This window comes from Phyllobates terribilis, unplaced genomic scaffold (genome assembly GCF_046119375.1).
Source record: "Phyllobates terribilis strain yellow unplaced genomic scaffold, ASM4611937v1 Scaffold_1__5_contigs__length_1240528914, whole genome shotgun sequence".
In the NCBI taxonomy this organism is placed as follows: domain Eukaryota; kingdom Metazoa; phylum Chordata; class Amphibia; order Anura; family Dendrobatidae; genus Phyllobates; species Phyllobates terribilis.
Window position 1 is genome coordinate 475,942,688 of NW_027362761.1, and position 144,179 is coordinate 476,086,866.

A 144,179-nucleotide genomic window follows, 5' to 3' on the forward strand; every position below is an offset into this window, starting at 1 on the left:
CTCGTTGCTGGCATCAGTGTACAGCAGGAAAGGTTGGCTGTAGTCAGGGTAGGCTGTAGTCAGGGTAGGCCAGGATTTCTTCGCCAGTCAGGATCTCTTTCATCACTGCAAAGGACTCAGCCTGCTCTTTACCCCACTGGAAGGGGGAGTTCTTGCCTCCGTTGAACTGTCCTACCAGGAGATTTTCCAAAGGCGCTGCCTTCTTGGTGTAGTCCTTTACAAATCTCCGGTAATACCCGACCAGTCCCAGGAACTGACGTACCTCCTTGAGATTCTTCGGTTCCGGCCACTTCTGGATGGCTGTGACCTTCTCCGGGTCTGGTGCTACTCCTTCCGGACTGACGATGTGCCCCAGGTACTGAACTTTCTGTTTGAGCAGGTGGCACTTGGAAGGCTTCATTTTCATCCCGTAACGGGACAATGCTTCAAATACCTCCGCCAGGTGCTTCAAATGGTCCTCATACGTCTTGGAGTACACCATCACGTCATCCAGGTATAGTAGCACGGTCTCGAATTTATGGTGTCCCAAACAGCACTCGATCAATCTCTGGAACGTTCCAGCGGCGTTGCAGAGTCCGAACGGCATGCTGTTGAACTCGCAGAGTCCCATCGGGGTAGTGAAGGCCGTCTTCTCCCAGTCCTCCTCAGCAACTGCTACTTGCCAGTACCCACTAGTGAGGTCAAGGGTAGAGAAGTAATTTGCAGACTTTAGTGCAGCCAGGGATTCCTCTATACGGGGCAAAGGGTATGCATCTTTATGTGTTATGCGATTTACCTGTCTGTAATCTACACACATCCTCATGCTTCCATCCTTTTTCCTGACCAGGACCAGGGGAGCTGCCCAGGGACTACAGCTATCTCTTATTACCCCTGCTTTCTTCATGTCATGCAACAATTCCTTCGCTTTCTGGTAGTGTGCTGGTGGTATGGGCCTGTAACGTTCTTTGATGGGTGTATGGTCACCTGTGGGTATATGGTGTTGTACCCCTTTAATCCTACAAAAGCAAGTGGGTGTTTGCTGAATACCTGTTCATATTCCTGGATCACCCTGTTGTCACGCTGTCTCTGTATACTGGAGGTAGGGGGCCTAAGCTGACCCTAAGCTGGGGCCCTGACTAATCCCTCAACCTGGAGGTACTGTTAAAGGTACAGAGGTCCAGGCCGCCAGCGTAACCCCTACCTCCTGAGGATCCCTGCACCTAAGTAATCTAGTCCTGAGAAGGACCCCGATCACAACAAAAGGGGACAAGTAATAATATGCCCACACACAGTACTTAGACGAACGAGACAGTACAAGGGAAAAACCAAAACCACCTTGCATACAAAAACTACACAACTACAACAGAGGGAACACCAACGGGAAAGGAGATAAATGATAAAGCGAGGAAGGGAAAAAACTCTCCGAATACACTTATCTCTGAAACTCCAAATACCACGATCCGCTCTGTTAGTCTGCATGAAATGCTTTCACCGACACTTCCCTAACAGACCAGCAGGCATTTGAAGGAGTCTCACTACAGCAGCATTGATTGCAGCTGGGCGAGGCTGGACCTCGTCTAGCACAGAGAGAGAGAATTAACTCCCTCACTGCCGAAAAACACAAAGCACCAAAAAGTCAGCTGCGAGAAGTCAGGCTGTGTAATCGTGACGATCTTCGTGGCGACACACCCGTGACACCTGTGTACCCCTTGTTTTTGATGGACAGGAGTGGCATCAGTCCCAACATGGAGCTGTTGACACCAATCCCCCACCTGGGTTTCTGAGTCATTACTAGAGATGAGCGTTGTTCTACTCGAACTGTTCGCCAATCTCAAATTCGAGCTGTTTTGGGCGGTGTTCGAGCCGTTCGGCGAACACGAACAATTTGAGAAAAATTCGGCTGTTCGAGGTTATGTTCGATAACTGTTCGTGCACCAAAATCATAACTGGATTTTTTCTCAGTAATGATGAAAATTAATGTTAATACGCAGTTTGAGTGTACAGCGGGGTGGGGGGAGGGGCAGGGGATGGATCTCTGCAGGAACAATGAAGATCTCCATTTTTTTTTCTCTTTCCCGCATTTGCAGTGGGGAGGTGCAATCTGTCAGCCTATCAGCAGCGCACACACGGAGCGAAGTGCTTTTTTTCACACAAGCAAGGGCATGTGTCATTGGCAGTGTATGTCACATGTCCTTGCCCGATAAGACCAAGCCATTTTCCCCGTCGCCACCATTTTCTCACTGTTGCAGCTGCGTGTTAGACGGCACCGCTGTTGCTGTGTGCGCTATACCTTGTTAATTTCAAGCCAATTTTCGCACAAATATACAGATAGCTTGGGAGTAGGGAATAGTTGTGATTGCAGTCCTTTTAAGGACTAGGTTACAGCATTTCCTACGACTTTTATCAGGGAGGTCTGTGCTCTTAAATAGATAGATTGTGGGAGTAAAGACTAATTGTAATTGGAGTCCTTTTCAGGACTAGGTTACATCAGTTCCTATCAGTTTTTGCCAGGCAGGTCTGTGCCAGTGCTGTGCAAGTTTTTTTCACAGCATTTGGCTGAATCTAGCAAAACTAATCTTTTTTGGCCTATTGCAGAGTGTGTTAGTCAGTGGAGTAGCCTATCTGTGTTGCAAGATATACCACCTGTGTATAGAATACCAATTTTTTTACTGCACCTAGTGAAGTAAAATCTTTTGGGCATAGCATCATTCTATTAGTCCATCTATACTGACCTCCATCAGGTTGCAAACTGAATATAATTTTTTTCTGCATCTAGCTCTGAAAAAATATTTGGCCTTCTAGCAGTGTGTCGGACTTTCTCTATTAGTCCATCTATACTGACCTCCATCAGGTTGCAAATTAAAAATAATTTTTATCTGCATCTACAGTACCTCTGAAAAAATATTTGGGCTTCTAGCTGTGTGTGGGACTTGTTGTATTAGTCCATCTATACTGACCTCCATCAGGTTGCAAACTGAATATATTTTTTTCTGCATCTACCTCTGAAAAAATATTGGGCTTCTAGCTGTGTGTGGGACTTGTTGTATTAGTCCATCTATACTGACCTCCATCAGGTTGCAAACTGAATATATTTTTTTCTGCATCTACCTCTGAAAAAATATTGGGCTTCTAGCTGTGTGTGGGACTTGTTGTATTAGTCCATCTATACTGACCTCCATCAGGTTGCAAATTGAATATAATTTTTTTCTGCATCTAACCCAGCCAATAGTTTTGGCCCAATACCACAGTTTGGCCACTCAGCTCTGCTCGGTTACCATCCATTGTTTTTTTGTGCAAACAACTCCAGAGTTGTGAATTAGTTAACCACCAAAATGAGTGGAAAAAGGCCTGCTGCTGGTGGAAAGGGGAATAGGCGTGTTGGGAAGGGGAAAAAAGGTTGTGTCCGTGGGGTAGGTGTTAAAGCAACAGTAACATCTGCAGAAGAAAGACCATCTTCCAGCCAAACTAAAATGTCTACTTCTTTTAGCGGACAATGTGATAAGATCCCTTTCTTACGGCCACGCCAATCGCTACAAATTCCAGATGAGGCACAAAAACAGCAGGTGCTTCAACGGATATCAAGTGCTCCTTTAAGTGGGCTCTCCTCCACATCAACTTCAACATCACAAATACTCCAGTCCTCAAAGGTGTCACCCCAATCGCACTTGCTTCCTCACAGCTCCCAAATCTCCAGCTGCCCGTCTGAGTATGAGGTAGAACAGATGGTTGAGTCTGCAGAGCTGTTTACTCATACTATAGCCTGGGAATCAGAGGTCGACTCCAGAGTTTCTGTGAATCCAGACGAGGAAATGATCTGCACTGATGCCCAGAATCTTTATGAGTCGGATCCAGGACCAGACGCAGAAGGTTCTGACCATAATGTAGACCCTCATTCCCAAACTGTAACTCCTGTTGGTGGAGACAATGAGGAAGACGATGATAAGACTCAAATACCTGATTGGAGCGACAACTTTAGTTTTTTGTCAGGGCAGGAACAGGTTGGCTCTGAGGACGACGGGTGTGATAACGCACAGGGTGATGATGATGAGGTTGGAGATCCCACTTACTGTCAACCCACAGTCAGCCAAGAGATGAGGTCAGCAGAGGAGGTGGAGGAAGATGCTAGTGACGACGAGGTCAGGTTGTGCCTTCCTGGACAGAGACGTAGTACTGGAAGCACGTCAACAACTGCATCCTCAAACACAACTCTGCCTCTCACCACAAGTCGTGGTGGCTCTTCAGGTCGCATGGGTGCTAAGCCTTGCATAGCCTGGGCATTTTTTCAGATCGATAAAGATGACCCAACTCGTGTTATCTGTAACATTTGTCAGCAAAAGCTAAGTAGAGGCCAAAAAATACATAGTTTGAGTACTTCATGCATAAACCGGCACATGGACATGAAGCATAAGTTGCAGTGGGAAGCTCAGTGTGCTACAATGCGGCCTAGCCGGCAGGGCCAACCACCGTCTGCCATATCTTGTGCATCCGCGGCCTCTTCATCCTCTGTAACTGGGGGGACAGCAGTCACACCTGTTTTGGGGCGCAGACCTGCCACCTCTTTACCCGCAACAGCCAGCATGATTGGCAGGTCATCATTTTCTTTGGAGGTGGGAACACCAGCTGGTGTTGAGCGCTGTCCGACATCGATAGCACCACCTTTGGATCAAGGCAACCTAACATGTCCGCTTGCATCTTCCTCACAGACCGGCAGTTTGCCGGGGACACCCTTATCAACCCCGTCTAAGCACAATAGCCAGCCCTCGGTCCCTCAGATGTGGACAAGTAAAAGACCATTTCCTCCTAGCCATGAGAAAGCTAAGAGGTTGAATTTCACCATCTGCAAGCTCTTGGCTACAGAAATGCTGCCTTTCCGCCTGGTGGACACAGAGGATTTTCGAGACCTTATGTCCGTCGCAGTGCCCCAGTACCAGATGCCCAGTCGGCACTACTTCTCAAAGAAAGGTGTGCCTGCGCTCCACCAGCATGTCGCACACAACATCACCGCTTCTTTGAGAAACTCTGTGTGTGACAGGGTGCATTTCACCACAGACACTTGGACGAGTAGGCATGGACAGGGGCGTTACATGTCGCTGACTGGGCACTGGGTAACTATGGTGACAGCAGGACAAGGGGCTGCTGTCCAAGTCTTGCCGTCCCCACGAGTTGTGCGTCAATCCTCTTTATGTCAAAGTTCCTCCACTGCTTCTGCCTCCTCAACCTCCTCTCGGTCTTCCACCTGCACCCAAAGCCTGTCTGGTCATGCCACAAGCTTTCTAACTGCGCAGAAGGGATCCTGCACACCTCCCTACTATGCTGGCAGTAGGGCTCAACGTCATCAGGCGGTTTTTACATTGAAATGTCTTGGAAATGTGAGTCACACAGCTGAGGAGTTGTGGTCAGCTCTGGAGAACCAATTTCATGAATGGTTGTCTCCACTGGACCTGAAACCAGGGAAGGCCGTGTGCGACAATGCTGCAAACCTGGGTGCGGCCCTTCGCCGGGGCAATGTCACACACGTGCCTTGTATGGCTCACGTGTTGAACCTGGTTGTCCAGCAATTTTTAGCCCACTATCCCAGACTAGATGGCCTTCTGCAGAGGGCACGGTCGCTGTGTGCTCACTTCCGCCGTTCGCATCCCGCAGCTCAGCGACTTACATCTCTACAGAAGTCGTTGGGCCTGCCACTTCACCGGCTAAAATGCGATGTGCCTACCCGGTGGAATTCAACTCTGCACATGTTGCAGCGACTGTGGCAGCACCGACAAGCCCTGGTGCAATACGTTCTGACGTATAGCCTGGGCCAACGAGATTCAGAGGTGGGGCAAATCACGCTGGAGGAGTGGTCTCAGATCAGGGACCTATGCACCCTTCTGCACAGTTTTGAAATGGCGACGAAGATGTTTAGTGCTGACGATGCCATTATCAGCATGACTATTCCGGTGATTTACATGCTGGAGCACATGTTAAACAGAATTCGGAGTCAGGTGGTGGCACAAGAGGAGGTGGAGGAAGTAGAGGAGGAGGAGTTGTATGCGGAAGGGCTAACATCTGCAAGGTCCAGACGGTCGGCAGCACCAAGGCGGCAGGCATGTGAGGGTGGGGGAGATGGTTTTACCAGGGCGCATGGTAGCAGCCAAACTAGTGAGGAAGGTGCAGGAGCCCAGGAAGAAGTGGAGGACGAACTGATGGAAGACTCATCAGATGAGGGAGACCTTGATCACATTTCTGTTGTGCGAGGTTGGGGGGAGAGGACAGAGGAAGGAAGCATGATTGTTACCTCGCCACCAACACAACAGGGACTTGGTGCTCCTGGATGCGCAACACACATGAGTGCCTTCTTGCTGCACTACCTGCAACATGACCCTCGAATTGTGAGAATTAGAAATAATCCTGACTACTGGGTTGCCACACTGTTAGATCCCCGGTACAAAAGTAAATTTGCAGAAATTATTCCTGCCATAGAAAGGGATGCACGCATGCAGGAGTATCAGCAGAGACTGTTGCAGAATCTTACATGTGCTTTTCCACAAAATACCAGTGGTGCACGTAGTGAATCTCACAGTTCCAACTTGCCAACCGTGGGACCGTCAAGTGTTCAGCACTCAAACCGTAACAGAACCACAGTATCTGCTGGTAACATCAATTTTGCGGAATCATTTCACCACTTTTTTAGCCCATCCTTTGCAAGGCCACAGGAGACAAGAAGTCTGACACATAGTCAACGCCTAGAGACGATGGTACAGGAGTATCTCCAAGTAAACATTGAAGCCACGACTGTGTCACTGGACCCTTGCTCTTTTTGGGCTTCCAATCTGGATAAATGGCCGGAGCTAGCCACTTACGCCTTGGAGATCTTGTCATGCCCCGCAGCCAGCGTTCTGTCTGAACGTGTGTTCAGCGCTGCTGGTGGTGTGCTGACAGATAAGCGCACGCGGCTCTCCACTGATAATGTAGACAGACTCACGTTCATAAAGATGAACAAATCATGGATCCGAAACGACTTTTCTACCCCTGTGTCATCCTGGGGAGAGTAAAAGCTTGATGATTGGTTAAAATCACCCTACCAACCGTTTTAAGCTTTCAAATTACTAATCATGTTTATCTGTATCTTGACTGGAAAATAATTTGGGCTTTGTAGCAGTGTGCAGCACTGATCCTATTAGGCCATCTATACTAAAGCTTCACCAGATTTAAAATTAAAAATAATTTTTAGCTGCATCTAGCCCGGAAAATAATTTTGGGGCTCCGAGATGCGCAAGACACATAAGTGCCTTCTTGCTGCACTACCTGCAGCATGACCCTCATATTGTCAGAATTCGAAGTAATCATGACTACTGGGTTGCCACACTCTTAGATCCCCCAAACTTTTCGATCAACCTTTTCATTTTAATAAAGACCAAAAAAATGGTCATTTTTGAAATTATAAGCATTAGCAGGTTGTTAGAAACTGAAATCAAACAGTTTTCAACTCAAAACTTTATTCTAGGTGATGTTACATTTTCACATAGGACCCCTTGTTCGAAAGGAGCTTCTGAACTCTCTCGTCCATTGAATTTGTCAGGTTTTGGATGGTTTCTGCTTCAATTGTTTTGCATGAGGACAGAATACCCTCCCAGAGCTGTTGCTTAGATGTGAACTGCCTCCCGCCATCATAGACACTCCTTTTAATGATGCTCCAAAGGTTCTGAATGGGGTAGAGGTCAGGGGAGCATGGGGGTCACACCATAAGTTTGTCCCCTTTTATGCCCATATCAGCCAGAGATGCAGATGTTTTATGTGCAGCATGAGATGGTGCATTATCATGCAGAAAAATGATCTTGCTGTGAAATACACGGTTCTTCTTCTTGAACCATGGCAGGAAGTGCTGTTTGAGAAAATCCACATACATTATGGAGTTCATCTTTAGCGCCTTCAGGGATCCTAAAGGGGCCGACAATCTCTCTCCCAATGATTCCAGCCCAAAACATTACTCCACCTCCTCCTTGTTGGCGCTGTAGCCGTGTTTGCGTGGGGTGTCCATCAACCAGCCATCCTCCACTCCATCCATCTGGACCATCGAGCGCTGCACGGCACTCATCCGTGAACAAAACTGTTTTGAAATCAGTCTTCATGTAATGTTTGGCCCACTGGAGCCGTTTCTGCTTGTGTGAAGTGGATAGAGGAGGTCGACAGGATGGCGTATGCACAGCTGCAAACCTCTGAAGGACCCTGCATCTTGTTGTTCGGGGGACGTTGGAGGCACAAGCAGCTTCAAAAACTTGTCTGCTGCTATGACAAGGCTTTTTTGCCGCTGCTCTTTCAACCTGACGTAATTGCCTGTAGGAAAGAGTCCTCAATTTGCCCTTATCAGCACGCACACGTGTGTACTGTGAATCAGCTACATACTTCTTGATTGCCAAGACACTTCATCCTGATCATCGCACAATGTTGATTGTAGTCATGCCTTGACCTAAACACTCCACAATTTGTTGCTTCTCAGCAGCCGACACATCCTTTTTCTTTCCCATTTTGGCAGAAAATGTAGGCTGCTTAATAATGTGAGAGAGCCTTCTTAAGTAGTCTTGCCTTTCATTGGACACACCTGCCAAACTAATTAGCACAGGTGTCTGCAATTGCTTACAGTGATATAAAGAGCCCTGACACACATCACCATCAATGAGTTTAACTGACAAACAAACAAATTCTTCCCTTATCACTCCTAAACACTTTTTGCATAATAATTTGGAACGCAGTGTACATGTGCTTTTCCACAAAACACCAGCGGTTCACGTAGTGAATCTTACAGTTCTAACTTGCCAACCGTGGTCTGTATGGAGTTGTTCAATAAAGGGCCCAAAATTAAGATAACATAGATGGGAGAGGTCTCTATGAATAGGAATTCCTAAGTATTTGATACCCTGTGAGGGCCAGGCAAAGGGAAAGTTGGACTGGATGGAATCCTATATGGATTTGGGGAGGGAGACATCGAGGGCCTCAGACTTCGCTGCATTGATTTTAAAATATGACCATGTAACAAAGTGATCTATTTCAGCCATAACAGCATGGATGGATATATGTGATTGAGTGATATATACTAGGACATCATCAGCAAATAGAGAGCACTTGTACTCGGTGCCTCCCACCTCAATCCACCTAATATTGGGGTTATGGCGAATTGATGAGAGCAGGTGCTCCGTCACTAGGATGTATAAGAGAGGGGTCAGAGGACATCCCTGCCTTGTCCCATTGGTGATTGTGAAAGGTGATGAAAATGTTCTGACGCACCCCCTGGGCCTTGGGACACTCGGAGCCGGACCCTTTTTGGTGGATGCTGGTGGTTGTAGTCTTCGTGGCGGCGACCCGGTTCCGTGGCTCAGGGCGGTCAAACCAGTGGCGGAACTATTTATGTGGTTTTGATGTTTAAATGTACGACTACGCCACCCGTGGATTGCGGTCAGAGTGAACCGCCGCTACAGGGCAGACCGCTGAGGCTGGTGTTGTGGGTGCAGCAGAGCGTAGCATAACTCCCCACGGGAGGAGTATAGCCTCAGGGCAGTGTATGCGGAGGATGGGGGTGATGGTGCAGGGCAGCAGCAGTAACGACACGGAGTCAGTGATGCAGTTCAGGGCCTTTACTCACAGTTCTTATTATCCAGACCACGTCTGCAGGTAACGGCTGCCCACGTCGTACTGTGCTCACCAGGTGAGGGGCTCAGACAACTCCCAGATAACTTTGGAGCACTTCACAGGACCCCCTTTGTGTGTCCTTTGTCTGGCCTTTCTTACCAACACTTCTGTCCGGCTGCCTCGGGCCTCCTCTTGGTAAACTTGGCGCCAGTTTCCCTGACCCTATGTGGTGCCTTCCTAGCGGGTGTAGCAAGGGGCTGCGCCACATAAAATGTCAGAGCCTCCGGTTTCTAGCTGAGGGTCGTTTCCTGCCTCCACTAGTTCGGGGACCGGTCTCCCCCTTTGGCCTGACCCCTCCACGCAGGTGGATTCGGGCGTGCGGTGGCGACTCGCCCGTCCGCACCCCTGGGATCCCTTCATTCCTCGTTCCTGGAGCCTTCTCCGCTCCTCTTCCTTCCTTCTCCCTCTTCCAGGCCTGGGCCTCTGTTACTAGGCCCGCCTCCGGAGCAGAGCTCATGCAGAGCCCCTGCTCCTTGCCACTTCTGCCCAGACTTCTCTGCACTGAACTAAGATGGTGCCCACCTTTTATACTCCCTTCTCAATGCACCCAGGAACTGCTTCCTCCCTGCTCCTGCACTACAGGGTTCCCCTTACTCAGTGTTCCCTCCCCCCACTCCAGCCAGGGACAGGGACTGTCGTGCCCATCTCAGGGGCATATTGGTCGCCCTGCCCCACGGCAATGTGGTGTAATGCATGCAGGTGTCGGGTACTGATCCACACTCCATCCTTACCTGAGAGTGAGATATCACACCTCTGGGTGAGGTGCAATACGTCTGTAGCAACCGAGCCCTCAGGGTGCTACAGTTCCATTTATCTTCAGCCTAGGTGACGTATTGTGATACAGGGCCGTGATTTTGGCTATAAAAGGGTCCCCTAGACCCCTACCCCAAGCTTTTTAAGAGAATCATATATGGCGTGCCAGGAGACTCTATGGAATGCTTTCTCAGCATCCAACGAGAGTATCTAATTACAAATTTTTAACTGCATCTAGCCCAGGAAATACTTTGTGCCTTGTAGCAGTGTCTGCTAGTCAGCGGATTATCCTGGCTGTTAAGCAAGCTACACCACCTGTAGTTTAGACACTTAATTTTTTCAAAGGAAATGCTTCGGGACCATGGGATACTTAGTGAAGAGCATCAGGAGGCACCCCAAGGCATAGGGGCTGGGACTGGCAGTAGGATGCCTTGCGGTGGACAGCCGAGCTCGATCCTTATAAAAGCTTTTTAACTGCAGCAGCTTTAGTGGACGCTACTGGAGCTGGAATTACGCGGCTGCTGGCATGAGACTTGCCCTCCAATAGATCCTTGTAAATGGATTTAAAGTGTATTCATTCAAATTAGAGAGACAATTTAAATTAAAAAGCTTAGAGCTGCCTCCACCACAGGGGGGCTCGCTCGACCCACCAGCGGACAGGCACCAGTATTGGGAGAGGGGGGCTGGCCATCAGGGTTCACCGCGGCTCTGGCACAAACCCGGCGACACGGAGGTGGCACGGGCAGGAGCGGACTGGCCGTGTCGGCTTCTCACTTTTTGGATTTTAGAAGGGCATGACATGCCTATATCTGTGTCTCCCCCTCCTTTTACTCCTCCACCTCTTTTATTTTCGCATGACTATATGTACTTGTCACTTTTCCATGTGTTAGTTATGTCTTCTGAGCAGTTTGTCAGCTTTTGGACACCTTTGAAGGTGTTTTCTATGTGTTTCTATGTGTTTTTGTTTGCCTGCCATTGGTTTTAACGGTGTTCGAAGGTGTTCGACGAACAGTTCGACGAACAGTTCGGCGAACACACGGGTGTTCGACGAACCGAACCGAACTCGAACACTACGGGGGTGGCTCAACACTAGTCATTACCCTCCACTGTGTCTGATGAGGTTAAAGACTCTACTGTGTGTATGGCGTCATCATTCACAGTATACAATCTGGCAACAGTGGCGTATCTTGGTAATTTAACTTCCTCCTCCCCACAATTTAGGAGACGTATGGGTACCCTCCAATTGCGTACATCAACTACCTCTCTAGCAGTTAAGAGTGTAGGTCTGTGCTCTGAGCTAATGGGCTCCACTACCGCCTGGTAGTTCTGTCCCTTGAGACCTAATGCTGCCCTACACCAAATCAGCATCTCACACATTGGGGGAATCACAATGGGTATCGGGTCTGTCACCCCTTCATTACCAATCTCACCACCTGTTAGCTTTACCTGTTGCTGGTACAGGAGGGCTCGAATCTCTCTCTGGAGTACCTTCCTCTGCCCTGGTTTGGCAGTGTCAGCAATCTGTTAGAGTAAAAACAACACTTCTACCAAACAGTTACCAACAATATTTGTACAAAGTATCATATAACCCTGTATCACCAGGGTTAGATTCCACTACAATCAGTCCTTGGTCCTTTAGTTCCGCTCTCCTGACCTTCACTGTCACGTCCTTAACCCCTACTAGGTTAAGAGGAAGGCCGTTAGAGGCATACACAGAGAGGTTCGGGGCTGGCGACTGGAGTTCATCTACGGACCAGTACCTTTTGTAGAGGACACCAGGTATGATGGTTACCTGTGAGCCGGTGTCCAGTAATGCAGGTGTGGCTAAACCGTCCAGCACGATGGACAGGAAAGGCCTTCCTCCCACAAACCGATGGTACCAGCTTGATGGGCCTAGTTGATTTACTCCTGGGTGTCGGCCCTCAGCCCCAGGGTTTGCCCGTTTAAAGGACAGTTCCGCGCTGTGTGGCCTGCCTTGTTGCAGCGGTAGCAGATGAAGTCTCCTGGAGGGCGACGTTGGTCGTTGGTCCTCCCACGGGGTGGCGTTGTCTTCCTCCGGGGTGGCGTTGTCCTCCTACGGGGTGGCGTTGTCCTCCTTCTTCTCCTCATCCAGGGGACATCCTCAGGGCTATCGGCGAGTAGGATCCTTCCTCCCGGCTCGGGATCCGTCTGCAGCTGCAGGGTGCTCAGGACAGTGGCCAGGGTTTTACTTAGCTGGCGCACTTCAGAGCGCAGGCTGTCCAGCTCGCTAGGGGGCACTGTTTGCGTCTTTGTTTCAGGCGTCAATGAAGGAGCAGTGGGTGCTGCGGCCACTGGGGTGGCCCCACCCTGGTAACGCTGGATAGCAGTCCCTGTTGTTTCCAAGGGCTGTAGACCCTTAAAAGCCATGTCCTTCAGGGTGTCAAAGGTGGCGTCTGGATGATCTAAAGCCCACCACCGTACAGTTCTGCTCTCCTCCTGGGACCTCAACCCCCGGATAAACTGTTCAGTCAGCATTTTATTCTCATCTTGTATGCTGGCTGGACTAACCTGTTTCAAGGCCCGCAGGGCTTCCTGCAAGCGCCAGGCGTAGTCCCGGATACTGTCCTCAGGTTTCTGGATGCAGTGGTAGAACCTCATCCGGAGATCTGTCTCAGTGCGGTTTTCAAACACAGTTTGCAGTCTCTTAAAGATAGTGGATACTGATTCCTGGTCTGCAGCTGGCCAGGTTTCAACTTCCCGCTCTGCGGCACCAGTCAATTGTCCCAGCACAACAGCGGCTCTCTGCTTACCAGTCATAGAATACATGTCCAGTACACCGCATATTTTCCTTTTGAATCCAGACAGGGTGTCTGGTTTGCCATCATACTGGGGAAGCCATTTCGCTCCAGGGATATACGGCAGGGCCATGGGTATCAACGGAGTCACGACCCCTGCTGGTGGGGCGGCCGCTCTGGCCTGTGCAGCGCCGGGCGCAAGTTGGGCATCAGGAGCGTTAACCGGTGCTCCGGCGGCTTGCTGGTCGTCGGCCATGGTTGCGCCCCCCTAGTAAACCGTAGCCTACCTTCTTCACTTTTTATCAGGTAGGCCGCAGCTCCGCAGGCGGCGGTTTTCTTCCAGGACCTTGCGTCGCTCGCGTCTGACGTCAGAGCGTCCACTGGACCCCTTCCAGGACCTGACGCTTCCTGGTTCGACGTCAAGGGTGGGGCATGTCCTGGGCTTTGCGCGCTTTCACAATCACGCCTCTCGGGTTCCCACAGTTACGCCCCTCTTCTTTCCACGTGGCGACAGGAAAATGGCGGATAATGGCGGGAAACCTCGGAAATGGCGGGAAATCTTCACCACAGTAAGTGTTACAGTCTTTTAAGGCGCACAGTACCCGGTGGCAACGGGCATGGAATCTTGTTCGTTGCAACGGGCACGCAATCCTGTTCGTGATGCCAGAAGTTGACGCGCCCCCGGGGCAGTGGGGTACTCGGCAGCCGGGCCAGTGGATGCTGGTGGGGGATATCACGGTGGCTGGCCCGGTCCGTGGCCCAGGGCGGTCAACAAAAAGGAAGGGGTTTGGGTTTATATGGGGTTTTGGAATAGTTTGTGACGCCACCTGTGGTGCCTGGTAAGGTCTACCAGCGCTGCGACAGTCCTCTGAGGCAGATGTTAGGGCAGCTTATGATGGAACGGCTCCCCACAGGTGGAGCGGGCGTCAGGGCAGCGTGGGGAAATGGATGGTGGTACAGGTGAGAGACAGCCAGGACAGTTCAGGGAGAAATGACAGACACTCACACGGGGGTTCGCTGCAGTACCTTTACTGTTGTAGATGCAGGTATGGTCCAGGGTACTCGGTACGAAGGGTGCACTTCTGGACTCTCCCCAGTGAGTGAGTATAGGGCCTCCTGATCCATTGCTTTCACTTGCTAAGCTTCTGACCTGCCTGGAGCTAGGCCTGGCTTAATTACTGTCTCTCTCTCTCTTGCACCTGCTGACCTGGTGGTAGGGCCTTCTCTTGGAGATCACTCTCCCTGGTCGCTGGGGCCTCCGTGACTTCTAGCCCTGGTACGGTAGTCAGCGTTGGTCGACCTGGGACTTGTAGTCCTCCAGGTATCCGGTTGTCCCTACTGGGTATAAAGGGACCCTGTAGGCGCAGACCTGGTGTCCGGTGTATAGTTCGGGGTGAGCCTGGTACGCTCCTCTGCCCCCTCAACTCCTCTCTCCTCTCCTCCTTGCCGTTGGCCACACTCGGGGCCCTCAGAACACAACACGTGCTGTAGGCCTTGGCTCGCCTAAGCACAGCAGCTAGCGTGCTGCGACTTCACTGGTCTAAGTGCCAGCACACTCTCTCCTCACATACTCACTGAACTAACTGAGCTGCCTGGCTCCACCCTCACTATATATATCCCTAACGGGCTCCCTCTGGTGGTCAGAGGTGGTAGGGTGGAGGTGTGTGAATGTGTGAGGGCCTCTTGTGGAGAAGTCCATCCATGCACCCTACTGGGTTCTGTGGCACCTGCGCGCAGCAGGGCGCCACACCCTCAGTTCCCCATATTTCCTTTCACACTCCACAGACATAGCTAAAACAGAACTAAATCGACCACAATCACTGACGCCACTGGATTATAAGGGTATTCGCATGGGTTCTGATAAGGGCCCTAAGATATGGTAGGTCATGAATATTAGATCGGTTGGTATCAGACATCTGGTAGCACCACCAACCAGCCACTTTAGCACTGATGACGGCTGGATTTAAACAATGGAGAGGCGTTACTATGCACAACTACGGAGTGCAGCTCTGTCCAATGTTGACATCCAGCCAATGCTGGAGCTAATAGCAGCTGATCAACGAGGGTGCCAGGTGTTGGACCCCCACATGTCCAATATTGGTGACCTATACCAAGGACATGCCATTAATATCAAATGCTCAAAGAACTTGATTTTTTTTCTACTCTTGCTACTTTTGTTAATGAATATATTCACAGCAATATTATCCAGGAATTTTCATTGCATGGATCTACGTAAGGTAATGTGTTGTTTTTCTAACCTGGATTCGCATCAGTAAAGCAGTGTGAAATTTGTGCTGACATAGTTGAGTTCAACCACAAGGGAATTCCATTTCCTGACACACCCTTCATATTCTGTGTTTTCACATCGACTGACCAACAGCTGGATACATCTAAAAGAGCATGAAAATGGGCATGTTTTCATCAAGATTGATAAACATGTTTTTCTTGGAAGTTTAAAGCTTGTCCAGTGGAAAGAACCTATATTCTCCATGTTATCCCTGCACACTTGTTGTTAATGTTACATGGGGGCTACAGGCAGCTTGCTGGACAAAATAAATCAGCCACATAAAAATTAAGCTTATTTTGAAGGAATTCTGTAACATTCTACCATTAATTAAAAAAAATACTTATTAAAAAGTCAATGAAAATGGTGAATAATATTGCCAAACAGTCATATTTGTTGCTTTTGTTATAGCCTTGTCCTAAGAATTAGTACTGAGATGAAGTGCCGTCTGCCTTGGCATGATTGCTGAGGCCAGCGAGAGCTACAGTCCTGATAATAAAGAATTCAGAGGGGCAGCGGAGAGGCAATGTTGGAGCAGCGGGGGCAGCAAGGTAAAAAGAACACCGTATTTTTCGGACCATAAGACGCACTTTTTTTCCCCAATATTTGGGAGGAAAATGGGGGGTGCGTCTTATGGTCCAAACGTTACCTGTGACTAGCCCAGGAGGATGGGGATGACTCGGTACCCAGGCCTTTAGCCTGGCCTTTAGGGACGTCGCGGTGGTCGGCTCCCGGGCCCGTACCCTGGGCCGCTCCTTTAAAAGGGTTGGCGCTTTGGTTAAGTTTATAAAAGAGTTCGTGACGCCACCTGTGGCTTCTGGTGAGAATCACCAGCGCTGCGCAGTCCACTGAGGCTGGTGATAAGGTACCTGGATGGTATAGCTCCCCACAGGTGGAGCTAGGCCTCAGGGCAGTGTATGAACGGGGAAAGCAGGACGAAGAGACCCCGCCAGGTCAGAGCAAGAACAGGGACAGACACGATAGTCACTTCAGTACCTTTTACTGATGGAAATTCAGGCACTCCCCGGAGCATTGTAGGGTGAAGGGTGTATGTCCGGATCCTCCCCAATGAGCGGGTTTTGGGCCTCCTGTTTCTTGACTCTGCGTAGTAAGTTTCTGACCTGCCTGGAGCTAGGCCTAACTTTGTCTCTGTCCTGCGCTGGCTGACCTTGTGGTAGGGCCTTCTCTTGGAGTGCAAGCTCCCGACCTACGGGGCCTATGTGTCTCCTGGCTCTGGTACGTATCAGCACTTTAGCGATCCTGGGACTTGTAGTTCTCCAGGGATTCCGGTTTATCTTACTGGGTCATGGAGATCGCGGTAAGCTTTGGACCCGGTGTCCGGTAACTGCTTCTTCGGGGTGAGCTAGTTAAGCTCCTCTGCCCCCTATGAACTAACTCTCTCTACTCGCCTTCGACCTACTCGGGCCCTCAATAGGCTACTCACACTAACGGCAGCTTGCCGCGCTTCACCGATCTTATGGCGCCGGCACACCTAAAGCTCACCTCTCTGAGCTACAACTGAGTCTCGACTGTGCTCCACCGCAGACTAACCTCTCTCAGGCTTCTACTGCAGGGACTCTCTCAACAGGTTTGCTCTCTGTCGACTCCAGTCTAGACTAACGACTGCCTGGCTCCACCTTCCCTTTTATATCCCTAACGGGCTCCCTCTGGTGGTCTGAGGTGGAAGGTAGAAATGTGTGAATGGTTATGGGGGCCTCTTGTGGAGGAATCCGTCAATACACCCTTCTAGGATCTGTGATACCAAGAACAGCTGGGCTTCACATTCCCCCCTAGTTAAACTCAGCACTCCCGGGCTGAAGTACATTTTATAAAACAGTAACAATAGGAACATAAGCAATACAAGAACAATAAGGACTATCTTCCCTTTATGGGAGGCACGAATCTTAAACGTTACATAACAATAACAAATGCAAAGCGTCCTCAGAATCCAAGTCTCCTGTGGTGAGGTTCCCATACAGGATGTCCATCTCACAAGGTAGAGTACTTTGGTGGTTTTGAGGGACCTGTCCAAAACCCTCTACGTAAGCCCTGGGGTGGCTGCAGGGCATGAAGATCCCGATTTGGACCTCCAAGAGAGCCACTCCAGACAAGTTTTCCTTCCAAGGTCACCTAAAGGGCACTCCAGGGAGCGCAATTATATACAATAAAAGTTTTTGGGCTGCACACAGTCCTCAGCCACGCAGTTCATTATGTGGGCATAAAGAATTAATAGGAAAAAGCACAAATTGATTAGCATGCATGAAAATAGACAATTAATTCAGTAGATTTCAAGTTAATATAATTAAATTTAATACCCAAGGGGTAACTATCTACACTTTCAGCAATTTTGATCATCTACTGTGTGTACCTAGCAGGAGGTTTACCTCTTGTGCTGCGTACTGATCTGCGTAGTGCTGTGGTTGGTGGAGTGTCAGTGTCTGTATCCTCAGTTACTCTACCAGTTCTACGGGTGACCATGTTATAAAACTGCCTTAACCTCTCTCTTGGACTGGCAAGTCTACCATTGGCTGGGCCCTCTTGCTCTGCTCTTGCCGCTGATCTTTCATCCGGGGATACTTCTTGAGCTGGCTCTTCTGCAGCACTTACAGGTACAACGTGCTGTGGAGGGTTTTCTGGCTGTTTATAGAATTGGAGTACTGGAATGATTACTGCACCTCCTATCTGAGGCCAATCAGCTGGGAAGTCTCCAAGGTCAGTGTGTATCACCGCTTCTTTAGGTTCTTCTGGGATTGTGAGAGGCACTTTTTCTTGGGGTTTCAGTAATTCTGGACACAACTTTAGGTGGTCCCTGGACACTGTAGCAGATGTTTTTCCTCCATCACGACTGATTATGCATGTCTTTTTGTTGTCAAATCTTGACGGTAACACAGTGTAGGGGTCTTTTTCCCACTGGTCATCAAGTTTGTGGTTGCGTCTTTTTCTTTTTAGTACTGTTTCACCTGGTGTAAAAGGTTCTGGGGGTGCGTTTTTGTTGTAGTGCATTTCCTGCTTTTCTCTCACCCGAGTAAGACTGTCCTTGACACAAGCTTGTACCCTTCTGTACTGCTCTTGTCTGGTCTTGTCCCAGTCTTCAGTGGTCATATCAGCTTCAGGTTCAACAACACCAAGCTCCAAATCCATGGGCAGCTTTCCTGGCCTTGCCCGCATGAGATATGCCGGAGTGCAATTGGTGGAACTCACTGGTATAGGATTATACAGATCCACTAGGTCTGGTAGTAAGTCTGGCCACTGGTTTCTTTCCTCAAGTGGTATGGTCTTTAGCAGGTCGATGATGATGTTGTTCATCTTTTCGCAGAAACCGTTGGTTTGTGGATGGTATGGTGTAGTTCTAATCTTCTTACACCCGTAGAGATGGCAGAACTCCTTGAACAACTCAGCCACAAAGGCCGGGCCTTGGTCCGTCAGCACCTGCTCAGGGTAGCCATGGGGTCTGCAGAAATACGCTTGGAACGTTTTTTTCTGCTGTCTCTGCCGTCAGGTCTTTGACGGGGGCGACCACCAGGAAACGTGAGTAGTGATCCACCATGTTGAGAGCATAGGAGTACCCTGACCTGCTGGGGGAGAGCTTGACATGGTCCAGGGCCACGATCTCCAGGGGCCGAGTCATCTTGATGGGTTGCAGGGGTGCCTTCTGGCTGCTGAAGTCTTTCCTTCTTAGGCCGCAGGGTCCACAGTCCCGACACCACCTTTCAATGGAGCTGCGCATTCCTACCCAGTAGAATCGACATTTCAGCAGGGTCTCTAGCTTTTTCCAGCCAAAGAGCCCCGCCTGATCGTGGTAAGCTTCCAATACCATTTGGATGTCTGTCTTCGGGACCACTATCTGCCTTACCATCTCATGAGTTTTTGGATTAACGTACCTCCGGCACAGCTTCTCACGATAAATAAACAGCCGGCTTCTCTCGTTCCACAGCTGCTTTGCTTGCAGAGACGCTTCCTTCTCCAGGGAGGCACCTTCTTGGGTTATCAGCTGTTTGATGCGGCTGACAACCGGGTCACTGTCCTGGGTCTCTTTCCAGCTGTGGTGAGGCAGGGGGTTTAACATCTTTCCACGCTGCTTCCTGGAAGCTCTCTGCTCGTGGATCATCCCACTCCGATGAAAGGCAGGTAGCTCTATCTCCTCCAGGTCTCCACTTCTTCTTCTGTGTCTGACTGGTGAGGCATCCTAGACAGGGCATCGGCGTTGGCGTTCTTGCGGCCCGCCCGGTATTTGATTGTAAATTGGTAGTTTGACAGCCGAGCCATCCATCGTTGTTCCAGTGCCCCCAACTTAGCTGTTTCAAGATGGGTCAAGGGGTTGTTATCAGTAAAGGCAGTGAACTTGCTGGAGGCCAGATAGTGCTTGAACCGTTCAGTGATGGCCCAGACCAAGGCCAGGAACTCCAACTTGAAGCTGCTATAGTTCCCTGGGTTCCTCTCAGTCGGGCGGAGCTTCCTGCTTGCGTATGCGATCACCTTCTCTTGGCCATTCTGCTTCTGACTTAGGACAGCGCCCAGCCCATCGTTGCTGGCATCTCTATACAGCAGGAACGGTTGGCTGTAGTCAGGGTAGACTAGGATCTCATCACCTGTCAGGATCTCCTTCATCTCCTGAAACGACTCGGCTTGCTCCTTACCCCAGTGGAATGGAGGGTTTTTGCCTTTGGGGGACTGCCCTACCAGGAGGTCTTGCAGAGGAGCTGCTTTCTTAGTATAGTCCTTTACGAACCTCTGGTAGTATTCGACTAGTCCCAAAAACTGACGCACCTCATTGAGGTTCTTCGGCTCCGGCCACTTCTGGATGGCTGTGACTTTCTCCGGGTCTGGTGCTACCCCTTCTGGACTGACAATGTGCCCCAGGCACTGTACCTTTTTCTTGAGCAGGTGGCACTTTGAGGGCTTCAACTTCATCCCATACCGGGACAGTGACTCAAATACCTCTGCCAGGTGTTTCAAGTGGTCCTCGTACGTTCTGGAGTACACAATTAATTCATCAAGGTAAAGTAACACAGTCTCGAAGTTGCGGTGTCCCAGGCAGCACTCCATCAATCTCTGAAACGTTCCGGGGGCATTGCAGAGTCCAAACGGCATACTGTTGAACTCGCAGAGTCCCATCGGGGTGGTGAAGGCCGTCTTCTCCCGATCCTCCTCAGCCACAGCGACTTGCCAGTACTCACTAGTGAGGTCAAGGGTGGAAAAGTAATTTGCAGACTTTAAGGCAGCTAGGGACTCCTCTATTCATGGTAAAGGGTATGCATCTTTATGTGTAATGCGATTTACTTGACGGTAATCTACACACATTCTCATGCTCCCGTCCTTTTTCCTAACCAGCATTAGGGGAGCCGCCCAGGGACTACAACTATCCCTTATCACTCCCGCCTTCCTCATGTCATGCAGCATTTCTTTTGCCTTCTGGTAGTGAGCTGGGGGTATAGGCCTATAAAGTTCTTTGATTGGGGAATGGTTGCCTGTGGGGATATGATGTTGAACCCCCTTAACCCTCCCGAAGTCTAGTGGATGTTTACTGAACACCAACGAGTACTCTTGAACCACCCGGTGTACACCCTGTTTTTGATGGGCAGGAGTGGTGTCTGTCCCAACATGGAGCTGTTGACACCAATCCTCCACCTGGGTTGCAGGGTCATTATCCTCTACTTCATCTGGTGAGGTTAAGGACTCCACCTCATGGATGCAGTAATTATTGACAGCATGTAATTTGGCAACAGTGGCATAACGTGGCAGTTTGACCTCATCTTCCCCTAAGTTGAGAAGACGGACAGGCACCCTCCCATTATGTACATCTACCACTCCCCTGGCAGTTAAGAGCGTGGGTCTATGCTCGGAGCAAAGGGGTTCTACTACCGCCTGATAGCTCTGTCCTCTAAGACCTATGGCAGCTCTACACCAGATGAGCATCTCACTCATTGGGGGGGATGACAATGGGTATGGGGTCTGTTACCCTCACGTTACCGATTTCACCGTCTGTTAGCCTTACTTGCTGTTGATACATCAGGACTCGGATCTCCCTTTGCAGTGCCCTTCTCTGTCTCGGTCTGGCAGTGTCGGCGATCTGTTGGAGCAAGAACACAACCTCTCCCAAACAGTTACCAACAATGTTAGTGCCTAACACCATATACGGGTTGCTGTCATCAGGATTAGTCTCCACTACAATTAGTCCCTGGTCCTTCAGCTCCACTCTCCCCACCTTTACAGTCACGTTCTTAACCCCAAGTAGGTTAAGGGGGAGTCCATTTGAAGAATATACAGACAAATTTGGAGCTGGCGGACGTAGATCGTCCATGGACCAGAACCTCTTGTAGAGGACTTCAGGCATGATGGTTACCTGAGATCCTGTGTCCAGCAGGGCATGCGTCGGGATCCCGTCCAGTACAATGCACAGGAAAGGTCTTCCTCCGACGAACCTGTTGTACCAGTCTGATGGGCCTGGTGAGTCTACTCCTGGGTGTCGGCCCTCGGACCCAGGGTTTTCTCGTTTAAAGGACAATTCTGGGCAATGTGTCCGGTCTTGCGGCAGCGGTAGCAGGCTGGGTCCTTCGGTGGACGGCGCTGGTCACTGGTCCTCGGCGAGGGTGGTGTTGGCCTCCTCCTCCTCCTCATCCAGGAGACATCCTCAGGGCTATCGGCTAGCAGGATCTTCCCTCCTTCCTCAGGCTCCGTCCGCAGCTGCAGAGCACTCAGCACAGTGGTCAGGGTTTTGCTCAACTGACGCACCTCAGAGCGCAGACTGTCCAGTTCTTTAGGGGACGTTGCTGGAACCTTAGCTTCAGCAGTCACTGGGGAAAAGGTGGATGTAGCAGGCACTGGGGTAGCCCCACCCTGGTAACATTGGATGGTATTTGTTTCCAGGGGCTGCAGTCCTTTTATAGCCATAGAATCATAGAATCATAGAATGGTAGAGTTGGAAGGGACCTCCTGGGTCATCTGGTCCAACCCCCTGCTCAAAGCAGGATTCACTAAATCATCTCAGACAGATGTCTGTCCAGCCTCTGTTTGAAGACGTCCATTGAAGGGGAACTCACCACCTCTCGTGGCAGCCTGTTCCACTCATTAATCACCCTAACTGTCAAAAAGTTTTTTCTAATATCTAATCTGTGTCTCCTCCCATTTAGTTTCATCCCATTGCTTCTAGTCTTTCCTTGTGCAAATGAGAATAAAGATGATCCTTCTACAATGTGACAGCCCTTGACATATTTGTAGACAGCTATTAAGTCTCCTCTCAGTCTTCTTTTTTGCAAGCTAAACATTCCCAAATCCTGCAACCGTTCCTCATAGGACATGGTTTGCAGACCAGTCACCATTCTGGTCGCTCTTCTCTGAACTTGCTCCAGTTTGTCTATGTCTTTTTTAAAATGTGGTGCCCAAAACTGTACACAGTATTCCAGATGAGGTCTGACCAAAGAGGAGTAAAGACCAATAATGACTTCACGTGATCTAGACTGTATGCTTCTGTTAATACATCCCAGAATTGTATTTGCCTTTTTTGCTGCTGCATCACACTGTTGACTCATGTTCAGTCTATGATCTATTAGTATACCTAAGTCTTTTTCACATGTACTGTTGCTTAGCTCTATTCCTCCCATTCTGTATATGCTTTTTTCATTTTTATTGCCCAGATGTAGTACTTTGCATTTTTCCCTGTTAAAAACCATTCTGTTGGTTGCTGCCCACTGCTCCAGTTTATTTAGGTCTTTTTGAATCCTCTCTCTCTCTTCTCTAGTATTAGCTATCCCTCCTAGCTTTGTGTCATCAGCAAATTTAATCATGTCCTTAAGATTGTCAAAGGTGGCATCCGGATGATCCAGGGACCACCAACGCACAGTCCTGCTCTCCTCTGAAGACCTCAGTCCCCGGACAAACTGTTCCTTCAACATCTTGTTCTCATTCTCAACGCTGGTTGGACTAACCTGGTTCAGAGCCCGCAGGGCCCCTTGAAGATGCCAGGCGTAGTCCTGAACATTGTCCTCTGGTTGTTGGGAACAGCTGTAAAACCTCATCCGGAGGTCCGCCTCAGTAAGGTCCTCAAAGACAGTTTGTAATTTTTGGAATATTGCGGACACTGACTCCTGGTCTGCGGCCGACCATGTTTCTACTTCCCATTCCGCAGCACCGGTCAGTTGTCCTAGTACAACGGCTGCTCTTTGTTTACTGGTCATGGAGTACATATCTAAGATACCACATATCTTCCGTTTGAATCCAGACAGGGTATCTGGTTTGCCGTTGTACTGGGGGAACCACTTTGCTCCAGGAATGTACGGTAAAGTCATAGGGATAACGGGTGTTATAGGCGCTGCTGGTGGAGCGGCGGCCTCGGCCTGCTCATCATCGGGCGCGGGTTGGATATCAGGGACGTTGACCGGCAGGTCGGCATTCTGCTGCTCGTCGGACATCTTGGCGCCCCCCTAGTTAACCGTGGCCTACCTTCTGGTTCTTCTTCCGGTAGGCCGCAGCTCCGCAGGTGATGGTCGTCTTCAGGACCTTGCGTCGCTTGCGTCCTACATCAGCACGTTCAGCGACGTTCCTTACAGGACCTGGCGCTTCTCGCTTTGACGTCGAGGCGTGGGGCGTGTCCAAGACTTTGCGCTCTTTTGCAGATATGCCCCTTATTTTCCTGCGGTTACACCCTTCTTCTCGCTCAATGGCCCAACAATGGCGGCAACCTTCACCACAACTTTATGTACACAGTTCAGAATAAAGGCGCACAGTACCCGGTGGCAACGGGCACGTGCAATCCTGTTCAAGACACCAAGTCGGAGATGACTAGCCCAGGGGGATGGAGATGACTAGCCCAGGGGGATGGGGATGACTCGGTACCCGGGCCTTTAGCCTGGCCTTTAGGGACGTCGCGGTGGTCGGCTCCCGGGCCCATACCCTGGGCCGCTCCTTTAAAAGGGTTGGCGCTTTGGTTAAGTTTATAAAAGAGTCTGTGACGCCACCTGTGGCTTCTGGTGAGAATCACCAGCGCTGCGCAGTACACTGAGGCTGGTGATAAGGCAGCTGGATGGTATAGCTCCCCACAGGTGGAGCTAGGCCTCAGGGCAGTGTATGAATGGGGAAAGCAGGACGAAGAGACCCCGCCGGGTCAGAGCAAGAACAGGGACAGACATGATAGTCACTTCAGTACCTTTTACTGATGGAAATTCAGGCACTCCCCGGAGCACTGTAGGGTGAAGGGTGTATGTCCGGATCCTCCCCAATGAACGGGTTTTGGGCCTCCTGTTTCTTGACTCTGCGTAGTAAGTTTCTGACCTGCCTGGAGCTAGGCCTAACTTTGTCTCTGTCCTGCGCTGGCTGACCTTGTGGTAGGGCCTTCTCTTGGAGTGCACGCTCCCAACCTACGGGGCCTATGTGTCTCCTGGCTCTGGTACGTATAAGCACTTTAGCGATCCTGGGACTTGTAGTTCTCCAGGGATTCCGGTTTATCTTACTGGGTCATGGAGATCCCGGTAAGCTTCGGACTCCGTGTCCGGTAACTGCTTCTTCGGTGTAAGCTAGTTAAGCTCCTCTGCCCCCTATGAACTAACTCTCTCTACTCGCCTTCGACCTACTCGGGCCCGCAATAGGGTACTCACACTAACGGCAGCTTGCCGCGCTTCACCGATCTTATGGCGCCGGCACACCTAAAGCTCACCTCTCTGAGCTACAACTGAGTCTCGACTGTGCTCCACCGCAGACTGACCTCTCTCAGGCTTCTACTGCAGGGACTCTCTCAACAGGTTTGCTCTCTGTCGACTCCAGTCTAGACTAACGACTGCCTGGCTCCACCTTCCCTTTTATATCCCTTACGGGCTCCCTCTGGTGGTCTGAGTTGGAAGGTGGAGATGTGTGAATGGTTATGGGGGCCTCTTGTGGAGGAATCCGTCAATACACCTTTCTAGGATCTGTGATACCAAGCACAGCTGGGCTTCACACCTGCAGTGGTCGTAAAGTGGGATTACAGGGCCCTGCAGGAACGCGGCGGCGGTAGCGTCGGCAGCGTCAGCGGCAGCAGAGGTGAGCGGCTGGGACCGGCACCTGTGCCTGGCCGGTACTGTGGCTGGGGCCGGTGTCGAGCTGTGAGTGGCGTGCGGCCTGCGCAGGTTTCCAGTGTACGCGGCCATCTTCCTAGAGCTGTGATCTACAGGAAAATGGCCGCCCGAGCCAGCGCATCCGCGGACCGGTAGCTCCGGCGGCCATTTTCCTGTAGATCACAGCTCTAGGAAGATGGCCGCGCACACCGGAAACCTGCGCAGGCCGCACGGCTTCGCCGCTCACAGCCCGGCACCGACCGCAGTCCGGTACATCCCCCAGCCCCAGCCAGAGGCCCCGGCCTTGGCCCCAGCCAGAGTCCCCGGCCTCAACCCCAGCCTCGGCCCCAGCCCCAACCAGAGGCCTCGGCCCCAGCCAGAGACCCCGGCCTCAGCCCCAGCCACAGGCCCCGGCCTCGGCCCCAGCCAGAGGCCCCAGCCCCAGCCAGAGGCCTCGGCCCCAGCCCCAGCCAGAGGCCTCTGCACAGGAACCGGCCAGACACAAGGCCTGGCCCAGCACAGGCTCCACAGCATCTGACCTCTTCTGCTGCAGCCGCCGACTTCCTGAGGGACCCTGCCTCTTGTGACCCTCGCTTCACTGCCCCCTAGGTAACATACCGTACCTATTCAGACTATAAGATGGACCCCCATCTTATAAAAAATATTTTTTTTCTATTTTCCACCCCAAAATTTGGGGTGCGTCTTATGGTCCGGTGCGTCTTATAGTCCGAAAAATACGGTACATCTCATTCTCAAGCATTACCTACCTTTACATCATTACAACCTTTCAGCTGCATTAACAACTCTAAATCACCCCAAACACATTATGCAGCTCTTCCAACCTCTGATACCATCCTTGTGGTTATTCTATCTGATCAGATATAAAATGTGCATGTCTTGGTGCCTGCAAGCGAGTGTTGTGTGCTCACTGCGACTGGTCGGCATTGGGCCTCTATAGTGACGCTACCTTGGGCATTGTCTGCTCCCAGCCCATCCTTGTGATGTGCTAAGGTTGAGGCTGGGGTGACAATGTTGGACACCGACTCCTTGATTTCTAGTATGCGGCTTGGTTGCTGAGAACGCCATTTTCTGCCACGGTCATACTCAATGCATGAGTAACCCTCCTGCCACCCTACATGTAGGCTTACTAGAGGAAGCTAAGGCAAATTAGCGTTTGGGTTGATCTGATCCTACCTGGTTTCCTTGTAAGATTTTTCCCCTATTACTTACACCTTCACTTGCGTATTTACTAAATCTTCATCTACTTACCTAATTTGTGTTGTCAAGCCACTGGGCCCTATGTTCATTATATGGATGTAGTTCTACAGCCTTATCTATTGCTGACTGTTTGGGGATATCATGTTGTTGTTCAGATTGCCTTCTTGTACTCCATTCCTTTTTTAAACGGTGATTTTATTATGCATGTTGATTAATTACTAATAATATATAATTCTATTGGGTTCATGCTTCCATGGTTTATAGGTTTTTTCTGATAAGATATAGTGTAGATTGGTAGCTTTTACTTATGCGGGCACTATACTTTAGTGGCCAAGCAGTATTCATCTGGGTTCCAGCTAAAATCTTGCCCAGTTTCTGTAGATTAATATTTGACACTTTAATTATAATACAGTCCCCATATTATTAAAGTAGTTGTCTAGGTTTAAGATATTGATTATTTATCTTAAGAGAGAGTATCAATAGCAGATTAGTGGGGTCTCACACGAGACCCCGTCCCCAAACAGCTATTTTCAGGTCTGATAGCATTTGGATTTAACAAGAGAACGAAGTTGGAATAGCAGAGCTCTGTACACTGTGCAATGGCTATTCACTTCTATAGGAGCTGAGCTGCAGCACCCGAAAATGGCCACTACACAGATAATGGACCTATACTGTACACTATTAACATCCGTGTGTTGGAATCTGATACAGCTGATTGATGGCAGTGCCAGAGTCATACCATATTGATCTGATATTCATAACCTATCCTAAGGATAATTTATCAATATCCTCAGCCCAGAAATCCCTTTAAAGAAGCTCTCCTTCTCCCATCAGAGTTTTTATTTTCTTAATATATTGCAATCATCATATTATATAGCACTGTGCACTTACAACTGCTCATTTTGTCCTTCTACCCAGTTATTTCTTCTGTTTTCCATTAGGTCTATGACATCACGTGATTAGAAACTGACTAACTGAATCCTTCTAAGCTCTATGTAGAAACAGGAGGTAAATTTTCCCTGTATGAGTCATAAGTCACTGCAAAAGTCCCTGGCGGGGGGGGGGGGGGGAAGCAGCTGGGTCTAGAGACTTCCTGTTTCTACTAAGAGCAGAAAAAAGAGAAGAATTTACTGGGAAGAAAGGCAAAATGAGCAATTGCATATAATATGATTGCAATATATTAAGAGGATAGGAGTGCTTCTTTAAGTTATTTGGTAAGTATGGTAGTAAAAAGCTGCATAACATGTTACAGGCAGTTGAGTCGATAATCCAGATGACAGATTCCCTTTAATATTAAAGTTTTTAGACATAAACTATGGGGATCACTCGAAAAAAAGACCTACTGCCCCATTGAAGGAGTTGTTCAGGTTTTTCACAGAAGTCTGCAGTCACTTTTTGTGACTGCAGACTTGTGAATCCTCACATCGCGCGCACTGCGCACTGTGAGGATTCTCCTGTCCCAGCAGAGAGACCGAGTGGTCGTGTGACAGCAAAGAAGTGATATGCATATGTAGCACCCTGAGGATTCGGCTGCTACAGGAGTATTGCACCTCAACCCAGAGGTGTGATATTCCACTCCCGGGTAAGGAAGGAGTGTGGATCTGAGCTCGGTAGGCTGCATGCACTACACACATCCCATTTCCGGGGAACAGGCCGACGGTACTCCCACTTAGAAATGTGCAGGTACGACCGAGTCTGTTCCTGGCTGGAGTGGGAGGGGGGTGGTACATCCCATGTAGTGTAGGGGCAGATAGGGGGAGCAGCCTGGGTAAAGTTAGGAGCTCATTGGGTGCTGGTCACCTGAGCTCACACATAGAGGGTGTATATAAGGTGGGCACCAACTAAGATCAGGATCAGATGCAGAGAGTCAGTCAGATGCAGAGAACAAGTCAGGAGCAGAGGAGAAGGAAAGACCCAGAGTGAGAGAGGAGAGAGAGAGACCCAGAGGCACAGAAGAACAGGACTCTAAGATCCCAAATTAAAACCCCGGGTGAAGAGTCGGCACAGGGTACCGGAACCCAAGCTGGTGGGGGTAAAAACACTCCCCAGCCAGAGACCGGAGACCGTGGGCAGCGTTTGCCACGGTCACCCACCACATCCACCCCGAAGGCACACCACATGAAGGGTCAGGGAACCCAAGGCCAAGGGTGTCCCAACAGAAGGCCCGAGGGAGCTGGACCTAGGTGGATCACTGGTGGGGACGGCCAGTGAACGGGACAGAAGGAGAGCTCAGGGCCACGCTCCGGACTTGTTTGGGGGTTGGCTGGATCCAGGACCTGGTGGACGCAGCACGGCTCGGGTGGTCACTCGAAGCTGGAGTGACCAGTACAACATCTGCAGTAAGTAAACACCCTTAACTGCACAACCCGACTCTGTCTTCACTGCCGTCTGCACTGCACCACCACAACCCCCATCCTCTGCACCTGTCCCCCCTGAGGCTATACCCCACCCGTTGGGGGTTATACCATCTCAAGCTGCACCTGCACCATCAGCCTCAGCGGACCCTGCTGCAGCGGCGGCCACAGTGACCGCATCACAACGGGTGGCGTAGTCGACACAAAAGAACTCTTAATAACATCTGTAGGACTGCCACATAACACTGAGCTTGACGCCCTGGGCACGGGGCCGGGTCACAGCCGCTCGGAGACTACAACCCCCCATCTGATCCGGTGCCGGGTATTCCCCTCAAAAAGGAATATGTCCCAGGGGGCGCGTCAACTTTGGCGTAGTCGGCAGGATTACGTGCCCACAACAACCGGGTACTGCGTGCCTGAAGAAAAGTGCAAGTTTACCTCAGAAAGAAGTCTCCCGCCGGTTCCGGAGGGTCCAAGCCATCGGACCCCATCACAGGTCGTTTCCCGCCGATTGTCCGCCATTTCCAGCTTGTTCCCGCCATCTGCAGAGTTTCCCGCCACTGGGCGACGCTTCCCGCCAAATCCGAAGATTTCCCGCCTTGGAAGAGCAGCGGACGCCATTATGGGCGTGCCAAAGGAGGGCGAGAGGCCGCCTCCCATCGTGGGCCGGGACAGAAAATGGCGCCAAAAGTGGAAACCGCCCCCACCAACAGAGACTGTGATGCTAGAGGTGTCTGTCAGCGTGAAAGAACAGCCCCTGGAGCTGACAGTCACCGAGTTGCCCCGGGACCGCCCTCGAAGTGGGAGGAGACGAGAGAAAAGAACGAAGATGGGTGCCGCCTGGAGCAGTCTGGAGCGAGCGCACCCGGAGGCAGGAAGCCTGGAGAGGAGCAGCAGAAAAGCTCACCCGGAGATGTCCAGAGAGCAGAGCAGCACCGGCCCGCTGGCCAGGAGCCTGCTGGAAGAAGAGCAGAGCAGCACCGACCCGTTGGTCAGGAGCCTGCTGGACACCACGACCCCACTAGGCCTAGTGGAGGTCCTTGCACAGCTCCCCCGAGACCGGGAGTGTGCACAGACTGCCCTGGAGGGCCTCGCACGGAGGATGGCCCGGGTACAGCGCGAGATATTGGCGGAATGGAGCCGGGAGATGGCCCAGCAAGCTGAAACCAAGACCCGGAGCACGCCAGCCAAGATGAGGAGACAGACCGCCTCTGAGGATGGCGCGGGAGGACCAAAGGCCGGAGACGGCGCCGAGAAGGGAGCCGAACGCATGGAGGCAGGTAAAGGGGACGTCTACACCCCAAGCCGGGACACCGCTTACCTGCCCCAGCTCCCCGTCGCAGAGCCCGAAAGTCCCCCTGCTGTGCCCGAAAACGCCATGTCACCGACGCAGACTAGGCCCCAACCGGAAGCCGCCGCCGCGACCCCTGTGACGTCACACGCCTCGACCCCGAGCGTGACCAAGCAGGAAGTACCACCAGCCTGGTCGCAAGGCCTAGTACCCCCGGGCGCCGCATCACCAACAGCGCCCCCTACCTCCGCGGAGCCTCCGGCCTGGCCGCAAGGCCAGGTAGCCCAGGGTGCCGCCGTCCTAACGGTGCCCTTCACCTTCCAGGTGCCCCAGGCCTGGCCGCAAGGCCTGGGCAACCCGGGCGCCACCACCACCGCGCCCGCACCCGTAAAACCAAGGGTGCCGCGTCTGGGAGAGGACTTGTTTGCCCAGCACACGTGGCCGGACGGGCAGCCTTTCATCTGGCCCCAGAAATATTACGAACTGGAGCACCAGAGGAGGGTTGGGGTCATGTGTGCACCCCTGATTCCGGCTCCGAAGCCCGTGATAAGGATCTCGCCTCCTCTGGAAGAAGCCCAATTTGAGTGGGACCCCACCGGAGAAGACCTGATGGGGTTCACTCAGGAAACCAGGGCAGCTGCAGCAGAGCGTGCTGAGTGTTGCCGACAGCAGCTCGAAGAGTTTGCGAGGGAGCGGAGAGAGAGGCGGGTCCGGGAACAACAGGCCCAAGTACGGAGCGCCGAGCAGAAGAGCCGGACCAGGAGGGACCCCCGTGCAGCGCATTGTCCCCGCACCATCGGGACAGTGATCAAGTTCAACCAGCAGCATGGGTGGGGCTTCATCAGAGACCACAACACCCCCGGCGACGTTTTTGTAACGCGCAGAGACGTTGAGTCCCATCTGCCGGAGGGGCATAGAGGTCGTGACCTCTACATCGGAGACGAGGTCACCTTCACCCGGCACAAGTGTGCCAAAGGACCTTACGCCCTCCACGTACACCGCCTGACGGAGGAGGAGTTGCGGTGCGAGGAGGAGGAGCAAGAGGACCCGGACGGGTCTGAAGTTACCACCAGCTATAAGCAAAGAGCAGGAGGAAGACGCCGTTGAGTGCGGCAGAGCAGGTGCTGTAAATAGTTACCCGATCGGGGTATAAAGAAACTGAAACTGTTGTTGCTAATATAGTCCCCGTTGGGACCAGCTGAGTGAACTGTTTACCCGTTAACCCCTTAATCCCACAGGCTGAGGACTGTGAGCAGCCATTCCCTTTCCCCTCCTTACCTGGCCGAGGACTGAGAGCGGCCAACTTCCCCTGTATATAGTTGCGCGTCCTAAAGCGCCCCTACCGGTTTTATAGGAAAACCAGTTTTTCTAAGAGACTGTCGCACTTTTCCCGGACACACGTTGCACAGTGTCCGGAGGAGGAACCTGAAACAAGAGACGACGAGAATGTTTATATGAAAAGTTTTATATATATATAATGTTTTATATGTTTTATATGTTTATATGAAAATTTTGTATGTTTTGGTGTTGTTTTATGTCTTACAGCCCGAGGACGTGCTGTGGTTTACCGGGGGGGAATGTAGCACCCTGAGGATTCGGCTGCTACAGGAGTATTGCACCTCAACCCAGAGGTGTGATATTCCACTCCCGGGTAAGGAAGGAGTGTGGATCTGAGCTCGGTAGGCTGCATGCACTACACACATCCCATTTCCGGGGAACAGGCCGACGGTACTCCCACTTAGAAATGTGCAGGTACGACCGAGTCTGTTCCTGGCTGGAGTGGGAGGGGGGTGGTACATCCCATGTAGTGTAGGGGCAGATAGGGGGAGCAGCCTGGGTAAAGTTAGGAGCTCATTGGGTGCTGGTCACCTGAGCTCACACATAGAGGGTGTATATAAGGTGGGCACCAACTAAGATCAGGATCAGATGCAGAGAGTCAGTCAGATGCAGAGAACAAGTCAGGAGCAGAGGAGAAGGAAAGACCCAGAGTGAGAGAGGAGAGAGAGAGACCCAGAGGCACAGAAGAACAGGACTCTAAGATCCCAAATTAAAACCCCGGGTGAAGAGTCGGCACAGGGTACCGGAACCCAAGCTGGTGGGGGTAAAAACACTCCCCAGCCAGAGACCGGAGACCGTGGGCAGCGTTTGCCACGGTCACCCACCACATCCACCCCGAAGGCACACCACATGAAGGGTCAGGGAACCCAAGGCCAAGGGTGTCCCAACAGAAGGCCCGAGGGAGCTGGACCTAGGTGGATCACTGGTGGGGACGGCCAGTGAACGGGACAGAAGGAGAGCTCAGGGCCACGCTCCGGACTTGTTTGGGGGTTGGCTGGATCCAGGACCTGGTGGACGCAGCACGGCTCGGGTGGTCACTCGAAGCTGGAGTGACCAGTACAACATCTGCAGTAAGTAAACACCCTTAACTGCACAACCCGACTCTGTCTTCACTGCCGTCTGCACTGCACCACCACAACCCCCATCCTCTGCACCTGTCCCCCCTGAGGCTATACCCCACCCGTTGGGGGTTATACCATCTCAAGCTGCACCTGCACCATCAGCCTCAGCGGACCCTGCTGCAGCGGCGGCCACAGTGACCGCATCACAACGGGTGGCGTAGTCGACACAAAAGAACTCTTAATAACATCTGTAGGACTGCCACATAACACTGAGCTTGACGCCCTGGGCACGGGGCCGGGTCACAGCCGCTCGGAGACTACAACCCCCCATCTGATCCGGTGCCGGGTATTCCCCTCAAAAAGGAATATGTCCCAGGGGGCGCGTCACATACTCTCGGCCACATAGAGTGACTGCAGACTTTTGTAATAAACCCGGACAACCCCTTTAACAGTGGTACTTTTGTGGCGCCCCTGAGGGTTCGATCGCCACAGGGATACTGCACCTCTTTAATGGGGTGTGGTTTCTCTCCTTCGAGGTAAGGATGGTGCAACTGTCAGGACCACACCTCTGCATCCAACACTACACTTCTCCCACCTGTAGGGGGGGGCTAATAGGCACTACCGTGCTGCCCCTTCCAGGATAAGTGGAGATGGGGGAACCAAAAGATAGGGGGAACCATGTAGTGGGTGAGGGTGGAGGATGCACATGTAGGTTACACTTAATATTTCATATTTAATAAACAGCCATCTTGGGCTTATGGTCTTTTGATTGTGATCTTCATCACTGAACGTGGCTTTCTGTGTGAACCTGCAGTTGATGGGGACACGGTCCTCGTACTCTGGCCTTGAGTCGTGGAGCGGGCAAGAGTTAACGGTTGTCTCTACCCGGTCAAGGTCCCTACCCAAGAAGGCCTGAAGCAGAGGAGTCTAGCTCCACCGCAAAAGGATCCCAGGAGGATGCAGACGGAGCGGTATACGCCACCTGTCCTCGCTACTCTGGCCTAGTCAGAGGGATTCCTGCTGCAAGAGGGGTACTGGCCCCCGATATCTGACTTTGTTACTCTATGTCTCAGTCGGAGAAGCCCGGAGGCTCAGTGGATCCCACCGAGTAACGGAGCGGAGTCGCCACCCGTACCCTTGTTCTGTGCATAGTCCTGAGAGAGACCCGGCCTTTCTACACACACGGATAGGAGAGGACTTAATTTGAAGTCTAGGAACACTTTGGGGTCCTGATTAAAGCACCTGAATTACTCTGAGGTTGTCGGACCCCCGGTCCTGGTGGCCGCAGAGCCCCGCGAGGAGCAGGGAGAAGCCTTGCAGCTGCATGCTCTACCGTGAGTAAAAACCCTGGAAGTCTACCCCTATGGCCTCCGGTCTCTTTATTTCTGCACCGCACAGTACAGCACCAGAACTCCTCCACTACAACTCCCTCCATCCGTCTCTCTGCCCTGAGGCCCTGCTCCCCCTGTGGGGAGTAGCACCATCTCCTGCTGCCACTACCTCCCGCCTCAGAGGACTGCCGCAGCGCTGGTGGCCATCACGAGACACCACAGGTGGCGTAGTCAATTTCTCCACTCGATGAACACTAACCCTGTCAGCCCATTACACCCTTTTAATGTGACGGCCCTGGGCACGGAACGGGTCCAGGCCATGGCTTCAACCCACCAAACATCAGACCCGGCTCCGAGTATCCCCATCTCCGAGGGTAGGGTTGTGAGCGTCACACTTTGGTTTTCTTTTCCTGTGCTAAGTGTCAATGCTGAGAACCAGGCAGAACTTGGATTTAATGTAACACAAGGATACATTCTCAAAACTTTCTCACTTCTACTTTCTTGCCAAGTGGGTCAACATTCCTAAATATAGCACATCAGAACAAACATCTACAAACTGGAGGAAGGGAATAAAGCTGAAATTCTCTCTGGTTGTGCCTGTTTACATTTAACCTTTTCATTACACAATTTTTATGCTTATTTGTCTTTCAGATTTCAGATTGAACTGCTGCTTTATTATTTCTTTCTTTTTTTACTCTGAATATTAACAGTAATTAAAATAAATATAAAAGAAAAAAGTCCCACGATGACATACACAGTATATTGGATTCTAACATAGAAATTAAATGTGGCAGAGTCGCTGTAAAATTTTCTCATTGTACTCAGATTTTTTTATCTTAACTTAGTCTTGATGAAGTGGGCGCCTCTTAATGAATTTGGCAGATTTTTCAGCAGCCATGCACCACCGAAGTCAAGGACTGGAGTATGTTTCTGTTGTAATTTACACCACATTTGTGTGCCTAAATTAGTTTGTCGGCCGTTCTTGTCTACATTCCCTCCAAGCTAAGCTTTGTCCACTCTTCAAAAGGCTGTTGAAGCTGTCCTGAACCGGCATAGAAATGCAAAAATATGCACAATTGTTGCGCTACTATGAGTTGCTCAATCTGGGGACATTTCATACAGTTTAATGCCAGAATTCTGGCAAAAACAGTTTAATACGTTAGCCCCTATGTCTATGGAGGTTTATATACGTTTACCCATTGCGGATTTGTTTCAGATAGGTGTTCGATAGATCCGCAGTGCAATACAGAACCAGCTAAGTAAATGAGATTTTAGAAATCTCATCTACACATTGCAGATATTTTGTTGAGTGTAAGTTGACCTGTTGTGTGGATTTTAAATTTTGGAGCATGTCAACTTTTTCTTTGCGGATTTCACACTTTGTAAGGCTAAAGGTTAAATCCAATACAAAATCCACAGTAGAATCTGTATGTAACTCAAGGATTTTGGTAAGCTTTTTGGAGGAATGGCTTTTAGTATTTGGTGAGTTCAGTGGATTTTCTTTTCTCATGTTATTATAAATATGAAGTATTAAAATGCTCAGTTGTTCTTTAGTTATATGGTTTTGTGGGAATGTTGAATGACAACATACAGGTACATACAAGCTGTAAATCTCACATATTAGTTGTCTCCAATTTTTTAGAAAATCTGGAGAGACCAATATAAGTATTTCTGCTATCATATACACTGAATGGTCACTTTATTGGAGACACCTGTCCTTTTTTTACGATTGGAGCCAAGTTGTATTGAAAGTACACATGAGACCTCAGAGTACAGAAAAAATGGCAAATAGGAAATTGACCTACTTCAAAGGCATGGTCAATAGCGCTAGACTTGCTAGGGCCAGAGAGTATATCGAGTGTGGGGTAACTGAGGAAAAATGTCCAACGAAGGGAATCCTGTGGATTTATAAAACTCATCCGTGGATCAGAGGAGGATGTCAATAATCACTATGAAGAACAGGTAATGAACAGACAAGCAAAGTGCAATTGAATTCAATACTGGTGCTCCAAGTGACATTTCGCAACATACTATCAGTTCTTCATCAGCATAGGTAGTCTTTTTTGTACAATGTTTCATACACTTGGCATCTGAAGATATTACTTTTCTATCTAGAAATGTTACTTCACTATTCACTATGTCATCCTCTAACTAGACTGAGTTTGCTGCTTTTTAAAATATCTCAATTGACAAATGACGAAAAAACAAGACATTCCAATAAAAAAAAAGCCCTTTTTGTTCAGATGATAAATATAAAACGGAGGAAAGTGTGCAACCCAAAAAAAGGTAAAAATCAATAATAAATGTGACAGAAAAGGAAAAAAAGAAAGCTACAAAACTTGTAAAACGCTTCAATAAAAAAATTCAGTGATAAATTGTTTTAGTTTAAGAATTAGACATTATTGATATATATGGCTCTTTACGCATTGACCATATGAGCATGATTTTATTAAAATCGTCATTTTAACAATAAATACATCAATAAATACAAGAAAGGTTATGTTATCTTTTCAGCAATAGTCAGACAAAAGGTGATTAACAACAAGTAACTGTGAAATATGATGTACTGTGATGTTTACTTCTTAGGATATGTTCTCACAAAATTATTTTCAGGCGAATTCCTGGAGCCCATCTGGAAAAGCGCTAATAAGAGGTGACAAAAACTTCCTGGAAGGTGCCAAACAAGTTGCTGCTATTATGGACCACAAAAATCTGACTTATTTAAAATTAGCTAAAAGACTCAACCTTATACAAGCTACAGTAGATTTGATTTTGGGTACTAAAAATAAAGCCAACATAATCCCCATCAGCTATTGTCTGTCTCAGTTTGAGGACTCAGAAGACACAACTGTACCATCGAGAATAGGAACTGTTTCAGTCTATCTAGATCTTGTAGAGGAGATCCATAGATCCCAAAAGTTATCCCCTGATGCTACCCTTACCCAAAAATGATTTCTCCCTCCCCAGCTTCGTCTAAAGTATGTATTATTCAGGAATCTCATGATTTTGTGCTTGTAGGTAACCTTGGAATTAACAATACCATTTGACTGGTAACCAGACATTTTTGGTGGCCACCTAGTATTAGGGACTGCAGGGAATATGCGCTTGCTTGTGAAATTTATGCCCCAGTCGTGACACCCTGTAATCTCACCCCTCCCCCGTTTTTTTTAAGTGATTACTCACCCCAAAGAGGCCTTGATTCCACCTGTCCTTGAACTTCATCACTGGATTTCACTCTTAGAATGAAACACTGTTATCTGGGTGGTAGTTGTGAGGTTCACTAAACAGTGTTATTATGTCCATCTGTTTGGGTTGCCTGACTCTCAAATTTCAAGTTATTCATAAAACATATTATGTGTTTCCATATGCAAATTGCCTCTCCAGAGAGGAGGACTAGAACTCTATAGCGCCACCTGTTGGAAGCAGCAATCCTACAAGTCCCTATCGACCCTTTAACAAGCCTTGCAATATGACTTAGGATAAAAGCCATGTGAGTTTCCATGGTATTTAGCCTAGGAGTCCCCATGCAAGACCAAATTCCTCAGTAATGATCAAAGGGTTAAGGCCAGGGCAACCCCTGAGGTCCAGTAAACAGAGTGGCTAACACCAAGCCATTGGTAGCCATTTTTAGAGCTGCCATGTATCTATGAACAGTACCCCTCGTTATAATTGATCAAACAGCCATTTCTCCATAGTGTCCTAGGAGCCATATTTCAATATGACAACCCCAGGCTGCATTTTGCTTTCACTACTGTAAGCAGTAAGCTTAAATGTGCTTCCTTAGCCTTCAGGATATCTGGATTTGTTTCACATCGAGCACATCTGTGACGTCATTGGTCAACAATTGCAAAGTGAGCAGCCAGCAGTGGATCTTGATGATTTGTGTGTTCAAGTGCATTCAGGATGGCATAATATTCCTCAGACAACCATTAAGAACCTCATAGATAGCAGTCAAGACATGTAAGTACATCTATTTCTATGCGAGGCACTCATACTCAATGCTGAAAAACCAAGATGTTCTGAAAATGTTGTTTCCGTTTAATCATCATTTGCATATCATTAACATGTCAATCGAACCTCTGATATCCATAATTCCACAACTTTTTCTTTTTGGTATTTCAGTTTCAATGTTGAGAAATATACAGTGCTCAACATAAATGATAAAACCCCAACAGATTTGTTAGAAAACCTTTTGTTTCCTTTCAGAATCAATATTTTCTATGGGATTCCATACTACAAAATACTCCCACAATGGGCTATTGATTGCAATCAAGGTTTACTATTTTGCAACCGCCCCCCCAAAAAAAAACTAATTTTCAAAATAAATTTATTCCAGACCATGTTGCAACAATGAGTACACCCCAATGAAAGTACCAGGAGCAAAGCTAATGTTTATACTACAAAATTCTAATTAACAAGAATTCAACAACATGAGTCTAATTATTCATTAAACAAGCATCCAGCAGACAGGTGACCATAAAAGGATGTTACTTAACAAAGAAAACCCCTTACCATGTCATGCTGTCAGCAATGGCACCACAAGGAAGAGAAATCTCACAAGACCTAAGGAAGAAAATAAATTCTTTACATAAGAAAGGTGAAGGCTACAAGAAGGTCAGCAAACTTATTAGTCAGAATATTTATTGAAAAAATTCCCAAAAACATATTGGCTGAGGCATATCAACACACATGAGCAAGAATGTGCCCACACAACTCTATAAAACACAAGAAAAACTGGAGAAACTAGGAGTTTTTTTGAAAATAGAAATATACAAAATCTTTATTAAATACATGTAAGTACATAGACAAGACATACAGATATATAAAACCAGTGTGCAAAAAACTAGTGCAAATGCCCCCTAAGAAGTAACCAGCCAATGATTCAAAATGGGGTGACCTATATAGAAAAATCAGGGATCACTGTCCTAGTGGCAGGATGGCTGGCCTAAAAATGGTATATAGACCCTGTGGTCATAAAATAGGCACAGAAAATACTGCAATAGTGCAAATATGAGTGGCCAGCAACCATGAGTCAATGCATGCCATGTTAGCAGACAGACAAATAATAATTGGCTGAAAATCCAAAACCACTTACCCACAGGCTGATGACCCTCAAACACCGCGGCCGGAGGGGGGGGGTGATCTCCTGGACACAAATGGGCCGGTTTCAGCAGTGTCACTGGTAAACTCCCGATCATATGGTTATCCATGGAGGGGCAATACCTTCACTTCCCTTGAGAAAGATACACACAGGCAACGTGAAATGCGCGTTAGAAAGCAACAAATCAGCCACTTATTATTTGTCTGTCTGCTAACATGGCATGCATTGACTCTTGGTTGCTGGCCACTCATATTTTCACTATTGCAGTATTTTCTGTGCCTATATTATGACCACAGGGTCTATATACCATTTTTATGCCAGCCACCTGCCACTAGGACAGTGATCCCTGATTTTCCTATATAGGTCACCCAATTTTGAATCTTTGGCTAGTTACTTCATGGGGGGCATTTGCACTATTTTTTTGCACATTGGTTTTATATATCTGTATGTTTTGTCTATGTACTTACATGTATTTAATAAAGATTTTGTATATTTCTACTTTCAAAAAAACTCCTATTTTCTCCAGTTTTTCTTAGAATATTGTAGCGAATTGTATTGAAGTGATCCAAAAATTTAACAAAGATGGAACTCCAACTATCTTACAGAGATGTTCAGGCCGACCACAAAAGTTAACACCTAAACAGGAGCATCTTCTGATGAGAAGGGTTGAAGGAAACTGATGTGCAAGTTCACTGCAGGTAGCTAAAGAAATAGAAAGCCAAACCAACGTGAGTGTTTCCCGTGACACAATATTGTATACACTGCAGAGGAATCGCATGCATGTGTGTCATCCACTAAAAAAGCCTCTCCTAAAGCCCATGCACAAAAAAAGTCTGCCTACAATATGCCAGGGACCATGTTGAAAAATATGGAAACTACTCTGGAGTGATGAGCCAAAGATAAATGTTTTTTGAACTGATGGCTTCAAAACTGTATAGAGTTGCAAAGGTGAGGAGTACAAAGAAAAATGCATGGTGGCTACAGTGAAGCATGGTGGTGGCAGTGTCCTTATGTGGGGCTGCCTGAGTGCTGCTGGTGTCAGGAGCTACATTTCATTGATGGTATCATGAATTCACAGGTGTCCTGCTCTGTTTTGGAAGAGAAGATACTGCAATCACTCCGTGCCTAGAAGATTTGGTGCTGTCCTTAAAAATCATGGAGGCCACACAGAATACAAGATGAAGTAGTTTTTGATGTGGGGTGTTTTTTTTCGCATTAACTAATTTGAGTAAAACTGAAGATTTTGAAATGAAAGTTATATTATGAATCTTACTTTTTATGTTATCGGTTAAAAAAATATTCTATAAAATTCAATCTTGTCAAAATATTGGAAATTGTTCTTGTGCTTAGCGAGACATTGATTAAAATCTTACTTTACAAAGAGGTGTACTTATTTATGCTGAACACTGTATATAGATATATATGTCTATACATAGACAGGTAGATATATAAAGATAGATTTATATCTATATATACAGTCAGGGGTGGATTAAGAGTAGCAAGGGCCCCAGGCAGTTTAGAAGGTGCGCCCCCCCCCCCACACACACACACCTGATGTATCACATGTCACATGATCCCCTGTGATAGATCATGTGATAGTTCACGTGAAATTAATTTGGCACAATATTAATTGTAATAATTTTTTTTAGGCTGTGTGCCCACTATGCGTTTTTTAAGCATTTCCGCAGCGGCAATGCCGCTGCAGAAATGCTTAAGAAACGCTTGGTAGAAGGTCTGCCATGTTCCCCAATGATAATCCGCATGTGCTGTGCACATGCTGCGGAAATTTCCGCTGCGGATTATCATTGCGGAAAAATCCGCAGCATTACCAATTATTTTGCAGAAGCGCGGCGTTTTCGCCGCCATTGACTTGCATTGGAATGCATGGAATCTGCATCACTGCATCTGCACATGCGGATTCCATGCATTTCAATGTGCGGATGGTACCCGGGTTTGGAGAAGAGGAGGCTCTCCTCCGGACCCGGGTAACATAGAACCTGTAAAAAAAGAATAAAATAAAAAATAAATATTATACAGTACTTACCTTCTGATGGCCCCCGGTGTCTTTATCCGATGCGTCCTGGCTTGCCGGCAGCTCGCGATGGTTTGAAAAGGACCTGCCGTGACGTCATTTAGTTATGTGATGGGTCACGCGACCGCTAACGTCGGCAGGCCATCAGAAGGTAATTATATATTTATTTTTTATTTTTTACCATTCTTTTACGGTCACACAATATAAATCCATGCTGGTTGCATGGATTTATATCGTGTGACCAAGTTGTCAAGCACTTTCCAAGTGATGCTAAAATCGCTTGGAAAGCGCTTGTCAACCCGCATGCGGAAATGCATGTGAAGAACGCTTCACTTCCGCTTGTCCCTGGCAGGAAAAACGCATATACAATCTGCATGCGTTTTTTCTGCCAGGGAGATAGCCTTACATTAATTGTATGACTCAATTTTGAGCACACGTAGCCATCTATACACGGCGGGAGGCCGCACGGCGCCATCTATACACAGCAGGAGGCCGCATGTAGCCATCTATATACAGCGGGAGGCCGCACGTAGCCATCTATAGACAGCAGGAGGCAGCACAGAGCCATCTATACACAGCAGGAGGCTGCACAGCGCCATCTATAGACAGCAGGAGGCCGCATGTAGCCATCTATGCACAGCGGGAGGCAGCACGGTGCCATCAATACACAGCAGGAGGCCGCATGTAGCCATCTATAGACAGCAGGAGGCCGCACGTAGCCATCTATACACAGCGGGAGGCCACATGTAGCCATCTATACACAGCAGGAGGCCGCATGTAGCCATCTATATACAGCGAGAGACAGCACGGTACCCCCCCCAGAGACAACGGGAGCCCGCACGTAGCCATCTACAGTATACACAGCAGGAGGCCGCACAGAGCCATCTATACACAGCAGGAGGCCGCACAGAGCCATCTAGATACAGCGGGAGGCCGCACGTAGCCATCTATACACAGCAAGAGGTCGCACGGTGCCATCTATACACAGCGGGAGGCCGCACGGTACCCCCCCAGAGACAACGGGAGCCCGCACGTAGCCATCTACAGTATACACAGCAGGAGGCCGCACAGAGCCATCTATACACAGCAGGAGGCCGCACAGAGCCATCTATACACAGCAGGAGGCCGCACGTAGCCATCTATACACAGCAGGAGGTCGCACGGTGCCATCTATACACAGCGGGAGGCCGCACGGAGCCCCCCCAGAGACAGCGGGAGGCCGCACGCAGTCACGCACACACAAACATATACAGACATATACATACACGCATAAACACATTTGAAACACAAAAATACATATAAACAGACATCAAACAATGATATCTGCCTGCACACACACACATATACACACACTCACTCAATCACACACACACTCACACACACACACTCTCACACACACACTCTCACACACACTCACCATCCCCCGGCTCCAGTCCTCCTGCTCCTCTCCGGTGCAGCAGTGCAGGCCGGGCGCGCACTGCGTGATGTAACAGCTAGGAGACACGGCCGCGCACAGGGCTGTGTCTCCTAGCAGTGACGTGGCCGGACAAGCACAGGGAGGTTAACAGCTGCAGTGCTTGCCAGGCCGAAGAAGAAGTAGCGGCCGTGCGCCGCTGCTGGGTTTAGCGGTCCGGGGGCCCCCCCGCCACTGTCTGCCGGTATGTGCCGCGGCGCCGCACATATAATGAGGGCAATCTGGCCATAGACACCCCGGGCCCCCTGGAGGCCCGGGGCCCCGGGCGGTAGCCCAGATTGCCCTCATTATAATCCGCCTATGTATACAGTGCATTGTGAAAGTATTTGGCCCCCTTGAACTTTTCTACCTTTTGCCACATTTCTGGCTTCAAACATAACGATATAAAATTCGAATTTTTTTGGGAAGAATCAACAACAAGTGGGACACAATCGTGAAGTGGAACGAAATTTATTGGATATTTTAAACTTTTTTAACAAATTAAAAACTGAAAAGTGGGGCGTGCAATATTATTCGGCCCCTTGAGTTAATACTTTGTAGCGCCACCTTTTGCTGCGATTAAAGCTGCAAGTCGCTTGGGGTATGTCTCTATCAGTTTTGCACATCGAGAGGCTGAAATTCTTGCACATTCTTCCTTGCAAAACAGCTCGAGCTCAGTGAGATTGGATGGAGAGCGTTTGTGAACAGCAGTTTTCAGCTCTTTCCACAGTTTCTCGATTGGATTCAGGTCTGGACTTTGACTTGGCCATTCTAACACCTGGATACGTTTATTTTTGAACCATTCCATTGTAGATTTTGCTTTATGTTTGGGATCATTGTCTTGTTGGAAGATAAATCTCCATCCCAGTCTCAGGTCTTTTGCAGACTCCTAAAGGTTTTCTTCCAGAATGGTCCTGTATTTCGCTCCGTCCATTTTCCTATCAATTTTAACCATCTTCCCTGTCCCTGCTGAAGAAAAGCAGGCCCAAACCATGATGCTGCCACCACCATGTTTGACACGGGGGAAGGTGTTTTGAGGGTGATGAGCTGTGTTGCTTTTACGCCAAACATATCGTTTTGCATTGTGGCCAAAAAGTTCGATTTTGGTTTCATCTGACTAGAGCACCTTATTCCACATGTTTGGTGTGTCTCCCAGGTGGCTTGTGGCAAACTTCAAATGAGACTTTTTATGGATATCTTTGAGAAATGGCTTTCTTCTTGCCACTCTTCCATAAAGGCCAGATTTGTGCAGTGTACGACTGATTGTTGTCCTATGGACAGACTCTCCCACCTCAGCTGTAGATCTCTGCAGTTCATCAGAGTGATCATGGACCTTTTGGCTGCATCTCTGATCAGTCTTCTCCTTGTTCAAGATGAAAGTTTAGAGGGACGAACGGGTCTTGGTAGATTTGCAGTGGTCTGATACTCCTTCCATTTCAATATGATCACTTGCACAGTGCTCCTTGAGATGGTTAAAACTTGGGAAATCTTTTTGTATCCAAATCCGGCTTTAAACTTCACCACAACAGTATCTCGGACCTACCTTTTGTGATCCTGGGTCTTCATGATGCTCTTTGCACTTGAAACAGAACCCTGAGACTATCACAGAGCAGGTGCATTTATACGGAGACTTGATTACATACAGGTGGATTCTATTTATCATTACTAGTGTTGAGCGAGCATTAAAATGCTCGGGTGCTCGACCCGAGCAACGAGCCCAATGTTAGTCTTTTGGAGACCCGAGCATTTTTGCGGAGGCACCCCCGGCAGTCTGTAGAAAGCCTAAAAAGTGCCCAAAACGATAGTAACAGTGCTCAAAAGACATGGGGACAGCATGGGCATCACCCCAGGAAGCATTTCTGACCCCCAGGTCACTGCTGTCAACAACGTGGTCAGAGGTATTAAGCCACTTTTATGGCCTCACAATAAAACGTTCTAAAACGAACCTGAAACGGTTTTCCTGTGAAATATGTTAAGGAACTTCCTTTCCAGGTAAAATAAGGTAAAATAAAGTAAAGGTAAAATAAGGTAAAATAAATAACCACAAACAAAAATACTCCTCCACACCTTGGGCTATGTTCACAAGTAGCATTTTTTATGCGTTTTTGCACTTTTGTATTGCTTTCAACCGTGACAAATGCATTCACCGGGAAATGTCATTTTAACATTTTACAATCTTATCTGGCCATGTGCTGTGTGACACATGCATACAGTGCTGAAAAGACATGGGAACAGCATGGGGAAGACCCCTGGAAGCATCTCTAACACCCAGGTCACTGCCTAAAAGTGTGCCCATCAGAAGTTATCCTTTCCGCATCCGAAGATGCAGACTTGCAACTATCCCCGTACAAGTCCTTGTCCCAGGGCAGTGTTCAATTGAATCTCCCCCATTCCTTGCAATGCAAGCGCAAGTATGCAGCCTGCCACCCACCCACCCCCAGACTGCAATACCATACTGCTAGCTTGCTTGCACTTGAAATTGGGCCTTTTAGTTTGGAGGAGGCCGAAGCTGGCCACTACCTCATGGCTGCTTCGGCAGCGAGGTATCCATACTCAGTCCCCAGCCGCCCAGCAGCCGGGTGTCCACGCTCGGTCCCCAGCCGCCAGGGGGCAGCCGGGTGTCCATACTCGGTCCCCAGCCGCACTGTGGCCGGGTGTCCACAGACGGTCCCCAGCCGCCACTATTTCTCCTTGGAACATCCCCCCACACACTTTTCTTAGCCCGGCCTGCTTTAGGGCAGCATTGGACGAGCCCACCAGAGAAACAGACTCCTCCGGTGGGTCCTGGCTTCTCCATCAGGGATTTTGAGAGTGCCAAGGTGAGGAGCATGATGATGATGATAGAAGTTAGCATCTGCTTTGTTTTCTTGGAATGCAAGCGCATGTATGTAGTAGCGGCTAGGCCTGAGGTGGTCAGCGTTTTGGCCTACCAAAAATTTCGAGGCACTCCAATGCCCCTTGGAAGTGACATGGATTTCAGAGGGCCTTAACTAAACCGTTTTTTCCATTTATAGCAACTGGGTCTCCTGTGTACTGTTGGCCTAAGCAGTGGATGGAAGGCTTTCCAAAAATTGTGAGGAAATGCAATGCCCCTTGAAACAGACGTGGATTACAGCATACTAAAAACCTTCTACCCATTATTGGGGAGAGGGTCTCCCTTAGTGTTCGCCTATGCATTGAAAAGCAAAAGCTGACTAAAATTAGGAGGAAATGCAATGCCCGTTGGAAGAAAGGTGGAGTTCGCAGTGGAATAAAAAGACAATATCAATGCCCCTGGGAAAAGTGGTGGAGGTCGCAGTAGCTTAACAAGACGGTTTTAATGCCCCTTGGAAGAGACGTGGAGGTCGCAGTAGCTTAACAAGACGGTTTTAATGCCGCTTGGAAGAGTGGTGGAGGTCGCATTAGCTTAACAAGACGGTTTTAATGCCCCTTGGAAGAGACGTGGAGGTCGCAGTGGAATAAAAAGACAATATCAATGCCCCTGGGAAAAGTGGTGGAGGTCGCAGTAGCTTAACAAGACAGCTTTAATGCCCCTTGGAAAAGTGGTGGAGGTCGCAGTAGCTTAACAAGACGGTTTTAATGCCCCTTGGAAGAGGCGTGGAGGTTGCAGTAGCTTAACAAGACGGTTATAATGTCCCTTGGAAGAGTGGTGGAGGTTGCATTAGCTTAACAAGACGGTTTTAATGCCCCTTGGAAGAGACGTGGAGGTCGTAGAGGAATAAAAAGACAATATCAATGCCCCTGGGAAAAGTGGTGGAGGTCGCATTAGCTTAACAAGACGGTTTTAATGCCCCTTGGAAGAGACGTGGAGTTCGCAGTGGAATAAAAAGACAATATCAATGCCTCTGGGAAAAGTGGTGGAGGTTGCAGTAGCTTAACAAGACAGCTTTAATGCCCCTTGGAAAAGTGGTGGAGGTCGCAGTAGCTTAACAAGACGGTTTTAATGTCCCTTGGAAGAGACGTGGAGGTTGCAGTAGCTTAACAAGACGGTTTTAATGCCCCTTGGAAGAGTGGGGGAGGTCGCATTAGCTTAACAAGACGGTTTTAATGCCCCTTGGAAGAGACGTGGAGGTCGCAGTGGAATAAAAAGACAATATCAATGCCCCTGGGAAAAGTGGTGGAAGTCGCATTAGCTTAACAAGACGGTTTAAATGCCCCTTGGAAGAGATGTGGAGGTCGCAGTAGCTTAACAAGATGGTTTTAATGCTACTTGGAAGAGTGGTGGAGGTCGCATTAGCTTAACAAGACGGTTTTAATGCCCCTTGGAAGAGACGTGGAGGTTGCAGTAGCTTAACAAGACGGTTTAAATGCCCATTACAAGAGCCATGCAGTACAGCATATTAAAAACATTAATCCCATTATTGGGGAGTGGGTCTCCCATAGTCTTTGCCTATGCTTTCCAAGCAAAAGCTGCCAAAAATTAGGACGGAGGAACTTGCAATGCTGGCAACACAGACCACGGTCACCCTGGTGGTATAGTGGTGGTGGAGGCTGAGGATAAGGAGAAGAGCAAAAAAAGCCGAATTGAGGAAGCATATACCCATGTGTGGGTGTGAAGCGGTGCATGGGAATACACCTCCCAAAATAACACAGTGGATTTGACTTTATGTTACTCTGCTGTCATTTGGTGGTGATGAGAAGTCTGGCCCAATCCCGCCCTTGTTCATTTTGATAAGGGTCAGCTTGTCAGCATTGTCAGTTGACAGGTGAGTGCGCTTATCAGTTATAATTCCCCCAGCGGCACTAAAAACACGCTCCGATAACACGCTAGTGGCAGGGCAGGCCAGGACCTCCAAGGCGTACAGAGCGAGTTCATTCCAAGTGTCCAGCTTGGATACCCAATAATTAAAAGGCACAGAGGAATCACGGAGGACGCTGGTACGGTCGGCAAGGTACTCCCTCACCATCTTTTGAAACTTTCCACTCCTTGTGAGAGTACCCCGCGCCTCAGGGTCTGTAAGCTGGGCAGGTCTCAGAAAACTGTCCCAGAATGTTGACAGTGTTCCCCTGCCTCTGCTGGATTGGAGTTGCGTCTCTCTCGCCTGTACGCCTTGGTTGGTCAACGAACTGTGACCTCTGCCGCTAGCGTGTTTAGATGGGAATTTTTTTAACAGTTCTGCAGCAAGGGCCTTCTGGTACTGCCCCATTTTTGTAGACCTCTCCACCTCAGGAATAAGAGAGTGAAAGTTCTCCTTGTAGCGGGGGTCTAAAAGTGTCACCAACCAGTAATGACTGTCACCCAACATTTTGGCAACGCGAGGGTCACGGTTAAGGCAGCGTAACATAAAGTCAGCCATGCGTGCCAGACTGGTAACGGGCAAGACTTCCATGGCCTCACCAAGATGATGACTGACCATGCTCTCCTCCTCCTTCTACAGGAGCTGTACACTGTGGGGGCAACTCTGACTGACATAGGGACCGCAATCCTCGGTGTGGGGAGGATGTGTTCCGTCCCAAGGTCTGACTGGGTCCCGGCTTCCACTATGTTTACCCAGTGTGCTGTCAGGGAGATGTACCGTCCCTGGCCACAAGCACTTGTCCACGTGTCCGTTGTCATGTGGACTCTCCCAGTAACTGCGTTGTTGAGGGCACGGCAGATGTTTTGGGACACGTGCTTGTGTAGTGCGAGGATGGCACACCGGGCAAAATAGTGTCGGCTGGGGCCCGAGTACCGAGGTACGGCCACCGCCATAAGGTTGTGGAAGGATTCCGTCTCCACCAGCCTAAAAGGCAGCATTTCCAACGCAAGCAGTCGTGAAATGTGCGAATTTAGGACTGTGGCCTGTGGGGCGTTGGCTGCGAATTTGCGCTTTCATTCAAAGGTCTGGGATATGGACAATTGAACGCTGCGGTGGGACGTGGATGTGGACGTTGATGCTGTTTCTTGAGAAACTGCCATAACAAGTGAAGACTGAGAGGAGGGGGCATCTTTGCATGCAGTATGGACAGGGAATTGCCTTGCACGCGCAACAGGCGGTTCTATTACATGAACAACAGCGGTAGAAGCAGTGGTGACACCCGCTGACACTGGTCGTGGACCCTGGGGTTCGCCCCACAAAGTCGGGTGCTTTGCTGCCATGTGTCTGATCATGCTGGTGGTGGTCAGGCTGGTAGTTTTGTCACCCCTGCTGATGCTGGTATGGCAGGTGGTACAAATGGCCTTTTTGGGGTTATCAGCAGAGTCTTTAAAAAATTTCCAGGCTCTGGAAGACCTACCGGTTGTACTGGCAACGTCCCTCATGTTGGTGTTACGGGGAACTGTTGCCCGCCTTCTGGGTGCGGCCACCACACTGCTTCTTCCTGCCTGTTGGGGTACTCTGCCTCCCTCCCCCTGTGTGCTGCTGGCCTCGCTCTGCGTGTCCTCCTGCCACGTTGGGTCAGTTACTAGATCATCCACAACCTCCTCCTCTTCCACTTGTGCACCACGATCCTCCTCCTCACTTCCTGGCAATTGTGTCTCGTCATCGTCCACCTCTTGTGACAAATTGCCAGCGTCGACTTCCTGTGGCCGTGGCTGTTCAAATATTTGGGCATCGCTACCTGGGATCTTCTCTTCCACCACTTCAAGCGGAGCAGGCGAGGGGCCCAAATATGGAAATGTACCAGTGAACAGCTCTTCAGAGTGTCCAAGTGTGGGATCAGTTGCTGCCTGACGACACATGGCATGGTGGGAGGAAGGAGCATCAGGGTGAGGAGGAGTATGCGGTCGAGACTCATGGCTACTAAAACTTGACCGTGTGGAAGACAGACCGGAGGTGGTGGTGTCCAGGTAACTGGAAGTATTATCTGCTATTCAATCAATAACCTGTTCACACTGATCAGTTCGCAATACTGGTGTTGTAGTGTGCTTACCTAGTAATTCGGTCAAGAAGTGGGAGCGAGAAAGATGTGGCTGTTGGTTGTGGCACATTTTCACCTTGGCCACGGCCCCATCCTCTACACGCACCATCACCAGAACGTCCAGTTCCACGTCCCTTGCCACGCGCCTTGCCCATTGTAAATGAAGTAAAATAGCTTGCACTCGCACTATCAATGGAAAAAGGGTAATAAAAAGGAGATTAGAACCGTGGAAGAGGAAAACCACAGTTCTATTTCTCTGGCCTACACCAGAATCTTTTAAACAGATATATTTGTGACTGAACAGACAGGGAGACACTATTACTGTTTTTTTTACGTAAAACAGGCCAAAAGCTGGATAATACAGAGATTTGAAACGTGGAACTGAAAAACCACAGTTCTAATTTACTGGCGTATACCAGACTTTTTTAAATAGATATATTTGGGGCTGAACAGTCAGCGACACACTCAAACTTTTTTTTTATGTAAAAAGGCCCAAAAGTGGATAATACAGAGATTTGACCCGTGGAACTGCAAAGCCACAGTTATAGTTATGTGGCGTACACCAGAATCTTTCAAACAGATATATTGGTGTCTGACCAGTCAGGGAGACACTATTACAGTTTTTTTTACGGCAAAAAATGCCAAAAACAGGATAATACAGAGATTTGACCCGTGGAACTGCAAAACCACAGTTATATTTTTCTGGCCTACACCAGACTCTTTTAAACAGATATTGTTATCTGACCAGTCAGGGAGACACTATTACAGTTTTTTTTACGGCAAAAAATGCCAAAAACAGGATAATACAGAGATTTGACCCGTGGAACTGCAAAACCACACTTATATTTTTCTGGCCTACACCAGACTCTTTTAAACAGATATATTGGTGTCTGACCAGTCAGGGAGACACTATTACTGTTTTTTTTTCCGGCAAAAAATGCCAAAAGCAGGATAATACAGAGATTTGACCCATGGAACTGCAAAACCACAGTTATAGTTATGTGCCGTACACCAGACTCTTTTAAACAGATAGATTGGTGTCTGACCAATCAGGGAGACACTATTACAGTTTTTTTTTTACAGCAAAAAATGCCAAAAGCAGGATAATACAGAGATTTGACCCGTCGAACTGCAAAACCACAGTTATATTTTTCTGGCCTACACCAGACTCTTTTAAACAGATATATTGGTGTCTGACCTGTCAGGGAGACACTATTACAGGTTTTTTTACAGCAAAAAATGCCAAAAACAGGATAATACAGAGATTTGACCCGTGGAACTGCAAAACCACAGTTATATTTTTCTGGCCTACACTAGACTTTTTTAAACAGATATATTGTTATCTGACCAGTCAGGGAGACACTATTACAGTTTTTTTTACGGCAAAAAATGCCAAAAACAGGATAATACAGAGATTTGACCCGTGGAACTGCAAAACCACACTTATATTTTTCTGGCCTACACCAGACTCTTTTAAACAGATATATTGGTGTCTGACCAGTCAGGGAGACACTATTACTGTTTTTTTTTCCGGCAAAAAATGCCAAAAGCAGGATAATACAGAGATTTGACCCATGGAACTGCAAAACCACAGTTATAGTTATGTGCCGTACACCAGACTCTTTTAAACAGATAGATTGGTGTCTGACCAGTCAGGGAGACACTATTACAGGTTTTTTTTTTACGGCAAAAAATGCCAAAAGCAGGATAATACAGTGATTTGACCCGTCGAACTGCAAAACCACAGTTATATTTTTCTGGCCTACACCAGACTCTTTTAAACAGATATATTGGTGTCTGACCAGTCAGGGAGACACTATTACTGTTTTTTTTTCCGGCAAAAAATGCCAAAAGCAGGATAATACAGAGATTTGACCCATGGAACTGCAAAACCACAGTTATAGTTATGTGCCGTACACCAGACTCTTTTAAACAGATAGATTGGTGTCTGACCAGTCAGGGAGACACTATTACAGTTTTTTTTTTACGGCAAAAAATGCCAAAAGCAGGATAATACAGAGATTTGACCCGTGGAACTGCAAAACCACAGTTATATTTTTCTGGCCTACACCAGACTCTTTTAAACAGATATATTGGTGTCTGACCTGTCAGGGAGACACTATTACAGTTTTTTTTTACGGCAAAAAATGCCAAAAACAGGATAATACAGAGATTTGACCCGTGGAACTGCAAAACCACAGTTCTATTTTTCTGGCCTACACCAGACTCTTTTAAACAGATATATTGGTGTCTGACCAGTCAGGGAGACACTATTACTGTTTTTTTTTCCGGCAAAAAATGCCAAAAGCAGGATAATACAGAGATTTGACCCATGGAACTGCAAAACCACAGTTATAGTTATGTGCCGTACACCAGACTCTTTTAAACAGATAGATTGGTGTCTGACCAGTCAGGGAGACACTATTACAGGTTTTTTTTTACGGCAAAAAATGCCAAAAGCAGGATAATACAGAGATTTGACCCGTCGAACTGCAAAACCACAGTTATATTTTTCTGGCCTACACCAGACTCTTTTAAACAGATATATTGGTGTCTGACCTGTCAGGGAGACACTATTACAGTTTTTTTTTACGGCAAAAAATGCCAAAAACAGGATAATACAGAGATTTGACCCGTGGAACTGCAAAACCACAGTTCTATTTTTCTGGCCTACACCAGACTCTTTTAATCAGATATATTGGTGTCTGACCAGTCAGGGAGACACTATTACTGTTTTTTTTTACGGCAAAAAATGCCAAAAGCAGGGTAATACAGAGATTTGACCCATGGAACTGCAATACCACAGTTATAGCTATGTGGCGTACACCAGACTCTTTTAAACAGATATATTGGTATCTGACCAGTCAGGGAGACACTATTACAGGTTTTTTTTAAGGCAAAAAATGCCAAAAACAGGATAATACAGAGATTTCACCCATGGAACTGCAAAACCACAGTTATATTTTTCTGGCCTACACCAGACTCTTTTAAACAGATATATTGCTGTCTGACCAATCAGGGAGACACTATTACAGAGATTTGACCCGTGGAACTGCAAAACCACAGTTATTTTTTTCTGGCCTACACCAGACTCTTTTAAACAGATATATTGGTGTCTGACCAGTCAGGGAGACACTATTACTGTTTTTTTTTTACAGCAAAAAATGCCAAAAGCAGGATAATACAGAGATTTGACCCGTGGAACTGCAAAACCACAGTTATATTTTTCTGGCATACATCAGACTTTTTTAAACAGATATATTGGTGTCTGACCAGTCAGGGAGACATTATTACAGTTTTTTTATGGCAAAAAATGGCAAAAACAGGATAATACAGAGATTTGACACGTGGAACTGCAAAACCACAGTTCTATTTTTCTGGCCTACACCAGACTCTTTTAAACAGATATATTGGTGTCTGACCAGTCAGGGAGACACTATTACAGTTTTTTTTTACGGCAAAAAATGGCAAAAACAGGATAATACAGAGATTTGACCCGTGGAACTGCAAAACTACAGTTCTATTTTTCTGGCCTACACCAGACTCTTTTAAACAGATATATTGGTGTCTGACCAGTCAGGGAGACACTATTACAGTTTTTTTTATGGCAAAAAATGCCAAAAACAGGATAATACAGAGATTTCACCCGTGGAACTGCAAAACCACAATTATTTTTTTCTGGCCTACACCAGACTCTTTTAAACAGATATATTGGTGTCTGACCAGTCAGGGAGACACTATTACTGTTTTTTTTACGGCAAAAAATGCCAAATGCAGGAAAATACAGAGATTTGACCCATGGAACTGCAAAACCACAGTTATAGTTATGTGGCGTACACCAGACTCTTTTAAACAGATATATTGGTGTCTGACCAGTCAGGGAGACACTATTACAGTTTTTTTACTGCAAAAATGCCAAAAACAGGATAATACAGAGATTTGACCCGTAGAAGTGCAAAACCACAGTTCTATTTTTCTGGCCTACACCAATCTATTTTAAACAGATTTATTGGTGTCTGACCTGTCAGGGAGACACTATTGCAGGTTTTTTTTACGGCAAAAAATGCCAAAAACAGGATAATACAGAGATTTCACCCCTGGCCTACACCAGACTTTTTTAAACAGATATATTGGTGTCTGTACAGTCACAGACACACTCAATTTTTTTTTTTGGAGGGGAGGGATACCAAAAGGTTAATAAGACGCGTATTTGGACAGTCTGACTGAGGGAAAAAAAAATACAGCATTTAGATGAAAAAAAAAAAAATTTCCTGGCCCCTGAGACCGGGGTGATAAGTCTAGCAATTTGACCAACAGGAGCACACAGGACTGTAATGCAGCGTTTGCTGGTATTACCACTGCGTCTTCTATACAGCCTGCCTGCCTGCCTGATATCTGGGATGGATATTAGTCCTGAGAAGGACTGTTTGTTTGATTCGGCAGGCTTTAGAGACCCTACAATACCTATTTCGCACTATATATCTCTCCCTAACTCAGCAGCACTGACCCTACACTGGCTGATCCAGAGCGACTGTGCACAAGATGGCGGCGCCCGGTTTTAAATACTCGAGGTGACGCTGTGCGGCCAGTCAATCACTGTAATGCTCACAAACAACATGGCTGCGGCATTCCAGTGACTGGCTGGCAATCCCTGCATGTTCATTGGCTCTGTAAAGAGCGCCAAACATGCAGGGCGGAGACCCGAGCTCCCGCCCGAGTAACCCGGAAATGCTCGGTGCTCGCCAAACATCCTGAGTAGCGTGATGCTCGGGCGAGTATCGAGCAGTGTCGAGCATGCTCGCTCAACACTAATCCTCACTGATCTTCTGAAGTGAATTTGCTGTACTGAAAATAAAGGGGCCGAATAATATTGCACGCCCCACTTTTCAGTTTTTAATTTTTTAAAAAAGTTTCAAATATCCAATAAATTTTGTTCCACTTCACGATTGTGTCCCATTTGTTGTTGATTCTTCCCAAAAAAATTAGAATTTTATATCTTTATGTTTGAAGCCAGAAATGTGGCAAAAGGTAGAAAAGTTCAAGGGGGGCAAATACTTTCACAATGCACTGTATATAGATCTACATAGATAGATACATCCATCTATATATTTATATGTAAATATGTATATATACCGTGAGAGAGTCATATTTTTACGAGTGGATGGCTCACTTGATCAATGCCGCTGACCTCAGCAGCATACGCCACACTGATGCCCAGAAGCACAGGGGCATGTTTAATCTGTGCACAAGAAAAGCAAAGTAGGACAGTGGAGATTATGAGAGGTTGAACAAATTAGCCTAATTTTTTTCATACTCATGCAATTTTGACCTTGATGATATTAGGTTATATAACCATTTACAGCAAAGCAGTTAGCTGAAATAAAAACAACATTACATTTACAAGGTCAAGAAGAAAATATTTAATGAACTAAATGTGTATCTGTGCATTATACTATGATAAACGTATTCAGTTCTGAAAGCAATAAATCACACTTGCTGTATTGGTAATGGATATTACAATTAGTGTTTATCTGCTAATGATTTTTATAGAAGATAATACTTTTAGGGAGCATCACCGGAGTACAAATGCTCTGCAAGCAAAAATGGATGATCCCTTTAACCTGTTTACCTCTAGTTATACGAAAGAACTGGGAATAGGGCAGGTGTGAATATGTAGGGTGCCGCGCTAACATAACCATATGGAGCACCCCTGCATATCACTGATCAAAAAACAGTTCATAGATGGTCATGCCATGAATGATTGATTTTCAACTTTTTGAAAAGTTGGAAATTTGTCGCAAATGTACTCTAGTTTCCCTTCCCCTGACTGATTTGATGCACCCCAGGGAATTTTTTGCAGAATTTTTGCAACATTTTGTGAAACATGTGACCTTGTGAGCTAAAAACTCACAGAAAAAAATAAAGACAATTTCTTACTTTGCACAAAATTCATGCCCCGTTTTGGAGAATTTGGGCTAAAAAGGGAATGGATACTACAAGACAAAAAAAAGGAAAGTGACTCTCTTGTGATGTATAGAATGGTACAGTTTAATTAATCATTATTTAGAAGTGCTTACCAAAAATGCATATTTGTGGTGCTGTCTTATTGATTATGTTCTTTCTGTGTGTCCCACAGATGATTCATGAGTAGGGCTTACAGGAGAGATGACTATGATATTGAAATTAATATCGATGACTGTCTAACCATCATTGAAGTAGATATGACACCAGATTCCACAATACAAACTGCATACATTAGATAGATATCTTATACCTGACAAGGCTGATGTACTTACTTTGAAAATTCATGTCATAATGATTGTGTAATCCCTTTTAAAATTTTCTCCACTTGATATTAAAATGGGCTGGACTCATAAAATGATGATCTTAATATCAAGATCATTCAGCCATTCTGAATTTTCAAAGTAAGTACACCAGCCTTTTCAGGTCTAATAGAGCTATATAATAATGCATGGAGTTTGTATTGTGAACTCTGGTGACAAATCGACTTTAAATGTTGCACAGCGATGAACAATACAAAAAAAGGTACATATCATCAAAAGTAAAATATGGTAGTATATTAACCCCTTCACCACCGAGCCTGTTTTCACCTTCATGATCAGGCCAAATTTTAAATTTATGATCAGTGTCACTTTATGAGGTAATAACTCTGGAACGCTTCAACGGATCCCACTGATTTGTGAAAACTTTGGTGAAAATTTTTATTAACCCTTCAGGTGCTTAACATGAATTTTTGGAATGTGGAAGAAAACAATGAAAATGTAACTTTTTTTCACAAAAAAATTAACTTTAGACCCAATTTTTTTTTTTTTTTGCAAGGATAGCAGGAAAAAATGGACACCAAACTTTGTTGTGCCATTTATCCTAAGAATGCGGATACCCCATGTGTGGGGGAAAACCACTGTTTGGGCACACTGCATGGCTCGGAAGGGAAGGAGTGCCATTTGACTTTTGGAATGTAAAATTTGCTGGAATAATTAGCGGATGCCATATCGCGTTTGGAAAGCCCCTGATGTACCTAAACAGTGGAAACCCCCACATTTGACCCCATTTGGAAATTAGACCCCTCAGGGAACTTATCTAGATGTGTGGTAAGCACCTTGAACCCCCAGGTCCTTCCCAGGAGTTTATAATATTGAGCCATAAAAATAAAATTTTCACATTTCTCCCACAAAAATGTTTTTCAGCCCCCAATTTTGCATTTTCATAAGGGTAACAGAAGAAATTGCACCATAAAATTTGTTGGGAAATTTCTCCTGAGTAAGCCGATACCCCATAAGTGGGGGAAAACCGCTGTTTGGATGCACAGCACGGCCCAGAAGGGAAGGAGCGCCATTTGACTTTTTGAATGTAAAATTTGCTGAAATAATTAGCGGCCGCCATGTTGTGTATAGAGAGCCCCTGATGTGCCAAAACAGTGGAAACTCCCCACAAGTGACCTTATTTTGGAAACTAGACCCCTCAGGGAACTTATCTATATGTGTGGTGAGCACCTTGAACCCCCAAGTGCTTCACAGAAGTTTATAATGTAGAGCCGTGAAAATAAAAAAAATCTAATTTTTCCCACAAAAAATTATTTTTAGCTTCATTTTTTTATTTTCGAAGGGTAACAGGAGAAAATGGACCCCAAAATTTGTTGTAACATTTTTCCTGTGTACACTGATACCCTACATGTGGTCGAAAACTAATTTTGATGCACAGTGCAAAGTTCAGAATGGAAGAAGCACCATATTGGAATTGAGATTTTGCTGGACTGGTTTGAGGGTGCCATGTCATATTGGCAGAGCCCCTGAGGTGCCAGAACAGCAGATCCTTCATAAGAGACCCCATTTTACAAACTACGCCTCTCAATAAGTTTATCTAGGGGTGCAGTGATCATATTGACACCACAGGGGGGTCACAGAATTTTATACCATTGGGCAGTGAAGATAAATAATTACATTTTTACCAGCAAAAGTTTCTTTTAGCCCAAGATTTTACATTTTTACACTGGTAAATGGGTAAAAATGGCACCAAAATTTGTCACACAATTTCTTCTGAATGTTGAAATACCCAATATGTGGTACTGCTTAGCCACTCTGCAAAACTCGTGAGTAACAGAGCACTATTTGCCTCCTGGAGTGCAGATTTTTCTAGAATAGTATTCCAACCCCATATACAGAGCTCCTCAGTGGTAGAATAGTAGAATCTCCCCTCAAGCAACCACATTTTGGAAATTATAACCCTTTGGGAATTTATCTACAGGTATAGTGACGATTTTGACTCCATGAGTGTTCTCCAGAAACAAGCAGCAGCAGATGTTGCTGAGTGAAAATTGCAAACTGCCGTTGTAGTGACCAGTACACTGTAGTGCCCAGTACGTTGTAGTGACCAGTACGTTGTGCCCAGCTCATGCTTCTGGAGACTGGCACCTGTAAACTAGGTGGGCTGTTATTGCTCCAGAAATGCCAAACATGTGGACGCTAACTGCAGTTTAGGCACACTGTGGAGCGCAGAAGGGAGGGACCGCATTTGGATTTGGAAATGCAGAATGTGCTTGAGTTGAAGCTTTTGTTAGAAACAGTTTACATAACATTTTGAATCACATTAATACGGTCCTGTACACTGAGCACTTATATCGGGGTTTCCATCTAAATCTCCGAATGATGTGATTTAGATGATGATAATGAGGCAGAGTTACTCTGGACTTCATCTGGCCTTTGTTCAGCAGTGTCCTTTTTAAAAGTGCACAAAACTGCGGCCGACGGCATTTAAAGCACGCCTTATAAAAAGACAGACATCGCCGGATCACAGGTCCTGCGGCGTCCACAGTGCCTACATTTGCCTCATTATAGGGAATTTTCCGCCAGGGGTTCCAATTGAATCACGTATTTTAGAGATTTACATGGAAACCCCAGTGTAAGCGCTCAGCGCAGAGGCAGGATAAATGTGAGCCGAGCCTTACTGCAATCTTTGGGAGGCAGAATAAATAAATCAACAGCAGGAGAATAATTCATTTTATTTATTTTTTACGCCGTTCCTCGTGCGGTATAAGTGATTAGACAACTATTTTCTTCGGGTCGGTGTGATTACAGCAATACCAGATTTATATCGGGTTTTTATGATTGCCAGCTGTCACACACTAAAAAACACTTTTTGCATCGCCATATTTTGAGTGCTATAATTTTTCCATATTTCGGCCAACAGAGTCATGTGAGGACTTGTTGTTTTTTTTTTGCGACACGATTTGACATTTATATTAGTACCATTTTTTGATCGCGTTCTATTCTGATTTTTGGGAGGCAGAATGATCAAAAACCAGCAATTCATGAACTGTGTTTTTGTTTTGTTTTTATGCCGCTCCGCGTATGGTAAAATTGAGAAGGCAGCTTTATTCTTCTGATCAGTACGATTACAGCGATAGCACATTTATATAGTTTTTTTTATGTTTTGGCGCTTTTACACAATAAAAACTATTTTATAGAAAAAATAATTATTTTTGCATGGCTTTATTCTGAAAGCTATAACTTTTTAATTTTTCCGCTGATGGCTTGTTTTTTTGCGAGACAAGATGACATTTTCAGTGATACCATTTTTATTTAAATTCGTCTTTTTGATCGTGTTTTATTCCACTTTTTGTTTGGCGGTATCATGATAAAGCATCGTTTTTTGCCTTGTTCTTTTTTCATTTTTTTTATGGTGTTCGCTGAAAGGGTTAACTAGTAGGCAGTTTGATAGGACAGGTCTTTTCAGACGCGGCGATACCAAATATGTGTTTTTTTTCCATATTTATTCATGGGTACAATAGATGTGTGTGTGTATATATATAAATATATGTACAGTGCCTTGTGAAAGTATTTGGCCCCCTTGAACTTTTCTACCTTTGGCCACATTTCTGGCTTCAAACAAAAAGATATAAAATTCTAATCTTTTTGGGAAGAATCAACAACAAGTGGGACACAATCGTGAAGTGGAACGAAATTTATTGGATATTTTAAACTTTTTTTAAAAATTCAAAACTGAAAAGTGGGGTGTGCAATATTATTCGGCCCCTTTTTTTCAGTGCAGCAAACTCACTCCAGAAGTTCAGTGAGGATCTCTGAACGATCCAATGTTGTCCTAAATGACTGGTAATGATAAATAGAATCCACCTGTGTGTAATCAAGTCTCCGTATAAATGCACCTGCTCTGTGATAGTCTCAGGGTTCTGTTTCAAGTGTAGAGAGCATCATGAAGACCAAGGAACACACCAGGCAGGTCCGAGATACTGTTGTGGTGAAGTTTAAAGCTGGATTTGGATACAAAAAGATTTCCCAAGTTTTAACCATCTCAAGGAGCACTGTGCAAGCGATCATATTGAAATGGAAGGAGTGTCAGACCACTGCAAATCTACCAAGACCCGGCCGTCCCTCTAAACTTTCATCTCGAACAAGGAGAAGACTGATCAGAGATGCAGCCAAAAGGCCCATGATCACTCTGGATGAACTGCAGAGATCTACAGCTGAGGTGGGAGAGTCTGTCCATAGGACAACAATCAGTCATACACTGCACAAATCTGGACTTTATGGAAGAGTGGCAAGAAGAAAGCCATTTCTCAAAGATATCCATAAAAAGTCTCATTTGAAGTTTGCCACAAGCCACCTGGGAGACACACCAAACATGTGGAATAAGGTGCTCTGGTCAGATGAAACCAAAATAGAACTTTTTGGCCACAATGCAAAACGATATGTTTGGTGTAAAAGCAACACAGCTCATCACACTTATAACACCATCCCCACTGTCAAACATGGTGGTAGCAGCATCATGGTTTCGGCCTGCTTTTCTACAGCAGGGACAGGGAAGATGGTTAAAATTGATGGGAAGATGGACTGAGCCAAATACAGGACCATTCTGGAAGAAAACCTTTTGGAGTCTGCAAAAGACCTGAGACTGGGATGGAGATTTATCTTCCAACAAGACAATGATCCCAAACATAAAGCAAAATCTACAATGGAATGGTTCAAAAATAAACGTATCCAGGTGTTAGAAAGGCCAAGTCAAAGTCCAGACCTGAATCCAATCGAGAATCTGTGGAAAGAGCTGAAAACTGCTATTCACAAACGCTCTCCATCCAACATCAATGAGCTCGAGCTGTTTTGCAAGGAAGAATGGGCAAGAATTTCAGCCTCTCGATGTGCAAAACTGATAGAGACATACCCCAAGCGACTTGCAGCCATAATCTCAGCAAAAGGTAGCGCTACAAAGTATTAACTCAAGGGGGCCAAATAATATTGCACGCCCCACTTTTCAGTTTTTAATTTTTTAAAAAAGTTTAAAATATCCAATAAATTTTGTTCCACTTCACGATTGTGTCCCACTTGTTGTTGATTCTTCCCCCAAAAATTAGAATTTTATATCTTTATGTTTGAAGCCAGAGTTGTGGCTAAAGGTAGAAAAGTTCAAGGGGGCCAAATAGTTCACAAGGCACTGTATATATACACTGCTCAAAAAAATAAAGGGAACACTCAAATAACACATCCTAGATCTGAATGAATGAAATATTCTCATTGAATACTTTGTTATGTACAAAGTTGAATGTGCTGACAACAAAATCACACAAAAATCATCAATGGAAATCAAATTTATTATCCAATGGAGGCCTGGATTTGGAGTCACCCCCAAAATTAAAGTGGAAAAACACACTACAGGCTGATCCAACTTTGATGTAATGTCCTTAAAACAAGTCAAAATGAGGCTCAGTATTGTGTGTGGCCTCCACGTGCCTGTATGACCTCCCTACAATGCCTGGGCATGCTTCTGATGAGGTTGCGGATGGTCTCCTATGGGATCTCCTCCCAGACCTGGACTAAAGCATTCGCCAACTCCTGGACAGTCTGTGGTTGGTGGATGGAGTGAGACATGATGTCCCAGATGTGGTCAATCGGATTCAGATCTGGGGAACAGGCAGGCCAGTCCAGCTTCAATGCCTTCATCTTGCAGGAACTGCTAACACACTCCAGCCACATGAGGTCTGGAATTGTCCTGCATTAGGAGGAACCCAGGGCCAACTGCACCAGCATATGGTCTCACAAGGGGTCTGAGGATCTCATCTTGGTAACTGTAACGGGTCTGGGAGGCGGAACCTCTGAGCAACTTATACAAGGGGGCGGTCCTTGTAAGGAAGCGGGTGGCGACCAGGGAAGACAGGCAGCCAGTCACAGCAGGTGACCGGGACAGTCTCTGGGTAAACGGGCAGGAGGTCACGGCAAGTGACCGGGACAGTCTCTGGGTAAACGGGCAGGAGATCACAGCAAGTGACCGGGACAGTCTCTGGGTAAACGGGCAGGAGGTCACGGCAAGTGACCGGGACAGTCTCTGGGTAAACGGGCAGGAGGTCACAGCAAGTGACCGGGACAGTCTCTGGGTAAACGGGCAGGTACGACCTGTGACGGCTGAGCCTCCAGGTAGGCTAGCAGGCAGATGGCAGATGAGTGCTCCCAGGTGAGCAGGCGAGAGTCTCTGGATAAGCAGGTGGTCACAGCATGTGACGGCGGAGCCTCCAGGTAGGCTAACAGGCAGGTAGCAGATGAGCGCTCCCAGGTGTGCGGGCAAGAGTCTCTGGACTGGCAGGTGGTCACGGCACGTGACGGTGGAGCCTCCAGGTAGGCTAACAGGCAGGTAGCAGGTGAGCGCTCCCAGGTGAGCGGGCAAGCTGGTCCATAGACAGACTGACAGGTGTCGGAAGGCAGACCGTCGGACCTCAGGCTAGCAAGCAGGAAAGCGGATGACAGGCAGGAATCAGGCAGCAAACTGGCAGGAGACTGGCAGGTAACTGGCAGGTAACAGGCAGGTAACAGGCAGGTAACAGGCAACGGGACCTGAGGGCTGAAGCAGAGTAGTGAACAGTGCAACAACATTGCTCGGGCACCTCCATTTTGGAGGAGATGCCTTATATATGGAGGGATCCTCCGGCCATTGGCCGGGGACTCCTTAGGGCGACGCGCGCGGCCCCTTTAAGAGAGGGGGAGTGCGCGCGCGCGCGCCCTAAGCACAGTGACCGGGGGAGAGCGGGCGCTGCAAGCAGAGCGGGAGGAAGCCGCCGGGCACGGAGCAGAGAGGTGAGGGGAACAGCGTCCCTGCCTAGCAGGAGGCAGGGACCCCGACGCTACAGTACCCCCCCCTTTAGGCCCCCCCTTTTTTAGGCCAGACAGAAATTTAGCAAGGATGAGAGGGGCATGGATGTTCTCCCGGGGCTCCCATGTTCTCTCCTCAGGACCAAACCCCTTCCAATCCACTAGAAAAAAGGTCTTTCCTCTTACCCTTTTGGTGGCCAGAATGTTCTCTACCTCAAACTCATCTTCAGCAGAAACCGAAGCAGGAGGCGTACCTGTAGACTTGGAAAAGGAGTCAAGTACCACGGGTTTGAGAAGAGATACATGGAAGGAGTTAGGGATCCGTAAGTTGGCCGGGAGTTTCAATTTATAGGCCACCAGGTTGATCTGTTTGATAACCTCCAGTGGGCCGATGAACCGAGGCCCTAACTTATAGGAAGGAATCTTGAGCCGGACATATTTGGATGAGAGCCAGACTTTATCTCCGCGATGAAATTGTGGGGAATCCAGGCGTTTTTTGTCTGCGTGTCTCTTCATCCGCTCGGACGACTGAAGGAGTGCGGATCGGGTACTCTCCCAAATGGAGGAAAATTTGCTAACGAGAGATTCCGCAGCCGGGTTGTCCACAGAGGTGGAGACAGGAAAAGGGATCCGAGGATGCTGACCGAAGACTACAAAAAACGGGGATTTAGAAGAAGATTCGCTCTCGTGATTGTTGTAAGAGAACTCGGCCCATGGTAGGAGATCCACCCAGTCTGAATGGTGGGCATTAACGAAGTGCCGGAGGTAACTGGTCAAATTCTGATTGATCCGCTCCACTTGACCATTGGACTGTGGGTGGTAAGCGGAGGAGAAGTCCAGGGTGACGTCGAGCAGTTTACATGTGGCTCTCCAGAAGCGTGAGGTGAACTGAACCCCACGATCCGACATGATGTGGAGAGGCAGACCATGGAGACGGAAGATGTGGCGGATAAAGTCTTTAGCTAGCTCGGGAGCAGACGGGAGGCCTGGCAGGGGAATAAAATGAGCCATTTTGGAAAAGCGGTCAGCGACCACCCAAATGACCGTACAACCGGCAGAGACGGGGAGAACTGTTATGAAGTCCATAGCTATATGTTGCCACGGGGCAGCAGGCACAGGCAGAGGAAGAAGGCGGCCGGCAGGCAGGCGTCTCGGAACTTTGTTGCGGGCACAGGACACACAGGCAGAAACAAAGTCAATTACATCCTTGTGCAGGGTAGGCCACCAGTAGTGCCGGGTAATAAGCTGGAGGGTCTTTTTCTGACCGGCGTGCCCAGCTAGCTTAGACGAGTGACCCCAGTGTAGAATCTTCTCCCGATCGGACTCCGTTACGAACGTCTTACCGGGAGGGAGACGATTTAGGCCCACGGGGGCTACCTGCATTACTCTGGCGGGATCGATGATGTGTTTAGGCTCCTCCTCAAGATCAGACACCAGAAAGGATCGGGACAGGGCGTCAGCTTTGATGTTTTTGTCAGCCGGACGAAAATGAAGAATGAAATCAAAGCGGGCAAAAAACAAAGACCACCGGGCTTGGCGCGGGTTAAGTCTCTGGGCGCTCTGGAGATATGCCAAGTTCTTGTGGTCAGTGTAAATTATTACCGGGTGGAGAGCCCCCTCGAGCAGGTAACGCCACTCCTCCAGTGCCATCTTAATGGCCAACAATTCTCGGTCTCCTATAGAATAATTGCGCTCAGAAGAGGAGAAAAGTTTGGAGAAAAAGCCGCAGGTTACCTTTCTTCCGGAAGAAGATTTTTGGGTAAGTACCGCCCCAGCTCCGGAGAAGGAGGCGTCAACTTCTAGGAAGAATTGTTTGTTGCCGTCCGGACGATGCAGCACCGAGGCGGAGAGGAAGGCCTGTTTTAAGGAAAGAAATGCCTCCTCTGCTTCGGGCAGCCATTCTCTGGGGTTCGTACCTTTACGGGTGAGAGCAGAGATAGGGGCGGTCCGGGAAGAGAAGTGCGGTATGAACAGGCGGTAATAGTTGGCGAAGCCCAGGAACCGCTGAATAGCCTTCAACCCCTCTGGTCGGGGCCACTTCTGGATGGCAGACAGTTTCTCAGGATCCATTTGTAGACCTGTCTGAGAGATTATGTAGCCCAGAAATGGAAGAGAGGTCTGCTCAAAGATGCACTTCTCATATTTAGCGTAGAGGTGGTTCTGCCTGAGCCTGAGCAAGACCTGACGAACGTCCCTCCGGTGAGTAGGAAGATCCGGAGAGAAGACCAAGATATCGTCCAGGTACACCACCACGCAGGAGTAGAGAAGATCACGTAAGATGTCATTGACCAACTCTTGAAAGACGGCAGGAGCGTTACAGAGACCGAAGGGCATCACAAGGTACTCATAGTGGCCGTCCCGGGTATTGAATGCCGTCTTCCACTCATCCCCCTGACGGATACGGACCAGGTTATACGCCCCACGGAGATCCAGTTTGGTGAAGATTCTAGCCCCCCTCAGACGGTCAAATAATTCAGGAATAAGCGGAAGGGGGTATTTATTCTTCACAGTAATCTGGTTTAGGCCTCTATAGTCTATACATGGACGGAGTGAGCCGTCCTTCTTTTTGACAAAGAAGAAGCCTGCTCCCGCCGGGGAGGTAGATTTCCGGATAAATCCCCGGGCCAGGTTCTCCTCAATATATTCAGACATGGACCGGGTTTCAGCAGCGGACAAAGGGTAGATTCGCCCACGGGGAGGAGTAGAGCCGGGCATCAGGTCGATTGGGCAGTCGTATGGTCTATGAGGAGGTAAAGTCTCTGCCTCTTTTTTATTGAAGACATCCGCATAAGACCAATAGGGAACCGGAAGACCGGGCAGATTGGCTGGGGTAGGAGAAGGACGGGCAGGACGAACGGGAACTAGACAAGTCTTATGGCAGTCCTGTCCCCAGAGAAGGACCTCTCCGGTCTGCCAGTCAAGCACGGGTGCATGTTTCTGGAGCCAAGGCAGGCCAAGCAATAGTGCGTGAGAGAGTCCAGGCAGAACATGAAAGGAGATGCTCTCAGAATGCAGCATTCCCACCTGTAGAGTCAGAGGTTCGGTGATGAGTTGGATGGGATGTGGTAAGAGACCCCCATCCACGGCGGCGACAGATAAAGGTACGGCCAGAGATTTGGTGGGAATGTGGTATTTTTCTACCAGGGATTGAGAGATGAGATTTCCAGCAGCTCCAGAGTCAAGTTGAGCCAGTTCAAAATAGCGGTTCTCTCCGCAGAAGATAGAAACAGACAGCATCAGGGATGGAGAGGGTTTACTTTTGTCTAGGGCGACCTCTCTGACCGATCCTAGACACAGGCGTTTCCCGACCTCACAGGGCAGGAACGGATCCGGTGCTCCTTACTGCCACAGTAGAAACAGCTCCCCTCGGCACGACGTAAGTCTTGACGGGTCTTGACCATCTTGGTCTGGTCGACCTGCATAGGCTCAGGTGAGTGTGCCTGGGGAGTAACGGGTCTCTGGAAGGTAGGGACTAGACGTGGAATCCTCCTCTCACGGGTGACCTCCCTAGCGCGCTCCTGGAACCGGATGTCAATCCGGGTGGCAAGTGTAATCAAGTCGTCGAGAGTGGTAGGAATGTCCCGACCGGCGAGTTCATCTTTAATACGGCCGGACAGACCCTCCCAGAAGACGGACACCAGGGCGTCGTTATCCCAGGCCAGCTCCGAAGCAAGGGTACGCAACCGTATGGCATATTGGCCCACGGTGAGACTCCCTTGACGGAGGCGTAGCAGAGATGAGGCGGATGAGGTCTTCCGTCCGGGTTCGTCGAAGACCTTCCGGAAAGCCGTGAGAAAGGCTGGCAGGTCGGACACCAGAGGGTCTCCTCTCTCCCATAGAGGATTTAGCCAAGCCAGTGCCTCTCCCGTGAGATGGGACATGATGAAGGCTACTTTGGCCTGGTCGGAATTAAACTGGTGGGACTGGTGTTCAAAGTGCAGGGTGCACTGGTTAATGAAGCCCCGAGCTTGAGCGGAGTCGCCTCCGAAGCGAGGAGGTGCAGAAAGCCGGATTCCAGAGCAGGATACTATGGTATTGGTGGGCAGCGGAGCAGCCGGGCTGCGAGTCATGACACTAGCGGTGGTTGCTGGTGGGGCAGTCAAAGTGTCCAGGCGAGTATTGACATTCCGCAGGTGACCCAGGATGGACTCCTGTTGGGACCTCTGTCGGGACAGTTCATGACAAAGGTCCGAGAGCGAGGGAGCTTGGGTGCCACCGGGTTCCATGACCCGAGCAAACTGTAACGGGTCTGGGAGGCGGAACCTCTGAGCAACTTATACAAGGGGGCGGTCCTTGTAAGGAAGCGGGTGGCGACCAGGGAAGACAGGCAGGCAGTCACAGCAGGTGACCGGGACAGTCTCTGGGTAAACGGGCAGGAGGTCACGGCAAGTGACCGGGACAGTCTCTGGGTAAACGTGCAGGAGATCACAGCAAGTGACCGGGACAGTCTCTGGGTAAACGGGCAGGAGGTCACAGCAAGTGACCGGGACAGTCTCTGGGTAAACGGGCAGGTACGACCTGTGACGGCTGAGCCTCCAGGTAGGCTAGCAGGCAGATGGCAGATGAGTGCTCCCAGGTGAGCAGGCGAGAGTCTCTGGATAAGCAGGTGGTCACAGCATGTGACGGCGGAGCCTCCAGGTAGGCTAACAGGCAGGTAGCAGATGAGCGCTCCCAGGTGTGCGGGCAAGAGTCTCTGGACTGGCAGGTGGTCACGGCACGTGACGGCGGAGCCTCCAGGTAGGCTAACAGGCAAGTAGCAGATGAGCGCTCCCAGATGAGCGGGCAAGAGTCTCTGGACTGGCAGGTGGTCACAGCACGTGACGGCGGAGCCTCCAGGTAGGCTAACAGGCAGGTAGCAGATGAGCGCTCCCAGGTGAGCGGGCAAGAGTCTCTGGACTGGCAGATGGTCACAGCACGTGACGGCGGAGCCTCCAGGTAGGCTAACAGGCAGGTAGCAGATGAGCGCTCCCAGGCGAGCGGGCAAGAGTCTCTGGACTGGCAGGTGGTCACAGCACGTGACGGCGGAGCCTCCAGGTAGGCTAACAGGCAGGTAGCAGGTGAGCGCTCCCAGGTGAGCGGGCAAGCTGGTCCATAGACAGACTGACAGGTGTCGGAAGGCAGACCGTCGGACCTCAGGCTAGCAAGCAGGAAAGCGGATGACAGGCAGGAATCAGGCAGCAAACTGGCAGGAGACTGGCAGGTAACTGGCAGGTAACTGGCAGGTAACAGGCAGGTAACAGGCAGGTAACAGGCAACGGGACCTGAGGGCTGAAGCAGAGTAGTGAACAGTGCAACAACATTGCTCGGGCACCTCCATTTTGGAGGAGGTGCCTTATATATGGAGGGATCCTCCGGCCATTGGCCGGGGACTCCTTAGGGCAACGCGCGCGGCCCCTTTAAGAGAGGGGGAGCGCGCGCGCGCCCTAAGCACAGTGACCGGGGGAGGGCGGGCGCTGCAAGCAGAGCGGGAGGCAGCCCCCGGGCACGGAGCAGAGAGGTGAGGGGAACAGCGTCCCTGCCTAGCAGGAGGCAGGGACGCCGACGCTACAGTAACTAATGGCAGTCAGGCTACCTCTGGCAAGCACATGGAGGGCTGTGCGGCCCTCCAAAGAAATGCCACCCCACACCATTACTGACCCACTGCCAAACCGGTCATGCTGAAGGATGTTGCAGGCAGCAGATCACTCTCCACGGCGTCTCCAGACTCTGTCACAGTCTGTCAATGTGCTCAGTGTGAACCTGCTTTCATCTGTGAAGAGCAGAGGGCGCTGTGGCGACTTTGCCAATCCTGGTGTTCTGTGGCAAATGCCAAGCGTCCTGCACGGTATTGGGCTGTGAGCACAACCCCCCATCTGTGGACGTCAGGCCCTCATACCACCCTCATGGAGTCGGTTTCTAACTGTTTGTGCAGACACATGCACATTTGTGGCCTGCTGGAGGTCATTTTGCAGGGCTCTGGAGAGCTCCTCCTGTTCCTCCTTGCACAAAGGAGGAGATAACGGTCCTGCTGCTGGGTTGTTGCCCTCCTATGGCTCCCTCCACATCTCCTGGTATCTGCTCCATGCTCTGGACACTGTGCTGACAGACACAGCTACCCTTCTTGCCACAGCTAGCACTGATGTGCCATCCTGGATGAACTGCACTACCTGAGCAACTTCTGTGGGTTGTACTGTAGACACCGCCTCATGCTACTGTACCTCTAGGGGTGAGAGCAATGGCAAAATGAAAAAGTGACCAAAACAACAGTCAAAAAGGATGAGAACAGAGAAATGGTCTGTGGTCACCACCTGCAGAACCACTCCTTTATAGGGGGTATCTTGCTAATTTCCTATAATTTCTACCAGTTGTCTGTTCCATTTGCACAACAGCAGGAGATATTGATTCACAATCAGTGTTGCTTCATAACTGGACAGGTAGATTTCACGGAAGTGTTATTGACTTGAAGTTGCATTGTGTTGTTTAAGTGCTCCCTTTATTTTTTTTGAGCAGTGTATATATGAGACTATATGCTGGTACGGTTGGCCCTGGGTTCCTCCTAATGCAGGACAATGCCAGACCTCATGTGGCTTGAGTGTGTCAAAAGTTTCTGCAAGATGAAGGCATTGAAGCTATGGACTGGCCCGCCCGTTCCGCAGACCTGAATCCGATTGAGCACATCTGGGACATCATGTCTCGCTCCATCCACAGACTATCCAGAAGTTGGCGGATGCTTTAGTCCAGGTCTGGGAGGAGATCCCACAGGAGACCATCCGCAACCTCATCAGGAGCATGCCCAGGCATTGTAGGGAGGTCATACAGGCACGTGGAGGCCACAAACAATACTGAGCCTCATTTTGACTTGTTTGAAGGACATTACACTAAAGTTGGATCAGCCTGTAGTGTGTTTTTCCACTTTAATTTTGAGGGTGACTCCAAATCCAGGCCTCCATTGGTTAATAAATTTGATTTCCATTGATGATTTTTGTGTGATTTTGTTGTCAGCACATTCAACTTTGTACAGAATAAAGTATTCAAAGAGAATATTTCATTCATTCAGATCTAGGATGTGTTATTTGAGTGTTCCCTTTATTTTTTTGAGCAGTGTATATATACAGTACAGACCAAAAGTTTGGACACACCTTCTCATTTAAAGATTTTTCTGTATTTTCATGACTATGAAAATTGTACATTCACACTGAAGGCATCAAAACGATGAATTAACACATGTGGAATTATATACTTAACAAGAAAGTGTGAAACAACTGAAAATATGTCTTATATTCTTGGTTCTTCAAAGTAGCCACCTTTTGCTTTGATGACTGTTTTGCACACTCTTGGCATTCTCTTGATGAGTTTCAAGAGGTATATATATATATATATATATATATATATATATATATATATATATATTATTATTATTTTGTGATTTTTTTTTACAAATATTTTTTGAAATATACCAGAATCAGCTGACACCCGCGGTTATCACCTGCGCTCAGCCCCCTGTGCGCGGGTGATCGCCATGACATGTATATACTGCATCGGTTGGCAAGTCATAGAATCATAGAATGGTAGAGTTGGAAGGGACCTCCTGGGTCATCTGGTCCAACCCCCTGCTCAAAGCAGGATTCACTAAATCATCTCAGACAGATGTCTGTCCAGCCTCTGTTTGAAGACGTCCATTGAAGGGGAACTCACCACCTCTCGTGGCAGCCTGTTCCACTCATTAATCACCCTAACTGTCAAAAAGTTTTTTCTGATATCTAATCTGTGTCTCCTCCCATTTAGTTTCATCCCATTGCTTCTAGTCTTTCCTTGTCCAAATGAGAATAAAGATGATCCTTCTACAATGTGACAGCCCTTGACATATTTGTAGACAGCTATTAAGTCTCCTCTCAGTCTTCTTTTTTGCAAGCTAAACATTCCCAAATCCTGCAACCGTTCCTCATAGGACATGGTTTGCAGACCAGTCACCATTCTGGTCGCTCTTCTCTGAACTTGCTCCAGTTTGTCTATGTCTTTTTTAAAATGTGGTGCCCAAAACTGTACACAGTATTCCAGATGAGGTCTGACCAAAGAGGAGTAAAGACCCATAATGACTTCACGTGATCTAGACTGTATGCTTCTGTTAATACATCCCAGAATTGTATTTGCCTTTTTTGCTGCTGCATCACACTGTTGACTCATGTTCAGTCTATGATCTATTAGTAAACCTAAGTCTTTTTCACATGTATTGTTGCTTAGCTCTATTCCTCCCATTCTGTATATGCTTTTTTCATTTTTATTGCCCAGATGTAGTACTTTGCATTTTTCCCTGTTAAAAACCATTCTGTTGGTTGCTGCCCACTGCTCCAGTTTATTTAGGTCTTTTTGAATCCTCTCTCTCTCTTCTCTAGTATTAGCTATCCCTCCTAGCTTTGTGTCATCAGCAAATTTAATCAGTTTACCCTCAATTCCTTCATCTAAATCATTGATAAAGATGTTGAACAATACAGGTCCCAGGACGGAGCCCTGTGGTACCCCACTTGAGACATTCATCCAGCTGGATGTGAAGCCATTTACAACCACCCTTTGAGTCCGATCACTAAGCCAGTTATGAATCCACCTAACAGTTGCCTGGTCCTTTGCATACTTGGTCATTTTTTCAATAAGGATGGTGTGAGATACTTTGTCAAATGCTTTGCTGAAGTCAAGATATACTATATCTACAGCATTTCCCTGATCCACCCAGTCAGTGATTCTGTCATAGAAGGAAATTAAGTTAGTCTGACATGACTTGTTAGTTACAAACCCATGCTGACTCTGGTTAATCACTTCATTCTTATCCATGTACTTACATACATGTTGTTTAATAATTTGTTCAAAGATCTTTCCTGGTATAGAAGTCAGACTCACCGGCCTATAGTTCTCTGGGTCCACCTTCTTCCCCTTTTTGAAGATAGGAACAACATTTGCTCTTCTCCAGTCTTCTGGGACTTCTCCTGTTCTCCAAGAATTTTCAAAGATTATGGAGAGTTGTTCTAAAATTTCTTCTATGATCTCCTTCAGTACTCTGGGGTGTAATTCATCTGGACCTGGAGACTTGAACTCATTTATGTTAGCTAAATATTCCCTCACAATCTTTCTGTTTACAGATAACTTGGATTCCTCTATTCCTTTAAAAGGACAGTGAAGATCAGTTGATGTTACATTTTCTTTCTGAGAGAAAACAGATGCAAAATAGGAATTAAAAAGTTCGGCCTTCTCAACATCCTCTCTTACCATTTCTCCATTTTCATCCTGTAAAAATCCTATAGCATCTTTGACTTTTCTTTTACTTTTGACATACCCCCAAAATCCTTTTTTATTGCTTTTGACATCTCTTGCAAGCCTTAATTCATTGTCAGCTTTAGCTAACCTGATACGTGCCCTGCAGGATCTGCAGACTGCATTGTAATCTTCTTTAGATATGCCTCCCTCTTTCCATTTAATAAACATTTCTTTCTTTCTTTTTAGCATGTGTTTAAGTTCTGTGTTCATCCATCCTGGTTTCCTTAAATGCTTCTCATTCTTCCTAATTTTCGGGATTGTTAACGATTGTGCTTTGAGAATCTCATTTTTAAAAATTTCCCATCCTTCCTGGAAATTTTTGTCCTTAAGGACATCCAGCCATTGGATCCCTCCTATTCTCTTTCTGAGTCTCTTAAAATCTGCCTTTCTAAAATCTAACCTTGAAGTTTGAGTCTTCACATGTCTTCCTCCTCTAGTTATCCAAAATTCTATAATAGCATGATCGCTGCCTCCTAGCGTCCCAGCCACCTTTACCTCCTCAACCAAGTCCTTGGCAGATCTAGCAGTTCTCTTATAGCCATGGCCCCACTATCAGTATTTGGTCAGTATTCGGTCAGTATTTTTTCACAGGAGTGGGAGCCAAAACCAGGAGTGGGTGATAAATTGGTGCACTTGTTTCTATTATACCTTTTTTCTGATTGTTCCTCAATTGGTTTTGGCTCCCACTCCTGAGAGTGGGGCTGTGGCCTAAGGCTGAGCCCTGTATAAACCCGCCCCTACCACTGAAACAAAGTAATTGAGATCTATCTGTCTGGAAAAGGTTAAAAAGCCATTTCTAAAGCTTTGGGACTCCAGCAAACCACAGTGAGAGCCATTATACACAAATAGCAAAAACATGGAACAGTGGTGAACCTTCCCAGGAGTGGCCGGCTGACCAAAATTATCCCAAGAGCGCAGCAACGACTCATCCAAGAGGTCACAAAAAGACCCAGCAACAACATCCAAAGAACTGCAGGCCTTACTTGCCTTAGTTAAGGTCAGTATTCATGACTCCACCATAAGAAAGACTGGCCAAAATGGCATGCATGGCAGAGTTCCAAGACGAAAACCACTGCTGAGCAAAAAGAACATAAAAGCTCATCTCAGATTTGCCAGAAAACATCTTGATGATCGGCAATACTTTTGGGAGAATACTCTGTGGACTGACGAGACAGAAGTTGAACTTTTTGGAAGGTGTATGTCCCATTACATCTGATGTACAAGTAACACAGCATTTCAGAGAAGGAACATCATACCAACAGTAAAATATGGTGGCGGTAGTGTGATGGTCTGGGGCTGTTTTGCAGCTTCAGGACCTGGAAGACTTGCTGTGGTAAATGGAACCATGAATTCTGTTATCTATCAGAAAATCCTGAAGGAGAATGTCCAGCCATCTGTTTGTGACCTCAAGCTGAAGCACACTTGGGTTATGCAGCAGGACAATGATTCAAAACACACAAGTAAGTCCACCTCTGAATGGATTAAGAAAAACAAAATTAAGACTTTGGAGTGGCCTAGTCAAAGTCCTGACCTTAATCCGATTGAGATGCTGTGGCATGACCTTAAAAAGGCTGTTCATGCTCAGAAACCCTCCAGTGTGGCTGAAATACAACAATTTTGCAAAGATGAGTGGGCCAAAATTCCTCCAGAGCATTGTAAAAGACTCATTGCCAGTTATCGCAAACGCTTTACTGCAGTTGTTGCTGCTAAGGGTGGCCCAACAAGTTATTAGGTTTAGGGGGCAATCACTTTTCACACAGGGCCCTGTAGGTTTGGATTTCTTTTTCCCTTAATAATAAAGACCTTCATATAAAAACTGCATTTTGTGTTTACTTGTGCTATCTTTGTCTAATATTTAAATTTGTTTTGTGATCTGAAACATTTAAGTTTGACAAACATGCAAAAGAATAAGAAATCAGAAAGGGGGCAAACACTTTTTCACACCACTGTATTCCTTCCAATGACCTTACAGTTAGAGCAGTCAGACTGTTGAATGCCCGACCACAAGAGTTAGTAATGGTAGATTATAAAATGGCTGGATGCTTTTCTAATAACCAATGGCATTGTGGGTTATAAATAATCTCACAATAAATAATGTATAATTGGTTGAGAGAAGCTGAACTCGATGCACCAATGTCTTTTTTCATTCTTTGATTGACAATGGAAAACAGGGAGCTACAATAAGAATAATTTAAAGCACCACTCTTGTGTATTTTTATATTTCATTGCTGGGGTGGTGGCACTAATATAAGTTCTCTGACCCTAGTATTATATTTACCAGCCATTGTCTTCAGCTCTTTCCGGCGCCGCTCTGGTCCCGATCTGCCATCTTGAGACCGCAACTTCTGACTGACCAGAAGGCAGAGGTAACGGCCACAAGCTCTCAATGTAAGTCTGTGAGAACCTCGTTCTGGCTTTCATAGACTTACATTGAGTTGTGACTTCTTGCTTGAGCAGTAAACACCGGAGCCGTCCGACAGGTCACAAACTTCTGGGGATCAACCAGAGCGGCACCAATAAAAGAGGATGATGGCAGCTGCTAAATATGAGACTATGGGCAGGGAACTTAGACTAGTGACACCACTCCAGCAGTAAAATAAAAAAATGCTGGAGTGGAGGTTTAAAAAAAACAACAGTATCACGTTTCTTCTTGTTTTGAATAAATGCATGCTAATCGTTATTACACATAATTCATGTGTTTCTCTTTATTCTTAGTATGTGATCTAGCTACCAAATAGCAAGTATGCAGTGCTTATCGTACAAATCTTTATAAACAGCAGTCTCTCCAGAGAGGTGTTTGCAGTTGGGAATCCTGGCGCAGCTGTGGAGCAGACAGATAAATGAACAAACTTTCCTGGATTCAGGATTAAGACCTGTCAAGAAAAAATGTCTTAAAACACCATCTGCATGTAAACATGTAAGGAAGAAGCTATGAAGTCAAAATTTCCACTATTCTCAGAAGTCAAAATTATAGCTTGTTTACAGGGGCAAAAAAATCTGTGATTATAAAAAAAAAGGCTTTAAGCTAATCTGGTCTCATTACAAATTGTATAAATTATTAAATAGATCTATTAGACCCAATGTAATTACTTTGACCTCTCAGAATGGCTCTATAATTCTTCATGAAAGCTGCAGCTTGTACTGAAAAGTGTAAGATTTCAGCAGCAGGGAGGCAGGACACTGAGGAGCTTTCAATAAAGCTAATTTAAACTTCCAAATAGGATTACAGTCAGTCTAAGGCCACAGCCCCACTATCAGTATTCGATCAGTATTTTTTGTCAGGAGTGGGAGCCAAAACCAGGAGCGGAACAATCAGAGAAAAGGTATAATAGAAACAAGTCACCAATTCTGCATTTATCACCGGCTCCTGGATTTGGTTCCCACTCCTGGGAAAAAATTCTGACTGAATACTGATAGTGGGGCCTTGGCCTTATATGTATTTTTTAGGTAACAACACCAGTCTCTTTTTTTACATGACAAACACCTGCCATTTTAACGGGTGTGTAGAATATAATATATAATTCTTTTTTTTTCACTTTTTTTGTGTTTTGGCCACATTTCAGTTTTTTTTACTTGGCAGATTTTTTTATATGTGTATATGTGAGCGACACAGAATGGTAGTAGTCGCGAGAGGCTGTTGTTCTCCCACACTCTGGCCTCCCACAAATAAAAGATAATGTCCTGTCTGTCATGTGGTGTGGGAGTATTGTACAAAACTCACGTTTCCTTGTAAGGGCTCCTTTGTGTCCACGTTCCTGAATCCTGGCACACAGTCTACACCAGACACTTGTTCTTTTTTCACCTATGTAACTTTACTCAAAATGTCCAATTCAGTTTTAGTCATCGACACTATTCAATGTGTTGCAGTAGTAACCATTCCTAATGCCTGCGTCATCCCTTTCTCTAGATCTGGCACTTCTTGCTCCTGGAATGTCCCGCACAGCTCTGCAGCCTTCAGCACCGCTGACCTGTTTCTAGCTGAGAATCCCCATCCGTTTTCCCCTCCGGGGGCGAAAGTAAGGTAGGTTCCTCAATACCTTTGTCAGGCCGCAGGCCACGGTCGTTGAGGAATTATCCCTTGAAATTGGTTGCAGCTGTTTGCATTCTGGCTGTTTCCTCCTCTTTTCACTGGTGTCCTGAATGACTTTCAGCCCACTGGCCCTGAACTCTGTATCCTATCTTCCTTTTAACAGAACTATCTCCAGCCTTATCTATCACTCTGTCTCTCACTCTGAGTACTACAGGAATGCCCTCCCTGATATTAACTGTGCCCCCTCTCTAACTGGGGGTGTTACCATAGCTTAGCTAACTCTTTCCTTTCCGAACATAACTATTTCCTGCACTACAGTGCCCTCCACTGTATCTCCAAATCCTAACCAACCTTATTATTTTAACTAGTTCCCACACTCATCTACTCACTTCTTATCCCTTAGCTATAACATTATTATAACACACATTCATCATTAATTTTCCATGTATAAATCTGTACACATAATATTGCCTACATTCTTAAACATGAATCATTACCCACATTGCTTTATCAGGAAGGTTCGAAAGGCATGAATTGACTCTGACATAACCTTACATATATTTTTTCATTATTATTTTATTTTTATAATTTGTCCCCCAAGAGAACAATCAAAGGTCTCTCGGGAATAATTTTTATTCCTTTATTGATTTTTTTCACTGTAACTAGGGCATCCATTGTAGCCTCAGTTACAAGGGAAAACCCAGTAGCCTGTGTTACGGATCCGGGTGGTGGAACCTCTGTGCCGTGGTGCAAGGAGGGACCCAGAGGGGCGTAACTAAGTATCAACTCAGACCGACCCTGGTCGTACGGCGGCTAACGACTCTGTGACCAGGGAGGGACCGAGCAGAGGGACCAGGTGCTACTCTGGGGACCACCTTGTAAGAGAGCAGGTGGCTCCCACGGGTCAGATGACTGGGACTGACCGGTATAGCGGGTGGGCACAGCAAGCAGGCAGAAGTCTCTGGGTTAGCTGACAGGTGGTCACGGCACGTGACGGCAGAGCAGGCTGAAGTCTCTAGGTTAGCAGACAGGTGGTCACAGCAAGTGACGGCAGGAGCCTCCAGGTAGGCTATCAGGTGGTCATGGCAAGTGAAGGCCAAGCAGGCTGAAGTCTCTTGGTTAGCAGGCAGGTGGTCACGGTAAGTGACAGCAGAGCCTCCAGGTAGGCTAGCAGGTAACAGGCAGGTAACAGGCGAGTGCTCCCAGGTGAGCAGGCTAGCAGGCACGGCAGGTAGCAGGCTGGTAACAGGCAGGTGCTTCCTGGTAAGCAGGCGGGCTTGCCCATAGACAGACTGGCGGGTTGAACGGAAGACAGACTGTCGGGCTGGAGAGTAGTCAGGCTCGTGGACTGGAACAGTAGTCAGGCTGGCAACTGGACCTGAGGGCTGAAGCAGAGGTAAGTATACTTGTGCAACAACTATTGCTCGGGCGCCTCCTCCCTAAGTACAGTACCCGGGATACTGCGCGCGCCGGCCGCAGCAGGAAGAGGAGCGCAGGAGGACGCCGCGCGGGGAGCGGGGAGGTGAGAGGGACGGCGTCTCTGCCTGGCAGGGAGCAGAGACGCCGATGCTACAGTCTGCTTTGCCAGCAAACAGCTGGCGATGATGTGATTACAAGGTCCTACAGAAACATCTGCAGTGTCGATGTTTCTGTACACTACATAGTGCTCATTCAACTCTGTGTAGCAAGCAAAATAGAAGACAGAAGTGGTAATTAACCACTTCTGTCTTCTCCCCAGTGTTTTGTGTCTGACAGCTGAACACCTGACTCGCTTCTGATAGAGTGCAGGAGTTGGAGCTTTAACTCTGCATTGTAAATTTACAATAGCACTGGGTTAAAGCCCAGAACCCAGCTCTGTAAATTTACACCACTTGGTTTTTAAGGCGTTAAAGGGGATCTGTCAATAAATTTCACAAGGTTAAAAATCCATGAGAATTGTTGTATAATAATTTTGCATTTGTTTCCTCCTGGAACTCTCAGGTTTTCAGTCATGGGGGAATGCACAGAACAGCTACAGTCATTGCTCATTATTCTGTAAACTGAGGCTGTAAGCATGCCCGGTTACTTTGACAGCCAGCACTGCAGCGCATTTGCGCGGATCGAACTGTCAAAGTGCCGGGGCGTGCTTAAAGCCAACTGCACCGCCGCTCGGGAGGAGATAAGTTTATTTTCTCCCAGTAGCCGCACTTTCAGTAAAGCAGTCTGGCTGTCTTTTAATGCAGATTACCAATATATCTTACAAATAGTAATTAATAAAAATACATGATCATTCAGGGTGACTGCATCTGAATGATCTGCTTGATATTACCACAGAGGTTGGTTGTTAATGTCACCATGTAGCACCGTGTAGTTGCACGGAACGTATTTATTGCAGATCCCCAGCAGCAGAGGTCCTGCTGTGATATCTGCAGCTCTTTTTACTGCTACAGATATCATAGCAAAGAAGTTGCAAGAGGCATCCATGTTATAAACTGACTTATCTAGAATCACACATGCAATTTGCTTGTAGTATTTGATCCAAACATTAGCAGTAGCTAAAAATGCATATGTGATTCCAGCCCTACATATCACCTGCCACACTTCCAAACAACACCACCTGCATGACAGCACCTGCAAAACATTACTCAGAATGGCACTGAACCAACAATGGCATTAAAGCATACACAATGGGTACGGAAAGTATTCAGACCCCTTTAAATTTTTCACTCTTTGTTTCATTGCAGCCATTTGGTAAATTCTAGAAAGTTCATTTTTTTTCTCATTAATGTACACTCTGCACCCCATTTTGACTGAAAAAAACAGAAATGTAGAAATTTTTGAAAATGTATTAAAAAAGAAAAACTGAAAAATCACATGGTCATAAGTATTCAGACCCTTTGCTCAGACACTCATAATTAAGTCACATGCTGTCCATTTCATTGTGATCCTCCTTGAGATGGTTCTACTCCTTCATTGGAGTCCAGCTGTGTTTAAACTGATAGGACTTGATTTGGAAAGGCACACACCTGTCTATATAAGACCTCACAGCTCACAGTGCATGTCAGACCAAATGAGAATCATGAGCTCAAAGGAACTGCCCAAGGAGCTCAGAGACAGAATTGTGGCAAGGCACAGATCTGGCCAAGGTTATAAAAGAATTTCTGCAGTACTCAAGGTTCCTAAGAGCACAGTGGCCTCCATAATCCTTAAATGGAAGAAGTTTGAGACCACCAGAAGTCTTCCTAGACCTGGCTGTCCAGCCAAACTGAGCAATCGTGGGAGAAGAGCCTTGGTGAGAGAGGTAAAGAAAAACCCCAAGATCACTGTGGCGTCCACCCCGCATGGCCCACCTGTGATCCCTGGTATCCTGTGGTCCTGTGCCTGGATATGGAGCTATTCATTTATCTACATATATACAAACGAATGCATTGCTATTTAAGGATTACTAGTATACACCTTGCATCATTAATAGCTGCCATACCTTTGACACACAAATTCTAAGATCTATATTAGTGCGACCGCAGTGTGTACTTGTTGAGTACTCAGTGTCTAGTACACATGGCTACATAGCTGCATATGGCTCTCACAGAATGGGTTTTGCATGTCCCATATTGTGAAGTATTTTTATATATTGTATGTCTTTTTTGCACCACCTGTGCATCAATTAAGTGTATTCAAATTTTTATACATTGATTCAATAAAATTATTTTTATACAGTAGAAAAATTTGGGCTTTGGATCGTTGTTGTTTCTTTTGATTATGCATTCTTTGCGATTATGCCTTTATTATTACAGTATCCATAGGTGCCACTTATTTTGTGCCACTAATTAAATACTATGGATTTGCACCAGTTGAAAATTATAATAACATGTATGACTATGGACTGTGCATTATACTACATGTATCACTATGGGCTGTGCATTATACTACATGTATGACTATGGACTGTGCATTATACTACATGTATTACTATGGGCTGTACATTATACTACATGTATCACTATGGGCTGTGTATTATACTACATGTATCACTATGGGCTGTGCATTATACTACATGTATGACTATGGACTCTGCATTATATTACATGTATGACTAAGGGCTGTGCATTATATTACATGTATGACTATGGGCTGTACATTATACTACATGTATGGACTATTGCCTGTGCATTATACTACATGTATTACTATGGGCTGTGCATTATACTACATGTATGGACTATGAGCTGTGCATTATACTACATGTATGACTATGGGCGGTGCATTATACTACATGTATTACTATGGGCTGTGCATTATACTACATGTATGGACTATGAGCTGTGCATTATACTACTTGAATGGACTATGGGCTGTGCATTATAATACATGTATGGACTATGAGCTGTGCATTATACTACTTGAATGGACTATGGGCTGTGCATTATGCTACATGGATGACTATGGGCTGTGCATTATATTTCATGGATGACTATGGGCTGTGCATTATACTTTATGAATGGCTATGGGCTGTGCATTATATCACATGTATGACTATGGGCTGTGCGTTATACTACATGTATGGACTATGGGCAGTGCATTATATTACATGTATGACTATGGGCTGTGCATTATACTAAATGTATGACTATGGACTGTGCATTATACTAAATGTATAACTATGGGCTGTGCATTATACTACAAGTATGGACTATGGGCTGTGAATTATATTACATGTATGACTGTGCTGTGCATTATATTACATGTATGACTGAGCTTACATTATATTACATGTATGACTATGGGCTGTGGATTATACTACATGTATGACTGGGCTGTGCATTTTATTACATGTATGACTATGGACTGTGCATTATACTACATGTATACAGGGAACCAGTGGATGGATTGCTGGAATATTACAAGGAGTGTTGCATATTGCTGCTTGCATCTTGTTAATATATGTCTTACTAAAACTAGTCTTTTATTGTATCCCATTTTGCATGAGGAAAACCTGCCAGTCATCAGAGAGCAAGCAGGACTCTGTCAACCGACATCCAGTGCTACTGTACACGAACCTCCCAGATGTAACCAGCATTGAGGACCTGGATGACAAGGGAATGATGACCTTTACCCGCATGCCCCAACCAACCTTACGTCTGAAATTCAGAGTTTTATGATTATATCAACTAACAAGGGGGGACGGACATGCCGCGAGAGCCTCGTTTGGTAACAAGGGCACTAATTGAGTGAAGACCAATGTCCCTCAGGCTCAAAGCATGACCCTGGGATAGCACCTCTATTGTTGATAATAACATAATTTTTAGGGGGAATCCGAGTCACCGAGGGGGGAAATGTAAAGGACATATTGATATTCATGCTATAGCAACTCCATTTTGTCTGCTTGCTTCAAAATCATGTTATTATCACTCCTTGCATAACATACTTCTTTCCTTCTCTTCTCATGCTTTACATGGAACTTTCTCACACTAACTTTTTCTCACAAGAACATTTTGTCAGACACCCCGCTCCTGTTATCTAACTAGTCAAGGCCAGGATTGACCTTGCAAATTTCCATCGTGCTTCGAACTAACGATGATAATATGACCATATATGTGTTTCCGGAATAATTGCACTAACATTGGCTCAAGCCTGTAGTACTGTAGTATGGCTGTAGGTGATTGGCTATTGACATACTCAAAACAATATAAAATGCTAAGCAAAATAAACGGGATCAGAGATTCTCTGAATCCTCCTATACAGAGCACTGCCTCCGTTTGGTTTTCTGTTGGATTGCGCAATCAACATAATAATTTGACACTCACTTGGTCAACCGTGAAGGGACGTTGGTGCCCTCCCTCAACAGCTTGGTGCCCTGACTCGGATCCCTAACCAGGGACGCCCCACCACCTCTGGACGTCCACAAAGAGAGACTTGCTTTCCGCCTCCCCCACTGGAATTGGGACTGATCATCCCCCACAAAAAGCCACGGTAAGTGCACCAGTTCTTTACTAGTGATACTGACCGTTTGGCGTGGTTTCCACGTGGTGCGTGGTTGTTTGCAGTGTCTCCGGACGTCTTGGTTGGATATAGTCAAAGGTGAGACTATAAGGGGTGTAGTCCCATTAGGGATCTGATATTGATAACTTTCAAAGCAGTATCACTTCGGATTGACAAGTGAATATTGTGTGAATCTTCCTTAACTTCTGACAAAGATCCTTAGAAGACTGAACATTGTTAGTTTCAGTCGCGGAAGGTGATCGAAGATTGGGTAGGACACGCACGTAGATATACATATATCGAGTGTCCGGAGGGCTGCAAAGGTCCTCCTCCTTTCATCAGCCGTGTACGATTCCCCCGACGGGAGGGGGTGAATTAAAGTCAGTGGAACTGCTGGGAGGTCCGACTGAACTCATGCTGTGCACAAAATTAAGGATCTTTGTTTGTTGAGAGGTGGCAGTAGTGATTAATCAATGTTTCCGTGGAGCAGAAAGAAAGTGTCTATCATCGTCCGTCGAGAGGGGAAAAGATAATTTAAGAATGCACTGAAAGTGTTTAAGTTTAGAAAAGTTTCGGAACGTTACACATGAGATTTGCGAGGAAGGAAATATGTAGAGAAAACCAAAAGAGTAATGTCATTGTGTAAGTTGTACCCGGGGGAGGGGGGGGGGTAGATTACAGTATGAGATGTTAAATGCAGCAAGAAAGATAATGGAATGTTGAAAAGTGAATGCATGTGAGAAAAGGTTGCGCTGAGTTTGTCGAAACAAGGGAAAAAAGTATGTGGAGAATCTTAAACGGTTAACTAAAATATGCGAGCTACCAGATAAGCCCCAGTTACAGCTGCTAGAATAGCAAACAGCCTTGGCTTGATAGGGAAAAGCAGAGAATTTGTCAAAAAAAAAAAAAAAGGGTGAATGGAGGAAGAAAATACAGACAATAAGGGAAAGATGCCATGTTATGTGTATTACAAAGATACTGCTCTCCAGCCACCGCCCGATAATGGCAGACGGGGGGGAGATGGACCTGTACAAATTCCAGTCAGAAGATTATTGTGTTGCATGTTACGCGCCCCGGGTGCTAAATTGATAGATGGACTATGGAAGAAGGAACAACTGTATTGTTTGCCTCGACTCCTGTATCCAGCCGTTGCAGCCTGGGCCCATGGACCGGTACATCGAGGGAAGAATCAAGCTTTGCTACTGGTACAGAAACTCTATTGGGCTCCAGGAATTTCCACCGTGTTGAGTGCACAGAACAAAGGTTGCACAATATGCCAAACCTGCAACCCAGGTAGATTACAGAATGTACCGACAAAACACCTTGCCAAACCAGAGTATCCGTTCCAACGATTGCAAGTTGATCACATCACTCTCCCTAAAGCAGGACGATATGAATACTGCTTAGTGGTAGTGGATATGTTTCCCAGTTGGCCAGAAGCATTCGCCGTTCCAAACATGACTGCCAAGACTACCGCCAAGAAGCTGGTCTCTGAAGTTGTTTGCTGGTATGGAGTCCCAGAAGTTATCGAAAGTGATCAAGGACCAGCCTTTTCCTCATGCGTGTATCAAGAAATACTTACCATGATCGGATCAACAGTGGCGCTGCATACTCCTTATCATCCACAGTCAAGCGGCAAGGTGAAGAGATTGAATGGCACACTGAAAAGGCAGTTGACCAAAATGATGCAGGAGACTACGGCCCAGTGGCCTGAGCTCCTTCCCATTGCACTATATCACATACGCACCACCCCCATAGGGAAACACAAACTGTCACCCTATGAGATACTATTTGGGTCACAACCAGCTATAGCTAGATTTACCCCACAACAATTATCAGAAGAAACAGATCATGTTGTGCAGTATGTGATTCAGCTTGCCAAAGTTCTAACTAACACCCATGCGTTAGTATCATCTTCTATTCCAGATCCAGCTGATGCAGAAGGTTGTCATACCCTCAAACCCGGAGATTACGTGTATGTGAAGAGGCATGTTCAGAAACACAGACTAGAACCATTGTATGACGGACCATACCAAGTGCTCCTGACAACCCCAACAGCAGTAAAAAATGCATGTGGCACTCCGAATGCTGGATATTGTAGCCCCCTGGGACAAATGCCTTCATGGTGTATGTTATCAAATAACACAGTTTTTATTTATTTGGTACATAAATTAGTATTACAGCACTCTGCTTTATGGGATCTGCCATCAGCCACATATTGGGTCTGTGGGAATAATGCGTATAAATGGCTCCCAGTCGGAGTAGGGGGGACTTGTACGTTGGCCCGGCTAACTTCAGCCACTTATCTTATTCCCCATAGTAAAGTAGATATGAGAGCCATCCCTCTTCATACCATTTATAAACGTGCCAAAGACAACACCCCACGCCCATCAGGAACCCCTCATTTAGTTCAAATGAGTATACCCAATAAGATAGCCAGTACTGTCTTCCTCTACCCTATGGTTACACAAATGTGGGACAAATTAGTGGAAGTCACTGATTACTTAGATGATCAGATTTGGAATATTTTGGAAGTAATTAATACTACTGTTGCAGTGCAGAATCAACTTATTATAGTGGCTAATCAACATACGCTAGTGCTGGACTATTTGACAGCAGCTCAAGGAGGGGTGTGTCAGGTTATAGGCCCAGCCTGTTGTCACTATATTGATCCCGACTCTACCATACGGTTAAAGACTAAAATGGAAGACATTAGGAAACTCAGGGAAGAGTATAATAAACATAATGAATTGACCAAAGACAATTGGTGGTCTGATACATTTTCCTTTTTAAATCCTGCTAATTCGTTTAAAGGGATTGGTGGATGGATTGCTGGAATATTACAAGGAGTGTTGCATCTTGCTGTTTGCATTTTGTTAATATATGTCTTACTAAAACTAGTCTTTTATTGTATCCCATTTTGCATGAGGAAAACCTGCCAGTCATCAGAGAGCAAGTAGGACTCTGTCAACCGACATCCAGTGCTACTGTACACGGACCTCCCAGATGTAACCAGCATTGAGGACCTGGATGACAAGGGAATGATGACCTTTACCCGCATGCCCCAACCAACCGCAATAACATAATTTTTAGGGGGAATCCGAGTCACGGAGGGGGGAAATGTAAAGGACACATTGATATTCATGCTATAGCAACTCCATTTTGTCTGCTTGTTTCAAAATCATGTTATTATCACTCCTTGCATAACATACTTCTTTCCTTCTCTTCTCATGCTTTACATGGAACTTTCCCACACTAACTTTTTCTCACAAGAACATTTTGTCAGACACCCCGCTCCTGTTATCTAACTAGTCAAGGCCAGGATTGACCTTGTAAATTTCCATCGTGCTTCGAACTAACAATGATAATATGACCATATATGTGTTTCCGTAATAATTGTGACGCGCCCCCTGGGACATATTCCTTTTTGAGGGGAATACCCGGCACCGGATCAGATGGGGGGTTGTAGTCTCCGAGCGGCTGTGACCCGGTCCCGTGCCCAGGGCGTCAAGCTCAGTGTTATGTGGCAGCTTTACAGATGTTACTAAAGTTCTTTTGTGTCGACTACGCCACCCGTTGTGATGCGGTCACTGTGGCCGCCGCTGCTGCAGGGTCCGCTGAGGCTGATGGTGGGTGCGCAGCTTGGTGGGATAACCCCCAACGGGAGGGGTATAGCCTCAGAGGGGACAGGCGCAGAGGATGGGGGTTGTGGTGGTGCGGTGCAGCCGGCAATGAAGACAGACTCGGGTTGTGCAGTTAAGGGTGTTTACTTACTGCAGATGTTGTACTGGTCACTCCAGCTGCTAGTGACCACCCGAGCCGTGCTGCGTCCACCAGGTCCTGGATCCAGCCAACCCCCAAACAAGTCCGGAGCGTGGCCCTGAGCTCTCCCTCTGTCCTTTCTTCAGCCGTCCCCACCAGTGATTCACCTAGGTCCAGCTCCCTCGGGCCTTCTTTTGGGACACCCTTGGCCCTGGGTTCCCTGACCCTTCATGTGGTTTGCCTTCGGGGTGAATGTGGTGGGTGACCGTGGCAAACGCTGCCCACGATCTCCGGTCTCTGGCTGGGGATTGTTTTTGCCCCCACCAGCTTGGGTTCCGGTACCCTGATGCTGACTCCTCACCCGGTGTTCTAATTTGGGTTCTTGGGTCCCTTCAGTCTTCCCCCTCTGGGTCTTTCTCTGCTCCACTCTCTCTCTCTCCAGGGCTGCTGTTTCCTTCTCTCTCCTCTCCAACTCACTTTCTGCGTCTGGACTTGTCCTCTGCAGCTGACTGACTCTCTGCGTCTGACCCTGATTCTAGTTGGTGCCCACCTTACATATCCCTCTATGTGTGAGCTCAGGTGACCAGCACCCAATGAGCTCCTATCACTACCCAGACTGCTCCCCCTATCTGCCCCTACACTACATGGGATGTACCACCCCCCTCCCACTCCAGCCAGGAACAGGCTCGGTTGTACCTGCACATTTCTAAGTGGGAGTACCGTCGGCCTGCTCCTCTGAAATGGGATGTATGTAGTGCATGCAGTCTATCTGAGCTCAGTTCCACACTCCATCCTTACCCGGGAGTGGAATATCACACCTCTGGGTTGAGGTGCAATACCCCTGTAGCAGCCGAATCCTCAGGGTGCTACATTCCCCCCTGGTAAATCACAGCACGTCCTCGGGCTGTAAAGACATAAAACACCAAAACATACAATTTTTTTTCATATAAACATATAAAACATATAAAACATTATATATATAAAACTTTTTTATATAAACATTCTCGTAGACTTCTCTTGTCTCTGGTTCCTCCTCCGGCCACTGTGCAACGTGTGTCCGGGAAAAAGTGCGACAGTCTCTTAGAAAAACTGGTTTTCTATAAAACCGGTAGGGGGCGCTTTAGGACGCGCAACTATATACAGGGGAAGTTGGCCGCTCTCAGTCCTCGGCCAGGTAGAGGGAAGGGAATGGCTGCTCACAGTCCTCAGCCTGTAGGATGAAGGGGTTAACGGGTAAACAGTTCACTGGTCCCAACGGGGACTATTTTAGCAGCAACGGTTCACTATGCCCCGACGGGCAACTATATACAGTCTCTATTCCCGTCCTCAACGACGGCTCCCTCCTGCTCTTTCTTGGTGATATGGTGTTGCTTCAGACCCGTCCGGGTCCTCTGGCTCCTCCTCCCCGTACCGCAACTCCTCCTCCGTCAAGCGGTGTACGTGGAGGGCGCAAGGTCCCCTGGCACACCTGCGCCGGGCGAAAGTGACCTCATCTCCGACGCAGAGGTCACGGCCTCTGTGACCCTCCGGCAGGTGGGACTCGACGTCTCTGCGGGTCACAAAAACGTCACCGCGGTTGTTACGGTCCCGAATAAAGCCCCACCCATGCTGCGGGTTGAACTTTATCACTGTCCCGATGGTGCGGGGACAATGCGCTGCACGGGGGTTCCTCCTAGTCCGGCTCTTCTGCTCCGCGCTCCGGATTTGGGCCTGTTGTTCTCTGGCCCGCCTCTCCTCCCGTTCTCTCGTAAACTCTGCTAGCTGCTGACGACAACACTCAGTCCGCTCAGCGGCGACTGCCCGAGTTTCTCCGGTGAACCCCATCAAATCTTCTCCCGTGGGGTCCCACACGAATTGGGCTTCTTCTAAAGGAGGCGAGACCCGAGTCACGGGCTTCGGAGCCGGAATCAGGGGCTCACACAAGGGCCCTAGTTTCTGCTGCCGTTCCAGCTCATGGTATCCTTCGGGCCAGATGAAGGGCCGCCCGTCCGGCCATGTGAGCTGGCTGAACAAGTCCTCCCCCAGGTGTGGCACCCTTGGTTTTACGGGCGCGGGCGCGGTGGTGGTGGCGCCCGGGTTGCCCAGGCCTTGCGGCCAGGCCTGGGGCACCTGGAAGGTGAAGGGCACCGTTAGGACGGCGGCGCCCTGGGCTACCTGGCCTTGCGGCCAGGCCGGAGGCTCCGCGGAGGTAGGGGGCGCTGTTGGTGATGCGGCGCCCGGGGGTACTAGGCCTTGCGACCAGGCTGGTGGTAATTCCTGCTTTGTCACGCTCCGGGTCGGTGCGTGTGACGTCACAGGGGTCGCGGCGGCGGCTTCCGGTCGGGGCCTAGTCCATGGCGGTGACCTGGCGGCTACGGGCACAGCAGGGGGACTTTCGGGCTCTGCGACGGGGAGCTGGGGCAAGTAAGCGGTGTCACGGCTTGGGGTATAGGCGTCCCCTTTACCTGCCTCCATTCGTTCGGCTCCCTCCTCGGCGCCGTCTCCGGCCTTGGGTCCTCCCGCGCCATCCTCAGAGGCGGTCTGCTTCCTCTTCCAGGGTAGCGTGCTCCGTTGACTGGTCTCTGGTTGCTGGGCCATCTCCCGGCTCCACTCCGCCAGTATCTCGCGCTGTACCCGGGCCATCCTCCTTGCGAGGCCCTCCAGGGCAGTTTGTGCACACTCCCGGTCTCGGGGGAGCTGCGCTAGGATCTCCGCTAGACCTAGCGGGGTTGTGGACTCTAGCAGGCTCCTGACCATCGGGTCGGTGCTGCTCTGCTCGGCTTCCGGCAGGCTCCTGGCCAGCGGGCCGGTGCTGCTCTGCCCTCCTTCCTCGGTCTCTAGCAGACTCCTGGCCAGCGGGCCGGTGCTGTTCTGCTTTCTCTCCATCTCCGGGTGAGCTCCTCCGCTACTCCTTGTTAGACCTCTTGCCTCCGGGTGCGCTCGCTCCAGACTGCTCCAAGCGACACCCATCTTTTCTCTTCTCTTTCGTCTCCTCCCACTTCGAGGGCGGTCCCGGGGCAACTCGGTGACTGTCAGCTCCAGGGGGAGTTCTTTCACGCTGACAGACACCTCCAGCATCACAGTCTCTGTTGGTGGGGGCGGTTTCCACTTTTGGCGCCATTTTCTGTCCTGGCCCACGATGGGAGGTGGCCTCTTGCCCTCCTTTGGCACGCCCATAATGGCGTCCGCTGCTCTTCCAAGGCGGGAAATCTGCGGTTTTGGCGGGAAGCGTCGCCCAGTGGCGGGAAACTCTGCAGATGGCGGGAACAAGCTGGAAATGGCGGACAATCGGCGGGAAACGACTGGTGATGGAGTCCGATGGCGTGGACCCTCCGGAACCGGCAGGAGTCTTCCTTCTGAGGTAAACTTGCACTTTTCTTCAGGCACGCAGTACCCGGGTGTTGCGGGCACGTAATCCTGCCGACTACGCCAAGGTTGACGCGCCCCCTGGGACATATTCCTTTTTGAGGGGAATACCCGGCACCGGATCAGATGGGGGGTTGTAGTCTCCGAGCGGCTGTGACCCGGTCCCGTGCCCAGGGCGTCAAGCTCAGTGTTATGTGGCAGCTTTACAGATGTTACTAAAGTTCTTTTGTGTCGACTACGCCACCCGTTGTGATGCGGTCACTGTGGCCGCCGCTGCTGCAGGGTCCGCTGAGGCTGATGGTGGGTGCGCAGCTTGGTGGGATAACCCCCAACGGGAGGGGTATAGCCTCAGAGGGGACAGGCGCAGAGGATGGGGGTTGTGGTGGTGCGGTGCAGCCGGCAATGAAGACAGACTCGGGTTGTGCAGTTAAGGGTGTTTACTTACTGCAGATGTTGTACTGGTCACTCCAGCTGCTAGTGACCACCCGAGCCGTGCTGCGTCCACCAGGTCCTGGATCCAGCCAACCCCCAAACAAGTCCGGAGCGTGGCCCTGAGCTCTCCCTCTGTCCTTTCTTCAGCCGTCCCCACCAGTGATTCACCTAGGTCCAGCTCCCTCGGGCCTTCTTTTGGGACACCCTTGGCCCTGGGTTCCCTGACCCTTCATGTGGTTTGCCTTCGGGGTGAATGTGGTGGGTGACCGTGGCAAACGCTGCCCACGATCTCCGGTCTCTGGCTGGGGATTGTTTTTGCCCCCACCAGCTTGGGTTCCGGTACCCTGATGCTGACTCCTCACCCGGTGTTCTAATTTGGGTTCTTGGGTCCCTTCAGTCTTCCCCCTCTGGGTCTTTCTCTGCTCCACTCTCTCTCTCTCCAGGGCTGCTGTTTCCTTCTCTCTCCTCTCCAACTCACTTTCTGCGTCTGGACTTGTCCTCTGCAACTGACTGACTCTCTGCGTCTGACCCTGATTCTAGTTGGTGCCCACCTTATATATCCCTCTATGTGTGAGCTCAGGTGACCAGCACCCAATGAGCTCCTATCACTACCCAGACTGCTCCCCCTATCTGCCCCTACACTACATGGGATGTACCACCCCCCTCCCACTCCAGCCAGGAACAGGCTCGGTTGTACCTGCACATTTCTAAGTGGGAGTACCGTCGGCCTGCTCCTCTGAAATGGGATGTATGTAGTGCATGCAGTCTATCTGAGCTCAGTTCCACACTCCATCCTTACCCGGGAGTGGAATATCACACCTCTGGGTTGAGGTGCAATACCCCTGTAGCAGCCGAATCCTCAGGGTGCTACAATTGCACTAACATTGGCTCAAGCCTATAGTACTGTAGTATGGCTGTAGGTGATTGGCTATTGACATACTCAAAACAATATAAAATGCTAAGCAAAATAAACTGGATCAGAGATTCTCTGAATCCTCCCATACAGAGCACTGCCTCCGTTCGGTTTTCTGTTGGATTGCGCAATCAACATAATAATTTGACACTCACTTGGTCAACCGTGAAGGGACGTTGGTGCCCTCCCTCAACAAGCTGTGCATTATACTACATGTATTACTATGGGCTGTACATTATACTACATGTATGGACTATGAGCTGTGCATTATACTACATGTATGACTATGGGCGGTGCATTATACTACTTGAATGGACTATGGGCTGTGCATTATGCTACATGGATGACTATGGGCTGTGCATTATATTACATGGATGACTATGGGCTGTGCATTATACTTTATGAATGGCTATGGGCTGTGCATTATATTACATGTATGACTATGGGCTGTGCGTTATACTACATGTATGGACTATGGGCAGTGCATTATATTACATGTATGACTATGGGCTGTGCATTATACTACATGTATGACTATGGACTGTGCATTATGCTAAATGTATAACTATGGGCTGTGCATTATACTACATGTATGGACTATGGGCTGTGAATTATATAACATGTATGACTGTGCTGTGCATTATATTACATGTATGACTGAGCTTACATTATATTACATGTATGACTATGGGCTGTGCATTATACTACATGTATGACTAGGGGCTGTGCATTGTTTAACATGTATGACTGGGCTGTACATTATATTACATGTATGACTATGGACTGTGCATTATACTACATGTATGACTATTTTCAAGTCTTGAACCTGCGATTGCTGTACTATCTAATCGCTTGTACTACAAATACTGGCATACAACACATGGACAAAATTGTTGGTACTCTTCTGTTAACCCCTTTACGACCATGTCAGTATTAGTACGTAGCTGCGCCCTGGGACTTATGGACCAGCTACGTACTATTACGTGCGCTGCGATCGCGCCCGTACACAAGCGTTGGGGGGCGATCGCCGCCGGATGTTAGCTGATTGTCACAGCTGACACTCGGCGCTATGTGCCAGGAGCGGTCCTGCACCGCTGCTGGCACATTAACCCCCGAAATACTGCGATCAAAGTTGAAGTTGTTGGGTTTTGTTTATTCTGCCTCCCAAAAATTGGAATAGAGAGCGATTAGAAAAAGTCATGCGCCCAAAAATGGTACCAATAAAAATGTCAACTTGTCCAGCAAAAAACAAGCTGTCACATGACTCTGTTGGCCGAAATATGGAAAAGTTATAGCTCTCAAAATATTGAACTGCAAAAACTAGTCTGCAAAAAAAAAAGCGTCTTTTAGTGTGTGACAGCTGTCAATCATAAAAACCCGATATGAATCTGGTATCGCTGTAATCGCACTGACCCAAAGAATAAAGTCGTCTAATCACTTATACCGCATGAGGAATGGAGTAAAAAATAAACTCTAGGGTTAGGTTTGTGCTAGGGTTAGGTTGTGTTAGGGTTAGGGTCGTGCTAGGGTTAGGGTCGTGCTAGGGTTAGGGTTAGGGTTGTGCTAGGGTTAGGGTTGTGCTAGGGTTAGGGTTGTGCTAGGGTTGTGCTAGAGTTAGGGTTGTGCTAGGGTTAGGGTTGTGCTATGGTTAGGGTTGTGCTATGGTTAGGATTGTGCTAGGGTTAAGGTTGTGCTAGGGTTAGGGTTGTGCTAGGGTTAGGATTGTGATAGGGTTAGGGTTGTGCTAGGGTTAGGGTCAGGGTTGTACTAGGGTTAGGGTTGTGCTAGGGTTAGGGTTGTGTTAGGGTTGTGCTAGGGTTAGGGTTGTGATAGGGTTAGGGTTGTGTTAGGGTTGGGGTTGGGATTTTTTCAAAAGTAAAGAAAAAAAAATGATGACGATATGGCGACCAGTGTTGAGCACATGTGCTCGCTCCTTGAGTTTGTATCGGGGGCTCGGGTATGCACTGAGTATCGCGGGTGCTCGAGTGACATGCTCGAGTCTCCGCCCCATATGCTTCGTGGCCAAAAAAAGTTGAATGGATTGCCTGCCATGCACGAGCATGTTTTTTTTCGGGTGTCTAATAACCGTGAAACATGTGGGGCGGGGACTCGAGCATGTCACTCGAGCACCCACGATACTTGGTGCATACCCAAGTACCCGATGCAAACTCAAGAAGCGAGCACTTACGCTCAAGACTAATGACAACTTATTCAATATGAAGACCTAATGTTATCAAATTCTGTGTCATACCTCTGGGTTCAAAATTTTCACTATACTCCTTGATAAAATCCTTGAGGTCACTTGTGGGGGGTTTCCACTATTTAAGCGCTTCAGGGGCTCTCCAAACGCGACATGGTGTAAGCTCTCAATTCCAGCCAATTTTGCGTTCAAAAAGTCACACAGTGCTCCTTCCCTTCTGAGGAGAAATTGCACAAAAGTTTTTGGGGTCTATGTTCTCCTCTTACCGTTCTCTTATCGAGAAAATAAAAAATTTGGGTCTAAAACATCATTTTTGTGGAAAAAGTTCAATTTTTTTTATTTTCACGGCTCCATGTTATAAACTTCTGTGAAGCACCTGGGGTTTAAGGTGCTCATCACAAATCTAGATAAGCTCCTTGAGGGGTATAGTTTCCAAAATGGTGCACTTGTGGGGGGTTTCCACTGTTTAGTTACATCAGGGGCTCTCCAAACGCAACATGGCGTCTGCTAATTATTCAAGCAAATTTTACTTTCAAAAAGGCAAATGGCGCTCCTTCCCTTCCGAACCCTGCTGTGTTCCCAAGCAGTGGTTTTCTCCAACATATGGGGTATCGGCTTACTCCGGAGAAATTGCACAACAAATGATATGGTGCAATTTCTCCTGTTACCCTTATGAAAATGCAAAATTGAGGGCTGAAAAACATTTTTGTGGGAAAAATGTGAAAATTTTATTTTTACTGCTCAATGTTATAAACTTCTGTGAAGCACCTGGGGGTTCAAAGTGCTCACCACACATCTAGATAAGTTCCCTGAGGAGTCTAGTTTCCAAAATGGTGTCAATTGTGGGGGGGGTTTCCACTGTTTAGGCACATCAGGGGCTCTCCAAACGCAACATGGCGTCCGCTAATTATTCAAGCAAATTTTACATTCAAAATGTCAAATGGCACTCCTTCCCTTCCGAACCCTCACATGCGCCCAAACAGTGGTTTTCCCCCACATATTGGGTATTGGCAAGCTAAGGAGAAATTGCACAACAAATTTTGGGGTCCATTTTTTCCTGTTACCCTTACGAAAATAAAAAAATTGGGGTCTAAAGTAACATTTTTGAGAAAAAGTTAAATGTTCATTTTTTTCTTCCACATTCCAAAAATTCCTGTGAAGTACGTGAAAGGTTAATAAACCTCTTGAATGTGGTTTTGAGCACCTTAACGGGTGCAGTTTTTAGAATGGTGTCACTTTTGGGTATTTTCTGTCATAAAGGCCCCTCAAAGTCACTTCAAATGTGATGTGGTCTCTAAAAAAATTGTTTTGTAAATTTTGTTGGAAAAGTGAGAAATCGCTGGTCAACTTTTAACCCTTATAACTTCCTAACAACAAAAAAATTTTGCTTTCAAAATTGTGCTGATGTAAAGTAGACATGTGGGAAATGTTATTTATTAACTATTTTGTGTGACATATCTCTCTGATTTAAGGGCATGAAAATTCAAAGTTTGAAAATTGCGAAATTTTCTAACTTTTTGCCAAATTTCTGTTTTTTTCACAAATAAATGCAAGTGATATCGAAGAAATTTTACCACTATCATGAAGCAAAATATGTCATGAAAAAACAATCTCAGAATCAGTGGGATCCGTTGAAGAGTTCCAGAGTTATTACCTCATAAAGTGACAGTGGTCAGAATTTTAAAAATTGGCCTGGTCATTAACGTGCAAACCACCTTGGGGGGGGGGGGTAAAGGGGTTAAAGTAAGAAAAACCTACAATGGCCACTGAAATAACTTGAAACTTGCAAAAGTAATTTCAATTTAACTTTGCCAAATATCATCTAATGAAAATGAAACATTGCTTTTGAATTGTGGTTTTGTCACGGGTTTGTCAGAAGTGACAGACAGTCGCCCTGCAGTTGGTTGCAGGAGATCTCTTTGTTTGGCATTACAGACACCTTCTTAGAGGCTTTCTCTCTACGACCCAGCAGCTTCCCTTTTCTTGCTAATTAACACCCTGGCCTTGGTGTATAAATACCTGCTGTCTGCTAGATGGAGGTGCCGGTGATACTCACATTACCCCTTGTGAAGGCTTGGAGCAAGTGCATTACTTCTTCCTCTCTGGAGCTAAAGGACGGTCTCCAGTTCCCCCTTTCCCTAGAGTCTGGACTCCCTTTCCCTCTTCCCATTGTGTTGCACTAAGTGTTTCCCACATCTTGCGTGACAGGTTGAACAGAAAAACGTAAAAAAACAAACTAATGAAAATGGCCTGGACTCAAATGATAGTAGTTTCAAAATATTGAAAATAATTTGACAGTACTAAATTAAACTAAAGTGGTCCTGTAATTAGCATCACAGGTGTCAACAAACTTGTAATGAGTCAGTCTGCCAATTGAAGGGGTGAAAAATAGTCACTATATTGTTTGGTATCATGGTGTGAACAACACTGAACATTGACCAAGAAAGCTAAGGAGAGAGCTATCTCGAAATTAGAAAGAAAATTATAGACAAATGTGTTAAAGATAAAGGCTATAAGACCATCACCAAACTTCTTGATGTTCCTGTTACTATAGTTGCACATATTATTCAAAAGTTTAATGTCTATGGGACAGTAGCCAACCATCCTGGCTGTGGCCACAAGAGGAAAACTGATGAAAAATTGAGGAGACTAATAATGGTAACCAAAGAGCCCTGAACAACTTACATAGAGATTAGTTGTGAACTGCAAGATCAAGATGTTAGGTGTTGGGCATTTGCTGGATTTGAAATGGGTTCAGAGCCATCAGGGGATTCTGTGGTCTCCCATTCCAGTCCAGCCAGGGCTGATGCTGCTCAGCATTCTCATCAGTCCCAACACCTAGCTGGTGCACAAGATGGACGAGGTGTTTCCTGGGTCTTTATCCCTAGCAACATGAAGCGTAGGTTGCGGAGGGAAACAGGGCTGCTACAGCCTAAGTCCAGGATTCTCTGCACTGAGCATGCCCGTGACATGGCGGACCGTGTTTGGTGGTTTGGGAGTCAGCTGATCCGGTGACCTGGCGCCGCCTGATTGGTCGCGGGTGACGTCACCAATGGTGCGACGGTGGGCAGAGCTTAATCTTTAAAAAGCCCGCTCACAAACATGGCGGCGCGCTCTGATCATTAAACAGTGATGCTGTTGTGTGGATGCTTGGTCGTTTGAGCTCCAAGTGTGCTATAGTTGAAATAGGCAGGTTTAGTGGAAATAGGCAGGTAGTTTGGTCTGGCAGTCTGGCTCTTACAAGGGGGTCACCATACACCCCGAGCAGTCTGCAGACGCCATATTCCTGGTACCGCTTGTGAGCCACGTGGAGCGGTTCTCCTCAGTCCGGTAGCACGCCGGCTGAGAGCACGTATACCCGGTGTGAATCACACACGCATCCTAGCGCCTACAGCGTAGTCCCTGTGTAGTTAACAGGGCTACAGCTACTTCCCCAGTCGCACATCTCCCGTGCAGTTAACGGAGATTGAGCGAACTGCTATACCTGTTCCCGTAGTCCCTGTGTAGTTAACAGGGCTACAGCTACTTCCCCGGTCGCACATCTTCCGTGCAGTTAACGGAGATTGAGCGAACCGCTATACCCGTTCCCGTGTGCAGTAACACGGAAGGGTTTATCACTTAAGTTGGTAGTTTTCCTTCTCACCCGGAAGGTGTTCGGCAGCAGTCCACCAGGCTGCATTGCGGACCCCAGGGGCAGTTGCGTTCCATTATAATAAAGTTGTTTGCAACCGTCCTCTTAACAGTATCAGCGCGCCAGGGTCTTGCCGAACATGGCTGACAACCAACAACTGCAGCGCTATATACAGCAGCTTGAGACCAGACTTAGGACTCTGGAACAAGCTGACCCGGTAGCTGATATCACTGCAGTAGCTACCCAGGCGGCTTCTCAAGCAGCCAATCTAGTTAACTCGGCTGCGATAAATGCTGCGGCAGCTGCAACAGCCCCATTACCCCGTTTTGCTCTCCCGGAGAAATTTTCTGGGGACAGTAAATCCTGCAGGGGTTTTATTAATTTATGCTCCATTCAGTTGGAGATGATGGAGGCACGGTTGCCCTCCGAAAGAGCCAAAGTGGGTTATGTCATCTCGTTACTCTCCCACAGGGCTCTGGAGTGGGCTACTCCTCTGTGGGAGCGCAATAATCCGGTAGTGGCTAATGCGGGTCTCTTTGTTAATGCCCTAAAGAGTGTTTTCCTTGGTCCTCAGGTCACGCATGATACGGCTCTTAAGCTTCTTGCGTTGGTCCAGGGTTCGGTCACGGCCAGCCACTATGCCATCCAGTTCAGAACCTTAGCGGCTGAATTGGATTGGTCTGAGCGGTCTTTAATCCCGGTGTTCTGGAAGAGTCTGGCTGGGCATATTAAAAATGCTCTATCTACCAGAGAGATTCCAACCTCCCTGGAGGAGTTAATCTCTCTCACTAACCGAATAGATTTGCGTCATGCAGAACACAAGTTAGAGCTGGAGGTCGCCAGTAGTGTTGAGCCACCCCCGTAGTGTTCGAGTTCGGTTCGTCGAACACCCGTATGTTCGTCGAACTGTTCGTCGAACACCTTCGAACACCGTTAAAACCAATGGCAGGCAAACAAAAACACATAGAAACACATAGAAAACACAACCACATCCACAACCACAGCCCCCCGAGGAAGCCATGCGAAACGCGCGTTGGGGCTGCAGTACGGCGGTGTGGTCACTTTAGTCCCCATGGGTGAGTCCCTGACTTTGATTTGGTTTCCTGTTTTGGCCATTTGATCTCTCATTCTGAGCATTGGTTACCCTTTATACCTGACTATACCTTTCCCATTCAGGTTTTGAGCTCGTACACATGTTCTACAGCTGTGTGCATTGTATATATACTATTTTACTTGCTCTATGAATTACTAATCTATTGAAGGGATATTTTACCTTTTCCCAGGGGACTCACTAACAAATTGCCGTATCTGCTGTTTGTGTATTCCTATGACCTTTTCTATAATCGCTATACATATATATTTTTTAACTTTTCTATTAAATAAAAGTGTCTTTTAAATATACCAATTTTGTCTTATACTTGACTTGTAGGGTGTTCTACTCCAATTTTTCTTGGCTCAATGTTTGACTGAGGAGTACCCTGTCTATTGATTATGATTATGTACCATGGTGTTCGGTTCATTTTCTATCATTGGCTAATACTGTGTTTTTTCACAGCGTGTGGATCCGAACAGATGGACCACAAAACACGTGAGCAGACTTGGCTCACGCAACTTAATAAGGTCTTCGGGGAGGAAACCACCGTGGTTTTAAACACAAAGGAGAATGAGGACTTACTTGATGAATTGAGAACCCTGCATAACAAAAAAATCCGCCTTTGTTGGAACAAAGCGTTTCTTGAACGCTATATTACCAGGGGATTGATCCCCAGGGGTCTACGTGTCCAGGTATTTCCAGCATATAATTTTGATGATGATGCGTTGAAGACACAATGGGAAAACCTGTCCTCTACATGCTCCAAGGGCTACATGGAGCTTCTGATTAAATCTAATGAGTCCTCCTTACAGACTATTGAGACAGAGATCAGTCGCCTTCAGAGTATTGTATCTATTAAACTGACTCCCGAGGCATGGAATAAATTTAATACTGATTTGGATTCTGATTTTCTGAAATGGGAGAAGGAAATAGTGACTACTAAAACCAAAAAATACCAGAGGGACCTCTCTGACTTTAATCTCAAGCGTGTCTATAGGTGGAGAGGGAAAAGGGGCCCCAATAGACAAACACATGGTAATCGGTGGAATTCAGTGTCATCACTATCCTCTATGGATGAAGAGACCCCTATAAATAATCAATCTAATGTTGGTGGCACCAAACCCACGAGTAACAAACAGTATGGACAATTAAGGGGTAAAACCTATTCAAAACGTAAACTGACACCCCCCTACTCTCTGGAGAAAAAAACGAAACCAAATAAACTAGAGGTAATTAATTTGTCCACACATATCCTCTCTGATAGCCAGATAGAAGTCCTCTCTTTGGGCCTGACCTTTGTTCCGACTAATGGTTATAATTTCTTTACAGTACTGAAGGACTTACAGCTTTTTCGTAGAAAAGTGATTCTACGTAAATTACACATGAAACCAACGTCTGACATGAACCTTGACACGACCCTGGAGAGAGAAGCTCTGTCGGCTCTGGAGGAGTTAGAGGGAGAAGGCACCTCAATTAAAACAGGTACTTTCCCGTGTTCTGTCCTGGCCAGGTCCTCAACTTTTCCCCCCTTTTCCCTCTGCCCACAGGTAGAGATATTTAATAAATTGGTCAGTAGGGACCTTAGGGCTTTATCCGAGGGACCTAAATACCACAATCTTACAATTGAACAGAGAAAAGCTCTAAATGAACTACAATCTTTCAAAGATGTGGTTTTTAAACCCGCGGACAAGGGGGGAAATGTTGTGATCTGGCCGGTCATGAAGTATGAGAAGGAAGCCTTCAAACTCCTCAGGGACCGCGCTTCCTATAGCACTTTACCTGATAATCCCATGACATCCTTCAGCGCCGACCTCTTTGACATCTTAGAGCAAGCATATGAACAGGGTATCATCCCCAAAAAAGTTTTTGATGGCCTTTGTACTAAACAACCGGTAATTCCCACTTTTTATTTGTTCCCTAAGGTCCACAAAAATCTGTTGGACCCACCGGGACGTCCCATTGTCTCTGGCATTGGAGGACTATGTGACCCCATTTGTAAATTCATTGAGCACTATCTGCATCCACTTGTGGAGACACTGCCCTCCTATGTCAGGGACACTGGAGAACACTTGGACACTTGGGAATATTGATGGTGTGTATCTTGACTCGGGTAGTCTGTTGGTGGCTGTTGACGTCGAATCATTGTATACCAGCATTGGTCACACAGATGGATTACGTGCGGTGGATTTCTTTCTCGAGACCAGCAGTCTGGATGTCTTTCTCCGTGCACTGGTCCTGGAATTACTGGAATTCATACTTACTCACAATTTCTTTACATTCAAAGATCGTTTTTTTCTTCAGAAACGTGGCACTGCGATGGGCGCGGCGTGCGCGCCATCCTATGCTAATCTTTTTCTCGGTTTCTGGGAGAGGGAGATTTTCGGGGATGGCGCGTGCGCCGCCACCCATGCGCAGTGCTGGTATAGATACATAGATGATATTTTTATCATCTAGCAGGGCTCCGAGACTGAGCTCCATAACTTTATTACTTCTTTGAACATCAATGAAGTTAATATAAGACTTACATATACATGGGATCCCACCCATATTGATTTTTTAGATATTGGTATTACTGTCCAGGAGATGGCCTGTTACAGACTGATGTTTTTCGTAAGAAAACATCAGTCAATGCACTCCTGCATGCGACATCAGCCCATACACCGGCCACTATTCGGGCCATTCCCGTTGGACAGTATCTTAGAGCCAAACGCATTTGTTCCACCGATGTGGCGTTTGAGGCTCAGTCTCGGGACCTCCATCAAAGATTTCAGGAACGGGGCTACAGTGCACGTAGCATCAAGAGAGGCTACAGACGGGCTAAGGGGACTCCACGGGATCTCCTCCTGACCAATGCTGGCAGACCATATGAAAGAGACCCCCCGATTAGATTTATATCGACGTATAACAGTCACTGGCAGACTATTCGAGGGATTCTCAGCAAGCATTGGTCTATCCTTAAAACGGAACCAGTACTTAGTAAAATCTTGCCTGATAGACCATTAATGACGGCCCGAAGGGGGAAAGGTTTGAAGGACTCATTGGTCAGGAGCCATTATGTCGCCCCTACTTCTACTCCATTTGGGGTGACTAAATCGCGATGGGGATGTTATCCCTGTGGATCGTGCATGGCCTGTCGAAACATTGTCCGTGCCAAGTCATTCTCTGCCAATCAGGGCAGGGAATTTAAAATAACTCACCACATCTCTTGCAGCTCTACGCATGTTGTCTATTTGGCCACTTGCCCATGCAATTTGAATTACGTGGGACTCACGTCCCGTGAATTTCGGGTTCGTGTTAGGGAACACGTTAGGGATGTGGTGGCGGCAAGGGATGTGTTGGACGTATCAATACTTAAGACTATCCCGCGGCACTTCAGATTGCGCCACAATTACGATCCTTCACTCCTCAAATTTATTGGTATTGACATGGTGCATTTAGGTACCAGGGGAGGTAACTATAAACGCACTTTGGAGCAGCTGGAGTGCCGCTGGACTGCAATGCTGGACACAGTGACCCCTGGTGGTCTTAATGAACACAATAGTTTCTCTCCATTTTTGTAGGTTCTCTTCTCCTTTGTTTTTAATGTGGATTTTTATTTTTTTCATTGTTTAACTTTTCCTTCACTTTTTCTCTACTATTTTTCGTACCCAGGCGCCATCATCTACACCTTCATACCATCTAGGATTTTTGGACGCATATGGGATGGGCATCTATAATTATTATGAACATTCAGCATTGCAAATAATTCCTATGAGTTGACTGATGGCTACCTACCATTTATTTCACCCCTTGACAAATATGTTCTTATTATTATTAGTAATTGGGCAATTGTTGTACTTTTATATACTCTGTATTTGTCTTTAACGTGGCAATTTATGTATTGTTTTATACATTTGAACATGTCTGTCTCCTTCTTTCTCTTTATCTGTCATAGCTACCATTGTGCTATGTATGTGCAATACTGTCCCTGTTCGATCCATAAAAATGCATACTTATTTATACCTCCTTCTCAAAATGTATTTATGGTGACATTACTATTCCTGTTGCACAAATGGCGTATTTACTTTATCTGTACCTCTTTGCATCTTTTTTTGACAATTTGTACCTTTTTTGCATAGAGATATCCTTGCCCTCATCCTTGCCCTCATCTGTTATGGCCACCGCTGAGCTGCGCATGCGCAGTGCCGTCCTCTTCTAGCCGCGTCCCGTCGGGCTTCCGTACGTGGGGATTGTGGGTAGTGACGTCACCGCAGTATGTCGCTGCCCGCGATCCCCCGGGAAACTGGCCGGACGTGACGCGGTGCGGGGGGACGTCGCCGCTCCGCATGCGCTGCATCAATCAGCGATCCCTTCAGGAGGGTATTTAATGGCGTCCACCTTATCCACAACCACAGCCCCGCGAGGAAGCCACGCGAAACGCGCGTCGGGGCTGCAGTACGGCGGTGTGGTCACTTTAGTCCCCATGGGTGAGTCCCTAACTTTGATTTGGTTTCCTGTTTTGGCCATTTGATCTCTCATTCTGAGCATTGGTTACCCTTTATAGCTGACTATACCTTTCCCATTCAGGTTTTGAGCTCGTACACATGTTCTACAGCTGTGTGCATTGTATATATACTATTTTACTTGCTCTATGAATTACTAATCTATTGAAGGGATATTTTACCTTTTCCCGGGGGACTCACTAACAAATTGCCGTATCTGCTGTTTGTGTATTCCTACCCTGTATTAAATAAAAGTGTCTTTTAAATATACCAATTTTGTCTTATACTTGACTTGTAGGGTGTTCTACTCCAATTTTTCTAGGCTCAATGTTTGACTGAGGAGTACCCTGTCTATTGATTATGATTATGCACCATGGTGTTCGGTTCATTTTCTATCATAGAAAACACATAGAAAACAATTCAAAGGTGTCCAAAAGCTGACAAACTGCTCAGAAGACACAACTAACACATGGAAAAGTGACAAGTACATATAGTCATGCGAAAAGAAAAGAGGTGGAGGAGTAAAAGGAGGGGGAGACACAGATATAGGCATGTCATGCCCTTCTAAAACCAAAAAAGTGCGAAGCCGACACGGCCAGTCCGTTCCTGCCCGTGCGACCTCCGTGTCGCCGGGTTTGTGCCAGAGCTGCGGTGGACCCTGACGGCCAGCCCTCCTCTCCCAATACTGGTGCCTGTCCGCTGGCAGGTCGAGCGAGCCCCCCTGTGGTGGAGGCAGGTCTAATCTTTTTAATTTAAATTGTCTCTCTAATTTGAATGAGTTCACTTTAAATCCTTTTACAAGGATCTATTGGAGGGCAAGTCTCATGCCAGCAGCCGCGGTAAATCCAGCTCCAGTAGCGTCCACTAAAGCTGCTGCAGTTAAAAAGCTTTTATAAGGATCGAGCTTGGCGGTCCACCGCAAGGCGTCCTACCGCCAGTCCCAGCCCCTGTGCCTTGGGGTGCCTCCCCAATGCTCTTCACTGAGTGTCCCGGGGGCCCGAACCATTTCCTTTGAAAAAATTAAGTGTCCAAACTACAGGTGGTGTAGCTTGCTTAACAGCTGGGTTAATCCGCTGACTAGCAGACACTGCTACTAAGCCCAAAGTATTGCTTGGGCTAGATGCAGTTAAAAATTTGTAATTAGATACTCTCGTTGGATGCTGAGAAAGCATTCCATAGAGTCTCCTGGCACGCCATATATTATTCTCTTAAAAAGCTTGGGGTAGGGGACCCTTTTATAGCCAAAATCATGGCCCTGTATCGCAATCAGTCAGCTAGGCTGAAGATAAATGGAACATTATCATCACCTTTCATAATCACCAATGGGACAAGTCAGGGATGTCCTCTGTCCCCTCTCTTATACATCCTAGTGATGGAGCACCTGCTCTCATCAATTCACGATAACCCCAATATTAGGGGGATTGAGGTGAGAGGCACTGAGTACAAGTGCTCTGCATTTGCTGATGATGTCCTAGTATATATCACTCAACCACATATATCCATCACTGCTGTTATGGCTGAAATAGATCACTTTGGTACATGGTCAAATTTTAAAATCAATGCAGCGAAGTCTGAGGCCCTCGATGTCTCCCTCCCCAAATCCATACAGGATTCCATCCAGTCCAACTTTCCCTATGCCTGGCCCTCACAGGGTATCAAATACTTATGAATTTGTATTCATAGAGACCTCTCCCGTCTATTTTATCTTAATTTTGGGCCCTTTATTGAACAACTCCATAGAGATCTTACTTCTTGGCCGGTGAAGGATTTTTCCTGGTTCGGCAGAATAAATATACTAAAAATGAACGTCCTACCTAAACTCTTATACCTCTTCCAAACCATTCCTGTGGTAATTCCCTCAAATTTTTGGAAAAGACTACGCAGTAGCTTTTGCAGATTTATCTGGGCAAGTGGGCGTCCACGCTTTCGGGGGTACGTTCTGATCAGACACAAACAAAAGGGGGGCCTTAGCCTTCCGGATTGTAGAAGGTATTACATGGCAGCAGTACACGCTAGAATCCTGGACTTCTTCCATCATTCGGAGGGGAAATTGTGGGTCAAAATAGCTCAATCCATTTGTCCTAAAGCTCTTACCACTCTCCCATGGTGCGCCCATTTAATTGTCCCCTCTCTTGGCCTCATGTCATATAGTACTTATGCCACTGCTTTGGCTTTGAGATCCCAAAAAAAAAGCTTATCCTCAATCGACCCCCAGGGCCTCTTGCTCCCGATTTCAGGTAATCCAGATTTCCCACCAGGACTATCTGCAAATACATTTCTCGGTTCAAATAAATCCCATCTGATATTTTTTTCTCATGTCATCTCCAATACTTCGCTGCTCCCCCTCAATGACTTGTTACAGGGAAGAGCCACTTCCCTGAAGGCTAATTTTGAATATAGCCAGTTACAACACTTCTATTCAACTGTGAAGAAGCGCACACATCTTCATAGAGATCTCAAAACTTTGAAAAATTGAGCCTATCATTGTCACCCCCTACACACTCCATCTCCCTACTGTATAATCTCCTCATTGCCCAGGTAACTGACGATAGGCCAGGATTCTGCGGTGCATGGGAAAGGGAACTGGGGAAGTCCTTCTCTGACTCACAATGGGATAAATGTTTCTTCCTAACACATAAAACCTCAATAAGGTCCAAAGCTCAGGAAACCTCCTTCAAAATTATCTCTAGATGGTACCGGGTACCAGCAGTCCTTCATAGATGGTATCCAGTGGTCTCAGATAGATGTTGGAGATGTGGGGAGGGGGAAGGGACAATGTCACACATATGGTGGGCATGCCCTATAATAAATGCATTTTGGGCAAAGGTGGTTGCCATGATTGAGAAAATAACTGGTATGACTATCCTTAATACGCCAGAAGCCCTCCTTTTATCAATGTTACCAATAAGTAAACGTAGCTATAAAAGGTCATCAATAGGCTACCTAATACAGGCGGCTAAGAATGTCATTCCACGACACTGGAAAAGCAGAGACCCACCCACTGTGGAGGAATGGTTTGGGGAGATCTCCCTCCTTAATAGGATGGAGCATCTGATTGCCATATCACCGGCTGATGTTGATAGATACTGTGTGATTTGGAGGGATTGGATTGATTTGCAAAACTCTGACGCCTACCATCTAGCCCCCAACTAAAGTTATCCGTGATGTCGGCACAACAATGATCATAATCGCACTCTATTGATTGGTGGTCTGCCGTGGTCCGCTCCCTCTCTCTCTATCTCTCATATGGAAAAATACATGCTTGATCTGGATATTGATGGAAAACCCTCCCTGTACCCCCATGTACTGTCGTTATGCATAGATTTATAGTTATACTACCCCTTTTACTATGTATATTGTATTTTCTTGTACTTTTTCAACACAAAAATAAAAAAAACCTTGAATTTGAAAAAAAAAATTGTAATTAGATCTACAGGCGGTGGCTACTACGTTGACTAGCAGACACTGAAGCTTTGGAGCAGACCTCTGATTCCCAGGCTATAGTATGAGTAAACAGCTCTTCAGACTCAACCATCAGTGTTACTCCAAGCCATAGTGTATGTAGTTTCTTACGGTTAAAAGGGGGGGGGGGAAGACCCGACCCACCTGGAATTGACGATGGCAACGTCATGTAAAACACAGCAAGGGGACTCCAAAAAGAGTCTCAATTTTTTCCCAAAATTGTGGCACAGACACCACTTAAGTGGCATCAATTGTCCCAGAGTTGCTTAAAATGGTTGGTGAGGTGATTTTCCAAAATCCTCAAGCTTTTAGTCTCCCCAGAATGACACAGGTGGGGCAGATGGTGGTTGTCCCGGCCCGCTAGGCCGCATTGTAGCACAGTGAGCTTCACACTGCAACTTATGCTTCATATCCATGTGACTGTTCATGCATGAAGTACTCAAACTATGGATTTTTTGGCCTCTACTTAGCTTTTGGTGACAAATGTTACAGATAACACGAGTTGGGTCATCCTTATCGATCTGAAAAAATGCACAGGCTATGCAAGGTTTAGAGGCCATGCGACTCTGCTACTAGCAATACTATCAAATGATTGGCTGGGTTAGATGCAGAGCGTCTGGGTTTGGTTGGGGGTCCCCAAAGTCTGCCTAGGCTAGATGCAGCTAAAAATTATTATTAGATACACAGGCGGTGCAGTTGGTTCGCAGCTGGGCTAATACGCCCAAAGTATTGGTAGACTCTATACTAAATAAGGAAGGATTCACTGACTGTGGTGGCCCCTCCGTGGGCCGTGGCGATTGGTGGAGATTTGGTGGATGATTATAGGAGAAAGCTCCTTAATAGAGAAAGTTGGTGGATTTATACTTTAAATACACGTGTACCAGCGGGTTTAACCCCTTAAGCCCCGCGGGTGGTTTGCACGTTAATGACCGGGCCAATTTTTACAATTCTGACCACTGTCACTTTATGAGGTAATTACTCTGGAACGCTTCAACGGATCCCCCTGATTCTGAGATTGTTTTTTTGTGACATATTGTACTTCATGATTGTGGAAAAATTTCTTCGATATCACTTGCGTTTATTTGTGAAAAAAACGGAAATTTGGCGAAAAGTTTGAAAATTTAGCAATTTTCAAAATTTGAATTTTTAAGCCCTGAAATCAGAGCGATTTGTCACACAAAAGAGTTAATAAATAACATTTCCCACATGTCTACTTTACATCAGCACAATTTTGGAACCCAAATTTTTTTTTGTTAGGGAGCTATAAGGGTTAAAAGTTGACCAGCGATTTCTCATTTTTCCAACAAAATTTACAAAACCATTTTTTTAGGGACCACATCACATTTGAAGTCACTTGGAGAGGTCTTTTTGACAGAAAATACCCAAAAGTGACACCATTCTAAAAACTGCACCCCTCAAGGTGCTCAAAACCACATTCAAGAACTTTATTAACCCTTCAGGTGCTTCACAGGAATTTTTTGAATGTGGAAGAAAAAAATTAACATTTAACTTTTTTCACAAAAATGTTACTTTAGACCCAATTTTTTTTATTTTCACAGGGGTAACAAGAAAAAATGGACCCCAAAATTTGTTGTGCAATTTCCCCTGGGCACGCAGATACCCAATATTTGGGGAAAAAAACACTGTTTGGGCGCACGGCAGGGCTCGGAAGGGAAGGAGCGCCATTTGACTTTTTGATTGTAAAATTTGCTTGAATAATTAGCTGATGCCATGTTGTGTTTGGAGAGCCCCTGTGTGCCCAAACTTTGGAGCTCCCCCACAAGTGACCCCATTTTGGAAACTAGACCCCCCAAGGCACCTTTCTAGATGCATAGTGAGCACTTGGAACCCCCAGGTGCTTCACAAATTGATTCGTAAAAATGAAAAAGTGAAAAAAAAAACACTTTTTCATTTTTACGAATCAATTTGTGAAACACCTGGGGTTCCAAGTGCTCACTATGCATCTAGATAGGTGCCTTGGGGGGTCTAGTTTCGAAAATGGGGTCACTTGTGGGAGAGCTCCAATGTTTGGGCACACAGGGACTCTCCAAATGCAACATGATATCCGCTAACAAATTGAGCCGACAATTTTTTAGCGGATATCATGTTGCATTTGGAGAGTCCCTGTGTGCCCAAACATTGGAGCCCCCCCACAAGTGACCCCATTTTGGAAACTAGACCCCCCAAGGCACCTATCTAGATTCTTAGTGAGCACTTGGAACCCCAGGTGCTTCACAAATTGATTCATAAAAATGAAAAAGTGTTTTTTTTTTCACTTTTTCATTTTTACGAATCAATTTGTGAAGCACCTGGGGGTTCCAAGTGCTCACTATGCATCTAGATAGGTGCCTTGGGGGGTCTAGTTTCCAAAATGGGGTCACTTGTGGGGGAGCTCCAATGTTTGGGCACACAGGGACTCTCTAAATGCAACATGGTATCCGCTAACAAATTGAATGGAAAATCGGCTCAAATTGTTAGCGGACACCACATTGCGTTTGGAGAGCCCCTCTGTGCCCAAACTTTGGAGCTCCCCAACAAGTGACCCCATTTTGGAAACTAAACCCCCCAAGGCACCTTTCTAGATGCATAGTGAGCACTTGGAACCCCCAGGTGCTTCACAAATTGATTCGTAAAAATGAAAAAGTGAAAAAAAAAACACTTTTTCATTTTTATGAATCAATTTGTGAAACACCTGGGGTTCCAAGTGCTCACTATGCATCTAGATAGGTGCCTTGGGGGGTCTAGTTTCCAAAATGGGGTCACTTGTGGGGGAGCTCCAATGTTTGGGCACACAGGGACTCTCTAAATGCAACATGGTATCCGCTAACAAATTGAATGGAAAATCGGCTCAAATTGTTAGCGGACACCACATTGCGTTTGGAGAGCCCCTCTGTGCCCAAACTTTGGAGCTCCCCCACAAGTGACCCCATTTTGGAAACTAGACCCCCCAAGGCACCTTTCTAGATGCATAGTGAGCACTTGGAACCCCCAGGTGCTTCACAAATTGATTCGTAAAAGTGAAAAAGTGAAAAAAAAAACACTTTTTCATTTTTATGAATCAATTTGTGAAACACCTGGGGTTCCAAGTGCTCACTATGCATCTAGATAGGTGCCTTGGGGGGTCTAGTTTCCAAAATGGGGTCACTTGTGGGGGAGCTCCAATGTTTGGGCACACAGGGACTCTCCAAATGCAACATGATATCCGCTAACAAATTGAGCCGACAATTTTTTAGCGGATATCATGTTGCATTTGGAGAGTCCCTGTGTGCCCAAACATTGGAGCTCCCCCACAAGTGACCCCATTTTGGAAACTAGACCCCCCAAGGCACCTATCTAGATTCATAGTGAGCACTTGGAACCCCAGGTGCTTCACAAATTGATTCATAAAAATGAAAAAGTGTTTTTTTTTTCACTTTTTCATTTTTACGAATCAATTTGTGAAGCACCTGGGGGTTCCAAGTTCTCACTATGCATCTAGATAGGTGCCTTGGGGGGTCTAGTTTCCAAAATGGGGTCACTTGTGGGGGAGCTCCAATGTTTGGGCACACAGGGGCTCTCCAAACGCAACATGGCGTCCGCTAACAATTTGAGCCGATTTTCCATTCAATTTGTTAGCGGACACCATGTCGCGTTTGGAGAGCCCGTGATGTGCCTAAACAGTGGAGCTCCCCCACAAGTGTCCCCATTTTGGAAACTATACCACTCAAGGATTTTATTAAGGTGTATAGTGAACATTTTGAACCCAGAGGTACGGCACAGAATTTGTTTACATTAGGTCATCATATTGAATAAGTTGTCATTATTCTTGAGCGCAAGTGCTCGCTACTTGAGTTTGCATCGGGTACTCAGGTATGCACCATGTACAGCGTGTGCTCGAGTGACATGCTCGAGTCCCTGCTCCGCATGTTTCACGGTTATTAGACACCCAAAAAAAAACATGCGGGGATCGCTCGTGCATGGCAGGCAATCCCCGTAAAGTTTTTTGGCCGCGAAGCATATGGGGCAGAGACTCGAGCATGTCACTCAAATACCCACGATACTCAATGCATACCAGAGCACCCGATGCAAACTCAAGTAGCGAGCACTTGCTCTCAACACTAGTCGCCATATCGTCATCTTTTTTTCTTACTTTTGAAAAAAATCCCAACCCCAGCCCTAACCCTAGCACAACCCTAGCCCTAGCACAACCCTAGCCCTAGCACAACCCTAGCCCTAGCACAACCCTAGCCCCAGCACAACCCTAGCCCCAGCACAACCCTAGCCCCAGCACAACCCTAGCCCCAAACCCAGCCCTAACCCTAGCCCAATCCTAACCCAAGAGTTTATTTTTGACGCCGTTCCTTGTGCGGTATAAGTGATTAGACGGCTTTATTCTTCGGGTCGGTGTGATTACAGCAATGCCAGAATCATATGGGGTTTTTATGACTGACAGCTGTCACACACTAAAAGACGCATTTTTTGTAAAATCTAGTTTTTGCATCGCCATATTTTGAGAGCTATAATTTTTCCAGATTTTAGCAGACAGTCATGTGATGGCTCGTTTTTTGCGGGATGACTTGACGTTGTTATTGGTGCCATTTTCAGGCACGTGACATTTTTTGATCGCTTTCTATTCCGATTTTTGGGAGGCAGAATAAACAAAAACCAACAATTCAGGAATTGTTTTTTTTTTTTTTTTTTATTCTGTTCCGCGTGTGGTAAAATTGATGAGGTAGCTTTATTCTTCGGGTCAGTACGTTTACAGCGGTACCACATTTGTATCATTTTTCTATGTTTTGGCGCTTATACACAATAAAAGCTATTTTATAGAAAAAAATATTTTTTAGCATCGCTTTATTCTGAGAGCTATAACTTTTTTATTTTTCGGCTGATGGAGCTGTATGGCAGCTTGTTTTTTGCAGGACGAGATGACGTTTTCAGCGGTATCATTTTTATTTATATGGGTCTTTTTGATCGCGTGTTATTCCACTTTTTGTTTGGCGGTATGGTGATAAAGCATTGTTTTTTGCTTCGTTTTTTTTTTTTTTTACCGTGTTCACTGAAGGGGTTAACTAGTGGGACAATTTTATAGGTCAGGTTGTTCCGGACGCGGCGATACCAAATATGTGTACTTTTATTGTTTTTTTTTCATAATAATATTTATTGATGGGTACATTATATTTTTATTTTTGGTGTATTATTTTTTTTATTTTTTTATAATATTTTTGCACATTTTTTTTTTTTTTTCCACTTTCTCACAGTTTATACACTTTATTACTTTGTCCCACTCTGGGACTTTCACTTTTTTTTTTCTGATCGCCTGCATGGCACAGGAATGAAGCACCATCCCTATGCCATGAAGGCTGTCAGAAGTGCACAGTGTGAAGATTGCTTGGAGATGCACTGCGCATGCCCAAGCAATCTTCCTGCTCTCTGGTGACCCGGATGTTGTCATGACGACATCGGGTCATCATGGCAACACCCGGGAAGCCTTTGCAGACTGTGCTGGAAGCCGGAAGAGGAGGTGAGTATCGCCGATCACCTCCCCTTGCCCCCGAAATGCCGCGATCGACTTCGATCGCAGCATCGCGGGGGTTAATGTGCTGGGAGCGGTGCAGGACCGCTCCCTGCACATAGTACCGGGTGTCAGCTGTGACAATCAGCTGACACCCGGCGGCGATCGCGCCCGCACAGCCTGTGTGCGCGCGCGATCGCCATGACGTACTAATACGGGTCTGGCTCTTAAGTCCCAGGGCACAGACGCGTATTAGTACGTCAGATGTTATTAAGGGGTTAAACATCAGACATGATTTGATGTATCATTATGAATGATCATTTATAGATTATTATTATATATATGTTCCTTTTTTCTTCTTTTCTTTTTCTTTTGGATTATTTACATTTATATGCATTGTTTCTATGCTATACGATTTTAACATGGTATGTGTGTTTAAATTTCTTATTAACTCAGCCTTGAACAGGTGCATAGCAGGACATGACATATAAATACCACTTCCTTGCTGTTTTTTTGCTATGCAATGATTAAGAACCTTTAGTTCAAAACGCGTTTGCTGTTCTTCTCCAAGGTGGACTTTTAAAATATTTTTGTATGACCCAATAAAAAGTGGATTTTAGAAGATTTGTTCAGCTGGATCTTCCTGGTTCCTCATGTTCGTCTGGTAGCACTCCTGGCTCCGTGCTGTTGATCTTCTAGGTGGGTGAGCTGATTTTTTCCTTTCTTTTTCTGCCATGTGGCGATTGGTCATCCACTTTCGCTGCCCCTTACTCAACGAATTCACAAACATCTCCCGTCGGTTTGGAGTCTCATTATGCCCAACCAAAAACATAGGCCCCACAACTAAAAAAAATCGTTCTAAGGCATCGAAATCGACACCACAGCAAGGTTGTTCCGCCTCCCATGGGAAAAAATATCAAAACATTACACCTGATCTAGTTTTTTTGCGCAGTATGGAAAGTAACACTACAGCAGATGCAAGTATTACTAGGTCTCCTCGGGTTTGCGAGCCGGGTGTTGCCAGTCGGAAGGGTTTTTGCTCTTTATTTATCGCCCGCAACAAAAGGGACATCTAAACCGAGTCATACAATCAGAATCAGCAGGCAGCTACGAGTGGACTTAGAGGTGTGGAAAACCTTCTTATAATCATTCAACGGTCACACGTTATTTATGTCAGCAGAACAGTCCAACATTCAACTAAGATTATTCACCAGGGCGGCGGAATCAGGCGGATATGCAGCGATACTAAATAACCAATGGTGCACAAGCTTATGGCCTCCGTATTGGGCAGAACAAGTGCTGACAAAAAAACAGACAGTCCTGGAACTGTTTCCAATAGTGGTAGCAATAGAAATATGGGGCGCGCGCTTGGCTAACAAAAATATACTCTTCATAATAAAAAACACCAGCCTAGCGCACTTCATTAATAATATGGCATCATCGTCTCTCCCAGTGCTAGGCCTACTACGCCGGCTAGCATTCCTGTGCCTAAAACTCAATGTATGGGTCCGCGCTAGCCACGATGCTGAGGGGTCTAACGCTGCTGCTAACGCTTTATCACAATTCAATTGGCAGATTTTGACAGAGCTCCTCCCCAACGCCCACCCATCGGGCAACAGTTGCCCAGCCTCCCTATGGGATCTAGTGAAGAATAGTTGATGCCATTAATCAGAGCGTCAGTTGCCCCGTCGATGTGGCAAGCATACGGTAAGGCATGGGAACAGTGGACACGACTAGTAGCAGGCAGACGGGTTGACCAAGGTGAACAAGCCAGATTACAAGTCACCATAGAATTTCTCCACCAGCTAATGATGAGGGGCATATCAGGGGCGTCAGCGCAGCGGTGGCTGACCGGAGTAGCATTTCACTTCCAACTACTGAATTGGGGACATGTGACAAAGAGATTCATCATCAGACAATCCATAAAGGGGTGGAAAAGGGGTCAGCCAAGTCAGGAGTGTAGACGTCCCGTCCCGTGTCACTAAAACTGATTTCTCACATCATATCCCTAACACCATTAACATGATACTCACAATTCGAAGCAACACTACTGTCTACTGTATTTGCAATCGTCTTCTTCGGGGAGCTATGCATAAGCGAATTAGTCCCTCAATCCAAAATTAACACCAGTGGAGGCTTATTACACCAGGACGTAGTCATAGCCAATAATGCAATACGTCTACGCATACGCAAATCGAAAACGGTTCCAGCGGGCAGGGGCACTTGGGTATTCTACAACCCACAAATGGTACGCTGAGTCAGGTAACAATAGTAAAAACATATATAACCATCAGATCACAAAGTAATTTCTTCCTATCACACATTGATGGAACGCCATTATCAAGATTCCAGTTCCAAGCTATATTTAATAAATGCATAACATCGGCAGGGAACCACCCCAAAGATTATGGGACACACTCATTCCGCATAGGCGCGGCCAAGGAAGCAGCAAGAGCAGGACTGTCACAAACGGAAGTTCAGAGGATAGGGAGATGGCGATCCACGTGTTTGGCGAGATACATAAGACCGGACTTGTTATCCTAACGTGGTTTGTTTCTTTTACAAGTGACGCTAAGCCAACAGTGTGGGTGATAGGCCACTTGTATATATATTGTGCAGAAAAAAGGGCGAAAGTCCGCCCAGGCGGTAGGAAATTAGAGTTTCATAACACATATTTTAACTGGAGAGGTATTAGAGGCCTGCAATGGCCACAGGTACTAATGGAGGTAATCAAGGTAGGGAGAGAGGCAAGAGGTCCGGTTATCTTAGTTATACAGGCCGGGGGAAATGACCTAGGTTATCACAAGAGCACATAACTAATGGCAATAATGAAACTAGACACTGAGCGCTTCAGAGAATTTTTCACAATAATAGAGATTGTGCCAAGCGCGGTATGGCAAGGTGCGCGAGACGTCACGGCCATCGAACGGACAAGGCGGGTAATAAATATTCGGATGGCAAAATTTAGAAGAGACAGAGGCGGTGTAGTGATACGACACCGACAACTGGAAGGAGATAAAGCAGGCCTCATACGGCCCGACTGTGTTCACTTAATGGATATTGGACTGGACATATTCCTGTCAGGACTCCAGGACGGAGTGGAACAAGCGTTAAGAGTGATGGATGGGGGTCAGAGTCCTACAAACGAGTACGCAGGATCCTCCGTGGCCTGGAAATAGAAAGGACATGTTGGAGAGTTACACTTGTTGGCCAACTTGCTGTTGTGGAGACTGGAGACACAGGGCATGCTGCAACAAGCTGAATTATTTTAGAAATAAAATGCCTTTCTAATGTAATGAGTATAAACAGTTAATAAAGCTGTGACCGATCCTCACCCATCCAGTTGTAAGAGTTACATGATTGTATAGTCAATGAAAGGGGGGCGGTAGGGGGCTGAGCGTCTGGGTTTGGTTGGGGGTCACCACAGTCTGCCTAGGCTAGATGCAGTTAAAAATCATTATTAGATACACAGGCGGTGCAGCTTGCTTTGCAGCTGGGTTACTATGCTGACTAGCAGACATTGAAGCTTTGGAGCAGACCTCTGAGTAAACAGCTCTTCAGACTCAACCATCTGTGTTACCCCAAGCCATAGTGTATGTAGTTTCTTACGGTTAAAAGGGGGGGGGGAGACCCAACCCACCTGTAATTGACGATGCCAACGTCACGTAAAACACAGCAAGGGGACTCCTAAAAGAGTCTCCATTTTTTCCAAAAATTTGGGGCACAGACACCACTTAAGTGGCATCAATTGCCCCAGAGTTGCTTAAAATGGTTGGTGAGGTGATTTTAACAAATCCTCAAGCTTTTACTCTCCCCAGGATGACACAGGGGTAGAAAAGTCCTTGCATATCCATGATTTGTTCATCTTTATGAACGTGAGTCTGTCTACATTGTCAGTGGACAGCCACGTGCGCTTATCTGTCAGCACACCACCAGCAGCGCTGAACACACGTTCAGAGAGAACGCTGGCTGCGGGACATGACAAGATCTCCAAGGCGTGAGTGGCGAGCTCCGGCCATTTATCCAGATTGGAAGCCCAAAAAGAGCAAGGGTCCAGTGACATAGTCATAGCTTCGATGTTCACTTGGAGATACTCCTGTACCATCGTCTCTAGGCGTTGACTATGTGTCTGACTTATTGTCTCCTGTGGCCTTGCAAAGGATGGGCTAAAAAAGTGGTGAAAGGATTCCGCAAAATTGCTGTTACCAGCAGATACTGTGTTTCTGTTACGGTTTGAGTGCTGAAGACTCGACAGTCCCACGGTTGGCAAGTTAGAACTGTGAGATTCACTACATGCACCACTGGTGTTTTGTGGAAAAGCACATGTAAGATTCTGCAACAGTCTCTGCTGATACTCCTGTATGCGTGAATCCCTTTCTATGGCAGGAATTATTTCGGCAAATTTACTTTTGCAACGGGGATCTAAGAGTGTGGCAACCCAGTAGTCAGGATTATTTCGAATTCTGACAATTTCAGGGTCATGTTGCAGGTAGTGCAGCAAGAAGGCACTCATGTGTCTTGCGCATCCAGGAGCACCAAGTCCTTGTTGTGTTGGTGGCGAGGTAAGAATCATGCTTCCTTCCTCTGCCCTCTCCCCCCAACCTCGCACAACAGAAATGTGATCAAGTCTCCCTCATCTGATGAGTCTTACATGTGCATCGCCAGTTCGTCCTCCACTTCTTCCTGGGCTCCTGCACCTTCCTCACTAGTTTGGCTGCTACCATGCGCCCTGGTTAATCCCTCTCCCCCACCCTCCCATGCCTGCCGCCTTGGTGCTGCCCACCGTCTGGACCTTGCAGATGTTAGCCCTTCCGCATACAACTCCTCCTCCTCTACTTCCTCCACCTCCTCTTGTCCCACCACCTAACTCCGAATTCTGTTTAACATGTGCTCCAGCATGTAAATCACCGGAATAGTCATGCTGATAATGGCATCGTCAGCACTAAACATCTTCGTCGCCATTTCAAAACTATGCAGAAGGGTGCATAGGTCCCTGATCCGAGACCACTCCTCCAGCGTGATTTGCCCCACCTCTGGATCTCGTTGGCTCAGGCTATAAGTCAGAACGTATTGCACCAGGGCTTGTCGGTGCTGCCACAGTCGCTGCAACATGTGCAGAGTTGAATTCCACCGTGTTGGCACATCGAATTTTAGCCGGTGAAGTGGCAGGCCCAACGACTTCTGTAGAGATGTAAGTCGCTGAGCTGCGGGATGCGAACGGCGGAAGTGAGCACACAGCGACCGTGCCCTCTGCAGAAGGCCATCTAGTCCGGGATAGTGGGTTAAAAATTGCTGGACAACCAGGTTCAACACGTGAGCCATACAAGGCACGTGTGTGACATTGCCCCGGCGAAGGGCCGCACCCAGGCTTGCAGCATTGTCACACACGGCCTTCCCTGGTTGCAGGTCCAGTGGAGACAACCATTCATGAAACTGGTTATCCAGAGCTGACCACAACTCCTCAGCTGTGTGACTCACATTTCCCAGACATTTCAAAGTAAAAACCGCCTGATGACGTTGAGCCCTGCTGCCAGCATAGTAAGGAGGTGTGCAGGATCCCTTCTGCGCACTTAGAAAGTGGGTGGCATGACCAGACAGGCTTTGGGTGCAGGTGGAGGACCGAGAGGAGGTTGATGAGCCAGAAGCAGTGGAGGATCTTCGAGATAAAGAGGATTGACGCACAACTCGCGGGGACGGCAAGACTTGGACAGCAGCCCCTTGTCCTGCTGTCACCATAGTTACCCAGTGCCCAGTCAGCGACATGTAACGCCCCTGTCCATGCCTACTCGTCCAAGTGTCTGTGGTGAAATGCACCCTGTCACACACAGAGTTTCTCAAAGAAGCGTTGATGTTGTGTGCGACATGCTGGTGGAGCGCAGGCACACCTTTCTTTGAGAAGTAGTGCCGACTGGGCATCTGGTACTGGGGCACTGCGATAGACATAAGGTCTCGAAAATCCTCTGTGTCCACCAGGCGGAAAGGCAGCATATCTGCAGCCAAGAGCTTGCAGATGGTGAAATTCAACCTCTTAGCTTTGTCATGGCTAGGAGGAAATGGTCTTTTACTTGTCCACATCTGAGGGACCGAGGTCTGGCTGTTGTGCTTAGATGGGGTTGAGTAGGGTGTCCCCGGCAAACTGACGGTCTGTGAGGAAGATGCAGGCGGAAAAGTTAGGTTGCCTTGATCCAAAGGTGGTGCTCTCGATGTCTGAGAGCGCTCAACACCAGCTGGTGTTTCCACTTCCAAATGAAATGATGACCTGCCAATCACACTGGCTGTTGTGGGTAAAGAGGTGGCAGGTCTGCGTCCCAAAACAGGTGTGACTGCTGTCCCCCCAGTCATAGAGGATGAAGAGGCCGCGGATGCACAAGATGGGGCAGATGGTGGTTGGCCTGGCCCGCTAGGCCGCATTGTAGCACAGTGAGCTTCCCACTGCAACCTATGCTTCACATCCATGTGACGGTTCAGGCATGAAGTACTCAAACTATGGATTTTTTGGCCTCTACTTAGCTTTTGGTGACAAATGTTACAGATAACACGAGTTGGGTCATCCTTATCGATCTGAAAAAATGCCCAGGCTATGCAAGGCTTAGAACCAATGCGACCTGAAGAGCCACCACGACTTGTGGTCAGAGGCAGAGTTGTATTTGAGGATGCAGTTGTTGACGTGCTTCCAGTACTACGTCTCTGTCCAGGAAGGCGCAACCTGACCTCGTCGTCACTAGCATCCTCCTCCACCTCCTCTGCTGACCTCATCGACTGGCTGACTGGATTGACAGTAAGTGGGATCTGCAACCTCGTCATCATCACCCTGTGTGTTCTCACACCCGTCGTCCTCAGAGCCAACCTCTTCCTGCCCTGAGAAAAAACTCAAGTTGTCGCTCCAATCAGGTATTTGAGTGTCATCATCGTCTTCCTCATTGTCTCCACCAACAGGAGTTACAGTTTGGGAACGAGGGTCTACATTATGCTCAGAATCTACTTCATCTAGTCCTGGATCCGACTCATAAAGATTCTGGGCATCAGTGCAGATCATTTCCTCGTCTGGATTCACAGAAGCTCTGGAGCCGACCTCTGATTCCCAGGCTATAGTATGAGTAAACAGCTCTGCAGACTCAACCATCTGTTCTATCCCATACTCAGACGGGCAGCTGGAGACTTGGGAGCTGTGAGGAAGCAAGTGCGATTGGGGTGACACCTCTGAGGACTGGAGTATTTGTGATGTTGAAGTTGAGGTGGAGGAGAGCCCACTTAAAGGAGCACTTGATATCCATTGAAGCACCTGCTGTTTTTGTGCCTCATCTGGAATTTGTAGCGATGGGCGTGGCCGTAAGAAAGGGATCGTATCACATTGTCCACTAAAAGAAGTAGACATCTTAGTTTGGCTGGAAGATAGTCTTTCTTCTGCAGATGTTACTGTTGCTTTAACACCTACCCCACGGACACAACCTTTTTTTCCCTTCCCAACATGCCTATTCCCCTTTCCACCAGCAGCAGGCCTTTTGCCACTCATTTTGGTGGTTAACTAATTGACAACTCTGGAGTTGTTTGCACAAAAAACGATGGATGGAAACTGAGCAGAGCTGAGTGGCCAAATTGTGGTACTAGCCCAAAAGGATTGGCTGTGTTAGAATTATGCCCAAAATTATTTTCCAGGCAAGATGCAGCTAAAAATGATTAGTAATTTGAAAGCTGGTGGAGCTTAGTATAGAAGGCCTAATAGAATGAGTACCACACACTGCTACTATGCCCAAAATTATTTTTCCAGGCAAGATGCAGCTAAAAATTATTAGTAATTTGAAAGCTGGTGGAGCTTACTATAGATGGCCTAATAGAATGAGTACCACACACTGCTACTATGCCCAAAATTATTTTCCAGGCAAGATGCAGCTAAAAATTATTAGTAATTTGAAAGCTGGTGGAGCTTACTATAGATGGCCTAATAGAATGAGTACCACACACTGCTATTATGCCCAAAATTATTTTCCAGGCAAGATGCAGCTAAAAATTATTAGTAATTTGAAAGCTGGTGGAGCTTAGTATAGATGGCCTAATAGAATGAGTACCACACACTGCTACTATGCCCAAAATTATTTTCCAGGCAAGATGCAGCTAAAAATGATTAGTAATTTGAAAGCTGGTGGAGCTTAGTATAGAAGGCCTAATAGAATGAGTACCACACACTGCTACTATGCCCAAAATTATTTTTCCAGGCAAGATGCAGCTAAAAATTATTAGTAATTTGAAAGCTGGTGGAGCTTACTATAGATGGCCTAATAGAATGAGTACCACACACTGCTACTATGCCCAAAATTATTTTCCAGGCAAGATGCAGCTAAAAATTATTAGTAATTTGAAAGCTGGTGGAGCTTAGTATAGATGGCCTAATAGAATGACTACCACACACTGCTACTATGCCCAAAATTATTTTCCAGGCAAGATGCAGCTAAAAATTATTAGTAATTTGAAAGCTGGTGGAGCTTAGTATAGATGGCCTAATAGAATGAGTACCACACACTGCTACTATGCCCAAAATTATTTTCCAGGCAAGATGCAGCTAAAAATTATTAGTAATTTGAAAGCTGGTGGAGCTTAGTATAGATGGCCTAAAAGAATGAGTACCACATACTGCTACTATGCCCAAAATTATTTTCCAGGCAAGATGCAGCTAAAAATTATTAGTAATTTGAAAGCTGGTGGAGCTTAGCATAGATGGCCTAATAGAATGAGTACCACACACTGCTACAGGCCCAAAATTATTTTCCAGGCAAGATGCAGCTAAAAATTATTAGTAATTTGAAAGCTGGTGGAGCTTAGTATAGATGGCCTAATAGAATGAGTACCACACACTGCTACTATGCCCAAAATTATTTTCCAGGCAAGATGCAGCAAAAATTATTAGTAATTTGAAAGCTGGTGGAGCTTAGTATAGATGGTCTAATAGAATGAGTACCACACACTGCTACTATGCCCAAAATTATTTTCCAGGCAAGATGCAGCTAAAAATTATTAGTAATTTGAAAGCTGGTGGAGCTTAGCATAGATGGCCTAATAGAATGAGTACCACACACTGCTACAGGCCCAAAATTATTTTCCAGGCAAGATGCAGCTAAAAATTATTAGTAATTTGAAAGCTGGTGGAGCTTAGTATAGATGGCCTAATAGAATGAGTACCACACACTGCTACTATGCCCAAAATAATTTTCCAGGCAAGATGCAGCTAAAAATTATTAGTAATTTGAAAGCTGGTGGAGCTTAGTATAGATGGTCTAATAGAATGAGTACCACACACTGCTACTATGCCCAAAATTATTTTCCAGGCAAGATGCAGCTAAAAATTATTAGTAATTTGAAAGCTGGTGGAGCTTAGTATAGATGGCCTAATAGAATGAGTACCACACACTGCTAATATGCCCAAAAGGTTTTACTTGGCTAGGTGCTGTAAAAAAATTGTATTACATACACAGGTGGTGTAGCTTGCAACACAGATAGGCTACTCCACTGACTAACACACACTGCTAATATGCCCAAAAGGTTTTATTTGGCTAGGTTCAGTAAAAAATTTGTATTACATACACAGGTGTTGGAGCTTGCAACACAGATAGGCTACTCCACTGACTAACACACACTGCAAGAGGCCCAAAAGGATTTGCTTAGCTAGATTTAGCCAAATGCTGTGAAAAACACTTGCTTAGCAATAAAACAGACATGCCGGGCAAAAAGTGTTAGGAACTGATGTAACCTAGCCCTCAAAAGGGCTGCAATTACAACTAGTCACTACTCCCAACCTATCTGTCTATTTCAGATACAATTCGCTTGCAATTCACACAGTTATACTGTATAGCGCGCACACAGCAGCAGCGGTGCCGTCTAACACTCAGCTGCAGCAGTGAGAAAATGGTGGCGACGGGGAAAATGGCTGGGTCTTATAGGGCAAGGACATGTGACATACACAGCCAATGATACATGCCCTTGCTTGTGTGAAAAAAAGCAGTTCGCTCCGTGTGTGTGCTGCTGATAGGCTGACAGACTGCACCTCCCCACTGTAAATGCAGGAAAGAGAAAAAAAAAATTAGATCTTCATTATTTCTGCAGAGATCCATCCCATGCCCCCCCCCCCCCCCCCCGCCCCGCTGTACACTCAAACTGTGTATTAACATTGATTATCAGCATTACTGTGAAAAAATCCAGTTACGATTTTGGTGCACGAACAGTTATCGAACATAACCTCGAACAGCTGGATTTTTTTCAAATCGTTCGGGTTCGTCGAACGGCTCGAACACCGCCTAAAACAGCTGTAATTTGAGATTGGCGAACAGTTCGATTCGAACACTGCTCATCTCTAGTCGCCAGACCTCAGTATCGGTTGGCACCATCCTTCTCTAGACTCATTTCCAAACCCGTGACTCCAGACCCGGAGCCTGAGGCTATGGATATATCCCGAACTGAGTCTAGCTCTTCTCGTTCCCTACCTGCACATCTCTTGGAGTCCCCTCGTTAATAAGGGTTCCAAGCAGTCGGGAAAACGAGTGTGTCTAACCACCGTTGGAGGAGGTGTGTTAGATTCTGGGGCTTCTTCCTCCAAATTACTGTATAAGGTTACATAGTTACATACATAGTTTATAAGGCCGAAAAAAGACAAGCGTCCATCCAGTTCAGCCTATTTCTTGTGCACTGCAGCTATTCCGCTATTCCTATACCATGCGGTATAGGCCAATTTACATCATTGAGGAAAAGTTCACTCCCCAACACCAATCTGGCAGTCAGATTAAATCCCTGGATTAATTAACTAAGCATAAGATGTAATTTTATTGTTCTCAAGAAAGGCGTCCAGGCCTCTCTTGAACTCATTAAGTGAGTTGGACATCACCACTTCCTCTCCCAGAGAGTTCCAGAGTCTCACGGCTCTGACCGTAAAGAATCCCCTACTATGTTGGTGCAGGAGCCTCCTTTCCTCCAGACGCATAGTGTGCCCCCTCGTCTTTGTCACCATCCTTGGTATAAACAGGTCATGGGAGAGATCTCTGTACTGCCCCCTGATGTATTTATACATGTTTATGAGGTCTCCCCTAAGCCTTCTCTTTTCCAATGTAAATAGGCCTAATTTTGACAACCTCTCTGGGTATTCTAGTCCCTCCATTCCCTTTATTACCTTAGTCGCCCTCCTTTGTACCGTCTCTAGCTCCAATATGTCTTTCCTGAGCACCGGAGCCCAGAACTGTGCACAATATTCTAAGTGCGGCCTTACCAGCGCTTTATACAGAGGAAGAACAATGTTCTCATCATATGCCCCTATTCCTCTTCTGATGCATGCCATGACTCTATTTGCCTTCACAGCTGCTGCCTGACACTGGGCACTCCAATTTAATTGGTTATTAACCAAGACGCCCAGGTCCTTCTCCATGTCAGATTTCCCCAACGGTTTCCCATTTAATATGTATGGGTAACTGCTGTTTTTCTTTCCCATGTGCATGACCTTACATTTATCGGCATTGAACCCCAATTGCCATTTTTTGGCCCAACTCCCCAATTTATCTAAATCCTCCTGTAGCTGTGCCCTATCCTCATCTGTATTAACTACTTTACAAAGTTTAGTATCATCTGCAAATATTGCTATTTTACTATGCAACCCTTCCACTAGATCATTAATAAATATATTAAATAATATAGGGCCCAAGACAGACCCTTGTGGCACCCCGCTAGTAACCCTGACACACCCTGAGCTTACTCCATTGATAACCACCCTCTGCTTTCTATCACTCAGCCAGCTATTTACCCACTTGCACACATTATCCCCCAGACCAAGCATTCTCATTTTATATACCTATATACCTACTTTTGTGTGGCACAGTATCAAACGCTTTGGAGAAGTCAAGGTATACAACATCCATTGACTCTCCCCGGTCCAGCTGTGAGCTCACCTCCTCGTAGAAGGCGATCAGGTTTGTTTGGCAGGAGCGATCCCTCATGAATCCATGTTGATATTGAGTTAGACAGTTATTATCATTAAGATATTCTACAATAGCATCTCTAAGAAATCCTTCAAACAATTTACTCACAACAGATGTTAAGCTGACTGGTCTATAGTTCCCAGGGTCACTTTTAGACCCCTTTTTGAATATTGGTACCACATTTGCTTGGCGCCAGTCTAGTGGGATAGTCCCTGTCCATAAAGAGTGCTTGAATATAAGATACAGTGGCCTGTCTATCACATTACTTAATTCTTTTAGTACCCGGGGGTGTATGTCATCTGGGCCTGGTGACTTGTCTATTTTGATATTATTTAGGCGTTTCTGAACTTCCTCCTGGGTTAGGTGGGTGATATTTAGCGGAGGGTTTACTTTATCACTCTGCATTTCCTCAGATAAATTGTTTTCTTTTGTGAAAACAGTGGAGAAGAAGCTATTGAGTAGGTTTGCTTTACCCTCATCACCCTCTATGATTTTACCCAGGTTATTTTTCAATGGGCCAACGCCATCAGTTTTAATCCTTTTACTGTTTATATAGTTAAAGAACAGTTTGGGATTCGTTTTACTTTCCTTGGCAATTAGTCTCTCTGTCTCCTCTTTTGCTCTTCTTATTTGTTTCTTACAGATTTTGTTTTTTTCCCTATAAGATATTAGCGCTTCCTCGCTGCCTTCTTGTTTAAGTTTACCGAAAGCCCTTTTTTTGTTTTTCATTGCCCTCTTGACTTCCTTATTTAGCCACATTGGCTTCCTCCTATTCCTAGCCCTTTTATTCCCATAAGGTATGTACCTTCTACAGTGACTATGTAGGACTGTTTTGAAAATTTCCCATTTTCTATCCGTGCTCCTATTACTGAAGATACTATCCCAGTCTATAAGGTGAAGGGCATCTCTTAGCTGATCAAACTTTGCCCTCCTGAAGTTCAGTGTTTTTGTGACTCCCTTGCTGGGCACCCTACTGAAGCACATGTGGAATTGTATAATGTTGTGGTCACTATTTCCCAGGTGCCCCCCGACCTGCACCTCAGTTATTCTGTCTGGCCTGTTAGTTAATATTAAGTCTAAAAGGGCCGTCCCTCTAGTTGGTTCCTGCACAAGTTGTGACAAATAATTGTCTTTGATAATTGACAGAAACCTGTTTCCTTTCTGAGATCTACAGCTTTCGGTTTCCCAGTCTATATCGGGGTAGTTGAAGTCCCCCATAATAATCACCTCGTTATTTTTTGCTACTTCGTCTATTTGTCTCATTAATAGACTTTCCGTGGCTTCTGCTATATTTGGTGGTTTAGCAGAGCATCCGCGGTTACTGCCAAGGCATGGGTGGATTCTGGCGCCGATGACAATTTTTTGTCATCTACGTTTGCCCAGAGGCATGCCATCCCTATAGAGTTACTGCCAAGACCAATGAACATTAGGGTAGTCAACGGTTCACTCCTGGACACGCCAATCACCCACCAGTCGATTCCCCTCACCATGTCATTTCCTCAGGGTCACCGGAAGGTTATCTCCTTTCTTATTATTCCCGGTGGTTTAGATGAGGTGTTATTGGGTCTTCCATGGTTACGTTGTCACACTCCACACATTGACTGGAATACGGGGAAAATTTCTTCCTGGAGTGAGAATTGCGTGTCTCAGTGTATGGTGACAGTCACCCGGAGGGTAGTCTCTGACCCTTCTACCGAGGTGGCCCCCGGCACAGACCCTCTGTCTGTCCCTAAGACCCAGGTCTTGTCAGATTATGTCAAAAAGAACCCTCGGGTAGACCTCTTGTCCCGGTCCATAGATACGGCTGAGGGCAATGATGAGCCCAGGCTCATTCTTCCTCCTGGGAGGACGTTCGTTCCTCCTAGTCTACAAAATCAGGTGCTCTCCTGGGCACATGCCCCTAAGTCCGGAGGTCATTTTGGGGTCAAACGTACTGCTAAGTTCCTTCAACGATCGTATTGGTGGCCCCGGTGGCGCCAGGACGTTAAGGAATATGTTCTAGCGTGTGTCTCCTGTGCGAGAGATAAATCATCCAGTCAAAGTCCGGCTGGTCTTCTCCATCCGTTACCCGTGGCGGATTCCAAGAATCGAATGAGTGAGTCGGCTGACACTCTTCGTCGTCCTGCTCCCGTATTCTATCCGGGCGACAGAGTGTGGCTCACAGCTCGCAACACTAAAGTACGCGGGGAATCTGCTAAGTTTGCCCCCCGCTTTTTTGGTCCTTTCAAAATTTTGGCCCAAGTAAACCCAGTAATGTACCGTTTACAATTACCACGACACCTGAGGAGTCACGACACTTTTCATGTGTCGCTCCTCAAGCCCGTTCGCCTGACAAAACTCGCTGAACCCCGACCTGCTACACACATCAGGGGTGATAATCTCGAGGTGCAGGCTATTATTGGGTCTAAAATGGTTTGTGGAAAAAAAGGTTACCCGGTACACTGGAGGGGCCATGGATCTGAGGATCATTCCTGGGATCTGGTGGACCACATTCATGCTCCCCTGCTCGTTGAGGAATATGAGCGTCAAGTGGAGGGGGATGTTAGAAGGGGGGGATAATGTTAGGTGTCAGGCGTTTGCTGGATTTGATATGGATTCAGAGCCATCAGGGGATTCTGTGGTTTCCCATTCTGGTTCAGCCAGGGCTGATGCTGCTCAGCATTTACATCAGTCCCAACGCCTAGCTGGTGCACGAGATGGACAAGTTGTTTCCCGTAGTTACATAGTTACATAGTTACATAGTTAGTAAAGCCGAATAAAGACTTGCGTCCATCAAGTTCGACCTGTTAGTTCTGTAATTGCTAAAGTTGATCCAGAGGAGGGCAAAAACCCCAAATGATTTGGCCAATCTTCACCTGAGGAAAAATTCCCTCCCGACTCTGAAACCAGCAGTCAGAATAAATCCCTGTATCAACCTACTATTTTATTCTATTTTTAAGTATATGCTGAAATCTGCCTGGTGTCTAGAAATGCATCCAGTCCCCGCTTGAACTGGTTTAGTGAATCCGACATTACCGTCTCCTCACTCAGTGAATTCCATATTCTCACTGCTCTTACCGTAAAGAACCCCTTCCTATGCTGGTGCTGAAACCTTTTCTCTTCCAGTCTTAGTGAATGCCCTCTTGTTACCGTAATATCCCTCCTTTTGAACAAATCCCGGGCAAGGTCTCTATACTGTCCCCTAACATATTTGTACACATTTATTATGTCCCCCCTCAACCTTCTCTTTTCCAGGCTGAATAGTCCTAGTTTTGCCAACCTCTCTGGGTATTGCAGTCCCTCCATTCCCCTTATTAATTTTGTTGCCCTCCTTTGTACCTTTTCAAGCTCATTTATATCCTTTCTATATATTGGGGCCCATAACTGAGCACAGTATTCCAAGTGTGGTCTGACCAGTGCTTTGTACAGTGGAAGAACAATGTTCTCATCCTTTGCAGCTATACCTCTTCTGATACATCCCATTACCCTGTTTGCCCTTACAGCAGCAGCCTGACTTTGGGCACTCCAATTTAGTTTACTATCAATCAAGATGCCCAAGTCCTTCTCCATCTCTGAATTCCCCAATGATTTCCCATTCAGTGAGTACTGGTGACTTCCATTTTTCCTTCCCATATGTATGACCTTACATTTCTCCTCGTTAAACCTCATTTGCCATTTAATGCTCCACCTACCCAGCTTATCCAAATCCCTCTGTAGGTCTTCACTATCCTCTTTTGTATTAATTGTTTTACATAACTTTGTGTCATCTGCAAATATTGATATTTTACTATTTATCCCGTTGACTATGTCGTTAATAAAGATATTAAATAACATTGGGCCTAGTACAGACCCCTGTGGTACCCCACTAGTGACGCTTACCCAATCTGAGTATATTCCATTTATAACCACCCTCTGCCTTCTATCCTTTAGCCAGTTAGCTACCCACTTGCAGACATTTTCCCCAGCCCCATCATTCTCATTTTGTATACCAACCTATTATGTGGCACGCTATCGAACGCTTTTGAGAAGTCGAGATACACGACATCCACTGGTTCCCCCTGATCTACTCGAGAGCTAACCTCCTCGTAGAAGTCAATCAGGTTTGTTTGGCAGGAGCGATTCCTCATGAATCCATGTTGGTTCGGGGTTAATAGATTATTAGCATCAAGATGCTCCATGATTGCCTCATTAATAAAGTCTTCAAAAATTTTGCCCACAACGGACGTCAGACTCACCGGCCGATAGTTTCCGGCGTCACATTTCGCTCCCTTTTTGAATATTGGCACTACATTCGCCTGTCGCCAATCAAGTGGTACAGACCCAGTCTCAACAGAGTCCTTAAATATAAGATATAACGGTCTGTCTATCACATTACTTAGTTCCCTTAGTACCCGTGGGTGTATGCCATCAGGTCCTGGTGATTTGTTTATTTTAATGTTACTGAGGCGTTTCTGTACCCCAGCTTGGGTTAGATTTGTCATACTTAGTGGAGGATTAAGTTTGTCACTTCTCATTTCGCCTGTTAGTTCTTTTTCCTTTGTGAAAGTTGACGAAAAAAATTTATTTAATAGATTAGCTTTATCCTCATCTTCCTCTATGATTTTGCCTTCCTCACTTTTTATCGGTCCAATATTATCCGATTTAATCCTTTTACTATTTATATACGTAAAGAACAGTTTGGGATTTGATCTACTTTCCCTAGCAATACGTCTCTCTGTTTCCTCCTTTGCTATTTTTATTTGTTTTTTACAGGTTCTCGTTTTTTCCTTGTAACACATTAGTGCCTCCTTACTGTTTTCCTGTTTTAATCTCTTGAATGCCTCTTTTTTGCTATTTAACGCCCCTTTTACGCTCTTATTCAACCATATTGGTTTCCTCTTATTTCTGGCCCTTTTATTCCCATACGGTATATACCTCTCGCACTGAGTATTCAGAATTCTTTTGAAGGTTTCCCATTTACTATTCGTATTTCCTTGATTAAGAACTTTGTCCCAGTCAATAAGTTGAAGGTTTTCTTTCAGCTGATCAAACTTCGCCCTCCTAAAGTTTAATGTTTTAGTTGTTCCCTTATTGATAACCCTACTGAAGGGCATTTTGAAATTGATAATATTATGATCGCTATTACCTAGGTGCCCCCCTATCTGTACCTCAGTTATTCTATCAGGCCTATTAGTCAATATTAAGTCCAACACGGCCTTCCCTCTCGTTGGTTCCTGCACTAGTTGGGAGAGATAATTATCCTTGATATTTGTCAAGAACCTTTTTCCTTTCTGTGTTCTACAGGTTTCTGTTTCCCAGTCAATATCCGGGTAGTTGAAGTCCCCCATTACAATCACCTCATTATGTTTTGCTACTTTGTCTATTTGTCCTAATAGCAGTTTCTCATTCTCCTCTGTTATATTAGGTGGCTTATAGCAGACCCCCAGTAATATTTTATTATTATTTTTTGCCCCCTCTATCTCTACCCACATGGACTCGACCCCTTCTTCTCCCTCTCCTATATCTTCCCTTAGTCTGGGCTTTAGACGTGACCTTACATATAAGCAGACTCCTCCGCCCTTCCCCTGTTTCCGGTCCCTTCTAAATAAACTATAATCTGTTAAATTTACCGCCCAGTCGTAGCTATCGTCTAGCCAAGTCTCTGTTATACCTACGATGTCATACCACTCCTCCGATATAAGCGCCCGCAGCTCATCCGCCTTATTGGTCAGGCTTCTTGCATTGGTCAGCATGCAAGATAAAACTTTGGGGTTATTTAGCATCCTATTCTTCTCTAACGATCTAACTGTACTATCCCCACCCCCCTCTCCACCCTCATTATATTCACTTCTCCCCTTCCCCCTTGCTTGCCTCACATCCCACCTATTTCCTTGGTTTCCCCCCCGTCTCTAGTTTAAAAACTCCTCCAACCTATTAGCCATCTTCTTCCCCAGCACCGCTGCACCCTCCCCATTGAGGTGCAGCCCGTCCCTACGGTAGAGCCTGTAGCCGACAGCGAAGTCGGCCCAGTTCTCCATGAACCCAAACCCTTCTGCCTTGCACCAACTCTTTAGCCACTTATTCACCTCCCTAACCTCCCGTTGGCGCTCCTGTGTGGCTCGCGGGATTGGTAGTATTTCTGAGAAAACTACCTTGGAGGTCCTTGCCCTAAGCTTCCTACCTAGATCCCTGAAATCATTTTTAAGGACCCTCCATCTACCACTCACTTTGTCATTGGTGCCAATGTGGACCATGACCGCTGGGTCTTCGCCAGCCCCACCCAGTAACCTGTCAACCCGATCCGCGATGTGCCGGACTCGAGCGCCAGGGAGGCAGCACACCGTTCGGCGATCCCGGTCTTTGTGACAGATTGCCCTGTCTGTCCCCCTAATAATAGAGTCACCCACTACCAGGACCTGTCTAGCCTGCCCTACACTTCCCCCCTCCCCCTCATTACTGGAGCATACACTCCCCCGGCGGTCAGAGGATCTGTCGTGCTCCAATAATGCCGGTTCTGAACCAGCCTTCCTATACTTCTTCCCTCTATCCCTTCTAACTGTTACCCAGCTCCCTGCCTGTTCAGCCTGCGCTTCCCCACTAAGCTCCACCCCCAGTGTTGACCCATTGAGTGTCTGCTCGGTGAGCAGCAAACTCCGTTCCATGTTGTCGATGCTCCTCAGTACCGCTATCTGAGCACTTAGATCCAGGATTTGGGCTTCCAAGTGCACGATATGCTCACATCTCTCGCAGCAGTATGGATCCCTGAGCGGTAGCTCAGGGAATGCATACATTGCGCAAGATGTACACTGCACGGCTCCGGCCAACATGGACGTCATTCTAAATATGGGGATACAGTCAGTATATATGTACAAGTACAAAACACAATTATTTATATATAGGTGTATGGACGGGGATCAATTAGGGATGTGCAAGTGTATCGATTAGATATCGGCGCGGGATCAGTTAAGTATGGACGGGGGATCAATTAAGTATCAATTAAGTATGGACGGGGGATCAGCTGAGTGGGTCAGGTGGATTAATTAAGTATGGACGGTGTGTCAATTAACCATGGACTGGGATCAATAAGTATGGACTGGGGAAATAATTAATTGTGGACTAGGGAATCAATCAATTAATTATGGACAGGGGGTTTAATTAAATAGGATGGGGGGTAAAGCAAATAAATAGGTATGGACGGTGGGTCAATTAACTAAGGACTGGGGATCAATAAGTATCAATAATATCAATAAATATGGACTGGGGAAATAATTAATTGTGGTCTGGGGAATCAATTAATTATGGACAGGGGTTAATTAAATATGGTGGGGGATAAGGCAAATAGATAGGGACTGGGGATGAGTAAAAGTGGACAAGGGGAATCTATTAAATAGGACAAGGGGGATCAATCAATTATGGGCTGGGGGGGTCAATCATTTAAATGTGGTCAGGGGGATCACTTTAATATGGACGGGGGGTGGTCGGGGATCAATTAAATGAGGACGGGGGGTCAATTTAATGTGGTCAGAGGGATCAGTTAAATATGGACGGGGGTGTTCAGGGGAATTAATTTAAATATGGACGGGGGTGATCAATTAGTCTTTATCCCTAGCAACATGAAGCGTAGGTTGCAGAGGGAAACAGGGCTGCTACAGCCTAAGTCCAGGATTCTCTGCACTGAGCATGCCCGTGACATGGCGGACCGTGATTGGTGGTTTGGGAGTCAGCTGATCCGGTGACCTGGCGCCGCCTGATTGGTCGTGGGTGACATCACCAATGGTGCGACAGTGGGCAGGGCTTAATCTTTAAAAAGCCCGCCCACAAACATGGCGGCGCGCTCTGATCATTGAGCAGTGATGCTGTTGTGTGGACGCTTGGTCGTTTGAGCTCCACGTGTGCTATAGTTGAAATAGGCAGGTTTAGTGGAAATAGGCAGGTTAGTGGAAATAGGCAGGTAGTTTGGTCTGGTAGTCTGGCTCTTACAAGGGGGTCGCCATACACCCCGAGCAGTCTGCAGACGCCGTATTCCCGATACCGCCTGTGAGCCACGTGGAGCGGTTCTCCTCAGTCCGGTAGCACGCCGGCTGAGAGCACATATACCCGGCGTGTATCACACACGCATCCTAGCGCCTACAGCGTAGTCCCTGTGTAGTTAACAGGGCTACAGCTACTTCCCCAGTCGCACATCTCCCGTGCAGTTAACGGAGATTGAGCGAACCGCTATACCTGTTCCCGTAGTCCCTGTGTAGTTAACAGGGCTACAGCTACTTCCCCGGTCACACATCTCCCGTGCAGTTAACGGAGATTGAGCGAACCGCTTTACCCATTCCCGTGTGCAGTAACACGGAAGGGTTTATCATTTAAGTTGGTTGTTTTCCTTCTCACCCGGAAGGTGTTCGGCAGCAGTCCACCAGGCTGCATTGCGGACCCCGGGGTCGGTTGCATTCCATTATAATAAAGTTGTTTGCAACCGTCCTCTTAACACAAGATACACCAGTGTACATCGCACCATCTGTCGCGGCCAAAATGGCCTTCATTGAAGATGACCGAGGAAGAAACCACTGTTAAAAGCAAATCATAAAAAAGAGAGACTGGAATTTGCCAAAATGCATATTGACAAGCCACAAGATTGTGGGAGAATGTCCTTTGGACAGATGAGACAAAACTAGAGATTTTTGGCAAGTCACTTCAGCTCTATGTTTACAGACGCAAAAATGAAGCATATAAAGGAAAGAACATTATACCTACTGTGAAATGTGGAGGCGTCTTGGTTATTTATTTGCGATTTAAATCATATTGAAACCTGCAGTCTAGAGAAGGCACCTTCACACCTGAGACAGCTGGAACAGTTTGCTCATGAGGAGAAGGCCAAAATACCTGTGGACAGGTGCAGAAGTCTCATTCAGAGTTACAGAAATCCTTATTTATGCAGTGATTGCCTCTAAAGCTTATGCAACAAAATATTAAGTTAAGGGAACCATCATTTTTGTCCAGGCCATTTTCATTAGTTTGTTTTTTAAAAAAATAATTTGTTGAACCACAATTCAGAAGCAATATCTGATTTTCATTAGCTGATATTCAGTAAATTTAAATTGAAAATTACTTTTGTCAATTTCAAGTTATTTCAGTGACCATTATGGTTTTCTCGTATGTTAACAGAAGGGTAACAACAACTTTGTCCATGTGTGTAATAAAAATGACAATCTCCTATGAATGCCAAGCACAGGCTGGTCTTTGTAAGAGTACTGTCATGGCAGGCACGAGAGTCTTCAGCAGACTGTTGGTTGTCATTGCAACACATTGGCACCATACAATCCCATCGCTGAGGGGAGGGCGAAGGTGCGTGTAACAGCGCATCCTTGTGGCCACGCACTGACAATGCTGCTGTTGTTAAGTTTGTTTTAAGTTGTTAACAGCAACAGGTGCAGATCAGCTCCACTCGCTGCTGTTGTGCTACTGTACGTTCCCACAATGCATTTTGATGAGTTTTTGATGATACAGATTCTCTGCAGCATTTCTGCACCAATCAGCCAAATTATGTAGTGTGCAGATTACATGCCTTTCTTAGTGCAGATTTTCCGCTTCTATTGTAACTCTATGGGGAAAATCTGCAAAAAAAATCTCACCATACCTGATTTTAAAAATGCACTGCAGGTCAGTTTATGCAACGTAAAAAAAAAAACAGTGGGCATGAGATTTTTATAAATCTACTTTCCAAAACTGTAAGGCCACATGCACTTTGGGTGTTTGGTAAGTATTTGGAATCCAAAACAGGAGTGGGTGATAAATACAGAAGTGGTGACGTGTTTCTATTATACTTTTCCTCTGATTGTTCCACTCTTAGTTTTGGCTTACAAATACTGATGATGTAAAAAATCTCACCAAAAACTTATAGTGGGAACTTAACCTTATGGGCAGAAGAGGGCTGAATAACACAGCCATCATCTATCAGGAATAATGCAGACTAAGCTTGGGAGCCTGCTTCAAGGACAGGGACCCCAATATATGATGATCTAATAGCACATCCAGAGAGGAACATACCATTGGTGCTACCTGTGCACCCGCTTCCACCTCCAAAGCAGCAAATCCCTTCTTTCACATACATATTATTGGGCAGCAAAAAGGCCCATATGCCCTTCTTATACAAAGGCCATCTTCTGTCTGTGTCCACCCATGAGTACGTTATATGTCAGGAAATCTTAAATGCACAGTGGACAAAAGTTATCATGAAATCAGATCAACTTTGTTTGAACTGAAAAATACAACTGAATTTCCACACAAAAAGCATGTTTAGGCTATATGGGAACATGGCCTTATGATATTTAGCGCTTTTAAAAGGATTAACGTCATAGAGTGAAAGCTTCATTATGGAGCAATGTTCCTCTGTGGCAGTTTACAGGTATTTTTGTTCTTGTACAAACTATATGGATTTGTACCTGTTTGTATGAATTTCTATAAAGTGTCTCCACTATTTCCTCACAGATTGTAAGCTTACGGGCTGTGCCCTCACTCCTTTTGGTATCTGTTGAATTATGTGTTGCTTTGTAATGTCTGATATTGTCTATATATGTCCCGTTTGAATTGTAAAGGTGCTGTGGAAAATGTTGGCTCTATAGAAATAAAATTATAATTATTATTATTAAGTGAATAGTCTATACAGTACATGATTTTTTGAGGAGAGCTGACAAATGCAGTCAGGAGGTAAATGGTGCATTTAAATACAACGTTTGACCATGTGGTTAAAACTGCACTGAAATCTGTATGCGGTTTTATCGCAATTTTGCTAAGCAGCTTATGGCACAATTTTTTTTACATGTTTAGACTGTAATAATGTATGGTTTGTCAGCATTCGCACTTATACTTCCAACGATCAAAACATCAGGATACCCCCGGGCAAATGATTTAAATAGCATACTACTAACAGCTGCATAGGTTTGGACATATGTATAGCAAAAATGGTTCATATAATCCTACTGAATGTAATCGTTATACGCAGTGTGATCTCACAGATGTTGTTTTTGTTGGTGAAATTTCTGCAACTGACCCATTAATCAGAATAGAACTTGCGGAAGTTAATGCACATTCTGCAGAAAAAAAAAATGTAGATGAATGGAATGGATTTTTCAGATGCGGAAATAAGCTGTGAATTGATCATGACTAGTGTTGAGCGAGCACTAAAATGCTCGGGTGCTCGAAGCTCGGGCCGAGCTCACTGTGATACTCGGGTGCTCGACCCCCAGCAACAAGCCCAATGTTAATGACACGCCCCCTGGGCCGTGGGGTACTCGGTGCCGGGCCGGTCGTTGCTAGGGGTGATGTCACAGTGGCAGTGACCCAGTCCGTGACCCACGGCGGTCAATCAAAAGGGGATATTTACAGGGGAATTAATAAAGTTTTTATATAAAGTTCGTGACGCCACCTGTGGTATGCGGCTAAAGGGAGCCGCCGCTGCGGAGCAGGTCCTCTGGAGCTGATGCTAGTGCAGCAAAGCTGGTGTGGCTCTCCACAGGTAGAGCTTAGCTCCAGGGCAGTGTAGATGTGATAGGTTGTGCTGAGCGTTGTAGTGCAGGGGCTGGTGGCGCAGCAAGAAACTCAGAGACAAGGAAGTGCAGTCCTCAGGGTCTTTACTCACGGTTATTGCAGTCCAAGTTACAGACGCCTAAGTAACTTCCCTCGCCGTGCTGCGCTTACTCAGTGAGGGGTTCAGTCCACCCTCAGATAGCTCCGGAGTACTTAGCAGGACCCCCTTCTGTGTCCTCTCTCTGGCCGTCTCACTGCACCTCATACCAAGTGTCCCAATAAAGTACCTGCGGGCCTTGTCGGGCGACGTCTGTTCCATCCCCTGGGTCCTATATAGCTGCCATCTTGGTGACACTGATATGGAATGTTGGCTACAGGACATGAAATACTGCAGCCTCCGGTTTCTAGTTAAGGCATAAAGTCCTCTGCTAGTTGAGGGACCAGTCCCCTTTGTGTGGCCTGACCCCACCACCTCCTGGTAGATTCGGGCGTACGGGTGGCCTCTCGCACTGCCCATACCCCTGGGGTCCCTTCTGTTCCGTTCCTGGAGCCCTTCCTGCTCCCTCTCCTCTTCCTTCAGTCCTGGGCCTCTCCTCAGGCCCTCTGCCTGAGCAGAGCTCCTGCAGAGCCCTGCTCCACTCTTCTCACTGCTGTTCTAACTAGACTCATCTGATCTTTCTAAGATGGCTTCTCTATTTATACCTTCCTCACATGGTTCCCCCTCTCTGGGTTCACCCCACTCCAGCCAGGAAAGGGGCTCAGCAAGGACCAGAGGCATCTTGCCCCTCCTGCTGGCCTGGAGTGGTGTGTTGGATGCAGGTATTAGGATCCTGAGCTGTACTCCTTCCTTACCTGAGAGTGAGATACCACACCTCTAGGTGAGATGCAGTACCTCTGTGGCGACCGAACCCTCAGGGGCGCCACATTAGTCTATGGGAGACCCGAGCATTTTTGCGGTGGCACCCCCGGCAGTCTGTAGAAAGCCTAAAAAGTGCCCCAAAACGATAGTGACAGTGCTAAAATGACATGGGGACAGCATGGGGATCGCCCCAGGAAGCATTTCTGACCCCCAGGTCACTGCTGTCAACAACATGGTCAGAGGTATTAAGCCACTTTTACGGGCTCACAATAAAACGTTCAAAAACAAAACTGAAACTGTTTTCCTGTGAAATATGTTAAGGAACATCCTTTCCAGGGTAAAGACTTGTGCATAAGGTAAAATAAATAACCCAAAACAAAAATACTTCTCCACACCTTGAGCTATGTTCACAAGTAGCATTTTTTATGCGTTTTTGCACTTTTTTATTGCTTTCAACCGTGACAAATGCATTCACCGGGAAATGTCATTTTAACATTTTACAACCTTATCTGGCCATGTGCTGTGTGACACATGCATACAGTGCTGAAAAGACATGGGAACAGCATGGGGAAGACCCCTGGAAGCATCTCTGACACCCAGGTCACTGCCTAAAAGTGTGCCCATCAGAAGTCATCCTTGCCGCATCAGAAGATGCAGACTTGCAACTATCCCCGTGCAAGTCCTTGTCCCAGGGCAGTGTTCAATTGTACCTCCCCCATTCCTTGCAATGCAAGCGCAAATATGCAGCCAACCACCCACCCACCTGCAGGCTGCAATACTATACTGCTAGCTTGCACTTGAAATGGGGCCTTTTAGTTTGGAGGAGGCCGAAGCTGGCCACTACCTCATGGCTGCTTCAGCAGCGAGGTGTCCATACTCAGTCCCCAGCCGGCACTATTTGTCCCGGTAACCTTCCCACGCACTTTTCTTAGCCTGGCCTGCTTTAGGGCATCATTGGACGAGCCCACCAGACAACCAGACTCCACCGGTGGGCCCTGGCTTCTCCATCAGGGGAGTTGAGAGTGCAAAGGTGAGGAGCATGATGATGATGATAGAAGTTAGCATCTGCTTTGTTTTCTTGGAATGCAAGCGTAAGTGTGCAGCCTGCCACCCACCCACCCCCAGGCTGCAATAACATACTGCTAGCTTTCACTTGAAATGGGGCCTTTTAATTTGGAGGAGGCCGAAGCTGGCCACTACCTCATGGCTGCTTCAGCAGCGAGGTCTCCATACTCAGTCCCCAGCCGCCACTATTTGTCCCGGTAACCTTCCCCACACTTTTCTTAGCCTGGCCTGCTTTAGGGCAGCATTGGACGAGCCCACCAGACAACCAGACTGCTCCGGTGGGCCCTGGCTTCTCCATCAGGGGAGTTGAGAGTGCCAAGGTGAGGAGCATGATGATGATGATAGAAGTTAGCATCTGCTTTGTTTTCTTGGAATGCAAGTGTAAGTGTGCTGCCTGCCACCCACCTACCCCCAGGCTGCAATACCATACTGCTAGCTTGCTTGCACTTGAAATGAGGCCTTTTAGGCTTGTGGAGGCAGACGCCGGCCACCATGTCATGGCTGCGTCGGCGGCCTGGTATCCATACTCAAACCCCAGCTGCCAGGCGACCGGGTATCCACACTCGGTCCCCAGCCGCCCCTATTTGTCCCGGTGCGCCTTATGCACAAGCGCGCATACCAAAACATTACCAGTGCCCTCCCCAGTGCATTAAGTGGGAAGGACAGCCTATTCCACTGTAGTGTGTGCACGCCAACCCCCTGTTCATGGCACATGCGAAGATGCCTCCCGCCCTGCACCTGTCGTTGCAGACTTGCAACTATCCCCGTTCAAGTCCTTGTCCCAGGGCAGTGTTCAATTGTACCTCCCCCATTCCTTGCAATGCAAGCGCAAGTATGCAGCCTGCCACCCACCCACCCCCAGGCTGCAATACCATACTGCTTGCTTGCTTGCACTTGAAATTGGGCCTTTTAGGCATGTGAAGGCGGAATCTGGCCACCATGTCATGGCTGCGTCGGCGGCCTGGTATCCATACTCAGTCTCCAGCTGCCCGGGGGCCGGGTGTCCACGCTTGGTCACCAGCCGCCAGGGGGCGGACAGGTGTCCATACTCGGTCCCCAGCCGCCCTGAGGCCGGGTGCCCACACACGGACCCCAGCCGCCTCCATTTGTCCCGGTGCGCCTTATACACAAGCGCGCATACCAAAACATTACCTGTGCCCTCCCCAGTGCATTTAGTGGGAAGGACAGCCTAACCACAAACACGTGGACAAGTGAATGTGGCCAGGGATGGTCCATCTCACTGACGCGTTCACACTGGGTTAATATTGTGGAAGCCGGGACACAGTTGGACACTGGGATGCAACACGTCCTCCAGACATAGAGGATTGCGGGTCCTGGGTCAATCAGATTTCAACACAAAGTTCAGAAGGTAGACAGCAGCAGTAGTCGGCCACCTCCACAACGAGTAAATTATTCATGATCATGAGGCCATCTATCTCCTTAGCTTTCTGTTCCTTGGAATGCAAGCGCATGTCTGTAGTAGCGGCGAGGCCTGAGGTGGTCAGCGTTTTGGCGCATATCCTACCTCCTCCGAGGATTGCTGGATGTTTCCCTGCTACTATCCCAGTTCTATGACAAAGCTTCAGGTGATGAATGATGGATGAGGTGGTGGCAAAGGAGAAAGAGCAGGAGGAACAGGGACCATTCACATAAATATCAGGCCAGTCAACCACACATGTCTTGCAGGATATGTTTCTGTACCAAAAGGAGCGGTTCGGCTACACAGTTATAGGGCATACAGTGAGTGCAATGCCTACCAAAAATTTCGAGGCACTCCAATGGCCCTTGGAAGTGACATGGAGGTCAGAGGACCTTAACGAAACCGCTTTTTCCATTTATAGCAACTGGGTCTCCTGTACACTGTTGGCCTAAGCAGTGAATGGAAGGCTTTCCAAAAATTATGAGAAACTGCAATGCCCCTTGAAAAAGACGTGGATTACAGTGTACTAAAAACCTTCTACCCATTAGTGTTCGCCTATGCATTGAAAAGCAAAAGCTGACTAGAATTAGGAGGAAATGCAAGAGGGAAGAGTCGAGGAGGTTAGAGGTAATTAAAAACAACATTTCAATGCCCCTTGGAAGAGCTGTGGAGTTCAGAGTGGTTTAACAAGACGGTTTTAATGCCCCTTGGAAGAGACGTGGAGGTCACAGTAGCTTAACAAGACTGTTTTAATGCCCCTTGGAAGAGACGTGGAGTTCAGAGTGGTTTAACAAGACGGTTTTAATGCCCCTTGGAAGAGACGTGGAGGTCACAGTAGCTTAACAAGACGGTTTTAATGCCCCTTGCAAGAGACGTGGAGTTCAGAGTGGTTTAACAAGACGGTTTTAATGCCCCTTGGAAGAGACGTGGAGGTCCCAGTGGAATAAAAAGACAATGTCAATGCCCCTTGGAAGAGTGGTGGAGGTCCCAGTGGAATAAAAAGACAATATCAATGCCCCTTGGAAGAGTGGTGGAGGTCCCAGTGGAATAAAAAGACAATATCAATGCCCCTTGGAAGAGTGGTGGAGGTCCCAGTGGAATAAAAAGACAATATCAATGCCCCTTGGAAGAGTGGTGGAGGTCCCAGTGGAATAAAAAGACAATATCAATGCCCCTTGAAAGAGTGGTGGAGGTCGCAGTGGTATAAAGAACAGTATCAATGCCCCTTGGAAGAGTGGTGGAGGTCCCAGTGGAATAAAAAGACAATATTAATGACCCTTGGAAGAGACGTGGAGGTCACAGTAGCTTAACAAGACGATTTTAATGCCCCTTGGAAGAGACTTGGAGTTCAGAGTGGTTTAACAAGATGGTTTTAATGCCCCTTGGAAGAGACGTAGAGGTCACAGTAGCTTAACAAGACGGTTTTAATGCCCCTTGGAAGAGACATGGAGTTCAGAGTGGTTTAACAAGACGGTATTAATGCCCCTTGGAAGAGACGTGGAGGTCCCAGTGGAATAAAAAGACAATATCAATGCCCCTTGGAAGAGTGGTGGAGGTCCCAGTGGAATAAAAAGACAATATCAATGCCCCTTGGAAGAGCGGTGGAGGTTACAGTGGAATAAAAAGACAAAATCAATGCCCCTTGGAAGAGTGGTGGAGGTCGCAGTGGAATAAAAAGACAATATCAATGCCCCTTGGAAGAGTGGTGGAGGTCACAGTGGAATAAAAGACAATATCAATGTCCCTTGTAAGAGTGGTGGAGGTCCCAGTGGAATAAAAAGACAACATCAATGACCCTTGGAAGAGACGTGGAGGTCACAGTAGCTTAACAAGACGATTTTAATGCCCCTTGGAAGAGTCGTGGAGTTCAGAGTGGTTTAACAAGACGGTTTAATGCCCCTTGGAAGAGACGTGGAGTTCAGAGTGGTTTAACAAGACGGTTTTAATACCCCTTGGAAGAGATGTGGAGGTCCCAGTGGAATAAAAAGACAATATTAATGCCCCTTGGAAGAGTGATGGAGATCCCAGTGGAATAAAAAGACAATATCAATGCCCCTTGGAAGAGTGGTGGAGGTCCCAGTGGAATAAAAAGACAATATCAATGCCCCTTGAAAGAGTGGTGGAGGTCGCAGTGGTATAAAGAACAGTATCAATGCCCCTTGGAAGAGTGGTTGAAGTCCCAGTGGAATAAAAACACAATATCAATGACCCTTGGAAGAGATGTGGAGGTCACAGTAGCTTAACAAGACGATTTTAATGCCCCTTGGAAGAGACGTGGAGTTCAGAGTGGTTTAACAAGATGGTTTTAATGCCCCTTGGAAGAGACGTGGAGGTCCCAGTGGAATAAAAAGACAATATCAATGCCCCTTGGAAGAGTGGTGGAGGTTACAGTGGAATAAAAAGACAATATCAATGCCCCTTGGAAGAGTGGTGGAGGTCGCAGTGGAATAAAAAGACAATATCAATGCACCTTTGAAGAGTGGTGGAGGTCGCAGTGGAATAAAAAGACAATATCAATGCCCCTTGGAAGAGTGGTGGAGGTCCCAGTGGAATAAAAAGACAATATTAATGACCCTTGGAAGAGACGTGGAGGTCACAGTAGCTTAACAAGATGATTTTAATGCCCCTTGGAAGAGACGTAGAGTTCAGAGTGGTTTAACAAGATGGTTTTAATGCCCCTTGGAAGAGACGTGGAGGTCACAGTAGCTTAACAAGAAGGTTTTAATGTCCCCTTGGAAGAGACGTGGAGTTCAGAGTGGTTTAACAAGACGGTTTTAATGCCCCTTGGAAGAGACTTGGAGGTCCCAGTGGAATAAAAAGACAATATCAATGCCCCTTGGAAGAGTGGTGGAGGTCCCAGTGGAATAAAAAGACAATATCAATGCCCCTTGGAAGAGTGGTGGAGGTCGCAGTGGAATAAAAAGACAATATCAATGCCCCTTGGAAGAGTGGTGGAGGTCCCAGTGGAATAAAAAGACAATATCAATGACCCTTGGAAGAGATGTGGAGGTCACAGTAGCTTAACAAGACGATTTTAATGCCCCTTGGAAGAGACGTGGAGTTCAGAGTGGTTTAAAAAGACGGTTTTAATGCCCCTTGGAAGAGACGTGGAGGTCACAGTAGCTTAACAAAACGGTTTTAATGCCTCTTGGAATAATGTGGAGGTCCCAGTGGAATAAAAAGACAATATCAATGCCCCTTGGAAGAGTGGTGGAGGTCCCAGTGGAATAAAAAGACAATATCAATGCCCCTTGGAAGAGTGGTGGAGGTTACAATGGAATGAAAAGACAATATCAATGCCCCTTGGAAGAGTGGTGGAGGTTACAATGGAATGAAAAGACAATATCAATGTCCCTTGGAAGAGTGGTGGAGGTCGCAGTGTAATAAAAAGACAATATCAATGCCCCTTGGAAGAGTGGTGGAGGTCGCAGTGGAATAAAAAGATAATATCAATGCCCCTTGGAAGAGTGGTGGAGGTCGCAGTGGAATAAAAAGACAATATCAATGCCCCTTCGAAGAGTGGTGGAGGTCCCAGAGGAATAAAAAGACAATATCAATGACCCTTGGAAGAGACGTGGAGGTCACAGTAGCTTAACAAGACGATTTTAATGCCCCTTACAAGAGCCATGCAGTACAGCATATTAGAAACATTATTCCCATTATTGGGGAGTGGGTCTCCCATAGTCTTTGCCTATGCCTTCCAAGCAAAAGCTGCCAAAAATTAGGACAGAGGAACATGCAATGCTGGCAACATGGACCACGGTCACCCTGGTGGCATAGTGGTGGTGGAGGCTGAGGATAAGGAGAATAGCAAAAAACAGCCGAAATGAGGAAGCGTATACGCATGTGTGGGTGTGAAGCGGTGCATGGGAATACACCTCCCGAAATAGCACAGTGGATTTGACTTTATGTTACTCTGCTGTCATTTGCTGGTGATGAGAAGTCTGGCCCAATCCAGCCCTTGTTTATTTTGATAAGGGTCAGCTTGTCAGCATTGTCAGTTGACAGGCGAGTGTGCTTATCAGTTATAATTCCCCCAGCGGCGCTAAAAACACGCTCCGATAACACGCTAGCGGCAGGGCAGGCCAGGACCTCCAAGGTGTACAGAGCGAGTTCATTCCAAGTGTCAAGGTTGGATACTCAATAATTAAAAGGCACAGAGGAATCATGGAGGACGCTGATACCGTCGGCAAGGTACTCCCTCACCATCTTTTGAAACTTTCCACTCCTTGTGAGAGTACCCCGCGCCTCAGGGCCTGTAAGCTGGGCGGGTCTCAGAAAACTGTTCCAGAACGTTGACAGTGCTCCCCTGCCTCTGCTGGATTGGAGTTGCGTCTCTCTCTCCTGTACGCCTTGGTTGGGCAACGAACTGTGACCTCTGCCGCTAGCGTGTTCAGATGGGAATTTTTTTAACAGTTCTGCAGCAAGGGACTTCTGGTACTGCCCCATTTTTGTAGACCTCTCCACCTCAGGAATAAGAGAGTGAAAGTTCTCATGTAGCGGGGGTCTAAAAGTGTCACCAACCAGTAATGACTGTCACCCAACATTTTGACAACGCGAGGGTCACGGTTAAAGCAGCATAACATAAAGTCAGCCATGCGTGCCAGACTGGTAACGGGCAAGACTTCTGTGTCCTCACCAAGATAATGACTGACCAAGCTCTCCTTCTCCTTCTCCTCCTCCTCCTCCCCCCTGTCCTCAGGTCACCCACGCTGAACCGACGGTATGACAGTTGTACAGGTACTACCGTCTACAGAGCATGATACAAGCTCCTGTTCTTCCTCCTCCTCCTCTCCCTCATTGTCCCCCAATGCACATTGGGATGAGATGAGCCTGGAATGTGTGTAATCGCCCGCTATGGCTTCTTGATCCATCTCATCATACTCTGGCTGCAATGCCTCCTCTTTAATTCTCTGCAGAGAGCGTTGCAAAAGACAGACAAGTGGGATGCTGACGCTAATGATGGCGTCATCGCCACTCACCATCTTTGTGGACTCCTCAAAGTTTGTCAGGATTGTACATATGTCAGACATCCAGGTCCGCTCCTGAGGTCTTATGTGTGGAGTCTGACCTGAATATCGATGGCTTTGTTGCAGCTGGTACTCCACAACTGCTCACAAATCCTTTGCAACATATGGAGGGTAGAGTTCCAACGTGTGTGGACATCACACACCAGTCGGTGAGCCGGAAGCTGCAAACGCTGCTGCAACACAGCACAGGCGGCGGAAGCTGTAGCCGACTTCCGAAAATGAGCTGACAGGCGGCGTACTTTGACGAGCAGATCTGGCAACTCGGGGTATGATTTAAGAAACCGCTAAACCACGACGCTAAGCACATGAGCCAGGCATGGTACGTGTGTGATCTCGCCTCGCCTCAGAGCCACCACCAGGTTATGGCAATTGTCACACACGACCATGCCTGGATGTAGGTTCAGCAGTCTCAGCCACAGATCTGCCTGCTCTTTCACAGCTGTCCATAACTCACAAGCAGTGTGAGGTTTATCACCTAAGCTTATGAGTTTCAGCACAGCGTGTTGCCGCTTGGCTGAGGCAGTACTGTAGTGCTTCCAGCTTGTAACTGATGTGGTGATATCTGAGATGGAGGCTGAACATGAGGAGGAGGAGGAGGATGATGCGCAGGAGTTGTACACTGTGGGGGCAACTCTGACTGATATAGGGCCCGCAATCCTCGGTGTGGGGAGGATGTGTTCCGTCCCAAGGTCCGACTGGGTCCCGACTTCCACTATGTTTACCCAGTGTGCCGTCAGGGAGATGTACCGTCCCTGGCCACAAGCACTTGTCCACGTGTCCGTTGTCAGGTGGACTCTCTCAGTAACTGCGTTGTTGAGGGCACGGCAGATGTTTTGGGACACGTGCTTGTGTAGTGCGGGGATGGCACACTGGGCAAAATAGTGTCGGCTGGGGACCGATTACCGAGGGACGGCCACCGCCATAAGGTTGCGGAAGGATTCCGTCTCCACCAGCCTAAAAGGCAGCATTTCCAACGCAAGCAGTCGTGAAATGTGCGAATTTAGGACTGTGGCCTGTGGGGCGTTGGCTGCGAATTTGCGCTTTCGTTCAAAGGTCTGGGATATGGAAAATTGAACGCTGCGGTAGGACGTGGACGTGGACGTTGATGCTGTTTCTTGAGAAACTGCCATAACAAGTGAAGACTGAGAGGAGGGGGCATCTTTGCATGCAGTATGGACAGGGGATTGCCTTGCATGCACAACAGGGTGTTCTCTTACACGCACAACAGCGGAAGAAGCAGTGGTGACACCCACTGACACTGGTCGTGGACCCTGAGGTTCGCCCCACAAAGTCGGGTGCTTTGCTGACATGTGCCTGATCATGCTGGTGGTGGTCAGGCTGGTAGTTTTGTCACCCCTGCTGATGCTGGCCTGGCTGGAAGACCTACAGGTTGTACTGGCAACGTCCCTCGTGTTGGTATTACGGGGAACGGTTGCCCGCCTTCTGTCTGCGGCCACCACACTGCTTCTTCCTGCCTGTTGGGGTACTCTGCCTCCCTCCCCCTGTGTGCTCCTGCTCTCGCTCTGCGTGTCCTCCAGCAACGTTGGGTCAGTTACTAGATCATCCACCACCTCCTCCTCTTCCACTTCCGCACCACGGTCCTCCTCCTCACTTCGTGGCAATTGCGTCTCGTCATCGTTCACCTCTTGTGACAAATTGCCAGCGTCGCCTTCCTGTGGCCGTGGCTGTTCAAATATTT